The 121,896-nt window shown below is 40.3% G+C and overlaps 4 protein-coding genes and 1 long non-coding RNA gene across 5 annotated transcripts in view; 2 read left to right on the top strand and 3 right to left on the bottom strand.

Moving 5' to 3' along the window:
- The window catches only part of otx2b (orthodenticle homeobox 2b), a 5,204-nt gene extending 2,406 nt beyond the window's left edge, over positions 1 to 2,798 (bottom strand). The window contains exons 1-2 of the mRNA XM_059352539.1: positions 2,627 to 2,798; positions 524 to 732 (exon numbers count right to left, since the gene is read on the bottom strand). Coding sequence (XP_059208522.1) covers positions 524 to 620 — 97 coding nt within the window. The 5' untranslated portion in view covers positions 621 to 732; positions 2,627 to 2,798. The remainder of the gene's footprint in view (positions 1 to 523; positions 733 to 2,626) is intronic.
- Positions 2,799 to 3,140: 342 nt separating this feature from the next.
- Positions 3,141 to 7,933, top strand: LOC131987693 (uncharacterized). The gene is made up of 4 exons (XR_009395822.1): positions 3,141 to 3,330; positions 3,676 to 3,913; positions 4,541 to 4,647; positions 7,132 to 7,933. It is a non-coding gene; the product is annotated as an uncharacterized LOC131987693 (long non-coding RNA).
- A 59,939-nt stretch (positions 7,934 to 67,872) lies between these two features.
- Positions 67,873 to 77,552, bottom strand: exoc5 (exocyst complex component 5). Its single transcript, XM_059353721.1, has 18 exons — positions 77,359 to 77,552; positions 76,895 to 76,989; positions 75,378 to 75,525; positions 75,070 to 75,264; positions 73,592 to 73,656; positions 73,319 to 73,347; positions 73,106 to 73,215; positions 72,869 to 72,913; positions 72,635 to 72,775; positions 72,471 to 72,553; positions 72,165 to 72,374; positions 71,928 to 72,075; positions 71,703 to 71,811; positions 70,569 to 70,689; positions 70,342 to 70,428; positions 70,142 to 70,250; positions 69,769 to 69,984; positions 67,873 to 69,061 (listed from the first exon to the last, which is right to left on the bottom strand). The coding sequence occupies exons 1-18, from the start codon at positions 77,383 to 77,385 to the stop codon at positions 68,873 to 68,875; spliced, it is 2,127 nt and encodes a 708-aa protein (XP_059209704.1). The 5' UTR covers positions 77,386 to 77,552; the 3' UTR covers positions 67,873 to 68,872.
- Positions 77,553 to 77,564: 12 nt separating this feature from the next.
- ap5m1 (adaptor related protein complex 5 subunit mu 1) lies at positions 77,565 to 82,157 on the top strand. Its single transcript, XM_059353722.1, has 8 exons — positions 77,565 to 77,793; positions 77,936 to 78,596; positions 78,686 to 78,913; positions 78,996 to 79,135; positions 81,094 to 81,179; positions 81,289 to 81,401; positions 81,546 to 81,642; positions 81,730 to 82,157. The coding sequence occupies exons 1-8, from the start codon at positions 77,726 to 77,728 to the stop codon at positions 81,810 to 81,812; spliced, it is 1,476 nt and encodes a 491-aa protein (XP_059209705.1). The 5' UTR covers positions 77,565 to 77,725; the 3' UTR covers positions 81,813 to 82,157.
- A 9,662-nt stretch (positions 82,158 to 91,819) lies between these two features.
- On the bottom strand, positions 91,820 to 120,878 carry slc35f4 (solute carrier family 35 member F4). Its single transcript, XM_059353422.1, has 7 exons — positions 120,473 to 120,878; positions 96,071 to 96,371; positions 95,070 to 95,289; positions 94,857 to 94,982; positions 94,550 to 94,742; positions 93,694 to 93,783; positions 91,820 to 93,160 (listed from the first exon to the last, which is right to left on the bottom strand). Exons 1-7 carry the CDS (start codon positions 120,702 to 120,704, stop codon positions 92,919 to 92,921), a joined length of 1,404 nt encoding a protein of 467 aa, XP_059209405.1. The 5' UTR covers positions 120,705 to 120,878; the 3' UTR covers positions 91,820 to 92,918.
- Between the last annotated feature and the right edge of the window lie 1,018 nt (positions 120,879 to 121,896).

The following is a 121,896-nucleotide window of genomic DNA, read 5'->3' on the forward strand; positions in this document are numbered from 1 at the left end:
AAAAAAAAAGAAAACAATTACTTAAATGAAACATTAGTTATTTGCACATTTTAAAAAAGCAAGTTAAAAGATTTTAAAAATCATCAAAGGCAGATCTGTAACAAGATCACATAATATATGCTTTTGTTGTTTGCATAATTACGCACGAGTCCTTTGAGACCGAGACGCCGGTGGCAAATTGTAGCACTCGACGTACTTTAATTTAATGTACCAAAAAGGTGATGCAGTTTCACCAAAAATTAAACAATTTGCCAGTAATTCTTTTTCGAAAGGCACATGCAAAAATAAAGAGAAAACTTTAATTTCCTTTATGTCAAATCGATTTTACGCTGGTCATATAACCTGTCAACGAATTTATTTGATTTCTTAGCCAATTATTATTACTCTTTACTATTGTATCTCCCACAATTTAGAAGTAATTATTATGTTTAGAAGTGGTGCAATAGGTCCTGATTTAGCAGTGGAACATTCCCAGTCCATTACTTTCCACACTCCTTATGTATTGTTCAGAGTTTAAACCCACCTGGATAGCCCACTGATGGATGTAAAAGGTCCATTCCGGAAGTCGTTAAGCTGAGGCCATTGACTGTGTAAGGTGGTTGCTTTAGATACGACATCATGCTAATGTTTGTCTGTGGGCTGAAGTTGGAAAAAATTTTGAAAAATGGATGGAACTCCCGATATGCACTTGGTGTCCTCTGCTCGCCGAGTGGTCCGTGTTACACCGGGCACCTGTTCCAAAAACACAAGAGAAGAGATGTTGGATCTGTTTACATGCTGCTGGCGTGAAATAATTATGATAATAATGCCTCTCTTTCCGCACGGCTCTTCTCAAAAAAGAAAAAAAACAACAACTCCAGCTGTCCACCCCCCCTCCAACAACAAGACAATTTAACTGCAACAAGTCACTTTAAAGTTCATTTAAATTCATGAAATATGGATAACTTTAAAACTGCCCTGGCTATAAAATATCAGAATATAAAATCTATTATTCTATTATTCTAAACTATTATTATCTACTCTTTACCTCTCTGTGTTAGTTTTATTTATTTATGTAAGCTGAAAATCAGAAGGATGTGAAAGAATAAATTGAATTGATGTTTTGGAAGCCTATTCTATAAAACATAAATAATAATCATCAAAGATGTGCAACCTTTAAAATAATAATCACTGTCATTTATAAATCCTGATAAAAAATGGCACAAAGTAACCCTTCAAAAATATAGATTATTATTATTAATTTTCAAGGATATTTAGAATGAAAATCTTTTTTTTTTTCTTCCAGAAATGATTTGGTGCAGAGCAGCTTTAATTCAGTGCTCCACTTGTTTAAAGAGAAATAAATGATGTTGATTGGTAAATGTGTGATTGCTGTCACTCCAGTGACCCTCACCCGTTATCCCCACTGCGCGTCTTGATTAGTTGCATTTTTTTCCTCCAATATCCAACGGTTTTAACCCCCTCATCCCAATCTGTCACACTTAAAACACACCCGTCTACCAGTTGCACACACACCCGCTCAATAATAATCACCCCGTCCAAGAATTAATTATGATAAATGTTGTTTCTGTTGATGAATTAACGAGATAATCCGGCATCGAAGTGTAGCTGCAGTTTGGTATCGATGCAGCCCTAAAAGTGCTCCAGGCTCCTAAAATGAGTCTGTGAAACGTAATATATTTTTTTTTAGCACTTTACAGGAAAAATGTACTACAGGTGAGACATTTAATTCTTATAAACTGCCAATTTAGACTCACAAATACCATCTGTCACCGAGCAGGGTGAAATATATAAAATATGACGTGTTGGTTTATTGTGCTCTAAATAATTGGTCTCTGGAGGCAGAGGGGAGCAGCAGAGAGAAAAGGCCCTCAAACAGTTTCCCATAGCAGGCCTAAATAATGTTTCTTTTTACTGCAGCTTTCAGCTCCACAATTCTACATTTTTACTTGCATTTTTTAATCTGTAAATAATGTCGAGGACAAGTGAATTCGTTTTAAGTTTAACTCGGTGAATGTGGACTTGGTGTCCTCTGTGCAGCAGCACTGGCTTCAGTCAGTTAGAGGGGGATTTTTTTTTTTAAATATTTGAGCTCCATGAATCATACCATTATTATAAATAAAAAAACTATTATAATATCAGAAAATCTTAAACTTAGCTTTAAATCTATCGATGAGTTTATGGTGATGTAGGTTGATTATTTTGTATACGTTCTAATTATCACATATGTTATTACAGTATTTTAATGCATTTCTGTTTATCTTGCAGGGTTTGGTGAGCAGATACACTCACTCTGCTCTATAAATAAAAACCCTTCATCTGAAGCCATCACTGCTGCTTCTTTCAGCTTCTTTGTCGATTTTATTTTAGCACCAGCACCACTGTTAAAATTCCCTCTTATTCCCCTTTTAAGCCTTTAAATGTATATTGCAATAATGTTTTATAACAGGTGAGATTTCTTGTAGTCCATCTTCTATTTTTTTGTTTTTGTTTGTTCATTTTACTTCTTTGACTCTATCGCGATTCCTTTTTTCGATACAGGCATAACATGATAATAATAATAAAAATGATATTGATATACGATAATTTAAATAATATAACTGCTAGTAATAAACGTCAAACTTACCGTGTTATCGACGGCTGTAAAGTTCTTTGTCTACTTGGTTTCCTCCAGGAGAAATAATAAAACTCAGTGCGGATAAACGCGTCCTGGCGCACAAAAACACACAAAACCAAGTAGGAGCAGAAGCAGGAACAGGCTTCTTCTTCTTCTTCTTCTTCAGTGTGAGAACAACAGCGCGGATAAAAGTTAAAGGTGGAGAAGCGGTGCGGCAGCGGCGCAGTGATGGAGGAGGCTGCATGTAGGATGTGTTGGTGTGTTGTGAGTGAAGTGCTTTGAGTTGGATTTTGTACAAACTGCCAGCCAATGGGAGCCGCAGGACTGAGCTGAGGTCTGTCTCCGTCTCCCACACCGGTGGGGAGGATGAGGATTTTTTTTCCTTTTTTTTTTTTTTTTCTGGGAAACAAATGTCTCCAGCTACTTTTTTTTTGACGCACAGTCCTCAGCCAATGGCAGCGAGAGGGCGACTGACAACATCCCCATCCGTCCGCAGAGAGGCTGCATTGATCATAAATAAACGGTGGATGTCGAGAAGTGGACTTTACACCGAAGAAAAGTCACTTTATAGCCACATTTTATTATATATTTTCTTTAATTACATTTTATGTTCGACATCGCTGTTATACAGTGGATGCATTACACTGGGGAAGTAATATCATAAAGCCTTGGCGGATTTTTTGCGCAAATAAAGAGTTTTCTGAACACATAATGTATGCACAGTATGTTATTTTTGAGAATATTAAAAATATTTTAAAAAAATCATACTAAATGCCTATTAAATCCAGCATTCTATTTTTCACTCATTTACATGAAAAAGTTGCAATCCGAAGAACATAAAAGCATTTTATCATAAATCTGCGCACTTACTGAGGCACCCGCAGGTCTTATATAAAAGAGTAAAAAAATAAATATGTGACAAAAGACGAGAAAAAATCTCCTGGACTGAAGCAGATCTCTCCATGTGAAGGCTGCACCGTCCTCTCACATTCCAGCGCGTCGCAAAAAAAGGGGATTTAGAGCGACTTATTTTCTTAAAACTGTCCTCCCATCCACAGAGCCAGCCAGTCTCTCTCCCATCAGCCTGATACGGGCCTGCACCAAACATTCACCCACAATAACTACGGGGGGACTTCCCACCGAGAGACACCGAGCAGCCGAGGATATCACCGGGAGCTGCAGAGAGCACAGACCCGGAGAAGAGGAGGGATGGAGGGGGAAGAAGGCTCACATAGGCCGCTTCTGCTCCTGGAGACTTTCACTTGCAAGGAGAAGTGAGAGAAGAAAAGTATGAAGGTGGGCCTGTTTAATTTAATTTAATTTATATCAAATGCAGTTTTTAAATTTTGTTTTCTAAAATTGTGATAGCTAATAATAATAATAATAATAATAATAATAATACAATTAAATTAAATTAAATTAAAATGATGACTTTATAATAGCCACTTAGTTCAGGATTCCTTCCATATTTACTGGAGGACCTACAAGCTGCAGGGACAAATAAGCTTCCTCTATGTCAGCTGCATTTTGAACCTGCGTGCCCATCTCAAAATAATATGCCGAAGGTTTTTGTCACGGCTTGGTAAATGTATCATCTTAAGAGGCTTTGCGGAACACCTACACACTCTCTTACACACATACACACACATATACACACACACTGCGCTCTCGCACGGACACACCCGCTCACTTCAAACAGATTTGAATATTGATTTAGATTTATAAACACAGGCAGACCGTGGGTTTTATGAATCGTCATTTTGCCTCTCTCTGTGGCTCGTGTGGAAGGCCAGAGTCAAAGGTGCAGTGACAGCTGCTGGGAGGACTGGTTTTCCTCTCAGAGCTGCAGCCTGCATGGTGTGGGGGCTCACACTGCTGCAACATAGATCAACTTTACAAACTCAGTGACATCTCTTTTGACAGATTTCGATCAGAGGAAGCGGCTGCATGGATCATAACCCCGGATTTGTTTTCACAACCAAACTGCAGAGGAAAAGTTTTGCTGTGTGGAGGAACTGCAACACACTCAGGTATCCATGTTTGTTTATTTTTTGTGTGTTTTTATTTATATTTATTTGTGTTTTCACTTCCGGATAATACATATGTATTTTATCATCTAACAGGGTGGAAAAAGTGGAGTAAAAGTCCGTAAATTCACCTGTTTATGATTATTTAAAATTCACGTCATGTATCACATAGGTGTACAGATGAAGTATTGGGTTGTGTATTTTTAATTATGTTGCTGTTTGCTTTATGAGCATCACAAAGGTCACGGTTTAGCCTTCCCACATTTTACAGAGTCCACCAGACTCCAGTAAAAAAATCATATTTAGAGCGGGGTGTAAAGTTTAAATTACAAGGCTATAGAGACTTAAAAATATTCTTTAACTTTCACGCCCTGACACATCGGGCCCATTAGATGATCTTTTATACTCTCATAATGCAACATAGGAATAATCAGCTTGCAGCTAAAAAAAACTACATTTTGAATATTTTTGCAGCTGCGTGGTAATGCACCTTAACGCGAGACTTTCAAAACTGCTGCGTGGAAAATCCTGACGTGTGATGCAGTTATCTGCTGGATCTCACCGTTTAAATTGCTAAATAATTTATTAAAGTGTAAAGCCAGGCCCTCCGCAGGGACTTTGTATCTTAAAAGGACGTTTAAAGGGAGAAGGAGTTAAACGCCTCTGGCGAGCAGCGCTCCCACTGACTCCCGGCTAATTGACGACGACGGCTTTTATCTCCGCCTCTGCTACACTCAACCTGAGGGTGAGGATTTCACCAGGCCTGCTCCAACCTGTGATTTCAACCAGTTAATGCGGAGCCTATACATCTCTGCTAATGCATTGCACAGGCATGGATGTTTGACCCTTGTTTGATAGCCTTGAAAGGAAAAATCTTATTTCCAGATTGGATAATTACCCTCCTCCCCCCTGTTCTGCGCCTTATCCAGGCATAAAAAGAAATAATCAACAATGTCTACAATAAATAAATGTAGAATTTTAATAGAACAAATAAAAATATAAAACTGGATAATTTAAATGAAGGCTCTTTTGCAAAATAAATCACAGAATTGTTTTCTATATTTGAAGCTGCACATTTCACATACACATACACACACACACACACACACATATATATATATATATATATTTATATAAATTGTATCCATCTAGGCAGCTTTCCTCTCCTCTCCTCTGCCTTTTTCCCTCCTTGTTTGATATTCGCATGGCTGAATATGAGGAATGTGTTGGTGGAATTCATTCTGAGCTTAAAAAAAAGAAGGCAGAAAAAAAGGGAATAAAATCCAAGAAAGCCAATTCATATAGAAATTATGATAATCTGCAATGTCAAGGAAAAAAAATCCCACTGCATGTAGGATTTAAATTTACCTCAGTTAATATTGCTTTTTTACTATAAAACACTAAGTTACTTAAGAGTTACTTTTATCGTCACTTTCTTCATCTTTTTTAAATTAAACACAGAAAGTTATTATTTAAACCTCAACTATTAGAGGAAAACATTCTTTAGAGCTGTACATCTTTTAACCACTTTTAAACAAATCCTGCTTTACAGAATCACACATCTTATTTATTCATTATTTATTATATTTTGATAGAAAAGTTGACATAAAAATGAAATGGTGATGTTTTTTAAATGAGTGATTATTGAATTTAGGCTCATATGTATGTATAGCAGTAGGCAAAGTTGATGAGATTACTATCATTTTTTTCTTAAACCTGGCTATAGAAGGTAATTATTATGGATAGATATGCGCTGTATGTGTGTGTGTGTGTGTGTGTGTGTGTGTGTGTGTGTGTGTGTGTGTGTGTTTGGTTGTGAGTGTGTGGGTGACTGAGAGAGAGAGAGAGAGAGAGAGAGAGAGGAGCTGAAGTAGGATAATCACAAGCTGTATTTTAATTAGCCTGGCAGGTTTGATGGATACGTTTCTGCTGCTGTTTTGCAAAAAAAAAAAAAAAAAAAAGGTGCAGTGCGTAGTGAGACAGGTGTCTAAACAGAGGGCTTTCCCCACGCTGCTCTTCTCTTATCACAAAAGCTAAACCTTTGTGTAATGTAACATGTAACTGACCCTAAAGGTCATCAAAACACATTCAGTCTCCTCCCCAGGGATTAAAGGGCGACAAACCCCATTCAGTGTCAGTTTGGGGAGAGTGTTACTGACACACAGATTCACCAGGCAGCACTCTGCATCTGGGATTTTATTCACAATGTTACAAATATAGTTTTGCCTCAAAGTTCTGCAAAAATGATTACAGAAAATGTACTTGAATGAGACCATATTCTATTTTTTAGTGCTCTGTAATGACAAAAAACTGAGCTGATCATTAAATTATTAGGTTTATTTTTCCACACACATTTTCTTTCCGTGAATTCAAAACGTGGTGATTTAATAATGCCGTGGCTGCTGTGTGTTTGCCAAGTTTGCTCTTTCCATTAACATGACATGCCTTTTAATTAGAGCCATAATTGTTTGTGTTGTGTTTGTGCAGGAGTTCGCCCAACAAACAAACAGATGCAATTAAACACACTCGCCTTCAGATCATCAATGAGGAGAGCAAAGTCAAGACTGGTGGAGGAGAAAAAACCCACAAGGACGAATGTAAGACGGGAGAAGACTCTGCTGCCTCAAGGTTAAACTGGAACTGTGTTAAGACTTGAGAGAATCTGGATAGTTCTTCTGCAAACACAAATCACAAGCTGTTTTCCTATTAAACATCCTCACTTTAAACCTCCTAATTGATGTTATATTTTGATGTCTTTCCTAAACATATTCTTCTGTTTCTGCTCTGCCTCCACACTGTCTTGGAAGTAATTAAAAGATAAATTACAAATAAAGACTATATCATTGTGAAACCAGCATCCTGCTCTCTTGCTGTCTCCCCCTGCACCTTCAGTAGCCTTCTCCTCTGTGTGCTGAGGTGTCTGCATGGCGTGGTAAAACCTGCCCTGCAGACCGGACCTCTCAAGTCTTCAAAGGAGTAGGAACTCAATGTGGGGGATTTGTTCAGGCTTATTTGGTAACCTAGGATTTGAATTGGATTCTGGGAGGCATTCATAACACATTTGAAAATGTTACATTGTGTGATTTTGTGTGTAATCCCCATAATAAATTTTAGAAATGGTCACAGCACTTGCACAACTGTGACTATTCATGATTTATCAAATGGTTTTCTTGTCTTGCCTCTCGGGGGTGAGTGAGGTGTGTGTTACCGGCAGGGAACGGGACGATCTCGACCGTTGGTGAGGAGACGATTCCTACGTTTTTTAACGTTTTAACCCCTTCTCTCAACACTGTTTTTTTTTTTTTTGACCTGAATATGTGATAGGGTCAGCCACCGTGCCTCCAGAGGGATTCTCTCAGACCCCCCAACAGCACTGGAGCATTACAACCTCTAGTGGATTATACCTCCCTGGTAGGAGGGTTAGTGTACACACACACACACACACACACACACAATGAAGGTACAGTTTGTTCAACTCTGTGTATTTTCTCAAAACCACTGTTATCTTTTTTCCCTGTCATGCCTTGTAAAGTGCTTCTTTGCATTAAGCAGAAAACTCTCATTTTATACTTGCAAACTATTAGATAATATGCAAGTCTAATGAATTCCCTCCAGACAACATATGAGATACTCATTGTGAATAATATTTTTTGTCTGATGAGGTTTTTCCACAAAAAAAGTTCAATAATCTTGTTAAAAATTCTTAAAATTACTCTGCTCCTTCTCGCTCTCGTTGAAAAACTCAGAATCTTTGCACATTTTCTTTATTTCGGAATTTTAACTGCTTGATAAAAGACTTCATTAAAAAGTCCGCTGTCAGTGTTTGTGCACTGGGTGTCTCACACTTGTTTAATTGGCATATTGGTTCATGATTGACATCCAGACTTGTTGTGATGTTACAAAATCTTGAACCCATGGTGACCACAGAGAAACTTCTCATTTAGCAAATTAATTTATAACCAGCCTCATAGCTTCAAACTGTACATACAGTTTTCCCTTGGTGAAGTTAATAGAGAAGTAACAATAAGTGAATCATATTTTTCAAGTGGAGGGGACTTTAAATATCATGCCCCTTTACCATAAAAAAGAGTTTGTGTGTGTGTAAAACCAGTAATAGCAAAAAGAGAAGTCACAATGCAGCGTGGTGTTTTAGATAGTGCAGAAGGAGAGAATAATGTCATCCAGTGGATTAACTTTCTTTACGAACATGCTCCATCACATGGTTTGATGGCTCCACTGCTTGGATTTCTTGTCTGGTACATGTAACTCTCCCGCCTTAGTTTGATAAGAGCGAGAGCAGTGCTGTGTGTGTGTGTGTGTGTGTGTGTGTAAATCAGTGTTTGTGCCCTGTCCAAACCCCACTTTGCTTTGAATGACACTTTGGCGATGCCCCCAGCTCCCCACTTCGACTTCTCAAGCGTACCCCCTGTTAGTGCCAACTCTGCCAATTCCTCTCATGTCTTTAATATCTCTCTTTGGGCCCTTGGGTTTTGCCAGTGAAGGCTCCCCTGTGACAGTTGGACATCGCCCTCACATTTGGGAGACAGTGGCGGGTGTTTGTAGTGTTCCCAGCCCCGGGCCTGTGGGGAATCTGTGATGGCTCGCCTGTCAGCCGGCCCCTCCCCTGTAATTAGGAGAGTAAACACAGCGCCTGGCTCGGCTCGGGGGAGAAGCAGGAGGGAGGGGACCGTCCGGCTCCTGTCCTACTGCTACTTGAGCTGTCCAGGAGCAACTTTGGACTGACACACTGTGATACACACCCCATCACATCCCTGTGAAGGACTGAGATGTGGAGAGTGTAGTCTGTTAACATGCTGAGAAACATCAGATTTCCATTTGTACCTTGTTGAGCATCAGTGAACCACTAAGGAGGCTTTTCATTGAACTGAACCTTTGTAGAAGAAACACAAAGGAACTGATCACTCAAGATGATCTGAGAGCAGTGAAGAACATGTTGATGAGTGAAAGCTGTTCCCTGCAAAGTATTTTGACCAGTATGACTCCCATATAGCAGCCCAGCAGATAATATAAAACACACCAGCACTAAGCCTCCGTCCCTCCTCTCTTCACCTCTCTCCTGGTTGCTGGGGGGACTGGTCAGCAGCTGGAGGAATGTGTTGTGGGCCAGAGTTGTAGCCGTAGCTTGGGACCAGCTCGGGGGGAGCGCCATCCCACCCAACCCCAGCCACTCCGCTCTGCCCAGGCAGGGAGGCTGGCTGCGGGAATGCCGAGACCAGGAGGGGAGGAATTTCAGCGTAGGACCTGCCAGAGAAATGCCATGCGGGGAGCGATGAAGAGAGAAACCTAGATAGAGAGAGAGAGAGAAAAGGAGATCTCAGCCAATTGAAACGCAGCCTGTCAGTGTCATTTCAGTTTTGTAGGATGCTTACTGATGATGGGCCAGTTGCTGAATGAGCTGGGTGCCACACAGACACAGTGGCACCGCATCTGACTCAGATCTTTCGCAGATGGCTCGGGGTTCTGTGGGCGTAACGGAGGTAGCTTGAAATAAAGTCAGTGCATTTTAAACACATTATTGTTTTACACTTTCAGTGTAAATCATCCATCTGTATTAACCACCATCTGTCTCTCCAAGACATGAGCATGATCACATGCACTAGTTTTGTGTAAGTACATTTTAAATCAGATGGTGTGCATCAGTGTGTGCATGTGGCGGACAGGGAGAGTACAAAGGGAGGGGTGCTCGAAGGCCCAGTGTACTTGCCAAAGTCTTTACGGCGCCCAGAGAGCCATGCTGCAGCATCATGGTCCACAGCATGGAAAGACATGGGGCAGATGGGTGCAGTGTAGCAGCACAACCTCCCCCTTCTCCTCCCAAATGTGAGGCAGCAGTGGTGGGAATGGCACAGTGTGAGAGGGAGCCTGGGTTCATGGCTGAAACAGAAAAGCTGTTGGAGGGGCATTTGGGGGCTGGGGGAGAGTGGGGGCTGAAAGCTGTTTTAAAGGGGGGGGCTTTGGAGAAGTTGGTGGGGCCGGCATCCTGCAATGGAGAGGGAAAGCCAGTCCCCCTGTCACATCCCTTTGAAATCCAAGTGCAGGGGCACGAGCCCAGGGAGGAGTGGCAGCGTGGCCCAGCGCCTGGGCAGACAGGCAGTCACCGCACTGGGCCACAGTCCAGCTCGCCTCGCCTGGCCCCTTCCCACCCCAGCCCACCCCGTCTGGCCCAGGCTTACGGGAGTCAGGCAGCCGACCCCCAGTGGACAGGCCGGAGCCCTACACTACTGCGTCCCATCTCTGAGCCCAACAGCGGCAGCGTCCACCGGGAGAGAGGGGGGGGGTGTGGGTACCTCCGCTGCCTCACAGCTCCTCCTGCACCCAGGCCTCTGGATGAGGGCCCAGCGGAGTCTGCTGCTGATGATAACCCCCACCTCACCACCAGGCCTGTCTGCCTTCAGGGCCTGCGCAGGTCCACACATCCCCATGGCAACAGTGGCAGGGCCGTCCACACAATGTGAGTGGGCAACAAGCCAAGTGCTGCCAAATTGGGATGAGGGAGAGACATTTTGGGAGAATGCTCAATCCTGAATCTTTTCACCTTTATTTTGTCTCGGGGTAATCGTGTTTTTGGCTCCAGTGATCTAATATCAGAGACTTGGACAGCATTTGTTGTTTGAACAGTAGTCAACAGCAGCAGAGACAACCACACTTTTTTGTGAGGTTCTCCACCACTGTTACTTCTGCCACTCTTTAGGCTGTACATTTTCACTTGTCAATTTCTTTACAGCGACGCCAGGCATGTATAAAACTAGGCCCTCGGGCAGAATTGACCCAATACATTCTGAAGCATTCGCTGTGTGTTTAAAGAGACCTTGTCATGGCAATATTAAGCCTGCGTAAACACAAGTAGTTCAATGACATTCACAGCAGCCACCTAAAGTTGATTCCCCACCCACTCTAAGCCACTGGGAAGATACTGTATAAGTGGTTGGGTGGTGTTTACTGAAAGTGGATATCTGCTGTTTGTTTTGTTGTTCTGCTTTCCGACCGTAAACACTGCATAGATTTCCTTGAGTGGTGTTTGAAACGCGTATGTGTGTGTGTGTGCCATGTGTTATATTTGCTGATAACAGGATTTACTCAAATTGCGAATCACCAGTTGAGAAAGGTTAATTGTCAGTGCAACTGGTAGAATGGGTACATGCAATAATTATTAGTCTAAGTTGCTTTATTATTTAGGGACGCTAATTAGGCATTAACTGTGGTCCCCTTTTTGGATCACAACTTCAAATGCATGTCAAATTGCATTAAGTTCACTTTGACATCCATTAATCAAACTAAAGGAATGCTGTTTTGTAGATGTCCTTAGTGTGTTTATTATTATGAAACCGATCTGTTCTTGAGGTATTGATCAGAAAATTAGCAGAGGGATTTTCAGAAATTGCTCAACGCGGTGCATCCTCAATTTACTCGCTGTGAGGACAATACACTTTATGTGTTGTTTTGGGTGCTGGTGGTTTTAGTTTGGTAATTTAAGCTTGCATTAGGAAGGATATTTGATGAACAAAAACCCCCACAAATACTTGATCTGAAGTTTATTCCCAGTCACATGGGTTATTACCCCTCTTAGAAACACAAGGTTTGCTCTATGTGCCACCCATGTGGATGAGGCTGGCATGAGTCTGGCACTAAGGTGAGGTGGAAAGTGACAAGGAAAGAAAGCAAGAGATCAAGGCATGACTGCCAGTGCATGTCATTGCCCTACACTCTCATCAAATAGCCCCGTGCTGCTTATGTTGCTGCCCAGACGCAAATTAATTTGGACGCCTGGAAAGACTGCAGAGCCCAGGACTCATCTCTGCCCTTTAAAAAAGAAAAGACACCAGCGGAGAGCACTCTTCCAACAAGAGGGGGGGGCAGGGGCCGAGTGAGGGGTTTTGATGGATTTCAGCGGAGGGCAATACAGTGTCTGGAATAAGATGGGAGGGTACAGAGGACACGGTTGAATGTGCTTGTCCTGCTATGATGACAAGATGGCTCAGCCACCACTGTGCCACCGGCCTCCCCTTGCTTTCTTCCTCCCCTCACTCCCCCTGGTACTCCCCCCTCAGGGCACCAGTGAAGTAGAGGGGAGTGCTGAAGGAAGAAGGAGGAGGGGGGTGTAGGAGCACTGTCGGTTAGCCGCCGTTTAATCTTCTCCTTGGCTCACTGCAGATTCTTTCACTACATGCCCCACTCCCTCTTCTCCCCAAATCTGTACCTGCTCATCCCTGGGCCCGCTTTACAGGGGGGCTCTTGATCAGTGAGGTGATGGAGAATGGCCCTCGTCACACACTCCAAATAGGATCGGATTGCCTGGGAGTAAAAGGTGAGAGCTTCATGGAGCTTGGTAAAAATAGAAGAGGTTGTGGTGGTGTTGCAGGTTGGGGGGGGGGGGGGGGGCTCCCGCAACCAGACACTACCAAGAAATGAGCTCTGTTTGAGATGGAGTGTCCAGGGCTTTAGAGGGGTTTGTGCCGTCGCAGAACAACCCCAAAACCCCAGTGCATGTGTGCTGGTAAGAGGTTTGGCCAAGAGAGGAGGGGAGCAAGGCGGAGGTCTTGTTCCTGACCGGCATGTCGTTGGCATGTCGTTAACCTCCCGGGGCTCAGGGGAAAATAAGCAAGCCTCTGTGCGCTTAAAACTCAGGCTTCGTTTGTAAGGGGCCTGGGGAGAGCTGGACCCCTGCTAGAGGACAAGGTAACAAAACAGCAGCATGCTGACTGAAGGAGGGATGGACACTGGAGTAAAGGGTTAAATAAGAACACATGCTGGGTCACAGACCAGCTCCCTGGGTTCAGTATTATACAGTTAAGTGGCTCAAATGAAGTGTTTGGATATTCTGGAGATCCTTCACACCTCAACACTTTAACACAATACTTGATCCCATTGATCTTGTCCTTTTTCTATCAGTGGTGATACAAGTATTCAGCTCTTCTAGTAAAAGTAGGAATTCCCCAGAGTAAAGTACTTCATTACAAGTAAAAGACCTACATTCAAATTTGTATCGAAGTAAAAGTACAAAAGATCTTTAAGTATCAAAATAAAAGTACTCCTTTTGCAGAGAGATGCTGCCTGTGATTATTACATAAGCTATGATATGCAATCTTTTTCAGTGTGTAAGTGGCATTTTAATGTGGTGCTAATTATAAAGTAATGTGTTCCAAAAACATACCTGCATTACTGCGTATCACCCGAAAGAGAAGAAAACTTTAGCTTTAACTACTGTTAGGTAGCCAAATGTTTAAATATTTTATAAAATGATCACTCATTATGTATGTAAAACTGTAATTGGATAAGTAAGTTTGGCTATTAGATAAATGTCCAATATTGTGTGGTGGCATAGCTCAATATATTATAACAATTGTTCATTTTGTGATGAAAGCACCAAATTTGGCAGATGTGTTGATAAATATATTGGGAACAAAACTGGATATTGGGCCATCACAAACTCAGACCCTGGTTGCCTGTTTGCTACCAGCAGTTGGTTAAACATTCCTATCCCATAATGGACATAATCTAGATCCTATAACCCTGAGAACCAAATAAAATACACATTCACAATTTTACGGACTTTTACAAAGTAATTTGTCATCTCATTATATAATAATTTTTATCATATTGTACCTTGAATCAGTAAAAACTGTTGTATTTTCTGTGCATTTTTGTCAGATGGTGGATGCTAGAGCAAATGTGGTACAGATGATTTTTAAAAGTTATTACTAACTTTTGATGAGTAATATGTATGCACTTTATTTTGCATGTTTACAGACACTCCCGTTCAATTTTTAAGCATTTCCAATTTGAGTATTAAATGTACAGAACGACCATATAGGGTAGAGGGACGTTGAAACTATTTTTTGGGAGGTTGTGCGGTGGACCTCAGAGCCTCTAGGGGGGTGGAATATTTGGTACATTTTAAAGTGAAATGCATCACTCTGGTGCACTTTAAGAAGCCAAATTGTCAACTATCTGACAAATAGCCTAGACTGAATGTACATAATGTTCCCTAATATATATATTTCTGGTGGAAAGTTAGATGAGAAGATTGATACATCTGATATTTAAGAGCTGTATCAATCTTCTCCCAGAGATTTTCCAAAATGTTGAACTATTCCTAATAATATAATAAAATTGTAAAACGCAAGAAAAACTGTACTTAATTGTACTTAACCACAGTATTTGAGTAAATATATTTAGCTGCATTATTGATTTTGTTTGTGCTGCATTTAAAAAAAAAAAAAAAAGTGCCATTGCTTACACTACACACAACAAACAAAGTGCTATAGGCCATTGTTGTTTCTTTGCACTCTGCTTTCATTCTAACAGGATAATGTACTGAGTGATGTTTAATTCTACTACATAAGGCTGTAAATGTTATGAACAACATGAACAGAAAGTACTGTACTTTCTGCAGCCTGTCATCTAATATTAATGCTTAATGTTTACCGCCATCACATAACAATAGTGAATAAGAAAACTAACATGACTATTTTCTCTTTGTTTCGAGGTTCAAAGTATGTGTTTCAGTGTGAGGCAAGTTAATGAGATGGAGTACAGAGGAGGAAAAAATGGGCAGTGAGAGTCAGAACAAGAGGTTGGTAACTCTTGCTTAGTCTTGTGATCAAACACCAGTGGTGACACTACAAACTTCTATCCCCTCTTTTCAGCATTTCTCCTTTCCACCCCCTTTCCTTTTCTACAGTAGTAATGCCCCTCACTATTTTTCTACATCTTATCCCTTTTAATTAGAAAGCAAATTCTGCAGCCTGGAGAGACCTAATCCCCTACTACCCAACAATGCACAGAGTGGCTTTGAACAGCCGACCTGCAGCCCTCAACCCCCAATGCCTCAAATTCCCCCCACACTGCTGGACCTTCAAGGGGGGAAGGGGGCCTTTTTTTTTTTCTTCCCAGAACATTATTACTGAAGGATACATGTGCTGCAGTATTTGCAGAACTACATATTTGCATTTTAGGAATGTTAACGGTAATTAACAACTAAGTGACACATGTGACAGAAACGATACAAGTGTATGCCAACCCGGTCTATCTCCCCCATGAGAGATGTAGCCTCAGCTGATTTGCATATATATTAATGTCCCTTATTGTATAGATTAGATCCCATTAGTTGTGGTGATTCTGGTAGAAGGTGCAGTCACGAGGATGCTTAAAGTCTCGTTATTATGTTAAAATGATGGTTAAATTGTCGGAGGGCGAGTAAAAAAAGAAGGGGTTATGGCACTGATGCAAGGTTAAGGGTGATTAGACACCCTGACCATGCTGACAATAGGCTGAGATTAGATTCTAAAAGCCCCACAAAAAGGAAAAGGCCTCTCTAAAATAAAACTCCATTAGCCGTCTGTGCATTGACACTGCTTGTATCTAAAATTACCAGCTTTCATTTCTTAATAAAAGTATATCTAGATGGAGCACATACATGGTCTGCTGAAATTAAATTCTGGCTTCATTCCTGGTGTCTGAGTGCTTTACATGCACTCCGGCAGTTAATATAAGGCCAAAGTGATCATTTACTGAGCTGTTTGTCAGGAGAATTATGAAGCTGTCAGCGTCTGCTCTTGTGCCATCCGTGGAAGGAGAGGTCATCTGATAGCAGCAGTGATGAGAGAGAGGAGGAGGAAATCAGGCGCACAGACGCTGACAATGGCAACAGTTTAATCTACTGATTGCTGCTCTTGATTTACAAGAGAGCTGAAACATTGGAAAGTTAGATTTAGACTCTTTGTGCGGCGCTGCCTCCAGTGGCTGGTGCTCTGCTCCACCTACAGTGTACTTCCTTCAGTACTGTAGAGGCAGATGGAGTCAACTTAAATGCACGGTTTGCTGTTTCTCTAAAAAAAACTGCCCCGCACCAATCCTAGAAGAATGTCTCCCATACCAACCTTTCCCATGTTAAGACCCAACATGCATTTTCTAAAGGCCACGAAAACATAAATAACACATTGTCCAGGTGTCTCTACACTTTTTCATGGGAAATAGCAGCAAAGTGGGCGGTTGTTGTAATGTTACAATAATCTTATGACAGTCTTCTCAGTTCTTCATTAGTTTTACGACCAAATTTCCTGGACTATTTGCACTGCGCAGTACTATTGCCGGCACACCATTTCAAATGTTTGAAAGAGATCCGGTCAAAATAACTCACTGTGCTAAGTTAAGTTGACACACTGAAATTTACATCTAACTGAAGTGACTTGCAAACCTGAGTTTTAATGATGATAAAAATTAATAATTCATTATGTTAAGTGGAAGTAAATTGTAGAAAGAAGTTATTATGACTAATTGATCAGATCCTTTTTTACAGTGTAGCTACTAGAGCCCAATTTCCAACATATTTATTTCTGAATTAATTATTGTTATGATTCCTGTTTGCCTGCTCCTGTTTTTCTTGTCCAGCCCTAGTCCCTGTCTCATGGGAATCCCACAGGAATCCCGGGAACCACAGGATTCCTGAAAAAATGTTAGCCTCTCCTGGTGAGTCCTCTTTTCAACAAACACACCTTAAATGAGAAAGAGTAAGAATGAGAATAAACCCAGGTTTTAAAATTACACAATTGAAGGTTTGCCCTTGGAACAAAAATATAGTTGGGGAAAATATATTTTAGCATAATCTTGACTAAAAGAACCAGATTTCATGCAAGTAAATTAGAATATCTGCTATTCCTCAATCACTTACTGCAGGGCCACGCCCCTGCATGCACTTTGCAATGGACCACACTTTTGAGCCCAGAGCACAAAACCATAGAGAGCAAATGAGATGAGTACTTTGGTCGGCTAACCCAGAAGTTAGCATCGCCATGGGGTCTGTTGAGAATTCTCCTATGGGATTTTTGCATTGGATTTTTGATCATTGCAGAAAAAAAAGTTCTGTGGCAAACACACATTTCTGATGCTGACACGGTTTTTCAGCAGGATAATGTTCATAAATGAACAGCACTTTTATAATGTTTGAAGCATTAATGCTTAATCTAGAATAATTTAACAAACTACTCCATGGTCGCATGACGACACAATCACTACTGTTATGGTTCAGACGCCCTCTGACAAGATAACCAGCGGTTTTGACAAGCAGTAGCATAATATATTGTTTATTAAATTCATTTACAGTCTGCAAGAGCACTAACGTGAATAATATTTAACTGTACGTTAATGTTTTTGTTGTTCAAGTTCTTAAGTTTAACTTCCCATGGAAAGTTTCTGGAAATATACCGAATTACCAAAATTTCCCACCCCTTTGCAACCCTATTGTTTGATGCTTACTTTTAGTAGAAGTCATCTCTACACTTAGTATTTTTTTTAAACACGTCCCCATGTGAAATCAAAAGTCACTGTTGTCATTTTAAGTTTTCAGCCTGTTCTCCCATCAAAAACGTCAATATAGGTTGTGTGTACAGGCACCGATTGACGGCAGAGCAAAGTTAAAATGGAGGCCGGCGTAGTGGATGGGTGGAACAAACGGTGGACTTTCACCTCTTCTGTCGTTTAGGTTGGAGAACTTGTTAAAAGTTTTGTATCTTTACTTCTGTGCATAGTAAATGGTAATGGTAAATGGACCTGCACTTATATAGCGCTTTTCTAGTCGCTTTGCGACCACTCAAAGCGCTTTACACTACAGACTGCGCTCATTCACCCTTTCACACACATTCATACTGGTGGCAGAGGCTACCCTAAACGGTCCCACCTGCCACCATTCATTCACACACCGATGAACACAGCATCGGGAGCAATTTGGGGTTCAGTATCTTGCTCAAGGGTACTTCGACCTGTAGGCTGCGACGGTCAGGGATCGAACCACCAACCCTTCGGTTGGAGGCCAACCGCCTCCATTTGTTTTTGCAATCTAACCATGTACTTTCCCCCCTAACCTTAACCCTCGTAGAAGGGTGTACAGCTCGTCGTTGCTGTACACCTTTTGTCCTCGGGGTTCTGACCAAGGACAACACAAGGGTTAAGTCATTCGTTTTGTTGCCTAAACCAAATAAAACTGCAGTGAATGTGATGTTGATCTCCTGCCTGCAGTAGAGGCAATCCTGTGGGCTGTATTTCAGGAACAAATGACCTCTGAGGTTGTATGATATAGACTCTAAATGATACAACCTCAGAGGTCATTTGTCATCATCAAGTCCTCTAAGATTTAGAGGACTTGATGATTTGTGACACATGGACTACATGAACACACTGGTATGGACCTTTAAGTCGATTCAAATTGATGATTAAGTGAAGTTACGACTTTTTGACATGATTTTGCATCAAATGATGTGTGCCCTGATGATTACTTTTAACCCTCCTGCTATGTTGCGGGTCAAATTGACCCATTTCAAAGTTAAAAAAATCAAAAAAAAGAAGTACTTTTTAAAAAATAAATAATCAACATCATGTAAAACCGTTGTATTTTATATGTAGGTCTTTTCAATGAACATAAAAAGAAGTTTTAATGTGCATTTTTTATGAAAGAAGAGTGAATTATCCTCATTGAACTATGATCTGTGAGATAAAGAACATCATTGCACTAAATATTGATTGAGATGGTTAGTAATGGAGATATGAATGAAATATAAACAATGTTTATCGTGATTTTTTTATGTTTCTGACACTTTTGGATAATTAAACATGCCTCGGGTCAAATTAACCCATGAACATTATTGCTGTTCCTGAGAAACGAACAAAACAGGAGGGTTAAACAATGTGCCGCAAAAAAGGCCAAACACATAGATATACTGAAGCTATAAGTACTTTGTGTGAAGATTTATGAATCCGTTTTAGAACTGTGAAAAAGGGCATTTTGGTTCAAATGAAAAAAAAAAGATGAAAGAAAATCTCTGTCATGAATGAATAAATTGGGCCTGTGTGGAGAACTGGGTAATTTGCAGACTACATTCTTCAGAGCTGCGTTTGTTCATTTTCAGTCTTTCAGCTCCGTCACCTCTCTCCTCTCACTGTAACAATGTTGTCTTACAGGAATTCAGAGTTTTATTGACATAATGAATGATCTTTCAAAGGAAACACCGATTACATGAAATAACTTAATTTAGCTTCCATATTAATCATTGCTCGACTAATTAACATTGATAGAGATGCCCTGAGCAGGGATAGTGCGAGTGTGTGTGTGTGTGTGTGTGTGCTGGGAGATGAGGGCATTCTCCCACTTCCATTTGCTTAAAGCTCAGAGGATCTTTTTTGCATCCCGTCTCAATTAGTTACTCACGCTGTCACTCTGTCTGTCACATCCTGGTGTGTCACACTGAAACAACTGTGGAGTGGGCCGCCTGAGATGAACAAACAACAAGTCTGAGCATGAGCGTTCAGCAAGAGAGCGTGGGTCACACTCTTGCCTAAGGCCACCATATTCCTTTCCTACTCAAGGGTTCAATTTTCAGAAAGCTACTTAGGTATTATTCTAATCCCTACCCAAGCTTTTCCCCTCCCTCAAGGCCAAAAACTCAGGTTACCACTCTGGACACTTGATCGGGCGTTGTGCTGAAGTTTGAAGCCGTGCTTTAGTTAGTTACAACACTGTGTGTGGCATAAGAAGACAACAACGGCAGGTTTGATGTGCTCAAACTGTCAAATGCATCACAACTACAGTGTTGTGGAGCTGTGGCTGTTTAGGAGCCATTCTGTATCTGATGGAGAAGGCGCCAACTTATTAATAAAACATCATCTCTTAATTTGCTATAACAACACATTAGCATGACAAAATCAATGGCTTTGATTCTGTATTCATGTATTTCTCTGAGCATATTTGCCGATCTCTTGGGCCCGTGCACGCTCTGAGTTGCTGTTTCCTGCTGCAGATGGGGGTGGGGGTGCAGCAGAGGTCATGGTGAGGACTGTTGGGAGTTGTGGGGACGTGCGCCTCTACGGGATGTTTTTCTCTTGTACAGTTTTGTTGTTTAAATGATTTACAAACTTAATTGGCATCCCTGGGGGAAGGCTGCCAGCTGTCTGCCTGATGGCGAGGGTTTCTAATTTGGTGCATGGCGAAGGCTAGCTGCCGGGGTAGCTAGCAGAGCGGAGCAGGGCGCGCAACACGCTACACATGGCCCGATCAAGCCCAGAGTTTGTTTGTTTTTCCCTCGTTTGTTCAGCAACAGACATTGCTTCACCGGGAGAGAGTGTAACAGCTGCTATCTAACAAGCAGAGTGCAGAGAGAGTGCTCGGCCGTGATGGTTTGGAGAGAGCTGGCTGACCACTGGTGGAGCTGGCCATCATGCTCTGCTACATTATCAATGCTAACTTGTAACATAATCCATTTTCCTTTTAAGTCACACTTAAAGTAGGATTTTAAAAGTTACTGACAGTAGTTTAACAAGGTCTCTGAGCTGTCACTTCCTCTCCACAGCACACTCTGTGTATCTAAACTGCTTTTTTACCTTTCACTCAGCGACTCTCAGGTGGAGCTCCAGCTTGGTAAGTCCTCCTCTCCAACTACAGCCGATTCTTTAAAATTTAACAATCTGATGCCACTGAGGGATTTCAAAGGTCAAGATACCAATTTAAAAAGTCAAACTAAGCTTGATTTCTGCTTTAAGCACTTATTCATATAATAGAGTGGAATAAAGAGCTCAGAAGTATTAAAGGTTTAGTTGGGAATGATAGAAGATAGGAAACTGCTGACGCTAGAGTAGTGCTCTTTAATCAAGGACTTATTTACAAAAATGTAATTGCAAAGACAAAAACACAAGTTTCATAAACTTTCAGTACTGCATATATATTCCAGTTTGAGTATTCTGCAGTTGTTCCAGTAAAGTAAAAATCATAAAATTCCACATAGGAGTGAGTTCTTTTGCAAAAACAGATGAAAGTCATTCCTAAAATGAACGAACACCACCATTTTTTAAAAAGTATATCTTTATTAGTAATAATGCTTCATGTATTATTCACATATACAACATTTTCTCCTTTTAAAAAAACAAACATTTTAAATGGATATATAAATTGGAGAAACAAGTATACATTACAGTAATTAAAAAATGATATAGAAAATAACACAAGAAATAAAAATGGCAAAACAGACAGCAAAACCTCGAGATAATCGAGAAATGGGGTCCATATCTAGGTCCATTTCGTATGTGGCTTGTGCATGGCACGAAGGTGTGCATCCTTGATTTTGAAGATTTTTGAATTCATTTTTCAAAATATGATTATTTACGTAGGACGTGTTGCAGCATTGCACTGTTTCTGATTGGATGCCTTTTACGGGAGCTCCGCCCCATTGTGTGACGGGCCTACACCTGGTCAGTAACACAATTCACTCTGGATTTCCACGTCTGACTCATCTCATCTGTAAGTCTATTTAGCCTACCTATCTTTCAGAGTTTTAAAGAGTGCTACAAGGTTTGATTTTCCAATAATATTCAAATAGTTTCAAGCAAATATCAATGTTCAATGTGCTAGATGGTGTGCGTACCTTATGAAAAGTAAGTGTTTTATGGAGTTGCAGACATTGTATTGTGGCATGTAATGTACTAATACATACTTCCTATGGGCACTGCACTAGTATGATAAAATAAACCAATTTTCCATCTGGACCAGTATGTCAAATATTGCAACCAGCATCATTTTGATTGATATTCCTTTGAGTGCACAATAAAAAAAAAACATTCTTTCTGAAAATTAACAAAACAACCCAAGACCAGTATATTCCCTGGCTTGCACACTCAAAGAAACACAATTTAGGAAAATAAATTCAATGGAAATTGTTCATATAGTGTAGTTGTGAATACATTAAGTGAAGATATTGTTTAAAAAAACTATAAAACCAGACAGTACTCTTTGGGAATCACATACTCTATCTAGAAAACATGGATGATGATAACCAGCAGAACTTCACACCTTACATACACCACACAGACACACACACACACACACACACTGCCCCTCCAGCTCAGCTAACAGAAGTGAGCCCTGCTGTAGTGACCTGTACAGCAGGGTGGGCTGAGGCTTGCAGAGGCCAACCCTGCCAGTGAGCTCAGTCTGTAAGACATGTTGACTCTGTGCACATTATCACCAATGCATGGCGCTGCATAGTCACACAGGATAATTGGCCTGCAGTGGCGGCACAGCAGCGGGAAATGTAAAAGTTGCTGGTTTTTCAAGGGTAAACAGGACTCGTCTCCCTGACAAGGTGGTGACACGGAGCGATTTATAAACACGCTCCGGGGGGAAGAGGGTACATATTCATGACGGGGTGTCCACTTTCTGAAATCAAAACCAGCCTCTTGTTGGTGTTGTATTATATTCTGCTTTGGTATATTTACAGTATTACAAGGCCATGTTTCTGAGAGGTATGTGAAGAATAACTTATCTGCAGCAGAAGTGGCATTAGATGCAGAAAATGTGCTCCTGTGGTGCCCAGAAGTACAGAGATACAGAGGCTCTCTGTTTGTGCATTTTCTGCAGTCTGGCTGAGGACAAATGTCCCACAAGAGATGCTTTTCCTCTCTATGTCCAGCCTGGTTTCCTAACATCTCAAACTAACAAATTACTTTTACCCAGGAGACTGCTGTTTGCATCCAATGTGAAGGGAATATCAACGTTGAGTTATTTATACTCATTTTAACCCAAACCATGATCTTTTACTAAACTTTACCAAGTAGTTTTGGTGCCTAACTAAACTGTGACGTTACACAATCTTACCCATGTTTAAAACTGGGCCTGTAATCCAGGAGAAAATATGTTTGTTGCAGTCAGGGAATGTCATTTTTAGGAGACAGGGTTGCTACGTCCCTCGCGATTCTTTAACTGTCCAGGTAAACAGACACAAAGACTGGTCAAGTGTCCTCTTGTGCCGGGGGTTTAACTTGTTTAACAAATCCAAGAGATATTGCTCGAGTGCCCTATCAGGAGATGATTAACAGCTGCAACCTCTCTACTATAGATGGGCTACTTTGCAAAGATCTTGGCGCAAGGCCCATCAATTTTTTTTTTCATCCACTATTTTTTTTCTCAAACAAGAGGCCGGATGTGGAGGATGTAGAGGATCAAGGGATCTAAAGCTTAGTAAGAGCGCTGCATTCATGATGCATGTGGCCGGGACTGGAGCGAACATATGCTGAGGTCTTTATTGGCATTCTAGAGGAGATTGGAGGGACAATCAATTAGCCATGAAGCTGTGGGTCCCCAGGGGCTCTTGGGATATCCAAATGACTTAGTGGCCGTACACACACCAAGATGCTAATTGACTGGGCTTGACTTCATGGGCAAATGCTATTGGGTAAATATTTTTACATTACTTTCCTAAATTTTAAGTTCACCTCTTCTCTTCCATACATAAATACCTCACAGTATAATGTCCCACTCTATGTGACCTACGTTACTGTGCCCAAATCTTTATTGAAACTGAATCAGGTGGTTGTGTACACAAGTATCAAACCCTCCTGTTATGTTGCAGCTCAAATTGACCCATTTCAAAGTTGAAAAATGTAAAACAAAAAGTTTAAAGTATTTTTTGGAGATTAAACTTCTTCTGCTTGGCATTATTAGTGTGATCAATACATAAAATGAAAATGGTTCATTTCACATATTTGCATGTTTATATTCATAGATACTAAGGTGAATTGTGTTAATTTAATTAACATCACTTCATAAAAAAAAAAGTTAAATAAAATGTTCAAAAAATCAATGTAACATAATACCATTGTATTTTATATGTAGGTATTTCCAATGTTCATAAAATAAGTTTTAATGTGCATTTATTATGAAAAAAGAGTGAATTATCCTCATTGAACCATCATCCGTGAGAGGCAAAGAACACCATTGCACTAAATATTGATTGAAATGGTTAGTAATGGAGTTATGAATGAAATATAAACAACGTTTATTGGGATTTTATAGTTTCTAATAACATTGGATAATTAAACATGCTTATTAAGGTTATTGCTGTTCCTGAAAAAACAAACATAACAGGAGGGTTAAAAAAAACGAACAAAAAAAACAAATATCAACCTTAACCTTGTTGTTTTGTTGCCTGAACATAACCAAGTAGTTTTTAATTGTTGCACTGCTTTTGGGAGTCAGCTTTGAATCTCATTGTACATGCATATAGAGACAATAAAGGCATTCTATTCTATTCTTTTAATTTCACAACATTATTTGCATGTTTAAAACTGCGACTCAGTGCATCAGTACGTTTTCTTCCCCCAAAGTTTTATTACCGCCACAGTAGGGAATGGGACTGGTTGCATCGGTTCAGGAAATGTTCAGATTCAGCATATCTGTGGTTTGCAGAACCGAACAAAGCCAACATTCTGGTTGCAAAAGGATGACTCATGAATCGACAGGTGCAGGTGGATAAAGGGACCATGCAGAAGGTGTCTGAACCTGGGTGGCACATTCAAACCTGGTGTTAGTGTAGCTGCTCGTGACTTTAATTGGCCCTGTAATGGTCTAATTGATAAGTGTTGTGTGCAGGACAGGGAGGGGGCAGAGGGGTTGCAGGGCACCCCTGGCTGCGGTGCAGACTTGAGAGGAGCATGCAGGGGCAGTGCTGATTATTCAACATGTTTCTCTAATCCCAGCCCTTGTGGTAGGAACCTGTGAAAGAGCCTGGTCTTTGTGCCGGGGGGCTAATCGTGTTTTGGAAACGCCGATCGAGGCTAATCTTCTGGCCTGCCTCTAATGTGGAGCCGCTGATATCCTCTGCTGCGATAAATTAAGCTACTTATTAATCTAATTATGGCACATTCATCCCCACAAACTTTCATGTGACTTGGAAAGCCCCCTTCACCATTAACTCCCACACCCCTCCATCCTCCCCTTCTCCAAAACCCAGATCTTGAGACTGACTCCCCTCTCTCTCTCTCAGACTGCCTGGCCCTGGCCGGCCCAATTAGGAGCCCTCAGGATCTTGCTTCTAACGAGCCTCCAGGCTCCAGTCGGCCTCTCCACACAGGCTGGGGTCAGTCTTCTCCGCCTCCTTCCCCCCCGCTAAATCTCCACCTGCTTTATTCTGTTCATTAATCATTTTTGGTTTCCCCCACTTTGGAGGGCGGTGGTCTCAAGAGTTTTCTTTTTCTCTGGTATTTTTACTCATCACCACAGTTATACTCATTATGTAAAAACCATAGCTTCCTAGTTTTGCTTTGCTGCTTTTCCTCCATGTGCTCCACCCAGTCATCCATGTTGGCCATCCTGTGAACCCTCTCTACATTTTGTCATCATCTTAACTGAACTTCCTAATGGTCTCCCTTCCTGTGAGAGCAAATCAGGCCTCTTTCCAACCTGCTTCAGGCCATGTGATGCCCTAACTCTCCACTGCTCGCAGCTTTGGGGTGCTTTCACAGGGTGCCATGGCTCCGTTAGGTGGGAATCTTGAGGAGCTGGGAAGCTCGCTGTGGGGAAGTGAGAGCAGGATGACAGGACCCTTCCCTCCATGGACAGTGACCCTGAAGGGAGATGAAAGAAGTTCACGTCTGCACTTTAGCAGCTCAAACTGGGCTGCAATCATCCGTGAAGGCTCTCTTACCCGTCCACCCCCGCTGTCTCTCGTCCGCACCTCTCCTACCCCTACCCCTCTTTCTTTGATTTCAGGTGAGGTGAAGAGTGTCTGTGTACCCTGGTATTTCGACTCCTCTTTCTCTTCGGCCCCTCCTCATCTCTCTTTTTCATTCTCCCTGAGGCTAGTGGGAAACGTTTCCTTTGCAGTATTTCACTTGCAACAGCCGAGCTGACTTTGTTGTCACCCAGAGCTGTGTGAACTTCCTCTTTGTTGCAGAAATGCTGATTGTTCCTGCCATTCAAATACAACCCTGTTTTGTCTTTTCTCGGAATGCAACAACATTTCTCTTTAATCTAATTCTCTGTCATACACGGCACCTCTCTTTATTGCTGCTGCGACATGACCCCACCATGGCCCTGAATAAATGCTTTCTATTCTTTCTTTATTTTTATTTAAATGTTTAAATGCATGCTGTATTTCTTTCTTTTTTTGCATTATTTAAAGCACTTTAAAATACCTTTGTGTATAAAATGTTCCATACTGATAAACGTGCCTACCGTAGCACACCTTCCACAGGTATAATCTGTGTGGCATTAACCTTCTAGTGCTCCCTTACTCAAGTGATGATGTGGATGTGTTGTTTCCTCAAAGCCAAGTGGAGGGGCGAGACGACAGGGAGGCGCTCGCTGTCATTTGTTCTTAGAAACAAAGGTTCTGTGCTGCTATCAAACTCCCATTAGATATGGAGAATTGAGTGTGCGGTCTGCACCACGTACCAAACAGCGAGGTGATAACACAACGCAGAGGCAGGCCAGGACGCTAATTGCATGCCGAATATTTATAGTCCAGACAATTAGCTGTTGCCTTTTATATGCAAAATAACAACAGCAGCAGTGGCAACAGAGAGAGGGATGGGGGTGTGGGGGGGGGTAAGTAATTAAGATGCTCAAAACAGGACAGGGACATGCAGGCTGTTGTGCTCTGATTTGTTGCTAACAAACACAATAATTAGCCTGTTATTGTGGGATAATGAAGTTGCCAGTGTCCTTTTCCCTCTGCCAAGTGGCATCCTGAACAAGGACGTTCCCACCACTGCTGCTGTAACTGTGGACAGGGCCCTGAGGACCAGGGTGTTGAGAAGTTCAGAGGTCACAGAGTGTGTCATAGATCTGTAGAGGGCTTTGGGTCAGGGAATAGTACAAGGTTTGAAGTAGTATAAGGTTTTACAGACTGCCATATGACAGTGGTGTAGTTGTAACAGAATAAGTTGTCCTTTAGTGATGAGTGCTGGAGCAGATAGATGCATGAGTGGTGCTTGAAAAGTGATCAACACTCAAAAAGAGGTGGCCTGAAATTCAACAGCATATCCTCATGAACAGCCTTGAAAACGTATGCAACTCTGTTCGATGATATCCTACAAAATATCTGTTGCTGTTTTTAACATGTTGGTAGTCTTGTGACACAGAACTACTTAGTTAGGTTAAGGCACCAAAACTACTTGTTTAAGGTTAAGAAAAAAACCCAAACAGGTTTAAAATAACTGCTTCTGTACTGGGGTTGAGCCGATTACTCTAATAAAACAAGATGAATAATGTAACAAGTATATGGTGCAGATGATGCACTTTTTATGAGTAAGAATTATCTGAGTAAAAAATGTATTGCTATTCGTATGTAACAAACGTATACCATATAGGCTAGTCTCTAGGTTTCATACACTTGACAATAAATCATTTAAGTATAATGCTACAGCTAATGCTACGCATTTTGAGGCGATCCCAGTTAGAAATGCCAGTACATTAAAGTTTACATTTCCTGAGGATGATGTAGACAGGTTATAGCGATAAAAATGATGCCAAGACTATAATTATGTTAAGAAAGAACAAGTAACAAAACAGAAAAACAAAGTGATTGGCCTGACTTGAATTATTAAAGCAGTACATGCTACATTTCCTCTAGCAGTCTATAGTATGGCTATTCTATAGTGCATAGTTCTATTACTTTAGCCATCAAAAACATTGATATGAAGCTAAATTATGAGTCTATTCTATAATTGATTTTGTAATAAATTATAAATATAGCAACTAATGAGTAACCCATACATACGTAAGGCTTTAAATACCACCATCCTTTTGGTGGTCAAAAATTTGACAGCAGATGAAACCCCCAAAACGATCTTTTTTCAACTTGAAATGTGCACATTCGCACACAGGCTTGCTAAAAAATGATGTTTACACCTATGCAGTATCTTTAGCAATAAAATAATAAAAATAAACCCCTACTTTAGTAAAACAGTAAACCAATTATGACAGGTGTGTTGTAATAAAAACGAGTGGATTCCACTGTCTCTCTGCACCGTAACGAGGGAAAACCTAGATATTCACAAAGTTTGTGATGAGTGACTGGTTGTTTCTTCATGCAAAATAGATTTGGGTTTCAAAATTCAATCAAGCTGATTTATTTTAGGGGTTTAGTGAAGACGGGTAATTTAAGACAACACAAGGGTAAAACCACACTCAATTCCAGTCTAAACCCTGCCCATTCTGAGTACTGATAGAGATACAGATAATTAAGTCAGTAAAACAGATACAGATGCAGATAGTGTGTTCTCATCCTGATTATACACATAACTACTGAACATCTGTGAGTGAAAACGTTTCCCAAGGGATACAAACCGAATTCTTGGGTCATTTTATAGCTACAAAATTCAGTGCATTATTGTATGAATTACTTTAAACCATAATGAGTGAAGCCTCCTCTATTGCACAAGTAATCTAAACTACATGGAAACTAATTAAGTAAGAACGATAAATGTGCTCTCAGTTGTTCTAACAGTTTGAATGGGGGCAGGACATGGCAACATGAGACATATTGTAGCTCTCACCTAATGTGTACGTGTGTCAGTGTGTGTCCCTCCTTTGCACATATGGCTGTGTATGTCTCTGACCGCAGGTTCATTGAATCAACAATGCTGTCTGGCAGGATTAGGTGCGGCTAGAGCTGATTTGATATTTGTGGCTGATAGTGCTTGTAAGTACGCCTTTGTTCCCTTCCATTGTGGCTGAGATTAAGGCGAACCTCCTCTTCATCATCCTGCTTCAGTGTAGTAATAACCTAGATAAAGCTACTCTTTGATTGAATCATTTCTGCCTGCGTTCAGGACCTGCTCTCACTCACCCCGTCAGCTGTCGCTCGTGCATCAGACGCTTCGTCTCGACTCTTTCTTTTCCTTCATAACTCTGTCACCGTGCCATTCATCTCTGCTTTTACTCTCCCACTTTTTATCTCTAATACCTGTCAGTCACAATGCTAGACGCTAATGAGAATGTTGTTGATTTTTCACTAATGATGACTTGAATATGTTTGAATATTGTTTGTAAATATCTAAACTGCATCTGAGACAGAGGAAAGAACTTTTGCTCGAACTTTTTAATAATTGCATCAAGTCTCTGCAGGTTTATTTGCGTCCTCTTTCCATCCACAGATGATGCAAGAAACATCAACTCGTTTGAGCAGTTCTGCTCAGGAATCTATAAATGCAGGATTATTTTGTAATGTGGGGGCTGAGCGTAGGTACAGTGCTGCGTAGGAGACTTCAGCAGTGTTTGGTGTCACGTGGGAGTCGACAGGGACTTATTGACGATCCTTCTGGAGGGGTTGTGGGTCGTATTCAGCGCGACGTTTGTATTGATAGGTGCCAGCCTCATAATGATGTACCCACACTCACACACTCATATTCAAATTAGGCGGGCAGGAAATGCTGCTGCATGTTCTTTGGATTTTGGGGGTTTTGACATCTGCGTTGGACTTCTGTATGAATACTTACTCTGAATTATGGCACTGCATTACATCACATCATGTACATGTTAAGCAATTTATTTGATTTATTTGACCAGATGATAGAACCAATCCTCCTGTATGCAGTGGTGGGACATAGTACAACTACTCAAATACTTTAGTAGAATTTTTAGGTACTTTTACTTTACTTGAGTATTTCTACATTTGTAACTTTATACTTCTACTTCACTACATTATTAAATATATTATATATTAAATATTGGACTTTTTACTCCACTACATCGACAGCTTTAGTTACTTTTCAGGTTAAGATCAACATGAAAACATGGTATTTTTAAAAAAAGTGATTATGCATTTTTATAAATTAAACCACATAAAGTATGTTAAATAGTTAAAATGAGCCTTACAATGACAGCAGTAAAATGCATACATAAATGCATCAATTATAATAATCTAATAATATATTTAGAACATTTTGATGCTGATACTTTTGTACTTTTACTTCAGTAAGTTTTGAATGCAGGACTTTCACTTGTAGCGGAGTAATTTCACAGTGTGGTATTAGTACTTTTACTTAAGTAAAGGATCTGAATACTTCTTCCACCACTGACATTGATTTAAGATATGAGGTTCACAAAATCTTTAATTATATAGGAATCCTTAAAACAATCTTCTTGATTATGGGTTATCATATTTATGGCACAGAGATATTACTCCAGAATGGACATTGAGACAAACAACCATCAGTTTAATAAGTTGTCTTTCACTTATTTTTTTAAATTTAGAATATGATTATTTGCTTAGATCGTTTGTGCAGAAATAATACACATGTTTTGGATGTATATAATCATAATCTGGAAAACATTTAAAGCAAGACTATTAACTTGTGTATGAGTTTGCTTTGACAATAATAAAAACAGATATCTTAAAGAGTCATTCTGTGCCAAACCATATAAATGTTTTTGATAACATTTTAGATTATAAAAAACAACAACAACAACAACAACAACAACAACAACAACAACAACTGTATGTACAGTATATGCTTTATGACACCAGAAATTAATTTCTGAAACTATTTTCACTGAATTTTGAGAATGTATGCCCTGAGAATTTTTTCATTCCTGCACCCTAAAAATACTTGGCTGGGTGCCATTTTTAGACTTCAGTATCTTGAGTCCTGTAATGTGGTCGGGGGAAACAGACAAGTCTGTGTTTAACCGATCCAAATGATTGAAAGGCACAAACTGATGTCATACGTTTTGTTACTGGCCCTCGAAAATGAAAAAATGTGCAAAATAAGTGGGTTTGGGGCCCCAGGCAGTTCCCCAAAGTACATATACATATGGATGTTTCCATATTTCTTACCGAAAATACAGTATTTGATTAATGTTGTGCCAAATTGTTTATTGTGTTTATATTAGAGCCCCTGAAATTTGGCATGGCATCAGTCAAATACAGTATTATTTGACTGATGTAATCAAATGTATGACATCTGTTTGTGCCTTTCAATCATTTACATCTGTTGTGTAACATTTTGTCCTACCAAATTTCATGGCTCTATGAGTTATTGAACCCTAAAAATGGCTTCCAGCCGAAGACAGTTTTTTTAAGGGTGCGAAAAATGACAAAATAACCCAGGGGCAAAAAATGATGCTATTCTTAAAATTATTTTTTACAGGACTTCTTTTTTCGGTCGTAACCAGCATAGACATAACTTTAAAACCTATATCTGATTTAACTCTCTAGAAACTATACTATAGGATCAATCCAACCACTGTTTACTTTTGGAAATGATACAACAACGAGGATTTTAATAAAATAATAATAATAATAATAATAATACTTTTGAGCAGCTGTTGAATATTTAAAGCAGTGTTTACTTGTTTATTAATTTATCTTTAATAGATTTCTCAACTTACTTTCTTTTTGTTTCTTTTGTGTGTTTTTACTTTTGACATGTCCATTGCTTTTATGTAATTGCTTCCCATCTCACCACTCCTTTTTACTTCTTCACTTTTTACTTTTTTCTACTCCTTTTACCATTTATTTTCTGTGTATCTGAGAATGTCTTGTAATTGTTCCTGCTCTGTCTCTTATTGTTTTTCTTTTAATGTAAGAATTGTTTTTAGCTTTATGGCATCATTCTCGTTGTGATTAACTGCTCTCTGTCGAAGCACTTTGTAAGCTGCTGTTTTTAAAAGGTGTATGTAACTAAATACATTTACTCAAGTACTGTACTTAAGAACAATTTTGAGGTACCTGTACTCTACTTGAGTATTTCCATTTTATGTAACTTTATACTTCTACTTCACTACATTTTGAGACAAATAGCTTTAATTACTTTTCAGGTCAAGATTTACCATGAAAAACTTTAAATTAAACCACATAGCAGTATATAAAGTAGTTAAAATGAGTCACATCTTTACAATAATAAAACACTCCTTACATAAATGCATCAACACAAATAATCTAAAAATATATTTGGAAAATATTGAGTGGGTCCATTCTGCATAGAGAATACTTTTACTTTTGATACTTTAAGTACATTTTGATGCTGATACTTTTGTACTTTTACTTCAGTAAGTTTTCAATGCGGGGCTTTAACTTGTAGTGGAGAAATTTCACTTTGTTTTATTAGTACTTTTACTTAAGTAAGATATCTGAATACTTCTTCCACCACTGTGAGTAAGTAACATTATTTTGAAAAACTATTTATGAATTCCAGGACTTCCCATCACAAGGCTAGGTTTTCATCTTATTTTTCTTGTACTGGGTGAACTGTCTGTGATGTCTGTGTAAAACACTTCAATCTCACCTGACCAGGTGGAGGAACTACACTGTGGAGTGTGTCGTGGATTATCTGGGTTCAAACGCAGTCACATTTATACATTCAGTGTTTGTGCAGTTATGACCTGCTGGCACCATTCCTCTCTCACACACACTTTATAGTGGAGTTACATTCATGGTCACAAACAGCCTTCCTGTTTGCTTCCCCGCTGAGGGTTGTCACATGACAAAAGACGTCCAAAGTCATTTATATGATTGTGTATCTTTCCTCCCTCCCGCTCTCTCTCTCACACACACGCTAATCTCTACAGGTATTTCTCCTCGGCTGCTGTTATTAGAATGCAGCAAATGCTCTCTATTGATGCATGTCAGAGCCTCATTCTTTCATCTCCAACATTTAATTTACCGTCCTGTTGTGCCACTAATCCTGTGTCGTGCCATTTCCTCCGCTCCTCAGATTGCTCTCTCAAAGCCCCCTCTCCGCCAGATAAAGAGGAAGGTAATCGCCATTGTCTGGCTACAGATACACCAGTGCCGGGCCCCCCCTCCCTTCTCTCTGCAGCCCCAAATTAAAGGGCCGTCCTGCCCTTGCGCCCCCTTAATCACTGGCCTCGTCTCTCTGTGCGAGTGGACCCCAGGGCTGCTGTACTTTCATCCACAAATAGGCTTTCAGTGAGAACCACCCAGGGCTGGCCTCCTCGCAGGAGATCCCCACACACTCCTCTGCTCCGCTCTGCTCTGCTCTGCTCCGTCTTTCCTGCAGCAGTCTCACTTCCAGCCTCACACACACTCATGCTCTTCCTCGGGCCCCCCTCCAGTGATTGGACATGAAGAGTATTCTACTTTCACTTGTATTGCACCCTGATGAATTGAGTCTTTCTCTCTCCTCAGGAGGTCTGACCCACAAGTCTGTTAAGGAACTTCAAAGTGAGAGTGCTCAGAGTCATTTCAGCTGTTTCAACTGTGAGTGCAACCACTAACACCTTCCACTGCAACACCACTGCTATAAATACTTTCATACATTCCTAATATGTCTCATACACTGTCTTTTATGTAATTATGCAGACAAAGTGTGCATCGTTCATTAACATAAAGACATTTCTATGACAGTGTGTGCTCATATCTGTTCAGGGTGAACTGATGATGAGGCAAAAGACATTCAAACCCCACAGATTATCACTAACAGCTACTAGGATAATTGACTGATTCTGCCTGATGCTCACAATCATGAAGTTGGCCCGCAGCAGTAAAAATATAATTGATTGGCAACACAGTGTGGGGTTGTTAGGGTCAGCGCCCTGCCCTCAAATACGCAGAACCACTCAATAGCATTTAGCTAATTTCGGTTAATTGTGGCTCTTACTTCCCTCGGCTGAATTGACATAACGCCGGAGGGCTCAGCCAAATCATCACCATTATGACATTAGCAAGGGCTTATCCAGCGCTAAGAGCTTGAGCTGATACTAACACTAAGGAGTTTAGGATGCTAAGATGAGACCCAGCAATTGCAGTAGCTGCCGTAAGACTGATGGACAACAATGAAAGTTTACAATAAGGATCAAAGATCCTCGCAGGGTTAAGGGAACTATCCAATTAAGAAAGCGCCTTTCAATGCATTCACACAAAGTTGGAGCCTGCACACAAGCGAGGCGAGAGACACTGCTCGAGCCAATGCAGAAAAGCTACACCCCCATCTACTAATAACAAGCTGTTTAGCTTGAGCGACTGCTGCCATGTACAAAGGCACGACTGCTCTTTGCTTCACAGTTAGCCTCTCTGCCCTGGACTTATTAAGAGTCCTGTAAGAGGGATTCTCCTCTTTGACTTGGGTGAAGAGGCTGTTTAATACACACAGCAAATTAGTGAGGAAATAGTATTGTGCCTTTCATGAAACAAGGATGGGAGGGGGGGCAGCGACCAAGGTTTTTTTGGGGGTGTGGGGGAAGATGATTGCTTGTGATGTATCCCAGGTTGTAATCCTCGGACAAGAGATTGTGGGTTCCCTTTTAGCCAGCAGAGGGGCTCTGGCTGGGGAAAGGCACTGGGCTTAATTAGACTTGTCTGGGGAAAGAGATGGGCTTTAGGTGTAGCTAATTAAGATCATAGCTGTGGCTGAAATGGCTTAAACTGTACTGCTATACCAGTCAGGTCCCAGAGGAGCAGAACAATGCCAGAGAGACGCCATCTTTCTGCAGCCTCATGAACGCACGTATTAGGGTGAAGGCAGTTTTAAAGCAGGGTGTCTTGGATACATTTTTCTTTACATTAATGGAAGTTAATAAAGCATGAAGGAGAACTGCTCCCAGTGTGCTGCTGTGATGACTTTTCATGTAAAGTCAATGTCACGACACGTTTTAAAAAAGATATGTTTGAAGCGGATTCATTGAGCATATGGTACTCTACTGCTTATTCAAATGTTTATGTAAATAAGGCGAAAATAGCAATTCAGTCTACAGTAGGTCAATCGCCAATTCTCTGTCAGTCTGTCTGCTCGCGGCTGGGCCTGTTAGCGCCAGAGACACTTGACAATAAGAGTGGAACTGAATCAAACTGGAGCCCTCTTGTGTCTTCTGGCGGGCAAAATGGTTGGAGGCCAAACAGCCGTTCCCATAATCCTCACTATTGACAGGGCCTGCTCTGTTCTCCGCCTGATCTGTTTGGTCTGTCAAGTTAAGGGAGCCCCTCTAGTGCTTGTGGGAACCAAATCTATAAACAAACCCTCAACTGATCTCCAAGCCTTTCCTATGTATTGTCCATGTCCTGCCATCGTCCCCGCTCCTTCAATGGGAATCATTATTTAATTGGCCCCTGCAACAAAATGGCCAGTTTTTTTGTTCCATATTGTGGAAGGGAGGATTATATTTCAACACATGCATCTGAGGTTCGGCGGTATCTCTGTAATAAAGTTTGAGGCTCACTTCACATTATGAGAATGTGCCTCAGAGCAGAATAAAGGTGTGAATGAATAGAGCAGTAGAGAAATACATTAGATATTTCCCCTGAGCTTTTGGGTTCTTTCATCATTTCATTCATCTTTGTTAGGAGCAGACCTTTCTCGCTGTGACTTTGTTCAATTTCAGCGTTTCCTCTCTTGTTCATTTCAGCTAAGGGTGAAGAGGGGAGGGAGCGTTCTAAGTGTAGTCGCATAGCTGTGATAACCAGGCTCTCCCTCTCTCCCTCTCTCGCCTCTGACCGGCCGTCACCTTTAAATCTGCCTTTTCATATTCCTCTCAAAGCATCTTGTCCATAGAAAAGGCGCCTGCCAAACCGGATCTCTGGACAAACAAGAGATGTGGAGAAAGAGAGAAATGGGAGACCTGTTGGAGGCAAATTATTGAACCACTGGTGAGGAATAAAAATCTTATTTCTGCCTCCTACTTTCCTACACTGGTTATAACAAAAAATCATAGCAAAAATCTAATTCTATCAATATGAAATGATTAAAAAGGCTTTTCATGAGTCAGTAACTACTTTTAGTTAATTGTAAAGCATCCATCACACCTGAAAGCACACTCGCAAAAGGCTACTGATGCGTGTTTAACCGTTTGTCTTTATGCTCTGAGCTTCTATGGGATGTGAGTGACAAATCCGAACAGCAATGTGAGTCGAGCATGTCTACCTGGGTGGCTGTCCGGTGACGGGCTGTGGGAGAGCATCGGCCGATTTGAAGGACAGGCCTGCGATGGGTGGCGACAGCCCGGCCTCCTCGCCCATGAATAGCTGGAGGCCCGGCAGCACCTAAAACTACATCTGCCAGCGCTTTGGGAAAAAGGAAATATTCAAATGGTAATCGGAAGGCCGTGAATCATAAGCCCAAGGTAAGCTATGTAATGCTGGTAAGACAGTGAGTAGTGCTTTATTGGTGGAGAGGGGAATCCTTTCTGCCATTCAGGAGAAGAATCGCAACAGTAATACCATTAACTTGCACCCTGGATCGCCAAATGCCATTTAATTGCCAATAGCGGCCCATTGTTTGGAGTGGGTGAATTTTGTGTGGCTGTGTTTATATGTGAGAGGGGGCAGAGATGGAAGGGTTTATGTTGCCGGGGGGTTGTAGGGTGTCATAGTGTAAGACGTCTGGAGAATGATTGCCCCTCACACATGCACAATCACACACAAGCAACCGACGCCTAACTAAAGCTCCGCAGTAACTAGCTTAACTAAAGTCTTTAGGGAAAGTAAATTCGGACAAACTCCTCTCTCCTTAATACCTGATTTGTTCAACAACATGATTTGGGGCGCGTCTATTCAAGGCCCTTTTGGGCCAAGCCGAGGTCTTAAGGCTCAAGGCTTGTACCTCGCGGTTATTGTGGGCTGTTTAGGGTTTGTCTCAAATCTCCTTGTGCGGATGTGTGGACGCTCCTAATGCTGGCTAATGGGCTTCAGCAGAGTAACAGTCTCCTAGCTCCCATTGAGGACCCCATGGAAAGCAGCATAAGCTCCATCGAATAAAGGCCCTGGCCAGACCTTTCTTTTGGAGTTTTTTATTATTGGGAAGAGGCCACCCTCCATCACCCCCATTTTCACCCCAAATCTCCTGTCCATTCTCTTTGGATCTTCTGTCCCCACCGACCTCCCTCCAACCTGACCAGCACCAGCACCCCTTCTCTCGACTGTGAGCCCAAACCCATCAGCATTGTCATTACACCCCTCCTCCCCTCGAAACCTGCCACAGTCCAAGACATTGGCCTCCACCCCCAGCCTTGTCTCATACCGCCGATGCTGACCCTGACAGCCATGTCCCGGGGAGGGCTAAATTGAATGTGAAATGCATGGTGGGTCCTCGCAGACTCCATTGTGCAGAGGGGGAGTCTGGGAGGCGAGCAGCGTCACTGTTCCTCAGTGCTGATCGAGTTTGACAGCACGACGGGAGGAGGCAAGAAAAACGTTCTCCTGCTCTCATTCAAAACTGAAAGAGGGCCTTTTTCAGTCCCCCCTCCACCACCACCACCACACACACACACACACACACACACACACACCCGCCAACCACTTCTGCCTTCCCTCTATCCTTCTCGCCCCTCTTCTTCTTTCCACCCTGCAATGAAACAGGCCTTAGCTTTCCCCGGAGCTCCCCTGAGATCACACTATGTGTCACTGAGCTCATCCTTGGAATGACAACAGAGGAGTGACATTTGGAGATGCTACGATTATATTGTAACCTACTGTTCTTTAACTGCAAACCTTGGGCAAACCCCACCCACCTCCACCCAAAACAATGTGGATCTTTGTCAAAACTCTTTGATTTGTTGGCCTTCTCCACATTACTACACACATACAATATAACCAGCTGTGTTTATATATGCCGTATATAGGATTGGCATGTATATATGCATACAAACCTGTGTGTAGGCTTGTGTTTGTGTGGGCACTTGTGCATGCAGGTGTGTGTGTGTGTGTGTGTTTTGCTCTCAGTGCATTATGGAAAGTGCTATTCAGTCTGTTCCGCTTGGTGTCAGGCAGCCCCTCTCCCCTGGATGCGGCAAACCCCTCATTTAATGCAAATGACAGTCATCTAGAATCCAATGCATCTCTCATCGCTGCACATTGCCTAATCAATGTGAAGTGCTGTGTAAAAAAATACATTGCCTCCCTGTAATAGTTGTTTTTGACCGAGTCAAGTGCAGCTCCTAGAATTAATCCCAACCTGAGATTCAATTATGGGCGCCTGGCTAAGCAGAAGAGGGATAGCACTGTGAGCAGGGGTGAGGGGACTGTGATTGTATAGTTGAGCTTGTCTGTAGGTTTCTGTACCTGTGTGAAGTGTATGTATGCGTGAACATTCCTGCTCTCGGACCTGTGGGTGAGTTATATATGAGGGCTTATAATGCAGTGTTTTTTTAGGCCCTTGCTGGCTGGAATAAGGGCAAAAGGCCCTTCAATCTCTCCCTCCAGGAGTCTCGTCAACATTCAGAGGCAGCCCACGTCAGTCTCCCTGGCCGTGCTCTGAGTAGCAAAGGGAGATGTGGAAAATTGGCTGGTGGAATTTCAGAGTTGTGAAACCTCATTGTCACCTTTTTCTAATGAGTTCCCTGATCATCAAATGTGTTCTCAGTTCTGACATTGCTTGAGGAAAAAGGGGGAGGAAGAGGGAGGTGTAGACTCATAGCCTGGTGCTGGGAGGCGAATGGGAGCTGCACTGTGGCTTCATCAATGTGCATGAAAGTCAGGCTTCCGGAAATTCATTTCTGCCGCCTGTGCCACATAAGCATGTTTCAGGTCAGTGTTTGCACTGTGTGTTTTTGAGGAGACGCTGTGTTCATTATAAGGTGTTAGAGTGGCTCTTGTAATTTTCATTCACATTTACATACTGTTGTTGTTGGGATCCATCAACACCTCAATTGCGTATAACGACCAATTTGAAGATATTAGATTAGCGCACCCAGCATGCACCTCCTCACAGCAGCCAGGTGGGAATTTACTTCAGAAGTGAAATTTGGTTTATTTTTTGTGAATCTTAGCATTAAAATGAGCACACAATATCTTATCGCACCTCTGAATGTACATATGCATAAAAATACACACTGATTTTCTTGCCTGCCGTGCACACCCAATACACAAACACATATTTGTTGTATATTTGCCATTAACTATACACTAAAAGTTGATCTTCCATCCAGCCCAAGGACATTGCTGCTGTCTCCCATCCTCCCCCTCCTCTACCCTTCCCGACAGTGGGCCAATGACAACATAAACACAGAAAAGGCAATTTAGCTCCCTCTTTTAGAACTACTTTGAAAATAAAGGAATTTTAATTATGGACACAATGAAAAAGAAAAAAGGACTAAAAAGGGAGAAAACATTCACGCACAGTAAACAAAGCTGAAACAATTATCTTCTGGTGACCAGTCGGTGTTTTTAGAACAGTCATTTTAATCTTTTATTTACTGCAAAGAGAGAGAGGGGGAGCGAGAGAGCAAGAGACAGAGAGGGGAAAAGAGGGTGTAAGAGAGAGAGAGAGAGAGAGAGAGAGAGAGAGAAAGGGAAGAGCGATAGAAGAGAGAGGGGGAGGGGGTGAGAGAGGCTAGGGTGAAAGAGAGAAAGATAATATGCATATATTTAAAATATCCCAACCCTCACAATCAAAAGATGCATTTTTTTATTAGAGAAACAATTTTGCCACACACCCGAGTGGAGGAGGGGGTAGTTTGTCATTTGTTGTTGGAAATTGCTCGCTGTCAACCCCCAAAGACAACATTGCATTTTTCCATTCATCAGTGAAAGAGAACGGAGTGACATTGTGAGTTTCCTCTGGTGGGATAAAGCCAACCAACAACAACAACAACAACACAATGCAATGTGATGATGGCAGAGTGATTTTAGACCCCGGCGGCATAATTGAACCTAGAAGTAGCCTTTTGTTGACTTGTGGTGGAGTCACGGAGCGGCGGGCAGGTTATAATAGTCAGGTGATTGACATTCACATAATTCAGATGACCTAGCATGCACAATACACAACATTAGGTTTAATGGTCAATTTCAGATGAGAGCCACCTTCTGTCCCCTGTGCAGAGAATTATGCTCCTGCACTGCTAACGGAAATGATGAGGAAGAAATCGAGGCCTGTTCAGCATTTTGGACACGGTGACTGTTGCCTGGACCTTGTAATTTGCAAAGGAGCTGTGCTGTGGGACGCCAGTGTAAGTGAAATATAATTAATCTATCACATCTATTCCAAATGAGCCATTGACACCTTCCCTTTGAAGTCGTGCTGCTGCGTGGATGTAGATGCGTATCAGCTGTGTCTGGCCCCTGGGTGCCTCAGATATAAACATTCACTCCACCGGATGCTGTTATCCTCTATTGAGTGACACTGATGCGTTATGTGGGATTGGCCAAGATAGTAAGGCAAAAGCTACAAATCTCCATTTGCAATGAGGAGAAAATTCCATAGGATTAATTTTCTGTGTAAGACCCCTGCCCAGGCCCCCCAACCCCCACCCCGTCCACAACTTCAGCTGTGCAGCCCGGTGTTAAAAGACCCAGAGGAATACTGTCTTTGTCATCCTGCCGTTTGGGGCCGAAGAATAAGAGAAGTTTTAATCCCCATTGTCCACGAGTCTGAGTAGAGGGGGGGTCGGCGGCTGTAAGATGATCCAACCGGCCACACTAATCCCTCCATACCACTTTCGCCTTCACATCAAAAACACCCCCCACCCTCCCACAAAGCAGCGGTCTTGTGCGTTGGACCCCAATGTGCAAATTCTAAAGAGGAAAATGGAGCAAAGAAAAAGTTGCAACAACAGAGCAGAATAGACTTAAAGACAGTTGCACAGAAGATAGGGCGAGCTCCGGGGTGAGGGTGGGGGCATGGTAGGCTCCGACGCCGCGAGAACACACGCTCCCTCTGCTGCCACTCTCCCCCTCAGGTCGGGCCCTGATGCTGCTGCAGTTGCTCTTTTATAGGTCTCCCTGGCAACCGAAATATTTCCCGAATCCTCCATATTTTCCATTTTCTAGAAAGACTACAAGCCAGGGGGAAGGGGACAGGTGCCACTCAGCCGAATGCACATGGGCTTACCGTTGTACACAAATACCGACTGTGATACACCATATTGTTTCTTTCTAAATCCTGCTGGATTAGCCAGTAAAACAAAAAGGCAGCCAAATGTGAACAAACAAAAAAAAAGTGGGGATTGTGGCTTCCAAGGGCTCTTTTTGCTGGTGGATCAAAAGTGATTTTTAAGAACTGATCAACGAAATATAAATCTCACTTCAGGCTCCTTAAACAAGAGTTGCCTACTTGGATATTTCCGCATGGGACAGACTGCACTGACTGAGGATCTGACTGGCTGACAACAGACTGGTTTTATGCCTTTGTAATCAGGCTGCAGTCGTTCACGAGTTTTGGAGTTTTACCCAGATTTGATGTCTTTTGAGCCATCTCTAGAAACCAAATTGCATCAGAAATCCCCCCAAAAAGGAACTTGAAAGATGTATTGTATCAACATCTGATAAGAGTCACCATGACGATTCTGATGATGATGATGATGATGATGATGATGATGATGATGATGGGACTTGAATATGAAATGATGAAGTCTCTTATAATAGTTGGTGTCACTAATGCGAGAGGAGCGAGAAACAGATGAGGGCCAGAGCTCAAGGCCACTGAAGTCATCGAGACGATGGTGTCTGGGGGGCACGCACACACACACACACACACACACACACACACACACACTGCTCTGATGAAGTTCACTGTAATAGAGAGTGTGTGAGGAGTCAGGGTGGGGGCAGGGAGAGAAGACACGGGGGGTGTGTGTCTGTGTGAGGGAGCCAGGAGACAGCCGTTTAAAATTCTGTTTCCTGCAAGTGAGGAGGCTAATCCTGCCCCCATAATTCCCTGCAGCCAAAGCACCCCTCCTTCCTCAACATCACCACTCCCTTTTGCTCTATCTCTATCTCGCTCTCCCTCTATCTCGCTCATTCTCTCTCTCCCTCTCTCTTAGTGCACACTCCATGAGTGACAGCACAATGCCCAGGCCCTCGCACGCTTATCTAACTCTAGCAGATGGTCGACTTGGATCAATGCACACACGCCACGATCAATGGCTGCGATAAAGAGCAGCAGGGATGGTACCCTCTCCCTAGCTCCCTCTCTCCTTCTATCTGCCTCCCCTCATGCCCATCCCGCTGCCCCCTGCCCAATTGTTTCTCGCTGACACTCGTTCATCTGCATCTGCACTGGCACCTTGGCGGCCCCAGGCCCTCTGGTCCCGCTGGTGGCAGGGGTGCCCGATGTGCCGTCTGCTGCATCCATCCATCCACCTCCCTCGACCTGCTCCCTGGGAGAACTCTGAGCCCTCTTTCTATCAGGCTTATCATGAGATCACCGCTTCATCTCCTCCTCGCCCACCCTCCTCAACTTTCCTCTTTCTCTACTACACTGACTCTGGCTGTATCTCACATGTTAATCTCTCACGGCTGCACTCATTCTCTTCAGCCGTACAGGGAGCTGTCTGCCTTGGACCTTCTGTGCTCTTCTTGAACGCACCGTTTACCATGTAGTTGCCATCCTCTGATGACGCAACCTCATGCTCATCTCTTCATTCCCCCCCGAGGGATGGAATATTTCCACTTATACAGCCATAATTCCTTCAGTTTTGTTTCATCCAGTGTCGCCATGTTCAGAGGTGGTTCTAATGGGACGCTGAGGAGACTGAGGTGAATCAAAGTGGGTCAAAGATGGAACTGTGAGGAGAAAGTGGAGCAGAAGTCTGACTGAGTGAATCCCCGTCAGGAACTATGGGTGGAAGTGGGCCAGGGTGCATGCTGCTAAACAAATTTAAACTCCATAAGCAAAGATTGTATTCAGAAATACACAGGGGGGTCTGATTTGCCAACTAGAGTCAAAACACAAGTAACAATTAAATATATATATATCACTTCAAGCTCACAGTCAAGTCACACCTTTTTCTGTTGAGAAGTCGTCCAACGGTTTATTGTTTTACTTCTATTAATAAAGGGGACTTACAAGACACAAATGAAGAAAAGAAGGGTGGGAACAAAGCAGCAAAGCGTGAGATATGCTAAATTTTAGTACGTGGTTTGGTTTATTTCCAAAAACATATCCTACATTTCCCATTTTACACTTGGTTAGTGTAATTTATTAGACTACTGGTCGAATGTAGTACAATTAAGTACATTTACTCAAGTACTGTACTTAAGTTTAGTTTTGAGGTACTTGAATATTTCTATTTTATGTAACTTTATACTTCTACCCCACTATATTTTGAGGCAAATATTGTACTTTTTACTCCACTACATTTAGCTGACAGCTTGAGTTACTTTTCAGGTCAAGATTTAACATAAAAAAATAGATATATTTAAATTAAACCTAATAACAGTATACTAAGTAGTTAATATAAGCCCTATCTTTACTAAATTAAAACACTGTTTACATACATGCAACAAAACAAAAAGTCTTACAATATATTTGGAATATATAAAACAATCTAAGTGGTGACATTCTGCATCACAAGTACTTTTACTTTTGATACTTTAAGTACATTTTGATGCTGATACTTTTGTACTTTTATTTCAGTGAGTTTTGAATGCAGGGCTTTTAGCTGTAGTGGAGTAATTTAACAGTGTGGTATTAAGACTTTTTTTATTATTATAATTTTTGGGCATTTTTCATGCTGTATTAGATAGTGACAGAGAGGAAGACATGCGGCAAAGGGACCTCAGGCCGGATTCGAACCCGCTCTTACACGCTCTACCAGTGTGAGCCACCGGGACGCCAAATGTTAATACTTTTACTTTTACAAGCCAATTCCTACCTAACTCGTCACATATACTTGGTCATGACCCTCCACTATATGGTTGCAGTTAAAAACACGTGAAATGTTGTGAATGCAAACAAAACTACTTGATTAAGTTTAGGGGAAAAGGTCATAGTTTGGGTTGTTATGTAAATAACATAAATAAGTCAACATTGACTTTTGGTTTCACGATGGACATGAACAGCGGCCTTCTGGGTGAAAATCAGGTGCCTGACCCATCCAGCTGCACCATCCTGCTCTCGTTGTGGACTTACTTGCTCATAGTACTATGTCACCCACTTCCGTAGTACATGCTCTGATTGTCAGATATTGCTGCAGATATATTTACAATACAGCTACTCGGAAGACCCGTGTGTCTCATACACACACTAAAGGGTGCCTCATGTATCTGTATCTGACACCGAGGGGAATGAGAACAGTCTGTTCAAACTCTACAGCACTATTTTGTCACACTGGCATCCCATTAAAAATGTACTTATCAAACGAGGCTGAGACTTTTTTCTCCAACTTAAAAGAAACTCCCTTCAGAGTCACAGAACACATTATACAAATGTTTTTACAGGTTGAACAGTACTCCTCCTTTCTTTTTGGTAAAAAAGCATCCATAAAGAATTCCTTTAACTATATTTAAGGGGCTATTGCTGTCTGGAAAAAGATTGCATATTTTAGTGTGTACTCTTAAGGGTTTGTTCACTTAAATTATATATCTATAATATAATAGTATGTATCTAGGCAGGTTGTTTTGATTTGATTAAGGCAGGTTTTGTGATATCTAGCTGAGTTTGCTACTCTTTCATCTATTTAAGGCAAGTGGAATTGTCTTTGGATGGAGACAGATAAAGAAAACATTTTTTAGACCATTGTTTTATTCAATTTCTTGTTCATTTTAATGCCTGGTACAACTAAAGTTACATTTGTTTGGCCAAATATAATAATAACAAAAATAGTTGAATATGATGAATGTAAATGATATCTAGCCATTTTCCATGGTTTTCTTGATGATAACCAAAATCATTATCAAGAAAACCATGGAAAATGTCTAGATATCAACTCTTAAATTAAAATCTTATGAGCTAATTTTTGTTGTTTTCATTCTATATGTCCAAACAAATTTACCTTTAGTTGTACCAGGCATTAAAATGAACAAGAAAGCAAGGAGAAAACGAGGGTGGTCTAATAATTTTTCCATGACTGTATGTCAAAGATGAAAGTCACATTTCAAATTGGGTGAAATGACCCTTTAGATTAAAAACTGGTCTCCAAATACATACATTTAAGAGTTTTCCCCAGATGTGTTCAAGGAATATGTTTTCAGCAATACTCTTATGATCAAGATGTAACTGTCTCAAGTACTAATAGCAAATTAACAAATGCTTCTTAAAGAGACAATATAGTAACACACAAATGGTGTTAAATTACAGCTATTAAATGGCACCCATAGGACCAACGCCTCCACTCCAACCAAAACACGGGGCCATGTGACTTGTCAGCTGCATAAACTTTGCCACAGAGTAAGCTCTCCCTTTCCTTCTCCCTTAAGGAATTTGTAATTTGCCGTTGGTGATGTAATGCGGTTCATAATAAGCCCATTAAAGCCTTTCTCTGTGCTGATGGAAAACGCAGTGGCAATATGGACACCTCCGCTATTTATACCTCTCAAATCCTCATGCATATTCACACAGTGCAGAGACGGGGAAAGAGCAGGCAGACACCCTGACAAATAAGTGCCTGGATCTCATTTCTTTTGGGGCCTAAGCTATTTCAGCACACTGGGGCCTCCTCCCCTCCTCACACTATGGCCGCAGCCTCATCCATTCTCTGGGTCTGCCTGCTTTCATTTGCTCTCGGTCAACACGAGCTAGCGATGTGTGTGTGTGTGTGTGTGTGTGTGAGACTGTGTTTGTATGTGTGTGTGTGAGAGAGAGAAAGACTGAGGGACAGAGAACGAAGGTAATAACGAGTCCTAGCTGGAAAAGTCTTATCTGTTTTAGTTGAGGCACAACTCCCTCTACTCATCTATCTTTAAAGTGAACCAAACTAGGCGTCCTGAAGCAACCGCATCCTTTTTTGGTCACACTGAACATTTCTGACTGTTATATAAAGCCTTGCACCATACATTCTTCAAGATGACTCGTAAAACTCTTGATATACTTTCAGGATTATTTAAGTTTTAGAAAAACACAGGTACATAGGAAATAATCAATATAATGTATATATAATAATCCTATAATCCTATCATATTCTTTGTATCATGTATGTGTTTCGCAATATGGGGAGAGTGTTTTGAAGCTTTGGGTTTGGCCTTTTAGTGGTTGCAAATTTGTTTTTAAAGCCATATTTGAATGAAAGGGTGGAGCTGGGTAGGAGGATGCTAAGTTATCAGCTAATGCTAGCACTGGGTAGCTAGATTTAAGATTTACCCTTATTTTTAATCCTTAATTAATCCCACAATGGGGAAATTCAACCTCTGCATTTAACCCCATCCTTTTTTTTTTTTACACACAAGTGAATACACCATGCAAGGAGCAGTGGGCTTCACATTACTGCGCCCGGTTAGTACAGTTAGCTTGATTGGCAAGGTGCATCTGTAGCCAAAATGAAAATGAACAGCTGACATATTTTAGGTGACTGCAATGTTATAGTTAACTTTGAGGGACTGATAACACACTGTGAAAGGGTGAAAGTCTTGAGATGAGAATACACACTGCACCATAATAATGAATCATAAGGTAGCTCGACCCTAAAGCCTAATACACGGTCACCCATAAAGTTGGAATAAAATATATATATTTTTTTACCTCTTTCCATGAAATTATTGTGAAAATGTGATTTATTTTTGGCATATAAAGTGTATATCTTCTTATAATCAATCTCTTCCAAACATATCACAATGAAAAATGAAACCAATTAGGATTGGGTCTGAAAAAAAAAAATTATTCCAACTTTATGGGAGACCTTGTATGTTCAGAACATTTAATCGCATCTAGTTGTTGCAACCCCTCCTCACAAGAAGACATAGGGAAACAGGAACAGGATGTCAGGTTGAATAAAGAAAGCAAAGCACACTAGCGGCTAGAGGTGGAGGGAAAAAATCGATACAGCATAGTATCAGGATATTTTGCGTGGCAATATTATATCGATTCATGGCTGCCAAGTATTGTTTTTAGTGTTCCGATGGCTGTCAGTATTTCCGTTTTTCTTTTTTCGGAGGCCGTAGTGGGCTAACTTTTAGTAATATAATGGTGATTCTGGTATCATATGAAACTAGAAGATGTAAGGAATCTATAGGCACCATTTGTGTCAGGATATCGTGTTAAGGGGCAGTGAAGCTTAAAGTTTTTGAAAGTTTGATAAAATGCTACAGTTGTCGCGTCCATACATGTTTGATATCAGTTCAGTTCAGTTTGACTGAATACTTTGTTGGTTTGACTCTCATTGTGGAGAAATAAAAAGACTGAAGTGAATTTTCTCTTATTTGACAAAACAATTCTTTATTGAATTTAATTTTGTGGACACGAAATGCAGTTAAACAGTGAAATCGCAATATATTGTATCCCAACACTCACCATATTGCAAAACGCTTAAAATCGCAATAGTATCGTATCGTGACTCAAGTATCGGGATAAAAACATCCCTGCTGATTCACACCTCTACCAGAGTCTCAGTCTGACTTTGAGAATCTTTGCGAAAGTGCATTCAAGCCGTTGTGGCAGCTTGTGCAGGCCCAACACCTTACTTCAACATTTTATGTTGCTTTTCCTTTCATGTGTCTCCCAGACGTATGTGTCATTGTTGTGTGACCAGAGGACAACCTCCCACGTCTGCCTACTACTGGACAGATAGTCTGGCTGACCACACTCAGCTATTGTCACATGAGCTGCCGGTGCTCCCCCCCGTGTCCCTCTCCGTCCCCCTCAACCACACTCCTTAATCCTGCTTAATTTGAGTGCAAAGAAATTCACATGTGCCAGTAAGAACATTTACAGAGTACACTGCCTCCATTTTCCTCCCTAAAATAAAACAGAGCTTAAGCACTAAGCTTTATTGATCTTACAACTTGATAGTGTGATTAAGGGGGGAAGATGGTGCCTCTAAAAAAGTGCACACTTTTAGATTACAGGCCACGGTACACCGCTTTTAATTGGGAATTCATTAGCATGGGTGCAGAATTTTGGCAGGGAGGTCCCCCTGTGTTTCAGCACGAACACCTCTGTTTAGATGCATGTGTGTGAATGTGTGTATGCGGTGTTGTACCTTTTAGATCAGGGGTAGACAACCTGCAGCTCTGGAGCCATATGTGGCTGTGACTGTGACCAAAAAAATATACGAAGTAATAACAGTTATTTCTTTACGCTTTAATTTTCATTTATTATTGGTGTAAGCCCAAATCAATTTGTATTCTTCAATTGTAAAAATGTGTGGTTTATAAACGACAGTTAACTTTCTTTTTTTTTTACATTTTAGTCAACTAAAATGTGCATCATAGCTTATGAAAGTCTACGGCCCGGCACCTTAACCTCTAAATTTTGCCAACTTCAAGTCTAGTTTTGAGTTAGCCTTGTCTAGCTTTCCTGAGATCTTTCTCAGAGTCTAGACTCTTATTTGCTCCTGGGTCCTTTACTGCATTCTGACAAAACCATTTTCATAACTGCTCAATGTGATCTATTAGTAATGATGGTAGACTAATTTAAGCTTCAATTAAGGCTGTTCTATCTTTATTGTAAGGTTCAAAAAAACATTTTGTGGCTCCATTCCGAGATTTTTTCTCTTTTTGTGGCCAACAATGGCTCTTTTGTTAGTAAAGGTTGCCGACCCCTGTTTTACATAAAGGTAAGAAGTAGAGAAAGGTAAAGAACTACATGCCACTTTGGTTACCCCCCATAAAATGTTTGAAGCTTCTTAAAAGAATGAGTAGTACTAACTTTGTCACAACCAGTAACCAGCCGTCACTGGGGAGGAGTGGATCTTTGTGTGTTTATGTGTTAGAGAGAAAGAAACAGAGAGAGAGAGAGGGAGGAGGGAGAGAGGGAGCCGTGGGCCAGAGAGATGCAGATTTGTCCCAATGGAGATTTGAACACCTCCATACTGTGGGTGGGCAGACACATGGAGAGACACAGAGCTAAGGGGCTGCACGGCCACCCGGTAGGAGAAACTCTACACCCTGGCGATGGTAGGCATTAGTTCAGCACCAGCTCTTCAGCTCACACACACACTGACAGACCCAAAGGCTGCAGAAGTAGCAGCTTTGATCACTGAATCACTGGCAGTGACGACACGAACACATCTACCAGTTCCATTTAACCCACTTCCACTAAATCACAAAACACAAATTCATTTTCCCCCCTTCTCCACATCAAAGTAGAATAACAGTGTGAGGAGGTTTCGTCCATCTCTATTTAAAAAAAGAGACAAAGAACCATTCAGTGTCTGTCTATAAATGTCATTTCTGAACTAAAACTTCATATATTAGATGTACTGACAAATCAAACAAAAGTGAAAACCCTCACCAAGAAGCCGAGCAAAAACTGTGCCATATTCTCCTCTGATTTTGTTCACATTAAGCCAAAAGGTAAGAAACATGAAACTAAAAATCCTCCGCTGACAATGGCACTATCTCATTGTTTGCAATACTGAATGTAATGTCTCAGATCTCATTGGCATCTTCCTCTGGCAGCCTCACTCGCTTTCCTTTTTGTATTTTCATTGTGGATTGTTGTTTACTGGCTTCAGCGTGTTATATCAGTGCCTCTCTTTCCTCAAAACACCTACTCATTTGAGGACTGATTCATTCCAGGCTAATTCATATTCCCGAGGGATTAGAGACATCTAATTTGGTGATATTTCTGTCATGCACACTTTGGATGTAGTATTCAAACAGTCTTCCCCTCCCCCTTTGCCACAAGCACAAAAACACAAAAAAACAAATACACTGCAACACATCGTGTAGTTATCTTGCTTGCCAAGCTAAGTATCTCCTCATGTGTTTGAAAGAATATCATGTTCATGTCTTTGTTGGACATCTACATTATGGGGTGATAGGCAGATAAAGGTTCAAAATAGGGACAGGCAGAAAAAAAGTCTCAGCAACATAGAGATAAGTGTTTTCAAAATGAAATCAGGGTACAGAAGCACATTGGAGGACTCATGTGAGCCAATATATCCAGATAAGAAGGAGAAGCAGAAAGTCTGAGAGATCTGGACAAGACTACAAACTGTAAAAATACATATTAGATCTGAAGATAATTATTCTTTGGTTGACGGACACCCAAAAGTTTCTTGTTCAAAGTTAATACCCATATATGAAAGGTGCAAAATATATAATCCGCACACAGTGAAAGTATTCAGATCCTTTACTTAAGTAAAAGTACTTATACCACACTGTGAAATTACTCCACTACAAGTAAAAGTCCTGCATTCAAAACTATCTGAAGTAAAAGTACAAAAAGAATCAGCATCAACATGTATAATGAACCCACTCAGATTGTTTTATATATTCTAAATATATTATTAAATTATTTGTATTGATGCTTTTATGTAAGCAGTGTTTAAATTTTGTAAAGATAGGACTAATTTCATCGACTTAATAGGCTGTTGTACGATTTAACTTGGAAAAAAAAAGTCTAATCACTTTAAATTGATCATATATTTTATGTTAAATACTCGTTATGCAGAATGGACCCACTCCAAATATTTTATTGAATTATTATTTTTGGTACAAATATAGAAGTATCATTTTAATGTTGTCCAAGAAAGGGCTTATTTTAAAATACTTAATATATTTTTTATTTGGTTTAATTTTAAAAAATGTGAATCATTTAATTGAATTTATTAATGTTAAATATTGATGTGAAAAGTAACTACAGCTGGCAGCTAAATGTAGTGGAGTAAAAAGTACAATATTTACCTATAAATGTAGTGGAGTAGAAGTATAAAGTTAGATAAAATGGAAATACTCAAGTAATGTACTACTACTTCAAAATTGTACCTAAGTACAGTACTTGAGTAAATGTACTTAGTTACATTCCACCACTGCATAAAATAAAGATAAAATGATCTGACAATATATGGACAAGTAATGGAAATACTTTTTCCGCCTCTGGTCTTCATGAAACTCTCAGCAAGAGTTCCTTTTAAGGTTTCAATGTTGTGCATTGTACTTGATCATTTTATGGCATGAAAATAATTTTGAAAACAACAAAAAATTCCCAAAAATACAAAAGTCTAATGAATTCAGTAATATGTAAATATTTATGTAACTTATTGGTAGAACTGGTGTTAATATGGGAGGTTTATTCTAATTTGTCTCTGTTTAAATGAACATTCAGAAATAAGAGTTTCCATTTCACTGTAGCAGCACTGAAGAAGATGTTGTTGGAGTAAGAGAACATTTTCTGGTTCAAACTCTGCAGCCCCTTAGGCTGTAAAAAAACTAAAACAAACATTTGATGTATCAACAAATTCACTTTTTGTTCTGTCAATGGAGCAGCTCCAGGCTATGCATCAAATGAACAAACAGTGATATTTTTCTCTCTTGTTTATTTTCACGAAATTCACAGCAAACTGTCTTCAGGCGCAGGAAGAAGTTCATGTTGAGTGTTCAGGTTTAAAGCACCCACCCTGCAGACAGTGACTTCTAGATTCCTGAAGCCACAAGTGTTGCTGCCGTTTCTCCCCAGTGCGCCCTGGTTTTCAGAGGGTGGCGTGACAGTGATGGATAGCTGTAAGCTCGGTACCAATAAGAACCTCCAAGTGGTCGATTTGGGGCCCAGGGCTCCAGTGGATGGGCCCTCCAGGAGACCCACTCTAAATCAAATCCTCTGAGGCTGCCAGGCTACTATGACGCTTTCGCTGTGCCCCACGCCCATTCTCGACCACTGCCTCCAGCCAGCCTCACTTTTGTTCCCCCAAGAACAAGTTTTTCCTCCTTAATTAATTCAACAAAAAGTAATTAAACCTTTGCATTTTGCCGACATGCCTCGTCTGCCCCCACCCTCATGAGACACAAAGAAAAGGTAGGATGCAGAGAGGGGGCGCAAGAAATTAAGAACACTCAGTGCCAAATGACCGTCGGAAGCAAAACAATATTAGCCCCCTGAGTTAGTGGCCGGGACTCATAATAAAGGAATAACAAGAGCAGGCATAGTGCTGAGATGAATGCTCTGCGGTGGTAGTGCAGGTTGTATTGTTCGGTGGGGGGGTGGAGGCTGCTGAGGTGGACGGCCCCAGCCACAGAGCCCGCTCTTAATTTGCTGAGTGATGTAAGTCCCCAGGGGTGCGTGTTGTTTGGCCCTGAGGGGTAATAATGTACTTGGCAGCTTCCCTTCGTCTCCACTGCATTCAGCACTTTATGTGGAAATTTTAAAAAAGTACTGACAAACTGCTTTTAAAAGCTCATAATATATATTTTTCCTTTCATGGAGTCATGAAACTGTCTCCAGTCGTACAGTTCTGACCTGAGACAAAATTAACTTTTTCACCATACAGTCGTTATCCATAAATCTACCTTTGATGAATTGGTTGATTAAGGTGAAATAATACAGCAGCCTACTACTCTGATAATCAATAATTGTGTTGCAATAGTCTTTGGGTACCTTTGGATTGGGTCAAACAGAACAAACAATTTGATTATGTCACCTCATAACACTTTATTTAAAGTTGTAAGGCACTGAGATTTCCATTCATTTATAGTGACAACAGTATAAATTTAACATACAGATAATAGACCAGAAAAATAAATAGGTAAAATACTATTTTAAATGACCAAAGCTAAATCAGTTGCAGAGAAAAGCCTGCAAACAAGCTATGAAATTGAATAAATGTAATGGGCGTGTTGATCCTTGCATGTACAGATGCATTTCAATAAGTTAGAATATCATAGAATGGTTGATTTATGTCATCTCACAGAGAATGAAACATTTCATGTCTTCATTTATTTAACTTCTTCTAATTTTAATGATTATGGCTTACATTTAATGAAGACCTAACATTTGAATATTACAAAAGACCAATTTTAATATGGAAATGTTGGCTTCTGAAAAGTATGTCCATCTATATGACTCAATACTTGGTTGGGGCTACTTGACTTGAACTACTGGATATGGACTTTTCCATCATATTCTAATGTATTAATATGAACCTGTAAGTTGAAAATCATTCCACATCACAGGGGCACTAAAACAAAAGGCTGACTTCCCAAGTTCAGTCAGCACACGGGGGACTTTGAGAGTAAACCAGTTATTTGTTTGTGTCAAGAAGTGTCCATGATTCCAATCAAGTAGTCTTGTTAAGTAGGGAGGTACTTTTCCTTAAAGGTAATGGCCTTAAAGATAAATAGGTCCAATGTTTCTTTCGCCTGTTTGCCAGAGAAGACCAGCCCTCTTTATTATATAGGATAAAAGTGATGGGTGTTGTAGCCATCACCAGTAATACATCTAAGAGCAGAATGGTATACAGAGTCCAGAGGTCTAAGGGTTGAGGCAGCAGCACCTCTGTAGATCATATCCCCATAGCGCGGAAGTGACAGAATGTGCAGAAGGACTTGAAATTGACACATCTTATAACTCTGGGGGAATTCAAGTCAATTTTAAAAGACAGAGAAATAAGCTCAATTGGATCTTGTGATTGCACTGTGTAATCATGTAATCCAACTCGTGTTTTTCTTGTAGTGTGTGACTGTATTTTATTTGTGTCTTATGTGTTTGGCATAACCATTTTGCTTTTGTGCTGCCCTCTTGGCCTGGTCACTCTTGGAAGAGAGGTTTTAAATCTCAATAAGGTTTTTTTTACCGGGTTAAATAAAGGATATTGACAGAAAAAAACACAACCCTCTTCCTGCATATCAATGGAAAGCTGGTTTTGTTCCAGTATAAGAAGACCATTTTTGCCTCTGTTTAATGGCAAGGTTGTTAATATTTAAATGTAAATTTGTATTTCTGACATTTTAAAGATTAGACTATACATTGATTCATCAAGAAAGTAATCAGCAGATTGATCAAAAATGTAAATTATAGTTGCAGCCCTATATAGAACTACGACATATAATTGTTAATGTTTTGACTGAGAGACTTCTATCGGCAGAAAATTACATACTGTGTATTTAATTGCAGTATTTACATTGTGGCATTAGTACTTTTATACAGGTAAAGAACGTCATTCTTCCACCACTGCACAGGCTTTGTGTTTCCCAGCAGTCAGTGTGAGTTTGTCCCTACTAATCCACAGTATACATGTTTATGTTCTTCAGACCCCCTCTAGTAATTACCTCAGTTTCAATGGAGCACATGACCCATCAACACTTCGCTTGCATTCTCAGCATTTCAGCTCCATGTGTCTCACACCCGGCACGCACATTCACTGGGATCAGATGATTTACTGTTTAAATGCAAAGCTTTACATGAAATTAGGAATTTTTATTCTCGCTGTAGGTCATAAATGATTCATTGCCTGTGTACTGGGTGTGGTCTGGGGATGTCTTGATGGTTTGTCAAGTAAAGAGAAAAGTTGGTTAAGCCCATGTCTTTGAACTGTGATGTTGGGTCAGACAGCCAAGGCAGATATTTGCCCAGCAAATATTTTAATCCCCAACTAATCACTTGGTGAGTCCAGTGGGTGGAGGTTTGGGGGTTGGGGTGTGGGGTGTTATGAGGGGGGCTTCCGCGGTGGCCTGGCACATTCTTCCTGTCACTGACACGCCCTTTTTTCCAAGGGGATTGTGGGAAGAGTCAAACAGGGCGACCTCCGGAGTGAGCCGCTGGATGGCAGGAGGCGGTGACTCGGGCCCTGCAGAAAGGCCACGTGGGTGCACGCATGTGGCACCCACATGCATGCTGGCACTTCCAAAATCCACCTAAACTCCCCTGAACAAACAGCTGCAATCAATAAGAGATACGACTCCATTTGTCATTGATCGAAATGTGAAATCTGAGATATAAACCAACATTGTGAGTGTTCGTCTCTTTCATCTTCAGCATAAAGAATCTGCCCTCTAGAAGCCCCACTCTTTCTGCACTTTGGATTACATTTCCTTTGAGTGAAAATGCTGTGCATGCACCGCTCACTCTAAACATTTTTTCCACTGATGCAGAGGAACACACTCTCTCACGCTGTGGCACTCCAGATTCCTCAGCCGTTCGGTGACTCTTGGCATTTGCTTATTATCAGAATATTCTTAATCATAGTGGAGACAGTGCCAGTGGAGAGAGCGAGCCGAGAGAGACACGTCAAAACATCTTCAACCGTAAAGGACCAGACAGCAAGCGTGATGGGCAAATTAGTCAGAGGCGCTGCCTAAATGGATGGTGAGGGCACAGGGGGAGAGATAGGGAGTACGAGTGTGTGTGGAAATCAGCGAGGGAGCAGAAAACAGAAAGAGAGGAACCTTCTCCATTTCACCATTCAGCGGTGCCTCCTATTCCCGAAGCACTTCGCCAGATCACAACCCACTAACTGATAGAGAAATAAATTAAGGAAAGGCTGCTCAAAAAGATATGATTCTGAAGGAGATTTAAGGAGTGGAACTGATTGTGCATGTCTGATTCCTGCGCTTCAGAGTCCTCACCCGGGGGGCTTGGCTTTCAAAGCTGAGTGACTTGCACGGAGAAACACTCCATTAACAAAGTTCAGCTCTCCTCTGAGCCCCCCTCCTCTCCTCTCCTCCCTCCTCTCCCACCACAGAAGACCTCTCCCAGGCAGCACAGCTTTTTTTTTCTAATGATGTTTCAGGGTGCCGTTCCTTAATAAACAGGAAGAATGTACATAAGAGAGCAAACAGTTGACGGCGCGAGCTCCAGGCCTGGTTAGAGTCTGAAAGGATCATTCCAGTGAATTACAACTTGGGTTGTATTTGCTGGCCATTACTTATATCAGTTATGATAACATTGTATTCATCAAGTTAATGGCAGGGATCTAAGGATATTAATATCATCATAATATGGAGTTATTGGGGCAAGAAACACAAGCCACCGTATGATTAGACAGATTGGTAAAAAATGTGCAATTATTGGAATATGTGCCGATACTAACAAAAATCTGCATTTAAAAAGATCATAAATAGGTCCACAGCCATTCTTGGCCATTTTCCATGGTTTTCTGGATAATGATTTTGGTTATCATGAAGAAAACCATGGAAAATGGCTAGATATCAGCACTTAAATTAAATTTGTATGAGCTATTTTTGTTGTTATCATTATATTTGTCCAAACAAATGTACCTTTAGTTGTACCAGGCATTAAAATGAACAATAAAATGAAGAAAACAAGGATGGTCTAACAATGTTTACCATGACTGTAGATTTTAATTTGGGGAAAATTAGTAATGGATTGTTCATTGGTATCGGCAGATACTGTGAGCTGTGTAGTTAGAATCAGTGCTGGGAAAGAAAATGTCTTCACAGGTGCTGGTGGGTGGGTTTCATTACCTTTGGAAAAAGCCAGGCTTTTCTTTATGCTAAGCTAAGCTAACAGGCTGATGCTGTAGCTTCATCTTTAGCACACAAATATGTGTATGATATGTAAAATAGTGGTATTAATAAAGCAGAATGACTATAGCAAACATTAACAACAATTTTTTATTATTTTTACATTTATAAATCTGTCGAAGAGAAAGCAGATAAATAGAAGCAGTGATCCTGCAGAAAATAAATAAAAAACATCATTCAAATATTCAGTATCCATTCATACAGACAAGAGATATATCTTTATCTGAATGATCAGGATTTATGAGTTATTAATTATTAATTCATGATAATTCATGTACCCTCACCATAAAATGTTACCAGTTTGTGCAATATTATTATTACAAAAGAAATGGACCAAACTATGAAACAAGACTTAAGTTGAAATAAACTATAACAGCCCTTTAACTGCCTTTTGGGCTTTTTTTTAATGCTAAACAATTCATTTGCATGCGAGCAGTTTTACAGACTTGTGCGAAAGGGTTAACATGAGCTGGGGCAGTCTGAGAGAGACAGAGGCGCATTGAGCAGGCAGCATGGAGGAGAGCAGTAGCTTGGGTCCCGAGTCCCAGGATTAGAGTCATGGGACTAGGCAGAGGCAGGACCATTACCTCTGAGTGGAAAGCCTCAAACCCAGTGACTCCTTCTCAGATCAGATGGAGAGAAAGAGTCAGAAAAGAAGCAGAAGAGGGGTAGGAGGAGGGGGTCTGCGTCCGAGAAGTGCAGAGCAATTAAGTGTGGTGGGATGGGGAAGATGTGTTTTTATGATCAGAGGAGAGTCTCGTGATCACTTTGAAAGAGTGTGTTCATAATCTCTACGGAGGGGTTACTGTAGTGAGAGTGATTGTGGTAATGGAGGTCAATTTCTGGCTGCTGAGGAGCCTGAATGGGCCATCGCCACTAAACTTAATTTAACTTAGTCCTTCTGAATCCATCTGATACAGGTCCCTGAAAAACCTGCTCATAAATCCCTGTATTATTCCAGTGGGGCTGTTATCACCTAAATGTGTTGCAACTTTATCACTCAGCTCATGTCTACCACTGAGCTCTTGACCGTTAACCCCTTTAACTTGTCAATATGGCATTGGAAATATTTGAGTCTTCTTTTTTTTTTGCATGGGCGAGAAGAAGAAGAAGAGGGAGCTAGGTGAGTGTGGATAATTGAGCAGTCTGCAGGCATGGAGCCCAGAGATAAGTGAAAGAGTCAGAAATTGAGTGTGATGCTGAGGCGAGGGCCGGGCCCTTTATTTGATGGAGAAAAGAGGAAACGGGGAAAAAGGAGAGGAGGATGTCTCTGAGGAGGAGAGATAGACGGCAGCAGAGCGAGGGACTCAGAGACAGAGAAGGGGAAAGATATGGATGGCAGGCAGCAATTACTGAGACTGAGGCTCCATGTGAACACAGCCAAGTGTGTGTGTGTGTGTGTGACAGTATGTGAGGAAGAGAGAGGCACAGAGCGAGCGGGGGGAAGAGGAAGAGGGAGGATTGAGATCTCTGCCTGCCTGGGCCCCTGCTGACTCTCATACAGGCAGATCACAGGCTCATCATGTCAGCTCTGTTTGTGGAAATCCTCCCTCATCAAATGACAAATTTGCTACACGTTTACCTTTATCAGATCTGGGAAGAGAGGCAGAGGAGATGAGCGAGGGAAGAGGGCTGCATGTGTGTGTGTGTGTGTGTGTGTGTGTGTGTGTAAGTGCCTCTCTCTGTCGCCGCTACCGTCGAGGGGCCAATTACTTGCTCCTCCGAGAGCAACTCTGCCATCTCAGGCCTTTCATTCAGCCTCCCGCCCTCCTCCTCCTTGTCCTCGGAAACATCTGTCTCTGAATATGTAATGAGCGTGTCAAAGAGAGTACACCCACGTCCTGCACAAAGCTAATATTTGCTAACATCAAACCTGTCTGTTCTGCCTCTAGTGCCGTGTACGCCGCTGGAGCAGGATGCCACCGGTGCTGCTGGGAACCTCTCCCCCTCCTGCTGTGAGATTACCGGCCTTGTTACTGACACCATGCCTCGCTGCCCTCCTCCTCGTCCTCCTCTTGCCTCCCCTTTGGCTGTCCTTCTCTTATCACCCACACTTCTTCTTCTTCCATCTCCTCTATTAAGGTTTAATGAACTGGACTTGGGCCTCATCAGCCTTCTTGAATAAACATCAATATTGACTAAAGTTTTGGATGTCAGCTTACAGCACTATCTGGATTTTTATGGCTCATGGATGATGAGTACATTTAACCTGCCTTTACTTGCCTCTCCTCCTCTCCTCCAATGGAGAAATTGGAAGATTTGATTATATAAATAAGTTTTTGCACTTGTACAAATGGGAACATTTAAGGAATAATATTCTAAAATTAACTTTTTTTTCTGGCATGTTCTCCTCCAGTTATTTGTCTTATTTGCAGGGATAGAGCCAGATGTTGTAAAATAAAGGAAGATCCTTAGGGAGATTTTTTTCCATATACGGCAGCCATATGCACAATTTTTCAAGCTGTTTGAGAAAATAGAATGGCTAAAAATCTGGACACCATTTAGGAAAAAAATCATGATAGTCGCAAAGAAAAAAAAGACATCCTGTAGAGCCTACATCCTATTTTGTATCTAATTGTTCTCCAGCTGTCCTTCAGCTCATTGGTTCATTCTGAAACACAACAAATGTTAAGGATAGCTCATTTTCACTCCTGCCACTTAAAAAGAGGCAAAAAATTGTCTTGTGTTACTATTTTTATGGTACACAACATAGGTAGGGTAGGAATTTGGCATAAACAGCATTACTAATCTTGAAACCTATTTTTGTTATACTCTGCTGGAGTAGAGTTCACAGAATGAATGTTTAGCTGACAGATCTGCTCCATTTGAATCCATCCCATAATTAAAAAAAAACACCTTCCAGCATTCTTCACCATTGAAAGTATTCTGTACTGATACAGTGCAGGACTCACAATGGGCAGTTTAAAACAAACAAACAAAAAATTATGCAGCAGAATCAGAGATTTTTACATTTTTGAGGTACTTGTACGTTACCTGAGTATTTCCATTTTATGTAACTTTTTGCTTTTACTTTGACTATATTGTACTTTTTACTCCACTACATTTAGCTGACAGCTTTAGTTACTTTACAGTTTGAGATTTAACATAAAAACACGATCAATTTAAAGTGATTAGACTTTTTATTTTTATTTAATCTTATAACAGTATATTAAGTAATTAAATGAGCCCTGTCTTTACAAAATCAAAACACTGCTTGCATAAAAACATTAATACAAATAATAATATATTTAGAACATATAAAACAGTCTAAGTGGATCCATTCTACATAACCAGTACTTTTACTTTTGATACTTTAAGTACATTTTGATGCTGATACTTTAGTACTTTTACTTCAGTAAGTTTTGAATGCAGGGATTTTACTTGTAGTGGAGTAATTTCACAGCGTGGTATTAGTACTTTTACTGAAGTAAGGAAGCTGAATACTTCACTGCTGCTTATTACCCACAATGCAACTTGACTGCCAGAAGTTCAGTCCAAGATTTTCGTGTTCTGCTTGTAGCCGCGAATGTAGCGTGAAGCTGCTTAACCTCAAGCAGTAATAAGAATCCACAGAGTTCTAGTAAGTTAACTTCTTTCTAACTTAGAACAGTGTTCTTTTGACCTGTCTTTGGCTCAATCAAAGACCCCCCCCCCCCCCCCCCCCCCCCACACACACACACACACACATACAGTAGTACTCCCAAACACCTGTAAACAGACTTTGAAGTGTAAAATCAGTGGTTTCCCTTTGATAAAATGTCATATGAAACAACATTTTAAGCTGCAAAGAAAATAAAAAGTCTTCTGCCTCAAGTACTCCCGCCCAGGACTCCATCACCTCCTATTGATCCTAATGCAGATAACTCTATACATGCACCTATACATGAGGACACAAAGGTTTCTATCTACTTTCCCTAAAACCCTGATTTGTATTATTAACCATGGGTACATTGGTTGTCCTTCCCTGACTTTTAATTTGCTTTTGAGAAAAATTGGGAACCAATACTTCATGAGTGTGATGGGAGAGAATAAGGAGTCAGAGAGGAGACGCTTTGACAGGAGACACTCTCTCTACTGTCTCTGTCTCTACTGACTGATGAAGATTAAAGAGACAGAGACACAGAGAGAGGAAGATTATAGGAGAGCAGAGATTGACTGCTAGAGAGAGAGAGAGAGAGAGGAAGGGTGAAAAAGGGAGGGAGGTAGAGAGAATGGATGATAGCTGGCTATGAGAGAGAGAGAGAGAGAGAGAGAGAGAGTGAGGGAGAGCATTTGCATAATGTCCTCCACCACAGTAAGTCCCTGAGGCTAGCCATGCTGGATAACAGAGGACCAATACTCTTAATTCAATCTCTTTATTTTTCTAATACTTCAGAAATTAATAATTCGTCCCCATTCCACCCCCAGCCACCCCCTCTCGTCCGTAAACCACCGTGAGCGCCGAGCTGAGCTGCCTAAGTTTGTAACTTTAACCCAAGAAATTGATGTGAGCAGGCCTTGAGGCAGACCTGCTAATGAATGGATAGAGAGAGAAAGAAGAAAGTTAAAAGATGGTCTTTTATAAAGTAATTTAAGAAAATCCTGTTAGCTGGATCAAGTACAAGAGTATAATTTCTCAAAATGGGAAAAAGAGGAGCTTTCGCGCCTCTCCCGCACACTTAATAACAAAATTAAGGAGGTAAAAAGATAAAGAGAGGGAATCAATTAGGCCAGGCCTGGTAAACAGTGCTAAGAGGGTGGGATGGCCCATGGAGGTGGGATGATGGGTGCGATGCTCAAGTGCTCACACCCTGAGGCGCCATAATTCCACGCCACCTCCCACACTGACACCCTGGATGAGAACTGGGCTGGGTGAGGCCAGAGGGGGAGGAAACTCAGGACAGACAGGTACACACACACACACACACACACACACACACACACTCACTCTCTCTCTCTACCCATACACCTGCTATTGTTGTCGTGCTAGATTCATTTTTATTTTTAAGAGAGGAAAGTATTGCAAAAGAAAACACATTTATTTGGCAAAATTATTTCTCAAATTATTTTTACATGTGATACAGGTGCATCTAAATAAATTAGAATATCCTGGAAAAGTCCATTTCCAGTAGTTCAAGTCAAACAGCCCCGACCAAGTCTTGAGTGCATATAATGGACATACTTTTCAGAGGCCAACATTTCCATATTAAACATACTTTTTAAAATTGGTCTTTTGTAATTTTTTGAGACACTGAATTTCAGGTCTTCAATAAATGTAAGCCATAATCATTATAATTAGAAGAAATTATATAAATTAAGACATGAAATGTTTTATTCTGTGTGTAATGGATCTATATGATGTGTTATTTCCACTTTTTGAATTGAATTACTGACATAAATAAACTTTTCTATGATATTCTAATTTATTGAGATGCACCTGTACACTGAGGATAAATACGCCCATAACATTTTTTCAATTTCGGTTTTTAACTATGATCATTTTATTGTCGCGGTAATGGCACCATTACTAATTCTTGATGTGGTGACACTAAAAAAATAAAATTATAAAAATGTTTAAAAACATTTTTTATGTTAAATCTTGACGTGAAAAGTAACTAAAGCTGGCAGCTAAATTTATAGGAGTAAAAAATACAATATTTGCCTTTAAAATGTAGTTAAGTAGAAGAATAAGGTTACATAAATGGAAACACACAAGTTAAGTACACCTCCAAATTGTACTTAAGTACAGTACTTGAGTAAATGTACTTAATTACATTCCACAACTGACATTTGCAGTATTATTTTTTATTATTATTTTCTAATACTTCTGTTTTGCACTGAAGAGTCAAGAGTACATGTTTTGTATTTGGCAACTGTTGAGATTTGCACTTTGCACTACAATTTAGATTTATGGTTGAATTTTATTTTGTTGTACCATTTTTATTTATACAGACTCAAAAATAATTTAAAAATCACGTTTTGTATATATTTTTACAGTATTTAGTCATATTGTCAAGAATACTGTTATTGCAAAAACACCATCAAATATTGTGATATTATTTTAAGGCCATATCACCCAGCCCTATCCCATACTGAAACATGTACTATAATATGGGTTATTCCTGCTCTGCTGCAGCCTTCATTCACTAGAGTGCTGCTCTTTTTTCCTCAGGTTCATGATGACACGATCATTCCCCATGGCGGAGGCGTGGAGAGACACCCATCAAGTAGACAGCCTGTTAACCAGGTACTAAACACACTGGAGATAAGAGGAGATTATCAGACTGTTATTGTTCCAAAGGGGAGTCCTCTGTCATAGGGACCTGGCCAGGCTCAGTCAGTCAGAGAGGAAGGAATGGATGGATGATGCTACAGTATGTGCTGATTACTGAGAGGCTCCCTCACTATCTCTTCCTTCTGTTGTAAGCATAACCTTGGCAGTGTTGCCTTGGGGACTCAAAATCAGATAAATATAGATGAGGGATATTTGACATTTATTTTGAAAATGACACCATTGTTATTAGAATATTTTAGGTGTGCATGTCAATAGGTGCAAAGCAGAAGCTGTGTGTTAAATACAATCTTTTGTTTAATCATAAGAAGGTTTAACCCCTTGACATATTGTTTCCCCTGAAGCAGCTCTGTTAAAATCATCTGCGTGATAGTTTTTTTTTTTTTTTTACATACAAATCATTCAATCATCATTTTAACCTATATACCACTATAGATCTACAGAATATTTCGGTTATATATTATACACTGAATGAAATGTTCAAACCCATGACTTCACATTTTTATGGCTGCACCATTTCATGAAATGAAAATATTGTAGCTGTTTTGTGCATCATTTTATACACTTTTATGGTCAAACAATTGTAGAAATTTTGATTGTACAACACAAGTTTATAATATCCAACTACATTCTTTAGTTTAAATCATATTAAAAATATATTGTAAATTATATTTGTTTTTGTCATTATATGATGACCTCACATCTTGCTTCTAGAGCATGCATTACACATACAGAGACACAATTTGAATTCTTAATCAAAATATTTGGTCTAAAATAATGTAATATATTTTGTATAATTTTGGTAAAAGCATAATATTATAAAACGAAATTACAATTTATAGTATAATTACAATTTTGTTTTTTTCAGTATTGAATATAAAAAAGTGGTGTAATTTTGCATTTATATATTAACTCATAATTTTAAATGACTTTATGTGCTATAAAAAACTAGGCTGCGTGTTGTGAATCCAAAACAACATAAATTAACATGTTAAAAAATCTTAATATATTTGTATATTCAGTATTAGATTATGTCTTAGCATACAATTAATTTATCTTTCCTTATGCATCTCTAACTTTAATCTGTACCTTTACCTTACACTGAAATGTGACCCCTTTGACCTTTTATCCAGTGTTTCACTTGTGTTCCACTTCCTCAGTAGATAAAAGCGAGGATGAATGGTCTCTGTGGGCATACCAAACACTGAGCATTATTTGATTCAGACTCCCCTGGGTGTTATGACTGGGAAATAATTGTACGTATTTGTATTTGTTTCTTTTTCACTGTGGTGTGCTCTGGGTAATTCTTAATACCTTCTAGAGATTATACGGTAACTCCCAAACTCCCATGATTATAATTAAGCCTGACTTGGTTATAAAATGAGCAAATAGCAATTTAGTTTTGCATCGTGTGAGGGAGCATCTCTGTGTGTTCCTCCGTCGTCTCCATAAATCTTTACATTTCTGAATTTACTTGTGATTGTGCTTGAGAGTTTGAATATGCACATGCATTGTGTGTGTGACTGTGTGACAGAGGGAAGTGCTGCAGAGGAAAAGGCATATATATACGGGGATGTTTGGTTGGGCATGGAGACTGCTATCATCTTCCTTCTGGCAAAAAAGAAGAAGGAAGAAAAAAAAGCCACAAACATTCCCCCATCCATTCTCTTTCTCCTCCTTATTCTCTATCTTGCACTCACTCTGTTCAGCTTTCTCCCTCTCTCTTTCTGTATCACTTACAAAGGCAGCCGTTTCCTCCAAAATGAGGCCACGTACGGAAGGTATGCAAATGAAATCATTGCTCGTGGATTAGAATGGGACACCATATACCCTAAATCATGATTGTCAATCATGGCTGGGGATTAAGGGATATGGGCTCACAGACCTAAAAAAGCAACATTTCCCCCCTCAGGCAGATCCCCATTGTGAGGAGCTCTGAGGAAGAGAGGGCTCCACAGGGGAGGAGAGCAACACTGGAGCACTAGTGCCCCCTTCTGTCTGATGTTCAGCGCACCATTTCATCATCAAACAGCAGCCAGTCTGAACAGAAATAGAGGCTGGCACACACAAGCCTATTCATTTACATTCAATGTAGCCGCAGGCAAAAGCTTGATTAGACAAATGCACATGCTTTGGTGATGCAGTGTTTCATCTTCAGTGGAGGAGAGAGAGACCTCATTTGTTTCTCTGGCATGTGTGCAGGCTTGGTTCAACATCAGTGGGTTAGGAGGGCCATAGGCCTTACAAACAAACAGATGTTTGTTTGCCCTGTGAGTGAATGTGTTACGCACTGAAGTCCCTCAACCATCAGAATCAATTTGTTCTTTTTACTGCCACTGTGTGATTTTAATATGTCGTGTATACAGTATGCATTTGTATGTGGACTTGTACATGTGCCAATTTGTGCCAAGTGGGCGTTTGTTGTGTCATTTTAACCACGTATATTACATCAAGATAACAGATTCAATTTATATAGCTGCTGCTGCTTCTACAATAACTAAAATGATAGTCATACAAATGTATAATAATAAAGAACAGTGCACATGAATGATTGTAATTACAGCTTATTAAATGGGCTTAATATGTGGTAAATTAAGCTACTGCTACTTCATATTTCGGAAGCAGTGCAGCTCCTCACACAGAGACATGTTTAGTGGATTGTGTGTGCAGACCCTGGAGCCCTCAGCTAGAGTGCCAGTCTGTTCCTGTGGAGCAGTCAACCAGACAAACCCAGCCAAGAGAGAGCAAGGCACAGGCACCGGGCCAGGAAATAGCACTGGAAAACACTCCACTACGGCAGAGAATTAATAGTGTTCTTATAGCAGAGAAGGCATGGGGAAGTGTGGAAAAAAAGAGGCAAGCACAATAGGTTAGCATCATCAAAACGACGCTTATGTATGATTGCAGGAATCAAGGGAGAGATTCATTAAGCCCCATCAGACTAGACCTTGATAATGAGAAAAGTGAGCAAAGGAGGAGAGTTGGCAGCGTTTGCATCCTGCACAGTGCAGCTCCCGGCTGCCCAAGACTGAAGGTGGCGCGGCACCTGTGCCATTTTGGCCCCGGCATCGTATGGGCAGGAGGTCAAGGCCAGGGCAACATCTGCATCACATCAGAGGGCCTGGCTGTGTGCCCACATCATGAAAAGTGTCTCACAGAGAAATCCTAAAGAATAGATTTGAAAAGGACAAAGTGCTTTCTATGGGTACCCAGTTTATACTTACCTGCACTGTATTATTGTCATTATTTATACTCTGATGTTTCAGTGACAGTTGATACTGATCACATCTGTTGCATGATTTATGAAAGCCACATTTTATTATGTCTGAAAATCGTAAGAGCCAATGACACTTACCTGTAAGTGTTCTGTATGAGGGCAACACACTCTGCAGTGTGTCTCGTCACAATTACCTGACTAATTTTAACAGGGGGATCCTTAATACCGTCCCTGTCTGTCTGTGTGCTGCAGCTAGACCACCTGAGTCATCTTTCCGATGGCAGGGTAAAATAAACCACCGAAATTGATACGAGCCGCCAGCACACTAAAGAGCAAATCATTATGCATCATTAGGTGAAGATTTAGTTTAAACGTGTTTAGCAGGAATTAAGCAAAGCTGTTGTTGACATGGATTGACTGCTGTAATGCTTTATTGTCAGTGCTCCAGGAGGCAGAGGGAGGGCCGGCCTAGTTGGGGTAGCAGCAATGTGCCGAAAGCGAGGATTTATGGGATGTTGGAGGACTAGCCGGGTGTGCAGAAAGAGTGGAAAGACAGGAAAGTATGGTTGATGATTTGGCAGAGGAGACAAAGGGAAGGAGATGCATGAAAAAGGGGGGAACAAATGAGGGTATCTGTGGTCAGTGGAAAAGAGGATTCAGTTGTAGCATTTTTGAAATTTGAATATTGATGTGTAAGAGCAGATGAGAAGGTCCTATTTAAATCTAAAAATCTGATGATTTATGTGACACTTTGGTCAAAACAATTGGTTTGGGACCTGATTGTAGTTTTATTTTCTTCTCATAAAACTTTCCTTAAAAATTTACTGGAGTAACTTTAATATCCACCAGTTTAAAAACAGGTGGATAGGAGTCACCGTGATATGAGGATGGTTTTAACAGCATATTCAAGCCGAGCCATGACTACAGGAAACACACTAAAGGTGCTTATTGAGTGATATTGTCACTATAGAAGGATGTGGATGAGTAAAAATCCTGCAGCATAAAAAAAGGCTCAACAAGAAGTATAATTAAAGGTGGAACATGAAAACTTGTCTGTGGTCAGTTCAGCCACAGATAAATTTCTCTCTCCTGTCCTGACGCCCCTGTGTTTGTATGTGTTGGCGTCTTTATGTGTCTGAATGTGTATGCGAGAGCTGCTCAAACCGACGAGTAAGAGAGGACAGTCTTATCCAGCTCTCCAGTGTTGACAGTATTACTAATCCCCTCCACCTGCTCAAACACCCACCCCAAAAAACACATCCCTCCCCCTCTTCCATGTGCCTGTGCTGGGAGTCCCTGGGGCCAGGCTGCGCCTCTGCCTTCGTCTCCACACCAGTTATCGTCCCTGGCCCGGCTCCGCTCCCCCAACCCCTTCCTGCGCCACGCACATTAATCGCCGCAAAAACAAATAGTTTTCAAATGTTTGGAAAAGACCCACTGTTTGCATCAGGGCCTAACAAAATAATTTTTACAAGCTATCCAGTTGTGATTAGGGCTGAGAGAATTGAATTTATGTGGCATTGATAATATTAATATTAGCCTAATTAATTATGTTGTTTGAACTTGCACAGCACTGTGTGTACCTTCTACACAACACTAACCAGCCGGAGCTGGAACTGAGCTCTCAGGCGTCTCTATCTCCCCGGCTCTCCCCCAGTCCATGACTACTGCACACAATTCATCAACTCGTAGATATCTAATCCCCTCTGGCTCTGCTCACTTCCTGAAGTCGAAGAAAGAACTTTACTCTGGTGGCAAGAATTCCCATGAATACTTGATGACTTCTATAGAAAGGAAGACCGTTTCATCTCACTTTGAAAGTGACATTCGCGGAGAGAACTGGCCAAACTTTCTATTCACAGCTCCAGATTTATTAAGGATGTTCAGAAGAGGGACAATAATAAAATGCAACATCTTTTTAATGAGTCACTAATTAAGGTAAACAGCAGTACAGAGGGAGCAGCTTTGCGAATGAGACAGTTTCAGGCATCAGGGACATGATCTGCCATCTTTCTTTAAGTGCAGAAGACAGTGACTGAGACCAAATAAGCCCTGTGTGAAGAGGTCCCCTCTGGTTTGTTTCCTTAATCAGCTGAGGTCAACATTTCAGTGTTTCCTGACCCAGAAACACTGCAGATCCAGCCAACAATGTCTTTGGACTGTGTGCGATGCTGGATGAGCAAGTGTTGATCTGTGCAATTACAGTGACACATATTCACTGACCCATCACACCAGTCATCTTAGCCTAAGAAGGGACCACCCAAACCTCCAGAGAGGTTCTCAGACCTGTTAATAGTTCAGATCACACTTCTCTGTGATGGCCTCTTCACCTCTACTTTGTGGCCAGAGGTCAAAGGCTACAGAGGTGGTCATGTGTCTCTCTTAGCCAGACAGAGCTCTATATTTCATGCTTGGTGTGGCTGTCTGTGTCAGATCCCCTACACTTCATTAGAAAGGGTAGCGGTTCTTAATACACAGTGCTACTGCAGGCCTGATCCCCCTTTCCAGCAGCTTTAGGGTCTATTCCTGTGCATAATTGCAGCCGCAGAATTTATATATTTGGCACAATCAAAGAAAAGTTTCTTTTTACATAAGCACAGGAATCAATGCTGTCCATTTACTTATAATATGTCAGGAATCTTAGCCATGTGGATTGGTGGTGGATTAGTATTTAAAAACACACAAAATCTTAAGTCAATAGACATTTAAATTTTTTCAGCTCTGAGAGATAAACAATGAGAAAAAAAAAGGTAAAATGCACATTTGCCACATTCAAGGAGCAGCAGTCTCCATGATGTACAAAGCAACCCCAGTAAAGTCAGTATGCCGGGGCCGGGCTGATGCATTCTCTGAAGCAGGGGGCTGGGTATCTCCAAGGTGCATCGTCTCATCAAAGCATGGGTTTGGACGGAGGGCAGCGAGGTGTTCCATCAGTCATTAACTGAAGTGTCGGCCCAGTCTGGCTGAACGGTAGTCCACTCTGAGCTGGACGAAGGCGTGCAGGAGGTTTCGGTCCAGATTGGTGAGCTGCTCACCTGAACAGACCTGCTTTAGGTTGTCAGGGGCAACGACCAAGAGGTTACAGAGGGCGTGGAGTGTGTCGAAGAGCTGCAGAACCAGTGGGACCTGGAGAACAGACGGACACACAAACGGTTATAACTTGCTGATCCCTGCATACATCAAGGCTGTCATAACAAATGCTCTTAATAAGAAATCACAGGTTTTGTTACCTTTTGTGACTTGCAGCATTTGTAGCCATTTTTGCAAGAAAAATTACTTTAACAACTAATCCAATATCATTCTGTATAATTTTAATATAAAATAATGACCTTTTAACAGTTGCTGGACAGTAGTTGGACCCTGACACTTACATTTTATAGAGACTAATCATTCTAAATTATTGTTAATCTAATGAAAATAACTGAATTGCAGCCCATCAAGTGAATTTTATTAGATATTTTTGACCAGAACTCCTCAGCAACTCAAATTAATCTTCAGGTTCACAGCTTTCACATGGTGTCACTTCTATGTGGCATTAATTGTTGACCTGCTATCTCCCCCTAAACATCCACTGCCCACAACCACCAATATAATAATAATAATAAAATAAAAAGACCTTTGAATGGTAAGAGGTTAATCTAATGAAAATAACGGTATTTCAGCCCTTTTTATATGTACTGAATGCTTAAAATGAACCACTGATTAAAACATTCACCTGAATCGACCTAACCACTTTATGTAATATCAAACATCCCTCATCCCTCAGTTTTTTGTAGGAAGAGCCATGTTTGCCCTGTGACCAGTGCATCCTGGACCTATGCCCCCTCGCTCACCCTGAAATCCTTGGCGCATCGTCGGTATTCAGCCACGTCGCAGATGGCCAGCATGCCTCCCATCGAGCTGTAGCTGTACTGCTGTAGGTGCTCATGGATGAGCCGGTGGAAACGAACGCCCAACTCCGTCAGCACTGTGTCCACATTTTTCCCATCCATGGACTTCCGCACGTGCTCCACCTGCCGACTGACGTAGGTGCATACCTTGGAGCAGGCCTGCAGGGTGAGGAGACACACAGGGACACATGGAAAACAAGGCAAGGCAATTCAAACACGCTCGATGTTTATTCTAAACACAACAAAGACAGATGTGATTTGCAAGTTGTTTTGCATGTGATGTCAGTGGTGGAAGCTGAAGCCTCATCTCTCTTACTGTAGTGTACTGGATCATGACGTTGTTCTCGTCCTCAGGCCTAAAATCAGTCTTCTTCTGCTCTGTTGCCAAGATGTGCTTCATTTGCCCCACCATGCAGTTTATAGTTCTGTGTGTCATAGAAAAACACATCACAAGCTGTTAAAGATAATTCATTTTTCTGTTATGCGTTTGTAAGAGTGATTCATAATCATACTGACCTGTCGATTCCTGTGTCCAGTTTCACTTCCATCTGTTCAATCACCTCTTTTTTCTTGTGCAGGCACTCTGCCAACTTTGGAGATGAGCTGAAGACAGAGATTTGTAAAAGGTTCACATCTGAGGTCTCATTTTAATCTCAAAAGTAAGTGTTGACAAGAGGAAATGGCAATAGAATATTGGAATACTGTGAGATGTATATAATTTTAATCTTTGACCCAGAACTGACCTTATTAGAGGCATGAGCTGGTCATTAAACTGCTTGTCAAACAGGTGGAAGATAGAGTTCGCCTGTTGAACCACGTCCAGGAAGTACAGGTTGGCGTTCCTGGCATCTGATGAGGGAATGGCTGTCCATCAAAGAGAGAGGAAAAGTCCAGAGTGAACCACAAGGTAGGTGAAAGAATAAATCAGTGTTTTTCTGCTCTGTGAATCCTACTGTTGCCTGCTCTCTATGGGCTGAAAACACAGAAATGCAACGTAAAACACATTCACAGCAATGTTCTGCTTCAGCATCAGACAGTGGAGAGAAAGCAATCAAACTATGGGGACAGCAGTGTTGCATTTCTATGATGAAGAATATATCTTACAAACTGAGCAGTGGGAGATGAATAAACATGTTTAGTTCCACTGTGGCTGCCTGAAAACGATAAGCTGCCTCCTGTTTACAGCCACATATAGAATGAAAAGAAATGCCACAAAGGCACAACCTGCTGCAGATCAAGGTAAATATTTCTTTTTCTGGTAACTTTTTGCTTCCTTTTTTCTTTTAGTATCTGTAGTGGGCTAAGTTTTAAAGCTAGAGAAGAGGAGATACTGGTATTGCCATCTTGTTGGGAAGGAGGTAATGCTCTAAAATGATGGTCATGTTTAGGGAGGGAAAAAACTGGCATTGTTATTGTGGGGTCCCTTGACCTCTGACCTCAAGACATCTTAATGAAAATGGGTTTATGGGCACCCACATGTCTCCCCTTTACAGACATGTACACTTTATACAAATTCAAATCGGGCATTGTATTTGAATATTTCTGCATAGTCCCTAAATAGTCTTGAAAATGCATAAACTGGGTATGACTGGAAAGCTTGATGCAATGAGCCCAATTCTTTTCACGTGTGGTGATGTTAGTCACAATATACTAGTTAATGTAACACATGATAACATGATTATGGCATCACTGAACTGGGAGCATGGAGCTGACTAGTGATATCCACTAATCTGTCAGCTGTGGGATTGACGTAAACTGATCCTTAGATACTGGATTCTTTGAGAGATGCAGGTCACAGATTTGGGACACAGCTACAGCGATCATCAACACACACAGCAAGTACAGATAAATGTTATAGTGAGATGAATTAGATGTACCTGACAGGCCAATCTCTAGGGCGTAGTCGATGTGCTCCACACACAGATGGTCAACTAGCAGCAGGAAGATTGAGAAGGCATTCTTGGGAAGGTCTGAAGGATCTGAAAGCTGTGTTACCACAAACAGAAAGAAAAGGAACCATTTAACTCTTTTAGCCTAGCAGGATTTATTTTTTTCTATAACTGCTTTTCCCAGAGGAAAAAACCTTCTTTGAGAAGTCTCACCCTGTGGCATCTCTCAAAGGCATGACGTGTCTCCTGCAGCAGGTTGACAACAAGCTCTGGGGACAGGAAGGTCTCCCCATGGGTGTCAATCATAGGGCCAAGAGGGAGGTTGGTGCGCTGTCTGATCCGCTCCTTCAGTTCTTGGATACTGTAGAAAGACACAGATGGTGATTATCTTGTTTCGCCATTATTTACTTATCCTTTATTAAAACTTATTCAAATGATTAATCCTCTGACCTGCCGGTGCCAATTGGACGTTTCTGGTGATTCTTGGAGTCGTAGTAGCGCTGCAGGATCATGGCACCTCGAGTGCGAAGGTATTCCCTCTCCATGTCGATGTAGCTTTCCAGGTATGAGGAGAAGATGCTCTTTATCAGCTTGGACAGGAAGGTGTGCTTGTCTGAGCCCAGGTTGAACTCCGTCAGCTTGGTGGCCAAACCTGTGGTCCTGGAAAACATGTCAAAGAAAGTGTGTAAAAAAACTATAAGCATTAAGATTACAGTGCAGACAGATTGTGAATCGAAACACATGTCAGTTAAATACCTGGTGTAAAGGTCATAGAGGTTCTTGAGGTACTGTTCTACATCAGAGTGTCGAGTCTCATCCAGTTTTTCCCGAACGTGGGCCTGTAGACACAAAGCTATTGAATATAACATGACAAATAAGGCATGTCTGAATAAGACTAAAAGAAAGTGACAGGAATTTACCTGCAATTTGTTTTCAAAGATGTTCTGGATGAGTTTGGCCATAACTGTCTCTGGGCTGCTGAAGACTTCGCCCACCTGCTTGTTGACCCTCTGGCAGAGGACTGCAGTGTCCTCGAACACATCATTCCTCAGGTAGGCCCCCTAGGGAGACAAACAAAGGGTTAACCAGGAATATTAGGATATAACTGGCCAATAAAAAGTGGAATACTGTGTATAAGAGAAACTTTAACTCACTTCCTGACACTGCTTGATATAGACGTCCACACAGTGTGCATAGCCCTGAAACATAAAGAGAAAAAGTTACTTTTCTGCAAGATTACATCACTGAAGTGCAGAAACTGTTAGAACAGTAAATCATGTATGAAGCAGGTGACTATCCCACTTATCACATTCAACACTAAAGACTGATGGTTGGGTTAAATGTAGACTAAAAAACAAATGTAGACATCAAATACGATTCCTCAAGGTTACCTTGAAATGTAATAGAACCGCTGCCACCTCCCGCATACGTCCAATCTCACCCCTGCGCTGGGCAGCTGTGAACTCCTGGATTAACTGCCGCTCCAGATCATGGTACTTACCTAGGTACAAAACGCAAACAAACACATAGAAAATAATATTAACGTTGTAGCCAACTTGTACTGTATTTGTAATGGGGACCTGATGAGTTTTTCACAAACTTACTCGCAATTTTTGCCTTGACATCTGCAAATCTGTTAGAGGAAAAGAGAATTAATCTCCAAGGAGCCAATTACAAATGATATCCCACTATACATTTTAAAAAGGAAATGTGTGTTTAATTTCTAGAAACATATGATGCTGAATTAAAAGCTTCAATACTCGATATGTCCTACTTTGCGCTTACACTGTGAGGAATAGTCTACATCACTAATACACCACCTTCCTCTTGTTTGACAGTGCTCTTGTCTAAAGCTGCCTCCAGGATGCCTGACTCACCTGTCGAATGGCAGCTCCTGGGCAATGAGATGCAGCTTCTGAATTATATCAGCTGCCTCCTTAATCTGAAGGAGAGAGAGAGAGAGAATGAGTGTGTGTGTGAGAGAGAGAGAGTCAGGTGAGGCAAAAAGAGAGAGAGACCACGACAGGACCATGAGAGGTGGACGTCCAGACAGAAAGCTGGCAGGCCGCCGACGGCGTCTCCACTTGGGGGATCATCATTTTAGAGCCGCCCTCCTCCACCTCCCCATGTTGAACAGGGAGCTGATAACAGACAGGCTGCGCTCACCTGGGCATCGGCAGCAGCAACAGCAGCAGTCCTGACTTAGCAGCACATCCAACTCTATATTGGCATGCCTTTTTTGAATGGGCTGTAATCCCACAGGAGTCTAAATCGCCTTCAATAATCTGTGCGGCCAGGGATATCTGTCTTAAAAAAAGGGGGCCCTGTCGAGAACCCCCCCCCTCCCCCCGCCCCTCCTGACATACACACTGGCTGAAAAAGCCCCAGACCTACGAAAGGCCCGCCGTCCGCAACTCCTCTGTTCCCGCAGATGCCTGCCTCAGCTAACATCATTACTCTGCTCCCGTGAGGAGGATCCAGCCTTTCTGCTCGGCGAAGGTTTTCTAAGTATCTGTCCCCCAGCTAAGATTAGCTAAATCCCATGTAAGTAATGTAGCCGTCTCCCTGCAGTCAGGGTTTAGCAGCACTTGTCTCCACGCTGGCGGCCCAGCCCTCCCTTTCAGAAGGATTAGCAAAGCCATCCCCCTTCAGCTATTCACTTGCAGCTTTCCTCTTTCCCCCTCGTCTGGAGGTATGCTCAGGAAAAGGAATCTGGCCAGATATTTCTGCATGCCTCTCCGGAAAACTAGCTCCATCTCCAGCTCTCGTCTCTGGGATTGACCCCCAGACTCGCTGTTCTGCATCCACTAATGATGTCGCTACTGACAGGAATTAATCTAAAGCATCCCAATCTCTACTGTCGCTGAGAAAACTGCAAATTCAAACTTTCGGGGGTCACTTGTTTAACGTCAACATGGTCCCTGTGTAGGCAGGAACTAAGTAAAAGTGTGCATCTCATCTTCCTGCATGCATGTTATCACCGCCCTTACATGCACCATAATGCCACAAGCTCTTTGCTGCCGTAATGTGACACAAAGCCGAGGACCAACCAAATTCTCGCTCGCAGACAACCTTCTGTAAATGCAATTAGGGTTGACATGAGCATGTTGACATCCATGCTAGTCAATCAGCCAGCTATTGTCAGACAGCAAATGACAGTTTATTAATCCAAATTAGCCGAGGGATCCAACTAAAGGGATAAACTTGACAAATTAATATGGATGGTTTACCTCATAATCCTGTTCATTCTCACCTCCAGCAGCGTCACAGTGGGGGTCCTCGTCAATGGTCACACACACACACACACACACACCTCCACTGAAGTGAATAGAAGGAACATATGCGAAACACTCACCTTGTCTGGGTTATTGAAGACATCACTGCGTAGGTCTCCATCCAAGAACTCGTTGAAGTAGGTCATCAGACGCTGAGCTTCCACGGCCCTCTGGCGAGGTGTATTCACCCCCTCCAGCTGGTCGCCAAGGTGACAAACCTTGGTTGCCACATAGCTGATATGCTCATCGAGCTCCTGGAAATGCTGAAAGGCCACCTGAATTCACAGAGAGCAGAGGGAAGAAAAGATACAATTATTCAGTAATGTTATGAAGAAAAAGCTCACAGACGTTCAGGTAGAAGTGATTGGCTGCTTGGTTGTTCACACACCTGGTTGCTTCTCTGCAAGTCATGCACTTTGTGGGCAAATTCCTTGGCCTCGCGATGACACTGATGCTCAAGCTTCTCCACCCGACGCTGTATCTTCTCATCCAACTGCTTCAGCTCTTCTATGTGGTTCTCAAATTCCTCCAACAGCCTGTCACAGAGGAAAGGAAGAATGTAGATCCAGAACTTCACAAATCAACATACACGACAGGTAAAACACAAAAAATGCTTTTACTCTGGAGGAGTAATTGAGCACCACAAGGTTAAATCTGTCCCACTGACCTCACAGCTATAGTTAGTTAGTTACAGAATAGTGCCGGAGGCTTAATTCCTGGGTCCCCAGACTTAAGAAGCTCTGAAAACTAGCAACTTCGTCAGCTGCATTTTAAGTGCCATCAGGACTGCAGAGCAAATGTTCTAAGTCAGCACCACATTTCACAGAGTAGGAAACATCCCAAAATGATGAGTGTATAATCTCTTGACTAATTCCTTCAGCACTGGCTACAGCTTAAAGACATCTCCCATCCCTTCCCAATAGACACTCATTCCCTGGCTGGTGACTCACAGTATGGTGGCCTCCACAGATATGTTGTCTCTGACTCTTTGCTAAGAGCTTCCGAGGAGGTGGTGGCAACAGTTTTGTGGAGGAAGTAGATAAGGCAGGATGGATCCACACAGTTAAACTGTTATGGCATTTTTGCTTACCAGAAAAAACTCTGTCCCCAAGTGTAAACACGACAACAAGCAGTGAAAATACCAAGTAATAAATCTTAAACATAGATATTTCCTGCTTTTCTCCAACTCACCCATCAAAATACACTTAATTAGCATAGAAGGCCAAGATGAGCTTTAGTAAGTTCAGGAGGAGGACTACCTCCAATTTTTACTGAGTGGATGCAACAATTGCAATCAAAGAAATCTTAATTTATATTATAAGACTTTCAACTTAAAACATATGTAATTATTTTTAAGTATAATGTTTGAGTACCACAAGGTTAAAGATCATAGTGTAATGTTTGTTAGCATGGCTTAAGCTGATAGAGGGAAAACATCTTAAAGTCAACATCTTATTAACTTTTGTTACTGTTTGAAAGAATGTGGCATAAATTACATTGTGGAATAGTCCATAGAGACATTACTAAGTTAAACTAAGATAGTTTATCATTATAGAGATGGTCAACTATGTGGAGACAGCCCATTTCTTATTTATAACACTATATTATTTGCAAAAGAAAACATTTAGTAACCCTGCTAAATGTACATTTAAGTGAATAAAGCTCAATGGATGGGGGTGCATAAAATATGGCATGTTATAAAATTTTGATTGTTTAAAAATACTTGTTTTTATATTAATACGAGGCAGCATGAGTGTGTTTAAGAAATAACTATAGGTACACAACAATATTGTCACCTAAATTGAAGTTAAAACCTGGAGTATGATATTCTACTGAGTTACTAACTCGTGTTTCAGGAGAAAAAAGATGTGTAAAGTAAATGTGAATGACAAAGTGCAACAGTACCTTTTGGGGTCAAATGCTTCAGCTCCTCCTTTGGAGCCTCCTCCAGGTGTCCTCCATGCCAACCTTTCGATGTACTCATCTGCATCAAAAGGCTCCTGTTGGGGGAGAGGAAGAGATGAGTGCACTCATGAAAACACACCACAACAACAAGAGCTACTAACCTGAAAAACACACAAGCATAGACTTAACCTACTGCAGGAACATCGTTACATCCTGTTAGGACGTTTTACAGCATCTGTCTTGATTTTACTGCACACTAACAGCCATAACATTACCGTTACCCCCGAATAACTCCTATTAACTACATTAATAATCTGTGTTTTCTGGCTTATGGCAGCTGTGTGGGTCATTATTTATCATGTACACTTACTCTGGATGAGAGTCAGAACCGTTAAGCTACCGTTAATGATGATTAGCAACCTAGCTATCCTGACGGCTAACACAGCTCTCAGCAGTCATTTTACCTCGAAGAGCTGAGCTGTTGTCGCCATGGTCAAGATGCGGCTGGTGGGCTGGTGAATACAGTTCAGAGGAAGGAGCTCAGAGTCGGCAACACCGCCGACTTCCACATGGATTTGCTGATTTCGTACAGTTTTGCCCTTTGTTGACAGCTAGCTGGTTAGCAGCCCAGCTTCCTGTATGGGTGGAGGAGAAGGGTGGGAATAACGGCTGCTGAGTGCGCAGGCGCGAAGGTCGTGTGATTGGTGGCTGTTGTCACATGAAACAGCAGCAGGAAGCGAGTTGCTGTTAGCTGAATTTCATAGCTGCACGATAAGATGCGAATATTAATATTAAAGTCACAGAATTGCCTGTAAATTGAAGACGTCCCAAATGAGTCTGCGCGCTCTGTGGGTTATTTCTCACGAGAAGGGAGAAAATGTGTCAATACGCTTTGCGAGGTATGTATTTATTTATTATATCCCACTTCCCCTTTCATAATGCTGTAGATGACACAAGTAGTGCTCTAATGTCGTAAACTCTCTGCTGTCACGTTGCTTGCAGCTTGCTATGTCTTCTCATGTCTTGTGTCTCCGCCCACAGGAGGTTTGCTACTGTGGAGCACCGTGCAAAGATCCTGGCAGCCTCCACATATGTAGCAGTCCCAGAAGACAACACTGTGCTGCAGCTCCTGCTCACTGAGTTGGGGCTCTCATACTCAGATAAGCCTTATGTAGCTCTCAGAGATGATTGCCTTTATCGTGAGCGATCACCGGCCCTGGAGCTGCGTGTGGACGCTCCTAGAAAGGGAACACTTTGGCCAGTGTTGGCCATCTCACAGGGGCCTCTTACCCTAGCTTGCCTTCCTTTAGTGGATGCCCCTGCAGAGCCACGACCACCCCTTTCCAGCCTGCTGTCTGTCTCTCAGGGCCTCACACTCTTGGCAGGTCTGCAGAGTTTCCTCCTCGGCTCTGGGGGTAAGCCTGATAGCGAGGGGCTGGCCTCCCGCCTGGCGATGCTGCCCTCTGTTTTCTTGCAGGTTTGTCCACTTGGCACACCCCTGGATGTGCCACAACTAGGGCCACCTGCTACACCCACGGTGCCCACTCCTGCTGGGAACCAGAAGCAGCCAGCTTGGAAGACAGGGCTCCACCGCGGTCGAGCTGTGGTTAACGTGGCGTTGATAGAAACAGTGCGCTCCATGCAGTATGGTAACCAGAGCAGACAGGACCTGTGGGATGTTTATGGCACTGTGACATGCAAAGTAAGAACACAGTGTAAAGAAACCAAACTAATGTTATAACTTTCCCATTTCTTTTGCTTTATTCTTATTTTTTATGCTTCTGTCAACAGTGTGAAGTGGAAGGAGTGCTCCCAAATGTGACTGTGACCCTCACACTGCCACCAAATGGTTCTCCACTGCAGGACATCCTGGTCCATCCGTGCGTCTCCTCACTGGATTCCAGTATTCTGACTGCCAGTAGCGTGGATAACTATGACGGCTCAGCTTTCTCCGGGCCGTATAAGTTCCCCTTCTCTCCTCCTGTGGAGCCTTTTAGACTATGCAGCTATACATCTCAGGTATAACACATAAATACTAACATAGTTGTCATCACACATATTCGTGTTAATGTCATAGGTGATTCCTGCAATGTTTCATCAGGTCCCTGTGCCCCCTATCCTCGGTTCGTATCAACTGAGGGAAGAAGAGCACCAGCTGCATGTGTCAGTAACCCTCAAACTTCACGAGAGTGTCAAGAACAGTTTTGAGTACTGTGAAGCACACCTGCCATTTTTTAACAGGTATGCAAAACAAGAAACCCTTTAGACCTGAGTACCTACCACTGTTTGCTTCCTTTAGAGAAAATAAGTTTAATGCTTCACATGCCATCTTTAAGGGAGAATTCTGGTCAAAAATCTTTAATAACAGTTTAGTTTTTAGTGTTTACAAGATGAAGAAATGTGTTAAATGAACTTGAAAACTAAATACATGAACTTCTATACACCGCCATTCATTAGCCTGAGCCTGAGAGTAATAAATGATAGATATAGAAGTTGGATAATTAACAAATCTAATTAAAAGTAGGTTAAAAAGATTTTTATTAAGTACTGATTCTCATATTCCCTAGCAATGCAGGCAAAATTAATTCCAGCTGGCAATCAAATAGAAGTATCAACGAGATAATTAGTTTTTTAAAAACTGTTGAATTTCAATTAACATTAGAAACACCAGTTATTACACTAGTGACATTATTATTGATTTTATCTGTTGCTGAAAACATTTTCTTCCATAATTCATAACTTTTTAATGGTCTCTTAAATGTGCCTGTGTAATGGAGATGCACTGCATAGTTGATTAATCGATTAATCAATCGACAGAAAAATAATTGCCAACTATTTTGATAATCACTTAAAGTAATTTTTTAAGCAAAAATGGCAGAAAGTGCTGTTTTAAGCCTCTTAGATATGACGTTTTCCTGCTTTTCTCTATTTTATATGGCATTAAACTGAATATGCTTGGGTTTTGACTGACAAAACAAATATTTCAATACTCTGGGATTTTTTCTCGACTAATTGATTAATCATTAAATCGAGAAAATTAATCTATATATAAATGGATAATTAAAATAATCATTAATTGGAGCCCTTCTCTGTAATGTGGAACAGAGCCGTCCTGCATCCTCAGTTTTCATTGAAATCCTGCATTGGTCTCATTACAGTGTGCTCATCTACGCTTAAAAAGTCCTCCAGTCCTCCAACAGCCAACAAACACCCCCAGTAAACTAAGTTAACCTAATAGCCCCATGTACAAGTCCATCATGTGCAGCCATGATAAAATACTCCTCACACAATTTGCAGAAACGTCCCAGAGATGTTGCATTAAAATATTTTATTATTTTATTTTTAACCATTCTGCTATCCAGTTCTTACATCAAATACACTTAGAGTATATTGTCCCTGTGGGTTTTCTTGTAAAGCAGAGAGGATAGAACTCCTCATTTTAGAAATCCAGATAAACAGTAGAGGTGGGGGAAAAAAATGATACAGCATAGTATCGCGATATTTTGCGTGGCAACATAAGTATCGATATTTAGCATTCGGATGGCCGTCAGTATTTTAGCCGTTTTTTAGAAATATACTGGTTTCATATGAAACTAGAAGATCTCAGGAATCTATAGGCACCATGAGCATCAGGATATATTTTTGTGCAGTTGTAGAAATAACGCTGCAAAGTTTGGCTTTTTTTATGTTTCATTAAAAAAAAAAGTATTAGGAGCAGTGAAGCTTAAAGTCGAGAAAAGTTTGATAATATGCTGCAGTTGTTGTCGTCCATACATGTTTGATATCAGTTCAGTTCAGTTTGACTGAATACTTTGTTGGTCAGTCTGTGGGTTTGACTCATTGTGGAGAAATAAAAAGACTGAAATGAGATGAATAGATTGAGAATTTTTTCTTATTTGACAAAACAATTCTTGATTGAATTTCATTTTTTCAGACACAAAATGCAGTTCAACAGTTAAATCGCAATATATTGTATCACAATACTCACCATATCCCAAAATGCTTAAAATTGCAATAATATGGTATCATGACTCAAGTATCAAGATAAAATCGTATCATGGGACCTCTGCTGATTCACACCTCTAACAAACAGTTTTCATTAGTTTCCTCTGTCCTTCCCCTGTTGATTTAAGTAGTTGAACCCAACCACTTCAGTCTGTTTGCACTAACATCTGCTATGGGCTCTGTGTGTTGTGCAGGGATCAGATGACTGTTGTGGATGTGAAGGTGAGCTCAGGACAGCTGGATGTTTCAAAGGAGAAGAACCTGCTGGTCTGGGGGCTGGGTAGGCACTGTGCACCTGAGCATCACTGTTAATTAAAAAAAAGCACTTTAACGCAGCTGTATATTTGTAAAATAAACTAATAACTAATTTATCCCTGACTGATATTTAGGTCAAAAGTTCCCTAGATGTCGTGAGGTCACAATGGAGGGCAAAATCAGCTTTTCTGGGCCAACACCAGGACCTACTGACCCCCTTTGCACAGAACTTACAGCCTACATAAAAGTACGTTAATATGTCTGGATATGATTAGAAGCCGGGAAAGATTTGTGATTCATGATCTTGTTTGCTTATTTATCCCTGCAGCATGTTATGTTATGTTATCATTAGGTTGTAAAATAATTTATACTTCCACTGTTATCTTCACAGTTGTATTTCAAAGTGCCTGACATGACGCTGTCTGGGTGCTGTGTGGACCAGCATTCAGTGCAGGTTTATTCCTCAGCAAAACCACGGATTGCGACATGTAAGCTAACAATAGTATTTGCAAGAATTATTTGGCTGTATGTATATTTTCTGAAAATATCAAAAGGTCTGTTTGTCTTATTTTCAGCCCGAGAACTTCAATCCAAAGAGTATTTCATATGGAATTCAACAGGAAGTGCTCCGGTGTCCTCTGGGCAGATGATGCTGTAGCATGGAGACGTTAACAGCAGATTGGTAGAAAAGTGCTGAGTTCACTTCATTGTAACAGGTCTGAAAGTGTGGCATATACAGTAATCCAGACTGGATATGTGACCCCATAATATTCCTGTTTTACTATCATGTTGTTACTGCAGAGCTTACAAATTAAAACAAGTTCAAAAAATGAGTAGGTTTTACATGTGTTTAAATAGAGCTGGTTGATATGATGGTGTATACTGTGATAACAGTGTAAAAATGCCTATTGTATATACTTTTCCTGTCTGTGTCTTTTCTATCGCAATAAAAACCAGTTGCTGAACTGCACTTTGGCAGTATTTATGTAATTTGGAAGTTCCTTGTTCCATGAATTACCAGAAAAAATACTATATCTTGATAAATGTCTTTTGTAAGAGCCAATATGGGACTAATTTCATTATTATTTCATTATATTTTATATGGTGTAATATGCATAACATAGTGATGTTTTAATTGAAAAAATGAGATTTTGCTTCAAATTCTAGCGACATCACTGTGTAGTTGTTAAGCTGTGGTGGACATAAAGCAATCAGTTTGACGTTAAATATTGATGGAAGCTACACAGTTTTTTGACCGTGTGATGGACCTGTATTCTTTAATTTTTTAAAGTTTTAATTAAACATTTAACGAAGGAACGCAGTCATGCTACGTTGCTCGCGTTGCAAACACAGTTAGCTGTCTGACATCAACAATTGGCACATTATAATGGAAAGTGAGGCGGAGTACCACTACACATTTATTGAAGTATAAAAAGCAAAGATTGGGCCATTTTGCCCAGCAATAATGTAGCGTTTGCCTGTGATGAAAAGTTAAAACAAAATCAACTTTTGTAGGATAAACAACATCATGCTGCAGTGGCCAATCATGTAACTGGGGATCAGACCATTTACAGGTGCATCTCAATAAATTAGAATATAGAATATCATAGAAAAGTTTATTAATGTCAGTAATCTAATTCAAAAGGTGGAAATAACACATTACATAGATCCATTACACACAGAATGAGACATTTCATGTCATAAGTTATTCAGTTTATTCTAATTATAATGATTATGGCTTACATTTAATGAAGACCTAAAATTCAGTGTCTCAAAAAATGCTAATATTACAAAAGTCTGTTTAATATGGAATTGTTGGCCTCTGAAAAGTATGTCCATCTATATGCACTCAATACTTGGTTGGGGCTGTTTGACTTGAACTACTGGAAATGGACTTTTCCAGGATGTTCTAATTTATTTAGATGCACCTGTACATGTAAAAGACTGAATTGTTTTCTTGAATTCAGTACAGTTCACAGTGTGCCAACATTGACTGGCAGACGTATTGGTTTTATTGATGAATGGACATTCAAAAAAAAAAAACAACCCCCAAAAAACCCACCCCTGAAGTCCAACTCTTTTTTTTTTTATCCCCCAGCCCTCACCCTCAAATTTATCCCATTGCAGACACAAGGGCCACCCCTCGCTCTGACAGTCCCACTTCACTGACTCTCCATCAGCCGGATAATTAGCAGCTGGGGCCTTGTCATCAGCTGTTGTGGGCCTGGAGTAGAGGGGCGGCTGGGCTGTGAAAGGCCGGGTGCTCTGGCCAGTGTCTTGGCTACAAAAGGCTTCTCTTTTAGAGCTGGCAGGAGTCCTTGCCCCCTCCACCAATCACTCCCCCACCCCTTTTGACCCCGTCCCCGCCCTGTCAACTAGTGGTTAGTTCAAACACTCAACCTCTCCAGCCAGACTGTGATTGAGCGCTGACCCTCTGGCCCTCTGAGACTTTAAAGCAGCCGGTCCCATTCAGCGAGCAGGACCTGCCTAATTGGTGAAAAAGTCACAAGGATGGAAATGGTTGGGTTGCCTCTTGAGTTTGCATTGGTACTTTAACTTAATTATTTTACAACTCTAAGCACATTATTTTGATCTTTATTGTCATCAGCATAGACGTACATTATTATCAGTACTTAATTATAAAGAAATCATTGAAAGAGGGCATTTAATTCAAAATGTTTCTCACTATCATTTTACCTTATAGAGTTCATACTGTTACATTTCCACTATGAAAGCTCCACCTCAGTTAGCTAAGTTAAATAAATAACCAGCCGATGAAGGGTTAAATCAGAGGAGATTGTGCCCCACTATTCCACAGCAGCCAGACTCCTCTGAGTGCCCTCATTGTCTGCTGTTGGCCTCTTGTGCCCCTTGCTGGTCCAAATGCTACATTCTCACGTGGATTTCCACTCAGAAGGCTGACCATGACCAATCCTCTGTCAATTGGAACCAATTGCTCACACGGCATCCTTCACCTTCTTTTTATGTAGCAGTACGGAGTGGCAGACACCGAGACCTCGCGGCTCTCCCCCTTCATGATGATTTGGCTTTAAGGCCCACTGTGTGTGGCTAGCGAACTGGAAAAGGAGAAGTTTTTTTTGAAGAGTTGGGCCACTCTAAATCTCCTCAGTATCCCAATATGTGGTCAGTCTGGCTCCTCAAGTCTGCAGTCAGTGGCCTCTCACTGGCAGACTTTGCTTTGTTGATTGAATGGCTTGCTAAGTAGATGGACTCGTTTTAATGTGTTGCTCTGCTCCAGTGCCTTCAGCCTGTACCTTTGGGACTTTAATTGGACAGTGTTTTTCACAATCCCTAGTTTTTTTTAAAATGTAATCATTGTTTATTTTTGTATACATGCATACAGATTATCATTATTGTACAATAATAATAATAAAAGGCCAAAATAAAGTTGTGAAAGTAAAGCCTTAGTGTAGATTGCCATACATTATGTGAATATAGCACAAGGTTGCATAGCCTTAAAAGCTCAAAGATCTTTCCTACCAAAAGGTGCATATAACAAAACATTAACCGCTCTATTATAAACAACTGTTATCCACTTAACTGAGACTTCACTGTGTCCCTTAGCCCAATAATGACACCCAGTGGTAGAGTATAATACAATCCCTGTTAGCTCCATGTTAATGCTCATTTCATCTATTGAAATAGTTCAACTCAATCACTGCAAGATAATCTTTGCTTATTTAATTCCCATCCAGCCCCCTGCTGTGCGATGTGATCCCTTCAGTGTTCATCTAACGTAGCGTGCCTGAGGACCAGGCTTTAGTCGGCCACTGTGGCTCCAGGTGTTTGGTGGGAGTCCAGTTCCTCTCAGCCTCTCTAAACCCACTAAGAGCCGGCCTCAGGGAGACCAATTGAAGAATGATGGTGCAATTAGCAGTTTCCTGTTTTCAGTCTAATTATTGCTCAAGAGCCATAGATCTTTTCGAATAATGTGGTATCTTTATACTGAGGGATTCTTTTGTGCTAATTTACATAACAAATGCCCAATAATAGAGCAGAAGCTTCAAAGCTGTCTGATTTGAATCCCAGTGCTTTGAACTAAATATAAAATGTAATTTTGGATGTTTGCTTTCAACATTGTAAGAAGGTGAAAGAAGCTCGGTAGCATGTACTGTCACTGATTTCACCCATAGAGGGCATCATAAACTCAGCCATGTAGGAACTATCCCCAGGACATCAAGAGTTTTGTTTAAATTGCATGTTAGTTGGTAAGTGTTCTTAGTCTCATTGTCCCAGATCCCTCTAGCACCTCTTATCCTCGCTGTCTGACAGCTTCTGGCACATTTAGGCCACATCCAGCTATCACTCTGTGTTCCCCTTGTCTTTTATTCTTTCTTTTTCCCTTCAGCCGTCCATGATAAGTTTTTGTCTAAAGCCAGACCTCTGTGTCCTGATTGTTGACTCATTGCTCTCCGTTTCTTGGACTATGAGCTTGATAAGTTGGAGCCTGTCTCTGGATCATCTGATGCACACAATCTTTTTGTTTGTCTGGTTATGCGGTCTTTCATTGCAGATGTGAGGCAGAGATTTTGGGTCCAGAAGGCAGCTGGGGTCCAGACTTTCTCCTGTGGTCTCATCCCAGAAGATGTCCCTCTCTGTGGGCCTTCTCACAAGTTTCCTCTGGATGCCGTCTGTATTTGGACCTCCAACTAAAGGTCAAAATGACACAAGAAAATACATTTCCTACAGAAAATGCTTGTGTGACTGCTGAAAGCTAGAAAAAAAATGAAATAAAAAAAAAGGCTGATGATGAACTGCAGTGCTGGCCTAAATGTGTTAGAAGGTGAAGTAAAAGGAATAATTATAATGGGCCTAATTAGTAAGAATTTGATTGAAAAGTTGAATAATACAAATAATTGCATTATGTTTGTACAGTATTTATTGTATATATAGTAGGCATATAATGTGTATAAAGTGTGTACAGTACGTGTGTAGAGTATGTATTTAGATATTTGTGTATGTGTGTGTGTGTGTGTGTGTGTGTGTTAATATGTCTGTCATATGCTCAAATGAATTTACATTGTAAAAAATGCCATAAAAAGCTTAATATCTTGAAAAAATTATAAAAAGGTCATGGCCTGAATGTTGTGAATGAGATGAACATTCTGATGTATGACCAGTTTCTGTAGGGTAAAGCATGCAGGAGTATTAACACTGTAAGGAGTTAGGACAGCAAATAATAGTCTTACCATTAACTGTCACAGCCTTATGTCTTCTCTGCTCCCTCGCCTGTCGGAGGTGAGCTCGCCGAAGCTGATGAGCCTGTTGACTGAGAGCTGTCTGGGCCTCCAGGAATCCTCCCTAGAAAGCAATCGGAAGCCAGTTTAATTTACTACAGTAAGTACATTTACTCCATCACTGTACTTAAGCACAGTGCTGAGGTACTTGCACTTCACTTGAGTATTTACATTTTACACTATTCCATTCTTTTATTACTTTTCAGAGGGCTTTTTACTCCAATACATTTATTTGATATGTTTAGTTTATCAGTGACTCATTTTTTACACTTAGCGTTTACATTAAAAAACAAACAACCATGACAAGCTTATAAAATACAATGCATTATTAGAGATTAAACAAGTACTCAAACTTTTTGGCTAACATTCCATGACAAAAGAAAAACAAAAAGAGTAAATATTGAATAGGAGTCACAAAAATTAACAGATGTATTCATTTATTCATAGTAGATTAACCTTGTGACCTTTTGGAGAGGCCACAATAGTTCAAATTATCATCAGTATTAACAATCTTATAATTTAATATTTGATGATATTAGTCAGCCACTTATCTGCATAAATACTTTTGTCTCTTTAAGTACATTTAGCCAGTGGTGTAATGGGGGATAGGCATATAGGGTATTCTTTCTGGCAGTTTACAGTATACCGGCCTATCAGCCAAAAATCTATTACAATAAATAGTAGGGCAGACCCAGTTCCTCCTCAGTAACCTCCCCATCTATCCAGGAGTACACCCCCCTCATCAACTACCACCCGTGCTGGAAAAAGTATTCTGATCCTTTACTTAAGTAAAAGTACGAATACCACACTATGAAAATACTCCACTACAAGTAAAAGTCCTGTATTCAAAACATACTGAAGTAAAAGTACAAAAGTATCAGCATCAAAATGTACTTTAAGTATCAAAAGTAAAAGTACTCGTTATGCAGAATTGCAGAACAAAATATAAATTATTAAATTATTTATATTGATGACTTTATGTCAGCAGAATTTAGTGTTGTAAAGATAGGGCTCATTTTTACTTATCAATACACTGTTATGAGACTTAATTAAAAAAAAATGTCTAATCACTTTAAATGTATAATGTTTTTATGTTAAATCTTGACCTGAAAAGTAACTAAAGCTGTCAGCTAAATGTAGTGGAGTCAATAGTACAATATTTGCCCCAAATTGTAGTGGAGTAGAAGTATAAAGTTACATTAAATGTAAATACTCAAGTAAAGTAAGAGTACCTCAGAATTGTTCTTAAGTACAGTACTTGAGTAAATGTACTTAGTTGCATTCCACCACTGACCACAACTACACCACTACACTACTTAAGCAGGCAGTTTCAGGACAAAATTACTATTTTTACATTGTTTTATTGGTACTTTAACTTAACTAAAGGGTCTGTCTACTTATTCCTCCACTGCAAGAAGCATGCATGAATAACACATAGAGTAATGTTATGCTTGATGGAATTTTTGTTTCAGTTAACATACTTCCGATGTGAATTTAGAGCAAACCATTCTATAGAAAGAAACATGTGACTGTCAAGACTGTCAAGACTCCTTTCTTTGTGTCTATGATGGTGGATCAAATAATGCAGGCTTTTCTGTTCCCTGTACCCTGAAAATAGATCCCAATAAGGGCCAGTTATGGCTGTAGACCACCCTACTTTCCACTCCATGGACACTTTAATCAGATCCTCTGGGAGTGGAAGAGCACACACTCACAGCTGTCTCTTTCTCCTCTCTCTCTCTTCCCCCCATCTCTTGTAAGCACTGCCACACACTTTAATTTTGCCTCAATATAAAAATGCATGATCTGAATTATTGATGTTATAGATGCACTTCAGCTCTTCCGTACTTTGTCAAGATGCTTTACCTGAATCATTCTGCCGGTGCCTGTGTGTCCTGTTTGTCCGAGTGTAGAAAACAGCCGGACACCCCCATCTCTGCCCTGCAACAAACATCAAATTCCTTATTGAGTTTTGGGATAGCATGGGGGCCATGATGCTGGGGCAGTCAGCAGTGGTGTTTCTTTTCTTTTCTTTTCTTTTTATTACCGTGGCAATTTGATTGGCAGTGCTTGTGTGGCCAATTTGAGGGGCCAGTGGTTGCAGTGCCTGAGGAGAGATAATGATGGCATGTCTGGGTAAAAATCACAACCAGTCAGGAATAATAATGTAAAATTATGTCTGCCAGAGTCCCAGGACAGGATTGAACAGATGAGAAGCTCCTCGTGTGAATCAGAGAACAAGAATAGCCTGTTATACTTAATAAAACTATATCAGGCAGCTGATTTTGCTGTGCTAACCTGGGGTCTTCGGGGTGGATGGGAGTGAATGATGCTTGAATTGTTACTTTGCTTTGGTGGGAGGTTTCCTGTAAAGCATGGTTCTGACAGCACACACATGCACACACCGTTATCTAGTAGCAGAACTAGTATCACAACACAGAGTAGTCTGTTAGAATAATAAAAGCTCAGTATGAATGAAACACTACAGCCAGGAGACTTACTAACCTGAGAGTGTGGACAGAGTTATTTCCTGTCTCAGTGGAGGTAAAGTTTTCTTCTTCTGTCCCAGAGATCCTGATGGCTGCTCCGAAGTGACCGGCAGAGCAGGGAGGGTCCACTGTGGTTCTGGATGTGTCCCATCTTTTCTCAGGCTGCTACACGGGGCTACTTTACGCAGCCTGGGTCTGGAGCCCGTGGCGCCCATTGTCTCACTCCCTGTCCTAAGGCTGTCAGGCAAAAATACTTAATTTTACTATGATATGAAAAAGGTTCAGTTGGTGTATCTTCCCTCAAGTTTAGTGTTCATTTCAGTTACTGATCTCACCTGTTTAGTGTCTTTTAGTCATCTGTCACTGTAGGTCCATTGGTTTCATTGACTTTTCATGTAGGTGTTGATTCCTTATGAATTTCTGGCCTCTCCTATTAAAAACTTTGTCTTTTACAGAATAACTTAACATGTAAGATTGACTCTCCTACTTGCCCCATTTCTTCCCAGCTGCATCCAAACACACCTGGAGGTCTTCTCTTCACCTCTCCCCTGCTGGAGAACTTAATGCTCGTCCCGAAGCCTTGCTGTGTGGTGTAAACGCAGTAAACACTTTTGGTAGTGGTTAGAGAGTAGGTGTGTACTTCATTTCTGCCTGCATACTTGAATTCATTATAATGAGCTAGGTTTCTATGGCAACTCTCCCAACAGGTTACTTTGTAACTCATAAGTTAATGCTTGAAAGAACCTGTTATTTCCCTGCACCCCTTTCATATTGGAAAGCCCAGAGGGGTAAGGAGAGAGACAGGTTATTTGAAAAATTGTTAACTGACTGAAAAGTACTCAGAAAACCAGAGGGGGTAGACAAACACTGTTACTGCTTGTCAGGTAGTTGTTTTATCATTACTGGTTAGCTTGAATATGTGACCTCTGTTCTTCTTTGTTGGTGTAGTTTATATGTGTTTGATTATGTGGTGATTTTTTTTTCTAATTGTGCCCCTTTAATATTACATTATTTTGGATATTTGCCTATTTGCAGCATGGGAGGCAATGTCAAGCTTTTGGCTGGTCTTTTCCAGTACTTTTTTCTAGCCTATTATCTCAACAACTTTTGGTAACTTTGCATTTCAAAAGTTGGTCCAAACAACAACAACAACCAAGCAATTTAAATATCTTATCTTCTGGGAAATTAAGATGGGTTATGATGCATTTTTCACTATTTTCTGCCATTTAAGCATGCTAGAATGCTAAACTAAGATGGTAAACATTGTAGCAGCTATATATCAATGTGCTAGAAAGAATGCACTTCTTTGCGTGCTAACATTAGCATTTAGCTTTGTAAGTAGAGTGAAAAAGCATGGATGTAGACTCTTCTTGACCCTTTTTTCATTGATGCATTTGCAGTTTTGGACTCCGTGTTTTGGTTTCTTTGGAGCACTATACGTTGTCTCATGTTACTTTTTAAAGTGCTGATTGCTGGTACGTTTTAGCAACTGATGCAGATTGGCATTCAACCTGAAACATGACCATGCCTCGTAAGAGTATTTTAAAAAAAATATTTGTAATTGTCTGAGTTTTCACATTTTGCTTATTTTCCTTCCAACCCATATCTTAACATCCAATACGAATATGTACACAAATCTCTTGTTGAGGCTAAAGCATTTTACATCCAGTCTCTAATCAGCCTCCAGCAGTACAACAGAATGATGGAATTAAGATTTGAACATTACACATTCCCCTGCTTCTTCTAGCTCATTTATTTTAATATGTTAAAATGCCACTGCAGTTGTTTAGCTGAAAGTGTCACCTCAGCAAATGCTTCATTAGAGGTCTCAACTCACTGACTGCACTCCAGCAACCATTAAGGCTTTGTGGTGTTACACTCTTGGGAGTTTGTGTAAGTGTGTGTGACAAAGAGCGGTGTAAAAAGACCGAGAAATTATTCTCCAGACACCCTCATCATCTCAATAGCACTATTTGAACCAAAATGAAATTTTGCCACTATGTTACGAGACACTAAAAAGTCATTTTGACAGTGCCTATCACGGTGTTATTCTCTAGCGGCAAAACATGTCTCATGGGCTTTTCCCATTGCCAGGGAGATAGGTAGGCATTATTACGTGTGTATCTATGAAGGAGGATAAATTATTGTGAAAAACAATCATTCTCAATCTTCTTCAGTTTGCAGTGTGTGTATGCGTGTAAGTGACAGCTAAGTGCAGCACAGAAAAGCATTGCATAATATATTATAGCGAGGAGAATTGTGCAAAGTCATCGCTGCTAAATCAATGCAATGCACTTAACAGATTACTAATATTGTATGAACCACAACGCTTAGTTCTGCTAAAAATATCTGCACTCTATTGAATTTCACTGTAAAAAAACTGTTAAATACTGGCAGCAGGGACGTCAGTATTTTACTGTTCTTTTGCAGTCCATACTATAATTTATTTTAATAGTATATTGCCGTTTTTTGGATAACAGTGTATGACAATAGCCATGGGCATAAGAGGAGCAGATGTGGGCCACCCAAGGGCCAGAAACAGAACAAGGGTTACAAAGTCAAACAATTCTTAAATGCTCTGAAACTCTCAAAATGGTCTTATTATAGTCTGTTGATACATGTGGTTGGGTTGCTTTTACAGAAATAACAAAAAAACAAAAAAACACCATATATTGAGATATCCAAAATTTGAAATTTGAAAAAAAGTCATACAAAAAAAAAATGTTCACAAAATGTTTTGTGAAAAAGTCATAAAAATTTTAAATGCCCTGATTCTCTCAAAATGGTCTTATTAGTCTGTTGATACATGTAGTAGGGTTGCTTTTCCATCATATTTTGAGATATCCAAAATTTCAAATTTGAAAAAAAACAAAACAAAAAACCCCCGTAAAAGTATCAGTCTGTTGAGATATGAAGTAGGGTGGCTTTTCCAGAAATAACAAAACAACACCATATATTGTTGTTAATTGACCGATTTAACTGTTAATTTACATGTGAGGGATGAATATTTTACAATTATTATAAAATACAGTCGTATACTGTAAATCCACCGTAAACACACAGCAATTTGTTACATTGTAGCCATGATACAAACAATAATTTGTCTCTTATACAGTCCAAGAGGGCTATAAAAATAATGATTTAAATCTAAATTAAAACCTTCTTGAACATCAAAATTTTGTGTCTCTCTTAAAACTAGACCAAGGTGAAGTGGAAGAGTGAACCAGGATGTTAGAAATAGGTCACTATTCAAAGTCCACAGAAAATAAGCACAATTAATAAATTATAATGATTATTTCTGTAGTAATAACTAAAAAATGAAATAATAATAAAACCATAAAATGGTAATGTATTATGGGTATTTATGAACCTTTGCAAGCACCATTAGCATTGTATGAATCCTTGTTAGTGAATGACAGAAATCTAAAGATGTTCCAATATATTGATAGAAAACCACAGTCATGTGGTCATTATTTAAACAAGTAATGCACTGCTATAAATGTGAGTTTTAAGTCTTTTATTATAAAATCAAAAGAGCCTGTACATTACGCATAGTATAATTGCCATTCTTGTACATAATATTATTCAATAAGACTTAAAATAATACTCTTATTGATACAGCTCTAAATAAATGTCATTATATAAGATTGAGCCAAATAGGCCCTGCCAATATTTATATTCACAGAATACAGTCCGCAGAGCAGGTCAGGGGAGGCCAGTCAGCTCTTGGTTTGGGTGCGTGCGAGGAACAGGACTGAGCGTGGCAAATATTTCAAGAAAGTAAATAACACTTTCCACTCTTTCAGTTAGCAAAACCCATGAATGTTCTCATTTTTCTCCTCCTGTAGTGAAGTGATGCATCTCCAGAGTGAAGTTCAAGACAATTCTTCCTGTCTTCCTGATGAGAGTCCGTGTGGACTGAACATCCCGCCACACCTCCTGGGTGGGCGATGGGGGAACATGAGCAGACAGGGCTTCATGGTTGACAGACTGGTTATCTAGCAGAGCTCAGCCATGTCACGCCAAGGGAATGGAGACCGTGCCGTTTGCTCGACTGCGGCTTCGAGTGTGGACGCTGGACTCTGTGAGCTCCTCGCCGTGATCCTCCGATTTCTTGTCCGCGATGGTGGCCAGGAAACGCAGCGTGACCGAGTCCCACTCCTCTGGCAGCAGCAGGAGCAAGAAGCCCAGGCAGATGATGCAGGTGGCTGCCAGGCGCACCACACTGAAGATCACCTCGTGTTTCAAAACATCTACGGCTACAGCAGGTGAAAGAAAGACAGGAACAAAAGAGGGAGCCGGAGAGCGGGACAGGGAAGGAGGGTGGGGGAGAAACAAAAACAAATTGAGATTAATTACATAAAGTAAGATAAACCACAGGACACTGCGGCTGTAGGGGATGAGTGTAACAAATGCGGCTTATAATCAGCACAAGCCATCCACTTTATCCTCTGCGTCTTTGCCGTCTGGAGCCCTGGGACAAGTTGCCTTAACCCACTGACCTTCATACAGTCCATCGTGGTTAAAGAAAAGAACTCGTCTGCAGGCATTTAGTGTCGCCTTAGCAACCTGATCCTCCCTCAGCGAGAGAATAGTTGCAGGGTCTGTTGAGGCACACTGATGATTGGGTTTCCAGGACGAGAGAGGCAGACTTGCTGTGTAATCTGTTTGCTACAGTGGCCCTAAATGCTGACCTCTCAACACAAAACCACAGTATGTGTGGCCATTTACTCTCATTTTCACAATTTTATTAATTGCATAAGGCAATAATAATCAGTAAAAGAAAACCTACCTGCATTGCCAGGCACACTAAGCAGTGTCCCAATGGAGATGAGAATGGGGTAGGTCAGCACCACACCAACATGGACCAAGATGTTGAACACTGTGAATGACATGAGAGAATCAATAAGTCAATGGACAGGAATTTATTTGGCAACAGTTTGCATAATCGGTTAATCAAAATGCCAATTATTTTAACCCTTGGACTGTTGGTCAGACAAAACAAGCCATTTAAACATGTAAACGGGGCTCTGCAGGGTATTGATTAGAACAGGCGCGTCCAAACTATTCCGTAAAGCACAGTGTAGCTGGAGCTTTTCATTCCAACAAACAGGATCACACCAGCTCATTTATTCAACTAATAGCTGAATCAGATGTACTCTTGATTGGTTTGAACAAGAACCTGCATCCACATGACCCTTTATGGAATAGTTTGGATTAAAGGTACCTTATGGAATTTTTAACCAATTGTATTAATATGGAGAACTGTTTCTACTAGGATATGATGTATTTTACATCCATCTGTTGGTTTGTGGCAGTAATACATAAAGAAAAACATCACCAACAAAGGAAGCGAAGAAGAACATTTCTAGTAAATAAATACTCATGGGAGCAACTACAAATCATCTTTACAAATATTTAATGAGGAAGAAAATGCATTCAACATATTTGTTTAGTTTAAGGATACACACAGTGTATGTTGGTAACAAAGTAGAGTAAAAAGAAACTCTACAAAGGACCTTTAATTAGGAGCAAATTAATAAAAACATTAACCTGACTGCTGAATCTTTAGCCCTATAATGAATTCAAAATGCTTTCATGGTTAAACTCATGACCTTCTCTCTTCACAGATGCCTATGCTCTCTCACCCAGCCACAGTCCCGCCAGTCCACACAGGTATCCCCAGGGCAGCGAGGACAGGGAGCCCCAGTGCTCCACCTTGGTGAAGTAGAGGATCAGGGGCACACAGGAGATGAAGATGAGGTTGAAGAAGCCCATGGTGGAAAGGAAGTGAGCCACTTCTCCAAGGTTGGCGCTGCCCAGGAACATCTTGAACAGCACCTGATTGGTGAGCAGACAACTTTATTTTACACCTTTACAGTCACGACACAAGTATTTAAAGTCAGTGCACAAGCAGTCACACAAATGCTTCAAACTTCAATAATTTGGCTTCACCTTGTAGAGAGCTGATGTGGAGGCAGAGCCCACAGCCAATGCCACGCCCACGAAAGAATCACCATGGAAACCGTCAGCGTAAGCCATCATGACAATACCCGTGATGGCCATTATGGCTGCCACAATCTGCAGGTAGAGATTCAGAACTGTCAGAGGCAGCAGAACTCCTCATGAGTAAGAAAAATATTATTATTGGGTTTTTTTTATACAGACCCGAACACCCATGAAACGGTCCTTGAGAACAATCCATGACAAAAGAAAGACAAAAGCCTTGTGGCAGCAGTAGAGAGCAGAGACATCAGTGGCGGTCAGTTTCTTCAAGGCCATGAGGTACAGGTAGTTGGTCAGTGTCCACAGGATTGAGAAGGGTGCTGTTCTCTTTACGAAAAGCTTGAGAGTCATCCCATCCTCCCCAAAGAGCTTACTGCACTCTCTGTTTGGAGACAAACCAAAGATGGTTAAAGGAAATGACATCAACTTGTTTTTCCTCTTGGCACAGTATCGTGTTTGTCAGGCTTTTAACCTCACTATCAAGAGGACCAAGCTTTGGGCATGGAAATGTGGTTGCTTGGTTTCCTGGTACCTTGTGAACATAAGGGTGGTGTAAAGAGCAGCAAGGCCTCTTGGGGACCACTAATGGAGCTTTTATGGTAAACCAAACACTGCATAAAAGAAGTGGATGTAGCCACCTGTAGTCAGCTTATCGGGGAAATGTTTACTAAAAATACATCCAGTGAGAAGTAGCGTCAATTTCTCATAGGATTCTATATCATGAGACTACTTTTTGTAACCAGTAGAGTTGCCCCCTGCTGGACATTAGATAAAAATGCAGGTTTAAGGATGAAATGAAAAACCAACGGTAAATTATAACGAGTGCTTCGTAATTCATATAAAGTTGATATAAAGTATCAAAAAATCTTCTACAGTGCCTGGCAGACAGGGGTTTATTTTCTTCTGTCATGTATATTAGTGGCTATTTTTGTTGTCTTAACTATTAACAGTAAAAAAATGTTTATTTGCTAAGTTGCTAATGCTAATGTCACAAGGTGGCCAAGGAATGTCTTGTTTTATATTTTCATGGAGCTACGGTTGTGAATAAATCTTGTGAACCATCAGTTAAAGAATCGACCGTCATTCAGCCAGGGCTGCTACAGCTTCACTAAATGTTTCCTGAACTTTATTTAAATTCAAAGATCATTTTGTTGGTGGCTTACCTGAATTTCTGTATGGGAGTCTGCTTCTCCCGTGTGGTAACCACAAGTCCAGAATAGTAGATGGGGAAGAAGAGGATGTTCCAGTTGCTACTGAACCAGGAGATGAAGAAGGGACAGTGGAAGGACTGGAAGGTCAGCTTCACCACCTGAGTGGTTCCCACCCAGGAGGAGGAGACACACAGCACCAGCAGCAGCCCACCCAGCACCTTCAGAGCCGTGTTGGTACATGTCTGATAGGACCGGCTCTCTTCACTGGTCTCGCTGCCTGGTGTCTCTGCATGGGACTCTGAACCATCCCCTCCTGATGGGAGACAAGAGGAGAAAAGAAGATAACAGACAGTGCATTGCAGCATGTGGGCTGTACTTCCTTTTGAAAAGCTGATGAGAACAGAAAGCCTCAACTAGGAATTGATTTTACTTAAATCTTACTAACCTACCTGTCTAATAATAAGATCTCATTGTTTTTTGTAGCCTTGCCAACAGCATGGCTCTGAGGATGGCAATGCTGGTCAGTCAACCACTTTGGTCCAGATTTAAATTTCTCAACAACTACGACATGGATTCGCATGCCATTTTGTGCGAATATTCAGGAATCCTGTGGGGTCCACAAGGTTGACATTTTTGTCTTTTATTTATACTTCTTGACAACCATTTGATGGATTGCCATGGAGTTTGGTACAAATATCCATGGTGTTAAGAGGATGAAGCCCAATCAATCTGGGGATAACCTGACTTTTCCTGTAATGCCACCATGAGGTTTACATTTGCAGTTTAGAGTGAAATATCTCAGTATGTGAACATCTGACTAACTTAACAGTGGTGAAAAAAGTATTCAGTTGTCTGTTACTTAAGTAAAAGTATTACTACCACACTTCACTACAAGTAAAAGTCCTTCATTCAAAACTTACTTAAGTAAAAGTACAAAAGTATCAGCATCAAAATGTCACTTATAGTATCAAAAGTAAAAGTACACCTTATGCAGAATGGACCCACTCAGATTGTTTTATATATTCTAAATATATTATTACATTATTTTTTATTTATTCTTTTCTGTAAGCAGTGTCCTAATTTTGTAAAAACATGGCTCATTTAATTACTTAATATACTGTTATAAGATTTAATTTAAAAAAGACGAATCACTTTAAATGTATCATGTGTTTTATGTTAAATCTCGACCTGTAAAGTAAATAAAGATGTCAGATCAATTTAGTGGAGTAAAAAGTACAATATTTGCCTGAAAATGTAGTGGAGTCGAAGTATAAAGTTACATAAAATGGAAATACTCAAGTAAGGTAAAAGTACCTCCAAATTGTACTTAAGTAAGGTACTTGAGTAAATGTACTTAGTTACTTTCAACCACTTCTGACTAATTCCCACCTTTTCATCTAGTGCCATCATCTGGTCAAAATTTCAAATAGTCCAATACTTATATTTTTGGTCAATGACCAAATACCTGAAAAATGAATGATATCAGCCTGAGCTGGACTTGTGTTTTGCGCTAATTAGCAAATGTTACCATGTTATCGTAATGGTGTGCTTGGTAAACAAAAAGCATGCTGAACATCAACATTTTAAATGGACGTAGGCCACAAAGGATTTGCAGTTCAATGCATTCGGTTATGTTACATCTTTCATAGTGTCCCAGCTTTTCTGGAATCGGGGTTGTGCAGGATGTAGCGTGTCTCCCTGGCTGGGGTCCAGCACATAAGCATTTATTGATCGACTACCCTGTGATCACTATCGCAGTTTGCATTTCTTGCTGTAAAGGCGCTGATGCATAAGTCAAGGCTTTGTTAGAAATGTGTCGGGTTAGCAGTGTGGCTGGGCATGTCATAAATAGCTTTGTCGCCTCATGATGCAGCACGTACTGTACACCCATTGTAGTCAGGTGTGCACAGAAACCTGATGCCCAGAAAGCAAGAGTAAACCTAACCACATGACATTCCACAAGAAAGTCATGTCAACCTTGGCAGTCAGTGTTTGGACTGTTGGTACATTACAGCTAGGAAAACGATGCCTTAAGATACACTGGAACATGGAAATGAGACTGGGAAAGAGTTACACTATTACCAGAAAATTATACAATTTTACATAAATATAGACAGCTAGAGGGGACTAATCTCTATTCCTATTTCTAATCTCATGCCAGTGACGCAAGCTTGATCTGGCCCTGGCCCATAATGGACTGCGGGACTGACTGACTGGCTTCTGGACCTTAACTGTGCTGTATAATATGTGAAGTGCTGCGTGTGTGCGCATTTCCGGAGAGAGCTCAGATCCGTTCTTTAACTTTCGACAGTGTGATCAATTTACACTGGGGCAGGAAAAAAAGATGACATGCGCTGGATGTTTGCTGCTTGTGCTCCCTTTGCTCACTCAGCACGTGAAGCTCTGCCATTTCCACCATACAGACACTAGAGCCCTGCAAGCACCGGAACTAGTACCCGTAGTATCTCCCCTGTAGCATTAGTGCATCTCATAGTCTTTTGCAGTGGTGGAATGTAACTGTAAAAGTACATTTACTTAGTACCATACTTTAGTACAATTTTGAGATATGTGTACTTTACTTGAGTATTTCAATTTTATGTAACTTTATACTTCAACGTCACCACATTTTGAGGCAAATATTGGACTTTTTACTTCACTACATTTAGCTTTAGTAACTTTTCAGGTCAAGATTAAACATAAAAAAACATGATCAATTTAAAGTGATTAGACTCTTTAAAAAAACAGTATATTAGGTAGTTAAAATGAGCCCTTAAAAATACATAAATGAATCAATTCAAATAATCTAAAAATAGATATTTAGAATATATATAACAATCTCAGTGGGTACATTCTGCATAACAAGTACAGGTCATTTATGTGTAACTGCAGTGAGACATTAGCAGGAAATTACGCGATGGGAGTACAAGTAGTGTCACTGATAGAGGTGGGGGGAAAAATCGGTACAGTGTAGTATTGTGATATTTTGCGTGTCAATATTATATCGACTCATGGCCACCAAGTATTGATATTTTAGTATATTTAGTGTCAGTATTTTTGCCGTTTTTGAGCCCATAGCAACCACACTTTTAAGAACATACTAGAGATATATGAAACTAGAAGATCTAAGGAATCTATAGGCACCATGTGTATCAGGAGCTACTTGCTAACGACACTGGAACCAGGTATGTGACTCCATCTCTTTGAGAAAAGTTTTCATAAAATGCTGCAGTTGTTGTCGTCCATACATGTTTGATATCAGTTCAGTTCAGTTTGACTGAATACTTTGTTGGTCAGTCTGTGGGTTTGACTCTCATTGTGGAGAAATAAAAAGACAGAAGTGAGATGAATAGACTGAGAATTTTCTCTGATTGGACAAAACAATTCTTGATTGAATTTCATTTTGTGGACACAAAATGCAGTTAAACAGTTAAATCGCAATATATTGTATTGCAATACTCACCATATTGCAAAATGCTTAAAATCGAAATAATCGTTATTATAATGCTGATTCCCACCTCTAGTCACTGACAGGTCTAATGAAAGTGGATTGTCACACATGAAAATAAATATTTCTGCCATATATAGGGAAACACAATGTGTGGAGCACAACCTCTTTGAACAAGTAACCAATAATAAGAGTATTGGCAGAGTTGTGTTTGTCTGTGTAAAGCATTTAGAGAGTTGAGATGCCACTTTGTATCATCTGACGTCTCTGTGTCCATCCTGAAACGGAGCCACTGCTTTCATTCAGAAAAGAACTGTACAGTCTTGCCAAACTTACTTAATAAGCTTAATGAATGCAGGAGATCATTGCTGGCACCCAGTAAGAGCATTAAAGATAAGTCATGGCTGTAACTGTTATACCCGAGAAAGAACGGTGAATATAAAGTCACAGATTAGAGTCAGTGGAGCGGTGAAAGAAATAGACAGATCCTTTACTTAAGACAAAGAGCTAACACCACAATATAAAAATGCCCCATTGCAATTAAAAGTCATGCATCCTACATCCTAATTAAGTATTATAACTTTTTCAACAGTAAATTGGCCCCTGTGGGTGATGTTATAATATTTTACATTATTAGACTTTTAATACCAGCGTATGAATACATAATAGGCATTTAACTGTTTTAACCAGTCAGATAAACACTGTTAAAGTGTGCTTAAGTCCTCCAATTAATTTTAGCACATGGGCCGTGTGTCCATCTAACACGACACAGCGTTTCCTAAACTAGCGACCCTACCGGTGGCAGAAAATCAACACGCCCTGATGATCTGCCTAAATGATCACAGTAGTTGAAACAAACGTTGTGAAATTGTCACAGTTTTGTGAAGTGTAGGATACAAAACTGCTTGGTTAGGTTTAGGAATAGATGGTTTGGGCTGACATCAGTGGTGGACAGTAAATAAGTACATTTACTCAAGTACTGCACTTAAGTACAATTTTGAGGTACTTGTACTTTACTTGAGTATTTCCATTTTATGTAACTTTATACGTCTACTCCACTACATTTTCAGGTAAATATTGTACTTTTTACTCCACTACATTTAGCTGCCAGCTTAAGTTACTTTATCAATTTAAAGTGACTAGACATTTTAATTAAATTAAACCACATAACAGTATATTAAGTGGTTAAAATGAGCCCTGGCTTAAGGAAATAAACCACTGCTTACATAATTGCATCAATAATAATAATCTGATAATATATTTTACAACTGTGTGGGGTCGTTCTGCATAAGAAGTACTTTTACTTTTGATACTTTAAGTACATTTTGATGCTGATACTTTTGTACTTTTACTTTAGCAAGTTTTGAATGCAGGACGTTTACTTGTAGTGGAGTAATTTCACCGTGTAGTATTAGTTCTTTTAGTTAGTTAATTAGTTAACCTAATTTAAGTAGCCTACATAATTTATCTTACATAGGTAAGTTAAAATAACACTGACTTTTGGTTTAGCAGAGGACACAAACAGAAGTCTCTTCGGTCAAAGTTTTTCCTCATCAATCATATCTTTATTTGATCCTTCCTCTGAATGCTGAGTTGCTTTTTTATCTGGAGGATCCACTATAGAATCCTTTTCAACATAGTTTCCTCCATACTCCTAGCTTCTTGCCCCCTTATACTCTGGCTGGTTGATGTAAAATGCATCACTTCTGGTACAGCAAAGTCAGCACACAGCAGACACCTCAACTCTGGTATACTGATAAAAACTGAGAGTTTTCCCCCAACGGCAATAGGCTTAATCAGAATTGTGGGAACTTGTTTGGCAAGAGTTTGAATGTAGTTAATATTTATTTATATGTGAACGTTCTGAACTCCAACTTTTACTATTTCATATTCACTTACATTTACATTTAGTCATTTAGCAGACGCTTTTGTCCAAAGCGACTTACAAAAAGAATAAAAGCAAACAATCAAGGTATAGTGCAATAAGAGCTATTAGTGCATCAATAAGTGCTAGGGACAATTCTTTAAGGAGTAGAGTTATCATGTGGTGCTAGGAGAGAAGGTACTCTCTGAAGAGCTGGGTCTTCAGGAGTTTTTAAAGGTAGAGAGGGACGCCCCTGCTCTGGTAGGAACTGGTAGTGTGTTCCACCAACGGGGAACAAGAAATGCAAAGAGTCTGGATTGCCTTGGACCAAAGGGGGGCAGAGCCAGGCGCCGTTCATTGGAAGAGCGAAACGGTCGTAAGTAGCATATGTCTGAATCAGGGCGTTCAGGTAGCTGGGTGCAGTACCGGAGACAACTTTGTAGGCGAGCATTAGAGATTTGAATTTGATGCGGCTGCAACAGGTAGCCAGTGGAGCTCAATGAGCAGCAGTGTGACATGTGACCTTTTTGGCTGGTTGTAGACCAGGAGCACCGCCACGTTCTGGATCATCTGAAGCGGTTTTATTGTGCAGGCTGGCAGGCTTGTCAGGAGGGCGTTACAGTAGTCAAGTTTTGAGTTTTGTTTCACTCAGGCAGTTAAGGCCAGTTTTGTTCCCAACCGAGGGGTCAAGCTGCCTACAAGAGGCTACAAGTCAAATTCAAGGGGTCAACAGAAGAATAATGTGGGTGGAGAAAGGGGAAAAAAGGCTTCTCCTACACAAGTTTATGTTCATATTTTGGAGTTTTCTCTAAAATTAGCATTTTTGTGAAATGTGGTATCATTCTACCTCTATGGGTCTCAAAAATGTATAAAAGAAATATATATGAGATGTTTGTAAAGGAAATTTGTAATTTAAAATCTCAACAGTTTTTTTTGTGTGTCAGATAAATGGAGTGGAGTAAAAAGTACAATATGAAATGTAATTGAGTAGAAGTATAAAGCAGCATAAAATGGAGTTAATGAAGTAAGTACCATAAAACTGTACATAATTAGAAACCTTCAGTAAATGTAATTAGTTACTGCGCCAGTGCAGCTCTGCCTTGAGTCCGTCTATACTGCAGAACTAAAACTTCCCACTCACAGAATCACGTTTGAAGCAAAAGACCAAAAAAAAAAACTTCAAACTATAACTCACAATGAAAACCTTTAGGTTCCAAAAAGTGTAAAACTAATGACTCCCACTGACTGACCTCAGAAAACTTGCACATAAAATGGTTCACCTCACAGAAAATCCCAGCTGGGAGCAGATCTGCAGTATGTAGTGAAAGCAAAATGTTCAACACTGATTTTCTTTTCTGCGGGATCATCGAGGGATTTGGTCTAATTACATTCTGTCACAGCAAGGATTCTTAATCAACCTAATGAGCCTGGTGGTTGCTAGCTGGAAAACAGATCTGATGTTTCTGGGAGAGAGAGAGAAGCAGCTCTTTTATTCCCTTTTTTCTTTATGCCTACATCTCCTCATCCACGAGCAAGATGGTTCTTGTTTCATAGCGCCGACAAAACCTAAAGCTTTTAGTGTTGGATGCAGGCTCTTTTGTCCTGAGGTAAAAGCCACTACAGGCTGATCTGATGCCAACATGCAGTAATATTATAACTCTACTATTCCCTTGTCTCATAAAAGCAGCCCTGGCGGCCAAAATTGTATTCTCATAACAGCAATTATTGCTGACTAATTTTGCTGCTAAAAAGTTGCAAGCAAAACAATAATGCCGGACGAACACCGACTGTCAGCACTGTGTTGCAGTAAAATACTTCACTCCAGTGAAAAACATGCAATTTGCGTCAGCTCAGAGTAAGTGTTTGGCTTTGACTAGTAGTCTTGAAGTACTTAGACTTATTAATTGACCACCAGCTGCCAGAAATAAATTGGTGCATAATTATGAGCTCAGGGATATTTCTTTCATATAAAAGCAGCTGACTGAAAGGTTTCTATAGTTAAAAAATCACATAAAGTATGAATAAATGCCTTAATGTTTAAATATAGACTCTCCCAAACATATAAAGCTATATGTAAACTACAATGTTAAGTAATATTATATTTAACTCTTGAGAATTTGAAAAAATTCCTATACTCATGCATGGACGAGCAATAGTGGAAGAGCTCAGTATGGCTTGGAAAATTTGAAAGCGTTGCCCGCGTCATGCCATTTCATTACAGAAATCACAGTGCTGCATAGGATCACTCACTACTGGCACCCATTAACAGAGCTGATCCACTCTGTGTGACGCAGTATGCTGCTCGAACCTCACATTTCAATCCATTCTGTGTTTTATCCCCGCCACTGACACTGCACACCAAGTGACATTGATGGATGGAGCCCTGCTGAATCCACGTCTGCAGCGTTACTCGAGGCTGACTACAGGTCAAACAGCACAGAGTCTTTACCCAAGTTAAGTCTGACGATGTGTTATGATGATACTTACCAAAAGGCAAAAAAAATAAAAGGTGGAGGGATTTAGGTGAAGTTCAAGGGTTTTAGTGATGCTGAAGAGTGGGGAGCAGAAAAGCTCAGGACAGGTGAGCACAATGAGCAGATGTGAAAGCAGCTGACTTGGGGCCCGTTTGGTTTTATTTTACATCAGTGCTGGGCGGCCAAAAACATATGCTGCTGCTGCTACAACTACACTTCCTGTCAACACATTTAGCCTCTCAACGCTGCCAGCAGGAAGCTTAAATGATACTGCTTCTTATTTAACACCATCCACAGATCAAAAGGTGGAAAAATAGTTTAATTCCGTAGCCTGGTGTTTAGATTTTAATGTCTGATATGATGTGTTAAAAGTGAAGCACAGCACTGACTCAAGTAGAACACATGCACATCACACTATCTGTATTTCATATATACTCTCTATATTAGACACTTCAGTGCATATGATGTCTTTAGGGAAATAATACATTGTCAACTGTAAAAATAAAAAAAACTCCATAGTTTTCAGCAGACTATGCTGCTAATAACCACGGCAACACACACACACACACACATAATATATATATATATATATATATATATGAAGTATATATGGGCGTCTTTGGTTCTTTCAGTTTACCTTCAGAGATGGGGCAGGTCAGGACCTGAGTGCTGTACGAGCTGAGAGGAGCCACTCGGGCTGAGTGCTTCTTCATCCTCCACTGGGGGCACAACACACTGTCCTTCCCTGGGAAGTGTGAGTATGTGCGTGTGTGCGTGTGTGTTTAAATGTGGCCGGGCTGCTGCTGCTGCACGCTCAGCAGCTCCTCCTGCTCACTCCGTGCATCCTCAGACTCCTGACTCCTCCGCTTCTTCTTCTTCTTCCTCTTCACGCTGTTGATTGCCCCCCTCCTGCCGGATCTCTGTCAAACTCTTCTGTCTTCTTCCCAGCACTCCAGTCCTGACTCTCCGTTCCTCTCCAGCCCAGCGCTCTCACTTTTAGTGGTGCTCTCTCTGTCTCTGTCTCTCTCTGTCTGTCTGGATGGTGACACAGCTCAGTGGAGATAGCTCAGTGGAAGTGCGGTGAAGTGGAGACTCTACTGTTGCACTGTCATGCCGTGATCCAGCACTGCCACTGTCTCCAAGGGAGACTGAGCTTCAAGTGTGTGTGGCATGGCGCAATCACTCCCCTCATCTCTTTCTATCCTCCCCCTCCTCTTTTCTCTCTGTCTCTCTCTCTCTTTTCCCCTCCTCTTCTTTTGCTCCACAAATCAGCAGCTTTGTTTGGAGGGTAACCAAGCAGCCCTGGCTAATTATGCTGCGTTAGCTGCTGCTTCCCCTCCTTCTCTCCTTCCTCCTCGTCCTCCTCTTCCTCCTCCTCCCCTCCCCTCACCTATCTACCTGACCAGGCTTTTCTCACCCCTTCCCTCCCTGTCCCTCTCTAGATACTCTTGTCCCCCGTCTCTCAATGACTCTCTCTCTTCTTGGCACATCTCCTGCTCTTCACTACTCCTTGAGAGTCAGATTAAAAGAAGAGCGCTCTCCTTTTTATTTCACCACTGCAACATGCAGCCATTTATCTATGGAAAAGACAGCTATCACAGAGACATGACACACAAATTATGAATCTCTCCTCCTCTGACATGTTCCTAATGCTAAGCCTCTGCCCACATGCCACTCACATACTTTTACACATCACTATTATGACATCATGTTTCCATCTTCCAAATACGGCATAAAGGAAATACATTTATCTTGTGTTTGTACTTTTGCTGCTTTAAATCAAGATAGATCCTATTGATCCGAATCACTCTGGTATGTTGCAGACATTATGATTGCCACTCATGGTAACTGCAAATAATCAAAGCAATGTCTGTCTTTGCTTTTCCATGGAAGCCTTTAGAGGCAAGTGAGAAAAACTTATAGTGGTGATCAATTTTCTAAGTCTGGTCTAAACTGTTTTCTTTCAGTGGTGGAACGTAGTTGAGTACATTTACTGAAGTACTGTATGTGTACTTTACTTGAGTATTTCCATTTTATGTGACTTTATGCTTCTACTCTGCTACATTTTGAGGAAAATATCATAATTTTTACCCCAGCATATTTAGCTGACAGCTTTAGTTACTTTTCAGGTCAAGTTTTATCATAAAAACATAATCAATTTAAAGTAATTAAGCATTTTTATTAATTAAATCTCATAACAGTATATCAAGTAATTAGAATTACCTATAACTTAACAACAGTAAAACACTGCTTACATAAATGCATCAATAAAAATAACCCAATAATATTATTGGAATATATAACAAGTACTTTTTGATGCTGATACTTTTGTACTTTTACTTCAGTAAGTTTTGAATGCAGGACTTTTACTTTCTGCAGTGTGGTATTAGTACTTTTACTTAAGTAAGGGATCTGAATACTTCTTCCACCACTCTGTTTATGACTTAAGAACCGGTGAAAATGTAAAAATTCCACTAAGCTTGATTAACGATGAATTGTAGTTAGACCTAGAAGCTTCTGCATTACCCACAACAATAAAGCACTGCTCACTATGTCCATGGATGGGTTACTGACTGGGGCACCAAAGTGTCAGGGCCCCCCTGGTCTTCACCTACAAAATGTCATTTAAAAGGGAGAAGTACCAACCAAGAAGAGACTCAAAATGATCACAAAAAGACACAAAACAACTAAAGAGAGATGCAAAACAGCTGCAAAGAGACACAATATGACTAAAAACGGACAAAGCAACTACAAAGAGATGTAAAACAACTACAAAAAGAGGCTAAATAACTATAAAGTCTTTCACGTAGACCTTTTGTATGTCTGTGCCCTGTGGCCCATTGCCACACAATCCACCCATGTCTGCAGTATGTCAATAACTCAACACTTTGAAATGTGATGTTGCTCGTACAGAGTGAGTGGAGCTCACAGTGGTACAGGTAGGCCCCGCAGTGTTAATTATTTCCCCTTGACTAGACGACAAATCATTTCTCCAGTATGTGACAATAGCAAATGATTACACAGCTAGATCTAGAGGAAAATACTCCGCTTTGTGAGGGAGCTCTTAAAGAATCTGAGCAGTAACGAGGACTCTGCTGGGAGAACTAATCCCCTCTTAATAAACACACATATAAATCTTAGCTAAATCAACAATACCAGTATAATAGTGCGTCATGTTGTGGAGCAGGCTGTAGCAGCAAACAATGTTGGCATCAGCAAAATAACAGATAAGTGGCACACACACTGTACAGCTTTCTCATTTTAGGATAATTATATTGTACATGTTTGGTTTTTACAGTGTGTTCATCATATTTTTCTATTTTCTATTTATGTTCTTGGCTGTTATTCTCTTATTTTGCTTTCCTCTCAATAGGTTTATTATATCCACCAACCACAGAGGCAAATTCCTTGTAAGTAAAAACCTTCTTAGCAACAGTGGTGGAAAAAGTATTCAGATCCCTTACTACTAGTAAAAGTACTAATTAATCACTGTGAAATTACTCCACTCAAATTATTATATATATTCTAAATATATATTACTGTATTATTATTGATGTGTTTATGTTATTTTTTTTCAAGATAGGGATCATTTTAACTGCTTAATATACTGCTATGAGGTTTAATTAAAAAAATGTCTAATCACTTTAAATGTATCATGTTTTTTATGTTGAATCTCAACCTGTAAAGTAAGTAAAGCTGTCAGCTAAATGTAGTGGAGTAAAAAGTACAAAATTTGCCTCAAAATGTAGTGGAGTAGAAGTGTAAAGTTACATAAAATGTAAATACTCATAGTGCCTCAAAATTGTACTTAAGTACAGTACTTGAGTAAATGTACTTAATTACATTCCACCACTTAATAGCAATAATCATGCTTTTTAATCGTGATATGAATTGAACTTTACTAGCTGTGATAGTGAAGCATGAAGGAACCAGCTGGTGCAACTTCAGTGCTCTGTCTGAACAAATGCAATGAATCATCACTCCATCATACTTACTGTCAGCACTTCTGACTTCACTCTTACTTAAGTAAAATTGTCTGTGCATTACTGTTTTTACATTAAATATTTACACTTTGATGTCTACTTTAATATAATATTACAATACTTTTTTCCATTACTGTTGCAGAATCAAGGGAAACTCTTATCAGCAGAAGGTGTGGACCTGAAGAGGGTCAGTCTGGGCCATTTTAATCCCCCTGGAGACTGTGATCAGGAGTTTCCATCTCAAGGAAAGCCCTCCGGCCATCCTATCTCCAGCTGTGGTTTATCTGCCTGAAGAATTAATGGAGCTAGATATTGTTTGGGCCTATACATCAACGACATATCGGTGTCTCGGGTATGCGGTCAGACACACGAGGCCTTGCAGCCTGTAAAGTGATCTTAATATAACCTATGCTATGCTATGCTTACCCTCCCACCAGTAAAATCAATACTAGCCAAGCCAGGAAGAGCAGCACTATGACCGGAGATAGATCAAGCACTTAAATAAACATCCAATACGGTAAATGTATTGTTTATGTTGGTTTGTTAAGAATATTAAATGAGTGCTATTTTGTTTACAGGATTTCTGTCATTTTATCAGTATCACCCTGAGCCCCTCCCTCCCTGTTTCTGTCTCTTTCTCTCCACTGCTCATCAGACAAATCTCTGGCTCGTCTATAGAGAGCATTGCAGATCAGAGCACTTCTCTGTGCATTCCTCAGGCTGGGAGAGACAGCACAGTTATTGTTTGGCTGTTTGTTACAATACAAATAAATGAATGCAGGATTCAATATTGAGGAGAGGCTTTGAGAAAAGCAACACTCTGTTGTCATTCTGCAGAAAAAGCACACTTATTTCCCATGGTCAGTCTTTGTGAATGTATTAAATGATGTCGTGAGAATGAGGTTTGATTGGAAATGTTGGCTGAAATGAATGTCATGGTCAGGTGTAAGCAGGGGATGAGCTGGGGGGTGGGGGGATGGATCCCCTGAGAGAAGGAGGGTTAAACTTAAAAATAGCCCTGCTGATGAGTGGAGCCAACAGCTAGACAGGGAGGGGACAGAAAAACGTCCCAGTCAGCAGAGTCCGGGATGCTAATCGCTATCAGATTAAGAGAAATACCTGGAGCATGTGCCCTGCAGGAGGCCACAGCTCAATTTCAAATATTAGACTCAAAGTGATTGTTCTTTTGTCTGTTGTGTACAATGATTTTTGTGTGTGTTGGGGAGTAGTGAACTGCACGTAATTAGGCTAGTAGTTTCACTAAATTTTGCAGCAGCTTGCTGGCACTACATTTATATTTGCATAATGATTCAAGTAGCGTAACTGTCTCTGAAACTGTTTTATTTAGTTTTATTGTATATGTCTCACACATAAATGAATAATCTTTTAAGTTAAAAAGGTGATTAAAAAATGCAATAGATAAGGTTTTAAAAAGGTTGTTAATATGTCTAAATGGTTCTAGTCAGTGGTGGAATGTAACTAAGTAAATTAATCAAGTACTGTACTTAAGTACAATTTTGAGGTACTTGTACTTTACTTGAGTATTTCTTTTTTATGATACTTTATACTTCTGCTCCACTATATTCTGAAGCAAATATTGTACTTTTTACTCCACTACATTTAGCTGACAACTTTAGTTACTTTTCAGGTTTAACATAAAACCATGATAAATTTAAAGTGATTACACATTTTTTTAAATGAAACCTCAAAACAGTATATTAAGTAGATAATCAGCCCTACCATGAGAAATAAAAAGCTGCTTACATAAATGCATCAAAGCAAATAATCCAATAATAAATTTAGAATATATATCTCAGTGGGTCCATTCTGCATAACGAGTACTTTTACTTTTGAGACTTTAAGTACATTTTGATGCTGATACTTTTGTACTTTTACTTCAGTAAATTTAGAATGCAGGACTTTTACTTGTAGTGGAGTAATTTCACTGTGTGGTATTAGTACTTTTACTCAAGTAAAGAATCTGAATAAATCTTCCACCACTGGTCCTAGTTGAGGGCATTGTGGTAAATGTGAGGTCATTTGCTTTATGGCTCAGAACAACGTTGCTGCTGGTGAAGAACAGATGAGTCCAGATCAGCAACTTGATACATGTGATCCAAGTGGTGCACCCTGTAATTTGTAATTATATGTTTCATATACACATACATATATAATGTTGTTAATGTACCCTACTACTACATTGGTGATGTATTTGAAGTTATTTTGAGCATATTTCTGTTGTGCTAATGTGCCTCAGAGCTCTTAATGGACACTACCATGAGAGTCTTACAGTAAAAGGGAGTTGTATGTATTTTTGAAATATTTACGTGTTCATTTTTTGTTGTTTCGTTTTCACTGTCTGCTGAAACACACACACACACACACACACAGAGAGAGAGAGAGAGAGAGAGAGAGAGAGAGAGAGAGAGAGAGATAGGGAAAATAAACAGAGTCAACGACATCTATATGAAACTGGCTGTGAAACTGTGAAGAATTTTGGGCCATCAAGGGAAATAAAACATTTTTTATTTTATCATTGCTTCTCCCCTTTAATTGAACCCCTTTTATCAGCCCCTCAGGAAGCTGGATGGTCAACCTTAAGCCTTATTTGTGAAATATTCCTGGCTATAGTTTTTAATGTTTTAAATATGAATTGGTAAAACTAAACCTGAATACAATGGCTGTCAATAAGTCACACATATATATTTTTGCTATTTATAAATAATACATGAGATAGTTGCATACTAATTTAGTACCTGGACTCTGGTTTCTGGAAGGAGGGAGTCTGACTGATGGATAATATAATCAAAACCAATGCTGGCAAGTTTATTGGCACTTCACACAATCACTTGAAGATCATTTATCAATATCTGTCAGTTTTGCAGCCCAAAAGCATCATATCCAACAACAAGAACATTGTTGCAATATTTAAACAGCACCACCAACTTTCCCTCCAAAATAACCATAATTGTTAGTTGAATTAATAGCTCCTTTAAACAGCTTCAGCAAATATTCACCAGACATCGTGACCTTCTCTAAACTAGCTAGGTGTAAATAATAAACAGGAAACTGGTTGTATGTAGCACAATGGTAGTGTTGAATCACAGATCAAAGCATAAAATAGTACAGCTTCCTCTCTCTTTACCTCCATAGCAACAGTGGGCCTCCTCTCTACTGACGCATTATCCCAATTCAGGCTCTTTTGTCATTTAGATGAACCAATGCTCCTCAGTTTATGGAGCAAGCTCCTTTGTCTTTAGCCTCCTCTTATACTAAGCTCAGTGACGACGAGGAGCACAGGAGGAGGAGGAGAGAGGAGAGACTGAGGCGTGAATCTTATCTGTGGACAGTGGACAGACTGTGGATCAAGTCTGGACTGTTAGTTTCCACTCACTGGACCTCAGACCATCAACACAACTCAATGTAGAACACTGGAAGATGAGGACACCTAGTGGTGAATATGAAGGACTGTGTTACAGGTGCACAGACAGACAGAGACCTGAGGACAGATGTTTCCAAGACGATTTGCAAAAAAACATTTATTTCAGCCAGTTATCACTTTGTGGTGTCTTGTCATGCATATAGCTTCAATGTGATGTGGTGATATTTTGATATACAGTTCTTAAAAAATGTATTAGACCACTGGTTTATGCCACAGTATTAGTAATTACGCAAATCATTGTTTATGTTTCTGGAATGGTTAATACACCAGTATTACATTACATCTGAACACATTAGGGCTTTATTAGACCTTCTGTATTTCCCTATATTATATATGTCATATACGACTTATATACTGTGTATATCTCTGCATAATCGTTTACATATTTATTCATTGATGTTCATAATGTTACATGCGACAACCTATTTAACCTATTTAACATGCTCAAACATATTTTCTCTAATGTGCAATATCTGTAAAATGCAAAGTACTCAACAACAAACAAACACAATAAATATATATTAATAATAAATAAAATAGCAGAAATGTATGTATATAATGTATGCATACATTTTGTTTTATATTCTTATTCTGCCTTCTATATCAATGTGTCTGTATCTTGAGCTGCTGTGACAACTAAATTTCCCCACTGCAGGATAAAAAAAGTCATATCATATTTTATCTTATATTATCTTATGTAGAAGCTCTTTACTTGAAATTATATTTTTAATGCTAAAATATAGTTATTATTGTTATCCATGACTTTTCAAATTTACTGTTTTACAAAAACACCCTGTAAAAACAGTAAAGCACATTATTATTTCTTGAATAAGATGTCAAATTATAGCTTTTTAATTGACTTGCATTCTAAAACAGAAAAAAATAGTTTTAGTGGTTGAATATGTTATGTTTGATTACTTTCTGACTTTAAGGTGATAAATACCAATAACATTTTAGTTTTAAACAAGCTTTTGAAAGACTTCTAAAACATTTCTCGTTTTTATGACAGGTGGTCTAATACATTTGTTTTAGCACTGTACATAACATTTTGCTAACACCCATGGAAGTGAATGGGATTTGAAAACATGCATTTGTTAAATTGAACAGCAATACAGAAAGTTGTATAATTGACTGTACACAGTTCTCATAAGGCCAGTTTCTTCTGTAACAAGTATTCCTGATGAAACCCATTCACAGCCTGTGCATCTATCCCCGGAGACAGGGAAACCATTAGAAAGAACATGGCTGTATTAGCCCTTAATGGGGCCCCAGCGGCAACAACACCTTCCATGTAATGGGAGCAATATTTCTCCTTATAGTTACAGAGCTGCTGAACGTAATCATGCCACTGTGCTGCTGGCCATGTGTTGGGGGAGTGGTGGAGGACAAGTAAAAACCCTGCATTTAAATTGTGAGTTAAGTAACAGTATGTACCTCTAATCAAAGGAATGTATTAAAAGTAAAAGTACTAAGAAAATATTTAAATAGCAGCACATTTGTGAAGATGGAACCATGAAATGTTTTTACATGCAAAATGATTTACACCATCTAAAAGTTAAATTAGCCAATTAATATTTGGTCAGCTGATTAACTGACTAATTTTGTCAGATGTATTTCATCAAGTCTCTAAAGTTTTTTTTTAAGCAACAAAAGCTTTCAGATAAATGTAGAAGAGTAAAAAGTGAAATATTTCCTTCTGAGATGTACTGGAGTAGAAGTGGAGAGTGGCATGAAAACAAAATATTTAAGTAAAGTACACATTCTTCAAATTTGTACTTAAATGTAGTACTTGAGTAATTATATTTAGTTACGTTCCACCACTGGTTGTAGTGATGGTTGTATTTTTTTCTGCACAGCCACTGTAAGTTACCATTGAGTGCATATTGGGCAATATAAAAGAAGGAAAGGGAGAAGCCTGGAGAGGCTCTTGAAAGGAGACTTATCTTCACAGTCGAACAAGGGCATAGAGGACTTCAGTAGTCTCCAAACAGGTCCAAGATCTGTCCACCTGCTCCAACAGGGTCTCCTCCAGAAAAGTGTTAAAAAGACAAACCAGTTCTTGGAAAATTAACTTTCTTTTAGAGCAAATAAATCCAGAAACTTAGCTAAACTCTGAATGATCTCCCTGTCACTCTCACTCCTCTTCACTTCTCCTCCATGATTCTTTTGTTTGTCATGGTGTTAAAAGTACTTAAGTACAATTTGGAGGTACTTGTACTTTACTTGAGTATTTGAATTTTATGTAACTTTTTACTTCTACTCCACAACATTTTGAGGCAAATATTGTACTTTTTACTCCACTACATTAGGCGACAGCTTTAGTTACTTTTCAGGTCTAAATTTAAGATGAAGGCACCATTCTGCATAGGGAATACTTTTGATGCTTTAAGTACATTTTGATGCTGATACTTTGTACTTTTACTTGAGTAAAATATAAATGCAGGACTTTTACTTGTAGTGGAGTAATTTTAAAGTGTGATATTAGTACTTCTAATTAAGTAAGGGATCTGAATAATTCTTCCACCACTGGTTTAAAGGCCCTTCCGTAGTTTTTTTCTGTCTTCCCCCCTTTCTACTACAATATCACACAGTAGACTAAACTGTAAATGGCAGCTTCATTATTGAAGCCAGTCCTCCTGTGCTGGAGTAGCACCTGGCCCTGCCTGTGTCTCCACAAGATTTAGACACATGATTAGGTAATAATTCAGGACCTGTCTCAGTTGATATGGTGCTCATTTTTCAACAGATCTTTCATCGAATGTTCACTGAATTAACCAAACTGCCTTGGGGCTTTTGAGTCCTCAGGTTGGTAATTCAGCCAAAGCTAGATGTTACTGACAAACAGCATGAGAGAAAAATTATGTGTTTTTTGACATTAAAGCATGTTAATATCTTCTAGTAGAAACCTGAAAATAAGCATAATACGATCTTTAATTCACATCATATTTGTTGATTCGGGGTAGCAGCAGATATCTCAAAGCAGGTGCAAATAAAAACACTGAGCAACTATCTGAGTGGCTAGATGCCAAGTGGGTCAGTGGATATATGTGTTTTTCTTACACATTGGGTGAAAAAACTATTTAACTCAGCTTTGGAACCATAAAAGATGTAAAATTATCAGTGTTGGAATGTAACTAAGTACATTTACTCAAGTACTGTACCTAAGTACAATTTTGAGGTACTTGTACTTTACTTGAGTATTTCCACATATGTAACTTTATACTTTCACATCATTACTTTTTAGGGGCAAATAGTGTACTTTTTTCACCACTACATTTACCTTTTACTACTTTTCAGGTCGAGATTTAACATTTAAAAAATATGATAAATTTAAAATGATTATGCAAGTTTATAAACTAAACCACATAACAGTATATTAAGTAGTAAAAATGAGCCCTACCCTGACAACAAGTAAAATGGTGCTTACATAAATGCATCAATATTGGAATATACCACTTTGAGTGTGTCCATTCTGCATAATAAGTACTATTACTTTTGATACTTTAAGTACATTTTGATGCTGATACTTTTGGACTTTTACTTCAGTAAGTTTTGAATGCAGGACTTACTTACTTGTAGTGGAGTAATTTTCACAGTGTGGTATTAGTACTTTTACTTAACTAAGGGATATGAATACTTTTTCCACCAATGAAAATTACTCAGTGTGTGATACAATTAATACATTAGACACAACTGTTTTTTAAGAATCTAAGGATGTTTTTGGAATTTGCAGAGTTGTGGTATAAAAATATATCTAAAATATATCTTTTCATGATAATTTAAATGCGACAGTAGTATTTAGACTAAAGTACTGACATTTTCTGTCTGCGATTTAATTAGTGTTGCTTTTGTTGTTGTTGTTGGGTTAACACACCACAAGGGGGCAGTGTCAGGCTGCCAGCCAGGCTGTTGGTGTTCTCAGCATGATGGAAAGGCCATTACAAATCTTTTAAATAATGTGCCCTTCTATTATGTAATATTACTATTGGGTTGCATAAAATTGCTAACAGGAATATTTCTCAGCCGTGAAGTGAATTTCTGGGGCTGGCCAAAAATATTTAGTCTCTTGACACGCAGTCAGACATATGACCAATAGCACGGTGTCGTGAGTACAGGTCAGCAGTTTCTGTAACTCCTCTGGAGAAATATTGCATCCATTACTTTGGATTTTCTTTGGATTGCTCATTCCCAGGAGCATGTGAGTCTAACAGCACTCCAGGAGTCGTTCAGGCAAAGCTCATATCCCATTCGACGCTAGGCTAGTTATAAATAGCACTGAGTGAGCAGGCATGGGAACGGGACAGTCCAAAATAAGTGCATGCTCATACAGAATGTTTGAGGAAGACAGTGAATACACCTGCTGTTAACACTGAATATAAATGCTTTCAAAAAGGCAAAATGAATTAGTGCAAGCATGAATGGAGGCCTGTTTTTTTTAATATATCCCCCCAGGCTTCCTCTGTCACAACAACATGCCCCATTGTGATAAATGGTTGCTTTTCACACCCTTCCTTCAAAATTTCTCCTCTGCGAGCTGTGTGTGTTGTCTTGCTGTGACACCGGCAGGGAACAACACAGGCTCAGTGCTGAGTGAGACTGCCACTACAAGTACCTGTCATTTCTCCTGCACCATACCTATTTACCCAGCGGGATGCGTGCCAGTCGGTGCCAGCACTACAGACTTGCCCTTTTCTAAATTAGCTACTCTAAACAAAATACACAGCACATTATTGTTGTAGTTTTTCAGGCAGAGAAATGCTGAGGATGCACTTACTGCACACTACACAATTATTGTTTGCTCCAGCAGGAGCGGGTGCTGTAAGAATATGTTTTCCATGCTTTTTTTCTGATTTAAAGTCAATTTCATCACAGTGCTTTCCCTCAACAAATGATTGTAGTTGTGCTATCATTTGCATAAAGTGGTCCAGTAGGAAAATATTGCACCTTGCTTGTTTAGAATGACATTTACCTTCTCAGCAGATACGGCATTATATCCATGAGCAGATTACAAGACAACGGTGCAGACATAAAAAAAAAAAAAGCCCCACCACCTCTCCTACAGAGGAGCAGGACACACAGACTTTACTGTTTAATATTTCTTTATAGTTGCTTTGTGTCATTAATTGTGTTAGTCTATTTGTAGTTATTTTATGTGGTCGTTTTGCCTGTATTTGTGGTTCTTTTGTGTCTCTTCAAAGTAACGTTGAGTCTCTGTAATCAGCTGGTGTCTCTTTGTGGTTGTTTTGCACTTTTCATAGTCGTTGTGAGGCTTTAGGCATTTTCATTAAGTACTTTTCCCTCTAGTGAACCGCTATGAGTGTGTCTTGGGAGAGAGGATCCGCCCAAGATCTGCCCAACTAGCGGCTCAGGTAGCAGCTCAGGAAGTACCTGCCTCGGCTAGGTACTGTTCTGAAACGCTACTGAGCCGCTACTAACTAGTCGACGCTGTTAGATACGGTTGAGGCGGGATATGACGTTAGTAGAACTCGACACAACCACAACATAACAGCACCAATTTTAAAAGAAGAGCAGACTGAGATGAGAGAATCAAGAACAAGAAACCAAAGAAGAGAAGACGATAGACAAAGGAAAAATAATGTCTGGACTGTTTGGACTTGTCGCGTCGGGTCAAAGACTTTATTTCACTGAGTAGGCTCAAAAATTGTCACTGGATAATCGCGTAAGTGTCGAAAAACTATTTACGTCACATTTGAACTCCGTTGGTTAGCCGCTACAAAAGTACCTGAATGGGAACAGAGGCCAAGGGGAACAAACTAGTGGGCGGAGCCAAAACACTCAAAAAGTACTCAAAAAGTACTCAGTAGAAACACGTTTTTTGTCTTTCTTTGCAGCTGTTTTGCATCTTTTTTGTAGTATTTTAGGCTTTTTGTGTCTCTTTGTGGTCATTTTAGGCTTCTTTGAGGTAATTTTTCTTGTTGGTCAAAGTGTGTCTTTGACTGACATTTTATTATTCCACTTTGGGCCCCTGGTCCGGTGCTGGAACAGTAGATCTGTTCAATAATCCCTCCATGATTGTATCGTGACTGTCCTGTATGAATTGCAGCCCAAAGCCTGTCACTAAATGTAGTCCATTATCCCCCTCGGAGGCATTTTCTAATTCAACGCAGATGGCAAGTGGCAATAATAAACTGGCACCAGAATCTTACTAAATATATCATTACCCCATAGGCTTGGCAGGATGAGCCTCCTGTTCTATTTAGATGCTCCTTTGTCTTACCCTCTATGGAAAATGACACTCAGCAGATTGAGCGACGTGCGGTTCTCAACTCAAGATTTAAACAAAACAAAGTGACACTTTCAGGCAGCATTAAACAAAAGTCACTTTCCACATTCTTTCTACATTTAAAAGTAGAGATTGGGCGTGCACATGACCAGACTCCTTCTCAGTGACAGCACCAGCATGTTTAATAGCTGTGCAAGCAGGAAATATGGTGACAAGTACGCTGCCCTGAGGAATACCTTCTGTTGACTGTGGCATGCATAAAACCAGTTGATGGATGGATGCAGAAACACAGGGCTACAGATGGCATATTTCATCAGAGAAATGGGAAATGTCTCAAATCAAATAACCCCTTCGCTCGCTAGATGCACTGGCTTTTATAGGCTTGGTGAGGATGCTATTACAATCCACACCTGCTCCTTATACATGAAATTACATCACGGACGACATCCCATCTTTCATTTTGGTCTGCTTCTGTATACAGTAGGCACTGACAGGAGACAGACAGAGGCCTGTATACAGGGAACAAAAGCTGCAGCTTATCATTCTGTTCATTACTCAGTACTGTGTTGTATTCAAAAGCCTTTTGTACACCAAAGATATTCAGTACTCTATAAGTGAAAAGACATTTTGACATTAGAGAAGCTGGAATAATTTAATTGATGACATTTGTGTCAATTATTGCATCGATTGTCAATCAACTTATTAATTAATCAACTAATTATTGCAGTGCTTTGGGAACAATATTACCCTTTGATTATAATGTACAGTCATGGAAAAAATGACTAGACCACCCTTGTTTTCTTAAATTTCTTGTTCATTTTAATGCCTGGTACAACTAATGGTACATTTGTTTGGACAAATATAATAATAACAACAAAAATAGCTCATAAGAGTTTAATTTAAGAGCTGATATCTAGACATTTTCCATGGTTTTCTTCATAATAACGAAAATCATTATCAAGAAAACCATGGAAAATGGCTAGATATCAGCTATTTTTGCTGTTATCATTAGATTTGTCCAAACAAATGTACCTTTAGTTGAACCAGGCATTAAAATTAACAAGAAATTGAAGAAAACAAGGTGATCTTATAATGTTTTCCATGACTGTATGTTAAAATCCACATAGTGGATCTTTGCCATTTAAGATTCAATACAATAAGCAAACATTAATGTCATTTAAACCGATGAAAATAACCAATGAACAGCAGTGAACTCTGCCTTCTATAGACTAAAAATGTTTGCATATTAGCTATCCTAATTAGCCTTATTATCACTTTCAGTAGCAGAGCCAAAAGTCCCGCATTTGTTACACAATACTGCAGTTGTTTCAGGACTGAACTGCTAAAGCTGTTCAATCTGTTTTCAATTTAAAGTTTCAGGTCCCCCTTCATTAATCAGGTATTCTTCCAATAGATTAATCTGGACGACTTGATATATTCTCAAATGAAAGTGTGTGATTGCATTCACAGTTAATCTACTGCAACTGACAGCCCTGATAAACAGGAGGCGTTTAATGAGAGACAGGCTCATTTCCTTTTTTTCCTCAGCCTCTATCTAAAAAACCATTGAGGTGCTCTCAGCTCACCCAGAAATCCTCTGCTGAAACTGATTGAATGAGGCTCTATGTGAGCACTAACTTTTCCTTTTAGACTTAAAATAAGTTTGTGTAAGAGAGTAATGCGTTGTGTCACAGAGTACAAGGGTTCGCTACCAGATCTGAGTAGGAACGTCATAACATTGGGAATACATCTCTCTTCCAGACGTGTATCTTTAAGTCATGAATTTGTTGCAGAGCTTTTACGTAACAGCCAGAGGGGACATGTTAGGTAGCTTACGTGACAAGTCCAATTCATTTGGGGTGAAAGTGTAGCAGCGTCTGAAACACAAGAGGCTCACAGATAGATGAACAATTGTATTTTGGGGGGATTTATTCATGAAAAGCCCCACTTCATCCTGACTATAATGAATAGGCCGCAGAGGTGACTTTTCTAATACTCCAAGCCTTTGAAATCCTGCTCTGCAGCCTTTGCTTCATTACCATAACGCCATTTGTAAAAACCACTGAATAGCTGTGCACAGAGCATTGCAATGTTTGTTCTCTTCTATTGTTATAATCCCACTGGCACCAGCAATACTTCTACAACAGAACTGGAGGGCAAGATTTTTAAAGATCATCCCAGAACAAAGTGCACCATCAGCTCCCTTCTCCAATCCCAGCCATTGTCTCCGAGTCAGCAGGATTCAGAGCATTGCTCTACCAATCAAAACCACATTGACAAATGGAAATTAAAGAGAAGCTATAGAAGCTATAAGAAGTGGTGAAGCTGCTATATCTCAAGCCAAGCCCGTCAGGAGATAGCTGGCAATATTCACATGCATCACAGGAAGAGCCTCTGTGTTTGTCATCTGGGAAATTGATTGTTTTAATTAAATATTTGGAATTCAGTATGAGGCTGCCATGTAAGTGATTGTTTGCAGAGTTCAACAACATGAATGTTTGATGTGGACAACATTAGGGCGACAGTTTAAACAATTGACTTTTGAAATTGAATTTGAAAATGGCAGCATCATTTGTGCACCACACTTTGCTGTGTAATTGCACAGCCTGATAGTGTTTTGTACCTCGTTCTCCCTCAGAGATGGATGGGCCAGCATCAGCCAGCCTCCAGCTCAGAGTGGCAGTGATTGACATCATGCAGCTCCATAATAGCCATAATTAAAACCTAATTAGCTAAGTTTGCAACATTGGATTTTGCAATAGCCTCATTAAAATGAAAATTTGCAAGATGAGAAGATTCGTGACTGTTTCTTCTTGCACGCACCAGTGGCACTGACTGCGTTTCTTATCTATTTCATATCATAATGTGATCATAAAATCTTTCATTTATACACCTGGCAAAGAAAGAAAGGCGTCGCATCACTGACGATGCCAATACAATACTTTGTGATCTTTGCACTCACTTCTATGACTGGAGTATCCAGGGTTGTAGCCGTAGTAGCCGGTGATCCTCAGGATCCGGTCCTCGATGTCGTGCACCCCGTTGGCTGTCACTTTGGTGCTGCTGTCCATGAAGTCCGGGCAGCTGCCACCAGCGGTCGGCGTCGCATTTCCCGGCAAGTGCTTGTTCATCAGGGGCTCCAGCCGGATGCAAGGCTGGTCCCCACTCTCCAAAACACTCTCGGTGCTTATCATTGTAGGTCCGAGCGGACAGAGATAAGAAGAGAAACCCCGATCACCATGAGACAGACCACTCGGGGCTGCATCAACAATTCAGCAACAAGAGGAGGACATCCAGATCCACATCCACATTCCTTCAGTGATGCTCCCGGACGCAGAGCAAGGTTATCACACACTCCAGGAGCCTGGCAGGCATCAAACACTAGGGGGCGTGTCACTACTATCACATGCTTTGAATTCAATTAGGAGAGAAGGAAAAAAAACTTGGCTGTAGTCAGCAGCAGTGTGGAGCAGAGGAGCCAGCACTCATTACAGCCTTCATAAAACTAGTTCCTATAAGAACAGAAAGCTTTATGGCATTTGACATAATAAAATAGCCTACTCAGTGAAATAAAGTCTTTTAATGCACTTTTAAATAACGTTTTTTATTCTCCTATAATATCTCTGTAAGATTCAAGTGTCTGAGTGGTATTTTTAATATTTCACCAAGATCATATTCCTGTACAATCACAGTGGCCTTTGGCACCAGTGTGCTATTCCTGTATTTTTGGTTTGATATTCGTTTGTAGTGAGCTTCATTGATCTAAACAAATCTTCTCCCTCAGGCACTTTTCATCTATCAAAATAAAACAAATCGGTCTACAATAACCTTGGATGTGTGCAGCTGTTTTGAGATAGAAACCTCAAAAAGAGTCAGTAAATAACTCATCATTTAACCCCAAACAAAAATACCTAACGTGATCATCAAGAATTTATTTTTAAGACACTATTTTCAGTATCCATTCCCTGTTCTACCTGGTTGTTATATTTGTGGACTAATGCTACTCCTTTTCGACCCGCGCAGATGTTTCCATTTGCTGTTCACATTAAATATGTATGTGCTTTAGAGAAACACATGTGGCACAGGTTTGTCTCGCACACTGGACTCCCTCTCTGCACTTGAATAAGGGCCACAAGTGTTATTTTACTTTTATTTTGTAGTATAATAGCATACAGATTATAAAGTTTGTTCACATTATTAAATGCCATGAATAAAGTTTTCTCTTATTATTTCCCCAACGCTTATTATAACGTGAATTTTATTCTTAAGTTAAACCCAGAACAATCTCTTTTCCTCTTCCCTCTCTTTTCCTTGGCCACTGGTTTTCTGGCTGGCGGGGAAGCTCCACTTGACTGGATCCCCCAGCTTGCAGATGCTGTGCAAAAA

The sequence above is a fragment of the Centropristis striata genome, chromosome 16 (assembly GCF_030273125.1).
Source record: "Centropristis striata isolate RG_2023a ecotype Rhode Island chromosome 16, C.striata_1.0, whole genome shotgun sequence".
In the NCBI taxonomy this organism is placed as follows: domain Eukaryota; kingdom Metazoa; phylum Chordata; class Actinopteri; order Perciformes; family Serranidae; genus Centropristis; species Centropristis striata.

Coding starts and splice junctions, on each gene's coding strand:
- exoc5 (XM_059353721.1), bottom strand. CDS start 77,385: ATGGCGACAACAGCTCAGCTCTTCGAG. Junction 76,990..77,358: donor CAACAGCTCAGCTCTTCGAG/GTAAAATGACTG, acceptor CTCCCCCAACAG/GAGCCTTTTGATGCAGATGA. Junction 72,776..72,868: donor ATATCAAGCAGTGTCAGGAA/GTGAGTTAAAGT, acceptor TTGTCTCCCTAG/GGGGCCTACCTGAGGAATGA.
- ap5m1 (XM_059353722.1), top strand. CDS start 77,726: ATGAGTCTGCGCGCTCTGTGGGTTATTTCTCACGAGAAGGGAGAAAAT. Junction 77,794..77,935: donor GTGTCAATACGCTTTGCGAG/GTATGTATTTAT, acceptor CTCCGCCCACAG/GAGGTTTGCTACTGTGGAGC. Junction 81,402..81,545: donor AACTTACAGCCTACATAAAA/GTACGTTAATAT, acceptor TTATCTTCACAG/TTGTATTTCAAAGTGCCTGA.
- slc35f4 (XM_059353422.1), bottom strand. CDS start 120,704: ATGATAAGCACCGAGAGTGTTTTGGAGAGTGGGGACCAGCCTTGCATC. Junction 94,743..94,856: donor CCACATCAGCTCTCTACAAG/GTGAAGCCAAAT, acceptor CTCACCAATCAG/GTGCTGTTCAAGATGTTCCT. Junction 93,161..93,693: donor TAGTGTGCCTGGCAATGCAG/GTAGGTTTTCTT, acceptor CACCTGCTGTAG/CCGTAGATGTTTTGAAACAC.